Source organism: Lepisma saccharinum, chromosome 6 (genome assembly GCF_977018435.1).
Source record: "Lepisma saccharinum chromosome 6, izLepSacc3.1, whole genome shotgun sequence".
Classification (NCBI taxonomy): Eukaryota; Metazoa; Arthropoda; class Insecta; order Zygentoma; family Lepismatidae; genus Lepisma; species Lepisma saccharinum.
In genome coordinates, this window is record NC_139234.1 from 40,868,885 (window position 1) to 41,013,063 (window position 144,179).

Genomic DNA, 144,179 nt, shown 5'->3' on the forward strand with positions numbered 1-144,179 from the left:
TTTCCAACATTGTGAGGGAGTGAATTAGTTGTTTCTTGAAGTCAGTCTTGAAGCTTTCTTAGAGAAGAATGATGAAAAGATTCTCTCGGGCTATCGACCAGTTGAGTTGTGGAAAAGATTCCAAGCTTCAGCTGAAGATGAGAATGACGCTAGCTCTCGAAAGCTTAGAATCTTTTCCACGACTCACCAGGTCGATAGCCCGAGAGAATCTTTCTTCTCATTCAAAGCATGATTGCAAATTTGTAAATTTAACAAAATATTGTATTTGCCGAAGGTTCACTGTGACACGTCCGTCTTTTTAAGAAAGTCGGCAGCGATAGTGTCAGCATAAAGCTGCATAAATTATAACACGTTACACAACAAAGTATTTAATCAATCCAGGTCAATTCTGTTACTTGTGGAGGAGAGTGACTGTGAAGTTGAATACTGTCAAAGCGACACCTGTTGCAAATAAAACGCAAGAATTTTTTTTCGGGTCCAGACTTAATGAAGATAAAACGTGGGTCTCAGACATGATGTCAATTGCTGTACCCATGTTTGCAGCGCGAACTGAAGGATCATACCAGTGACTTGTTTGCTGTCTCGAAGAGTAAAGTTTGAAAAATTGACAGATGATGAATTGAGAGAATGTGTTTTCATTGGCTCTCATATACATCAGTTAACGACAGATACCAAGTTTGACCACAAGCTCAGGGAAGTTGAGCACGAGGAATAGGTTTCGGGGAAAAAACATGATAGAAAACTTTCTGGTTAACAGGCAAAGTGAGAAAGAACTATGTGCAAGTGGTTGAGGAGATGCCAAGGGGTCAAGAGACGCCATGTCACTAAAAGCCATTTGTATTTTTTCCAGCCAACGTAGGAGTTGTGTCAGATGAGTGCTGAAAGTTTCTAGCAGTCAATTCAAGTCTTAGAACACAGGCTCTTTTTCCCCGAACACAGTCTGCATTAAGCAGCTAAAGAAAGTTTCTCAAAAGAGAGGAAAAAGTTGAAAAAAATAATTTCATCAGTGTTATCAAGTGTGTCTGAAGAATTCACACGGTAAAGTAAATTTGATTTAGATAATTGTTTAAATTTCGTACGAAAATCTCGAACCAGACCGAGTCTCCTGAACACCAAATCTTGATTTTTTCTCGATTTTACAGAAGTCTCACTCAGTCTCGTATCGACAAGTCCCGAAAGCCCTGCTCTCGTTCTCGTCTCGATTTCCAGAAACTTGTCTCGGTTTTGGAGCTAAGCTGCACAGAAAGAAAAACTACAAGGAGATTCATTTTATAAGCTCTAACAATGCTCCTGACCAGAGTTATCTTTACGAAGTTCATAGTCAGCAGCAAATTATGTCAGGTATATCCGGTAACACACCAAAAGGAAAACCTTTATTTCACACACTAAACATATATTTGCGTTAAAGTGAAGGAGAGAGAAAATGAAATATATTTTGGCCATTTGTTAATGTTCATTAATGTTTATAGATTGTTTTTCATAACAGAATTTATTAAACAACTATATTATACAGAGTTATACTCAACAACATTGGTCTCTTGCATTAACAATAAATTACTCAACAAACACTAAGTATATAACAAAGATTCAGAAGCAATTCCTTCAGTAGGTTGAAACCGTATCCGCTTGACTGGAATGCGTTGTTAATGATACAAATCCGTTATTTTAAACTGACGCAATCCATAATCTGAAAGAATACACAAGATTTATGATCGAAACAAATTTATAATTGCTTTCCTATTTATTTTCTAAATTATTACCATTTTATTAATTTTATACTAATTTAAATATAACATAAATAATTGAGCTTATTTCCAGGTAAGGATCATAGTTTAAAGTAACAAATAGAAAAACAAAAACAATATGAATCAAGCTATCACTACCGACATCTATTGTGTGTTTTGCAGTTGTGTTTCTGTCATTATATCGTTTTGTTGATTACAAAGTTGCTCGTCTGTTATTATAACTGAGCATTGCTCATAACTTTTGAAAGCACTCATCGCATGAAAATAAGAGTATCATACCTGGCTACTTCAGGATATAGTACTTCAGGGATGTATTTCCTTGCTTCAGAACTGGATGTTCCTTGGGTGATCAAGATGTCCATGGTCGTATGCGGCGTAACTTTCAATCCTGTAGGGGGGAGGGCTGTTCTTGTTCTGATTGAAAACCTTCGCCAGACCGGTAACCGCTGCGAGAACCAGAGATATCTTTCCTACAAGGAGGGATGAGAACCCAAGGAACTTGGCTCCGATGACTCCCAGGGTGAGTAAAAAGGTGAAGAATCCTCCAGCGGCGAGGAATGGCAAGATTAGCCTCTGTTTATGGCCACCTGAAAACGAACAACAACGACGTTCAAAGTACAAGCTTCTCAAATAATATTTCATTCTAATTATTAACTCTATCTGAGCACTAATATTAATGTAATACTCGTTGTTTTTGTTACGCTTAATATAATGAGTGGAATTATTTGACACTAGAGGACACTCCTTGCATCTTTAGCTTGATCTGCTTTGAATGTGCCTAACGTTCTAACTTGCCAATTCTTGTTTACACAAAATTACAATTTAATATACTCATAATCATCAATTCCTTCCTTATTCTTTTATTAACAACAACTATTAAAATTCTATTTCTCTATATTTAGTACTCAGAAAATCTAGTTACAAACACATATTTAGTCCCGACAATAAGCAAAATTTGCAGTAAAATAATGTTCAATTCTACATTAAGTAGTTCTTTCGATAGGTACAATCATAATAATCAAGATGCTAAAAAGTAAAAAAATATCACTGTAATGCGACATTTTTCAAACTGGGAAAAATAATTGTAGAATTTTATTTGTATATTAAATTTTCAAAGTATTAACTATATCATTCATGAACATCAAACAAGTGTGAATAAAAATAAGCTATCTTACGTCCTTCCTGAATCTTCCAGTAAAGATTTTGTGACAACGTAGGGAAAACTTCAAAAAGTAAGGTTCCCCAATCTTGCTCCACAACAGCCCTTGTTGTAGCCACCTTGGTGATGTCGTCACCCGTGTATTCTAGTTCTACACCTTCCAACAGGTACAGCGATCGTTGCTGAACCAGCTTGTAAAGGCTCTTGAGCACCTTATGCTTTAGACACGGAAGATCCATTGTTGCCAGGCAATCTGCAAATGCCCTTCCAGTAGCCTCGTCCCATTGTTGTTCAACCGTGTCGCTGTCTGCACGTGTTGTGGCGAGTAACGCCAATATGGATAGAAGCAGAAGAGACGTAAGGGAATGCATTTTCTGAGAGCTTGGTTGTAACTGATGCATCCAACGCATGCTCTTGTTTTATATAGGCAGTGGAAAGTTAGGTTGTAATTTCACATGCAGACAGAATATTAATATTTAAAAGGATTCAGTCGTAAAGATAACATGCACGGAGGAGCTTTCCCTTTCAAGTAACCTGATTTGTACATTTCATTACACTGTATTGTGTTAACAACATGTGTTTGGAAGCATTTTCACATGAATTCCAACATTTCATAGGTTATTTCATTTCTGCGGACACTTGTCTAACGTTGTTAAATAAAATGAGGGTGCAAATAGCCCGAAGTGTTGACGCACTCAACAATTTTAATTAATTCATTCGTAGTTATATGATTCGAGCATAATTTTCTTAAGCTTCACAATATTGTCACCGGAAGAAGCCACGTTTTTGGACCGTCACGCTCCAAGGGTACGGATCAGAACATTGTATCATCATTGTCTTATTGGTTATGGAACCGACCAATGACTTCTCTTACATCGCTATAGGCTTCATTACAATGAATATACACATATTTAATATAGCGTTGATTTTAAGGATAGCAATCGAAATGCAAACGTTACATCTGAGTGTTAAAGTTCACACCAAAATACCAAGTTTACACTGTCACGAATCGATCCTTGGTACAGTGGGATCCATGAGTATTACAGTGCAAATTGTCCATGACTATTATCATTAATTTTTGTCTTGCATCGTATGCGATTTTAAACGATGGATTTTTATGTATGTTGGCGCAGAAGTTGTCAACAGGTTGTCTTGAGTTTTCACTTAATTCTTGAAGCTCTTTTTGGGTCAAATAACGTGCACGAACATGGTGATGGACAATTTGCACGGTAATACTCATGGATCCCACTATACCACGTACGTGAGCAATTAGTACCTAGGTACTCTTAAGTCGTATCCACTGGCTTGGTTTAGACAATATTAAGTCTTCAATTTTGACAGTTTTTCAGACATCGACAGGTCACATTAGATCAATTGCTTCACACGAGCAGGCAACCCTATAGAATCAGCTAAACTTTAACATGTATTAGATAGCGCTGATAGTTCTCCAAATATCATAGCGTCTGAAACGGACTGCGTACAAAAATACTATGTCATTCAGCTTTGTTTATTAGTACCTTTAAAAGGACATACATTTACAGGCATCAGTACTTACAATATCAACCTAGCAAGTGTTGTATAGTATCATTCTTACGACGGTATTAAAATAATTATGCAATAAAAGCATGCTAACTTGAGTTCCGTTTAACTCTCAACTTGAAATTCTGAATGCCCTCCTTTTAAGATTAATGTTTATTATTGGTAATTTTTCATCAACTAATAATAATGCATGGTTGATCATATTTGGTTATAAATTGAGCCATATTTTCACATATATTTGACTTTTCATCACATAAAAATGGAAATTTAGGAGCAGACCAATGAAAAATTCGGAATGCATTTTATGTTTTCCCATATATGATACACGAAGGGTTACCGATCACAGTCGTATGTAATGCAAATGAACAAGATATAATACGATAACCATATTGTGTTTATCGTGCTCAAACAGCGCCATAGGAGAATTAAAATAATCGGTGGCGAGAATAGTTCAATTATTCCAGCACCAGAAACAGCAATAAAATTACGATATATTTTTTTGCATTTTAATGTATTCTGAACGCATTATATTATTTATAATGGAGTTTCGAAGGCTCTGGTGTTCAATCACCCTCCATATTCAAATGCAGATGTGACTTACAGTACGGGACAAATCGAACAATGCTTTGTTATTACTAGGGAACGGATTTTAAGGTGCAGCACCTTTCCCAAAATATAGCTGTTTTCATACCAATCGTTTGAGATATGTATTTTAGGACATGAAATCAAGTATAATGAACACACTTTGTTGCACTTTTTTGCACCTTCTCGTGATATTAGCACTTTGTCCCCTTCCCCCCAACCCTCCTTGATGCTTCAGCACCTTCTTCCTTCCTTTTCTTTCATGTTTTGTTAAAAAAAAATGGACAGAAAAGTACATGATTTCCACTCTTCTTGAGCAGCTCCATAAATTCATATAGTCTCATTATGTAGAGCAGAACGAGAACTACAAAATGATATTGCAGATCCAATAGTTCCCAAGATAATGTAGCAAAACCCGCAAGAGAAAATAAAAAGACTATTCTATTCTATTCTATTCTAAACATCAACAAAACCTATTTGGTTCTCTATGCGGTCCGCGCACATTATACAGGGTGACCTGTAATTAGATGTATTACCTGAAAGGGGTTCAAGTAGAGGCATTTGCAATAAATTTGACCATATGATATACCGTCCGAAAATTAGTAGTTTTCGAGATAATCAAATTTCTATTATTTTTTTAAAAGAATTACAATTTTACACATAAAAAGATGAATTGAGAAAAAAACTGCTCATTGTATGGCACCTATTTTAGCGTTTTCTTATAGATAACAAATAAGTGGTTCGTTGAAGAAAAAGTTTTTCCCCAAATAACAATTACATGTAAGTAACGGGTGAGTCTAAACGTACAAGTGGTGATAAAAAAATACACTCTTAGTTCACTAGGCAACGTAGCTATTAATAACAAAAATGGTATGGCAACGAAGCGTACAAATTACTTAAATTACTTCCTTGAGTCATCAGCTATCCAACAAGGTACAAATGTTGCTAACATTCACATTTGTGTACAAGGAATAACACTTGATTCATTTTCATGTGAATGGAATCAATGAACATTACAATTAAAGAGCATTACACGTCTTGCTCAAAGTGGGCACCTCCGTTACGAATGCAGGCACGCAGGTTTTTACGGACATTTGGTCTCGTAATGTGATGGTGTCCTTGATGTGTCGACCAGCTGTTAAGATCCTCTCCCTGATATCTTCTTGCGAGTTTACCGGTGTGTTGCAAGACGTCGCAAGGCGTTAAATCAGGGGATCGAGCCGGCCAGGGAATCGGGCCGCCTCGGCCAATCCATTTCTTTGGATAATTTTCATCCAGCCACTGTCGCACGCCCAGGCAGAAGTATGGATGGGCGTCATGAACAATCACTTGATCGAGCCATTTTTCCTGCCCCAAATCTTAAATGGCATAACTTATGAACAGTTTTTGAGGAACGGGATGGCAATGTTGTTGGAGGATGTGCCTTTAGCTACAAGACGTGACATTATTTACCAACATGATGGCTGGTCAGCTCGATCCCCCAATCGATTTGACGCCTTGCGACTTTTACATTTGGTGCCACGTTAAAGGCTTAGTTTACAAGATACCGGTAAACTCGCAAGAAGAGCTCAGGGAGCTCAAGGAGAGGATCTTATCAGCTGGTCAACACATCAAGGACACCATCACACCACGAGATCCGAGACCAAATGTCCGTAAAAACCTGCGTTCCTGCATTCGTAACAAAAGTGCCCACTTTGAGCAAGACGTGTAATGCTCTTTAATTGTAATGTTCATTGATTCCATTCACATGAAAATGAATCAAGTGTTATTCCTTGTACACAAATGTGAATGTTAGCAACATTTGTACCTTGTTGGATAGCTGATGACTCAAGGATGTAATTTAAGTAATTTGTACGCTTCGTGTTATACCACTTTTGTTATTAATAGCTACGTTGCCTTGGAAACTAAAAGTGTATTTTTTATCACCACTTGTACGTTTAGACTCACCCGTTACTTACATGTAATTGTTATTTGGGGAAAAACTTTTTCTTCAACGAACCACTTATTTGTTAGCTATCAGAAAACGCTGAAATAGCTGCCATACAATGAGCAGTTTTTTCTCAATTCATGTTTTTATGTGGAGAATTGTATTTTTTTAAAAAAATAATAGCAATTCGATTATCTCGAAAACTACTAATTTTCGGACAGCGTATCATATAGTCATATTTATTGAAAATTGCCTCTACTTGAACCCCTTTCAGGTAATACATCTAATTACAGGTCACCCTGTATGCAGAAGGCGCAGAAGAAGGAGAGCATTGAATAAAGGCAATATATCAGCACCTTTTTGAAAACATTTTCAGAACCTATTTTTCCCTGTCACGACCATAATGTTGCACCTTAAAATCCTTTCTCTAGTTATCACTTATTAATATTGTTCCCATAAAGCGTCTGTGTTTCCTACTTCAAGAAGAAGAATTAAAAGAAATGGCTCCAGCTCCTCCTAACCAGTTAATGGCTGTGAAAGGTTTTACGCCAAGATGTTGAATATTTCGTTTATCTGAAAAACGGTTGATGCTCAAAAGTTTGTTTGTATGGGTAAATTGGGCCTTCCCGATTGCATAATGGTCTTGTAAAATGTATTTTAATGTCAAGGGATAGATTAAATAGAATATTAACTCTCAGAATATGTCTCCATTGATGTTTTTAGAATATATGTCTTCATTGTGGTGGAGGTACATAGAGGTTCGGATCCCACTTTCAACTGTAGCCCCTCTGTGCATTAAGTGTATTAGAAACCTCTGGCTAACTGTTGATATTCAAGTGTTTATCCATTTTGGCAACTATTGATGTTCAATTGTTCATTCATCTGGGTAATTCTTGCTTTTCAATCCATAGTTCATCCGGGCAACTATTGATGTTCAATTGTTGATGTTCAATTGTTTGTTCATCTGGGAAATTCTTGCTAATCAATCCATAGTTCATCCGGGCAATTGTTGATGTTCAATTGTTCATTCATCTGGATAATTCTTGCTGTTCAATCCATAGTTGATCGAGCAACTGTTGATGTTCAATTGTTTGTTCATCTGGGAAATTCTTGCTGTTCAATCCATAGTTCATCCGGGCCATTGTTTGTTAATCCCGATTCTTCTGCCTGTCAATTAAGTCACATTAGCTAGTATTTATAGACGGTTAAGCTTTGCTATAGGTCATTCAATGCGATGTAGAGGATCTGGGGGTGAGCTCAGTCAATCTATAAGGAAAACCAAAGTCATCTATTGATCTTGTTTTTATTTACAAGAACTTTGAATATAATTGGTGACTGTTAGTGTATGTGTACACAATATCACTACTTGTATTTCATCTCGTACTCCTGCAAGGAGTCCTGGTTAATATATAGCATACACCTTTCCATCATGCCGTACTTTCCTTAAACAATGCGCAAACTCTGAACCTGAATGTGAATAAAGGAAAATGACACAAAAATTGAAGCAACGTCACGATCTAAGAGCACGGAGAAAATATCTGTAATTGCGATAAGTGAATGCTTCTTCGGGTAAACAAGTAAACAGCTCTAATAATATCTTTGTATTTCCATTAAGTTTTATTGCTTCGGGATGATCGTTTTACTGGTGGAACTGCTGCTTTTAATACTATGGCAGAAAGTATCTGTCCGATAGCATGGAATTGAAATGCAGGCATTAGGGAGTGAAAGTTTGAATGTATAATATAATCATTTGATATTATTCAAGCACGACGTTACATTTCTGAAGCTATAAGAGAAACGTGCATGAAGAAAGATTCTTCATATTGTAAGCATACGCACAGAACTCCAAATGTATCGAATCAAGATTGATGTTACAGAGTTAAACGTGTAATTTTGGTTTCGTGTCTTTTAATATTCTCAATTGATCTACTTTTAGTTTACCACACATGTGTCGCCCTGATCGTTTTGGGTAAACTCACCTTTTAAAACAAAGACTGAAACATCTATACAAAATAAATATTCTATGACTATAAATATTCCAGCATATTTAATTATTTTGTCTTTATCCTTAATTCAAAAAATTCAAGACGTATAGAGAATTATCACACGAAGATTTGTTAGTTACTAGATTTATTTGTAAGTATTGAAATTGTGATTTAATATACACGGGGAAAGATGTAAATAATGTTCTTGTCTAGGTATTTTATTGAATGATTTCGTTTAATTTACTTCGCATTTCTTTCATCGTGAAGATGAGAAAGAATGATGATATGATGAAATTGATGAAGGGACGCTCGCAAAGAACACTCATACCGAACTCGGGATTCGAACCCGAGTCTTACCGCGCTGTGCTAACCACTCCGTAAAGGAGGGCGGCTCTACATATTTTATCAACAAGCCTTTTGTGTAAGAAGGACCAACACTAAGTTCTGTGACACAATTTTCCCGCTTGCTAAAGGCTGATCCCTATGGCGCTAAAAAACCTAGGATAAAAATCTAGGTGTAGTTATTAGTTCTGAATCTATTTACTGAATTATTTCTACGAACTCTATATGAATTGGGTAATCAGCATATTAGTATTTGTGAGAGTGACACATAAAGATGAGGAAGTAATTCCTTATCTTTTATTTCATGTATAAAAGGAAAAGTAAAACACAAATGCTTCTCTTTCCTTTCTCGGGGGATGGAGCTGACTTTCGATGAAGGAATTCATATGTCAACCTCACTTCCACGTAGTACAACCCTGGGTAGTATTTTTGCAGGCTAACGTGGATCTGGCGCCTGTACTCAGAGACAGCTATCCTTTGTGTTGGGTGGTGTTATCTTTTATGCTCTCCATATTCCTAGCATCTTGTGATTACTCCCGTTTCGTCCTGTAACCCAAGCCTGACGCCGTATACTGCACGGCTACGGTGCGAGAACACACTAAAAATTAGCATATACTCCACTTTAAAATTCCATCAAAATAAACAAGATACTACAAAAAAGACTAGAAAATATTGTCATTCACAGTTTACTCAAAACTTGTCACTTCGAAAAAGCTACTTAGACTTGGCTCTGAAAAATAACGAATCCACAACTGCAAATACATTGCGTAAGTTAGAGCAACGCAAACACATTGTATAAAGTGTTTCATTGTTGCCAGTTGGGAGAGACAAATACAACGTACCATAGCGGTCACTGACTCCCTCACATTTGCTTTCCATGAAGTTAACCACACATAAGGACCCACGCATTCATGCTTGTTTTACCGCATCACACAGAACTCAAAATTTATTATATCACATTTGATGCACTTTTGGTGGCCAAAATTAAAGCACCCCCTCTTGAGAGCCCTCTGGAACCCATTCGAAGCATCAGATTGCGGTGATACTTGGTATAGAGGCTATGGAGATTGTGAGAAAGCGAATGCTGACGAAAAAAAAAGTAGTTAAAATTTTCACCACCAGGTGGAAATGTGGCGTTTAAATCTGGTACACCGTGAACAACATCCCGGGAAACGCTTCGCATTGATCTCACCGTCTTAAGCTTCCAAAGGGTCATTCACGTTGGCGGCGAGCATATTGAACACAGCTGTACTGACATAAACTAAAAATAAAGTTTTGCATGTTATTTGAGTGCCACATTTCTACCTGGTGGTGATTTTTTTTTTAATCTGCATTCGCTTCCCCATGGTCTTCGTAGCCTCTGTACCAAGTTTCACCGCAATCCGATGTTGCGAAGCTCCAGTTTAACCGAATGAGCATGACCTTCCGTTCAGTCCTGCTGGACGACGTAATACGAAATAGGCCTCCCAACACCAGACATGCTGCGAGCAACCGTCGACCATGCCGTGTTTCGAATGCAGCATGTTGCTGCCATATTGCACAGTTCTTGTAACCATAGTTCCTAATAAACATGCCAGAACCATTGTTCTCATGTGTTTGGTCTTTCCTGCCTTTTTCCTGTAACTATACCATGTTTTGACTGCTTACAGCGCCATTTCTTTACCCTGGTGGCGAGAATTGGAAGTATTTTTTTTTTTTTTTTTTGGATAATTCGCGAGCGCATTGCTTCATTAGCATATCTACGAAGTTTCAGACTGTTACTCTCATTACAGCCCGTGCTGTACCGTCACTTTAATTATAACCACCTGGAAATATTAGCAATGTGAAAATGACACGTTTTAAGTTCAAAAGGACAATTTTTTTAATGAGTACTTGACAAAAAAATTCTCAAAACAGTGGCAGTTCTAAACGTTTCCTTTCTAACCCTTATATATCCTTTTCACTTGCAAAAGAGGTGTATTCATGGATCTGTTGCATTCCATATGTAAGGAGGTATTGTTACCTTCAAAGCTTCCTTAGTCTGCCCGCATAATAAGCATCATTAAGTAATTTGCTCCTAAGAACTGTGTAAATAACCTCCCAATAAGGACATGGTTGTGTGCAACTATTCGATGTGTCATTATCTGTCAGACAAGAAGAAAAGTTGCGGTTCTACGAATGTACATGCACCCAAAGTATAATGCCGGCATTGGTTATAATAGCTTAAAGGAACCGCATGTATTGTGAAATCTTGCCTCTACGTGCAGCGTCTGTTGGTAAATTTGTAGGAATCCTTGGGAGAAGGTTCGTCCATACGAGGCCGCTAAGAGCGATGGGTGGACCCTAACGTACCGAAGGGCGCTGAGAATTCGTGGGAACAACAGGTGGAACACCCGTACTTTGAATCACTCCATATGGTGAGATGTTTTGCGGTAAAACCAATACCAGTAATCTCATGGGTGCTACCTTTTTCCTGGTCATAACCATTCTGGCGTTGTGGTTTCATGGTCACTAACATGGCCACTCTAATCAATATTCATAACTTAATATTTCTTTGAACAAGGGTAATTCTCCGGAAAGATATGGACATTAGACAAGCCCAGATATTTGTCGAGCCATTGAGTGAGAACGAAGGAGAGAGATAACTTTATATTTCCTAAAGTTGTATTCAGTAGTTTCCAAAGTGTACACCGCGGCGCCGCAAAATGTTCCAATATATTCACTGAAATAACATGATTCTTCCAAACATGTGCTCATTTAGTACTTTTTACACATAAAATGTTTCTGAATTTGAAATATGTGTTTACCTTTTAACTTAACCACACTAACTGAGCGTTGCAAGTGCTAGATAGGCCTACATTCTGACTTGGGCGCCGCGAAAGAATCTTGAAACACTAAGGGCGCCGTGAAACGAAAAGGTTTGGGAACCCCTGGTGCTAAGTACTTTAACTAACAGAACGTCATTCGATTGCAATATCTGTTTATTTGAATTCCAAATACCGAAATAGATTCGTGGAGCTGTGCATATCAATTAGGATATGTCAACTTTTACACAACTTCAGTAAAAGCTAATATACACATTATCGTACTAATGCTTTATATTTCCAGATATATCACTCTAAATACGCTTCTAATACGCGTACTAACAATGGCAATATACGCTTCCGGAAGTGATCAATAATCTGAAATGGAGCCCTCTATTGACGGATATTCACAATTCGTTCGTCAAAAGTTCACGCCCGTCTTGGTTTTTCCTTTATTCTTTGACACACATAATTATTAGTTAAAGGTCCAAGAATTTTAAATATAATCAATTCCGGTCCAGGAGAGAAAATCAGCAAGCGTAAATGGGTTCTGGACCTGGAAGAACCTTTTTATCTGTCAAGTATTTCAATTCGGTCCAGGAACCTTTTTACCAGATCAATTTAAATATGGTCCAGGGACCTTTTTTCAGAATCAGTTTAAATAGGGCCCAAGTTCCGTATTGAAATGAAACAATACGCAACTTGGATCGATTACGGACCTGACGATAAACAATTATCGACTTGTGAGCATGAAAGACTAATCCAGGTGGTGGCTGTCTCGAGAATCTAAGAAACAAGGTAGAAATGGGCGAAACACAAACGCTGCAGTCACGTTACCCCTCTCCATGTAGCCCCAATCTCTCGCGCGTGTTCCTTCACTTGGTTGTAGCTGGACTGCCGTTCCCTGTTGTAATATCTGCTGGGAACACAGCAGCCTCACGTTACCTCATCGACAGCTCCTATTGGCTGTGGTTCCTGGATCGGATGCCGGAGCAACCGATTTGTTTGAATTCAATGTAACGTTACACTAATATAGTCCATTGCGTTATGTACAGTATCTCTTCGACAAGGGAGTTTTTGAACCTGGCACACGACAGAAGAACAGCGTTTTCATTTATTCCTTGCGCTACGCTTATTACAACCGTAGTGTGACATTCCAATGTAAAACGTACTCGCAGACATTTTTAGAAGGCAACTTTTGATTGGTCAACCCTGGTCCAGGAATTGTAAATAAATTCAATCCCGGACTGGGAGAGAAAAACAGCAAACGTAAATGATTTCTAGACAGTGTATAACCTTTCCATATTTAAATCATTTCAATTCGGTCCAGGAACATTTTTTCCGGATCAATTTAAATACGGTCCAGGAACATATTTTCAAGGATGAATTTCAATTCGGTCCAGAAACCTTTGTTACGGAAGAATTTTTAATTCGGTCCAGGAAACTTTTTTCCCCGCATCAATTTAAATACGGTCCAGAAACCTTTTTCCAATGAAACAATACGCAACTTGGACCGAATTTAAATTGTGCGAAAAAAACGTTCCGGTCCTGCAGCGAAACCCAATAGAACCCATGGATTCCTGGACCTTTAAAAACACTGATTATTATTAATCACATAAATACTGATATTGGTACATTTCTCTTTTGGAAACTGACGAACTGCAATACAGGGTGAATAGGAAGTCACGAAAACAGTGGCAACGAATAGGTGGGGGAGGCAGTTGTGCCCTCAGTATTGTCTCTTAATCCTTGTCTACCAAGAAAAAGTAAGCTGTTCTTGCCTCACAGTTTTGGCACTCATTCGCCGCTACAGCATGAAAGCGTTTTTTAAAAAATTACATGCTGTTATAAGGAAGATTTTATGATGAATAGTAAAGTAAAAGTAAAGTGCTCCCCTGTGCTTTTGCACGACGCCATGAAGGCGTGTGGGGTGTGTGGAGTTAGGGCCCCACACTTTCTTGATCTGGGCCGAAGGTGGAAGTGATGTGATCAGCACCACGCCCTGGCCGCCTTTACCCCCCAGAGTTTCCTCCAGGTACCCAATTTATATGACGCTGAGTGGGCGCCGGAACCGCTTCAATAGGTGAAAAAAATCCCCGAGTGTCTCTCTAAACATGTTCAGTTTCCATAGTAAAATTGAATGATTTTTTTGTTACTTTGCTCGGTCTATAGACTTACCACCATAAGGCCATTTCAACCATTGTTGCAAAATTAATTGATTGTATTGTTTTATTTTACTTCGCATTTTTGTGCCACTTTTGGCTAATTTGCGAAGATGGGGATGAGTGATGTGATGAAACTGATAAATGGACACTCACAAACATCCATGCCCAGGCCGGGATTCGTACTCAGGACCACTGGCGTCGTAGCGTGATGTTCTAACCAGTCCGCCTCGGGTGCCGGCCCATTGTTGCAAAAATTCCAAGAGTTAGGTTCAACTACTCCAACATAATAACAATAAACTGAGTAGTTGATTACGCTGCTGGTTACATGTATTTGCATTTTTGTTATATTATAACTTTTTGGGTTATCGCGACGATGAGGATGAATGATGATAAGATAGAAATTGATGAAGGGACTCTAAGAAAGAACACCCATTCCCTGGCCGGGACTCGAAGCCTGGAACTTCTGTGTCGAGAACAACTGGTTACAGTTAATGGAAAGTAATTTTTACTTTACTTCAAGAAGGTAACAGAAAAGTCCTTGAACTGGAAGGTTTCGAAATGTGAATGCTTTTGTCTTTCATATATTCCGTGCTCCTCGCGAGGGTTACATCTTACACGGATGATCCCTAATGCACGCATTCATTGAAGATCTTCACCCGGTCAACATTCCAAGTAAAAGACGCACGCGACTCTTTATTAGTTAATGAACAGGAATGTCCGCACCTGGCAGAACCCAAACACCGAACGTGTAATTAATTTTTTACATAAGAAGGAGAAGGAGAAGGGGAGAGAGAGAGAGAGAGAGAGAGAGAGAGAGAGAGAGAGAGAGAGAGAGGTGTGAAAGAAACTGATGTGTCCTGAGGCTTGTCTTCGGGTTGAAGCCCAAGGTCGCTTCGTGGTAACATCTCTCGGTCTAGTTTCGAAGCCCAGTTGTTTAGCAAGTGAAAGAGCTGGAGAAGATGCTGCTTTGGAAGTCGTACTCCTTACTCAAACATAATAACAGTGTTGCCATATCATGAAGTTTAAAAAATCCCTTTTGCATGTTTAATTTTTCCCTCTTCCAAACCAATTTCCCCTCTGCGGTCAGACAGGCAATACCTTGACAGAAAAATATCCAATCTCGTTCCCTTACCATAACTTTTGAAGAAATTGTCAGAACTTTCACTTGTCTTGTCAGTCACCGACGTAACGAACGGTGGGGGGGGGGGGCGGGGGGGTAATGTCATCTTTCATTTCTATAGACGTTCTGAACCAAAGAGTTCAGTTAAATGCGTGAAAATATTGGAAGAAACATGTGGATTACCTAGGTACACATGTCATGCCCTTGTTCTTATATCCCTTGACATATTACCATTATTCTTTATTGGAAATAGCCTAGTTGTATTTCGCAATAAGGCGAAAATGGCAGAAAACGAAAGTAAAATAAATCAAATTTCCGGCTCGTGACACAAAAACCTTCATTCTTTATTTTGCTTCCAAGTGGAAATATATTCTCAATTGCATTATAGAAAATTGAAGAATGCTATTAGTAATTCAATTTGTACTTTTTAATTTCGGGTAAACTTTTAAATGCATTTTCTTCTTATTCGAAACATACGTAATTGTAAACCAGAAATGAAGTGAAATGTGTATAGCTATTTTTGGATTTCTCTGCTACTCCATTATCCTAAAAAAATGTTCTAGTTGGATGATAATCTACCACGTGACATTTTGTTGCAGAAATTATCATTTGCATACACCAAGTAAAATTTTCCTAGTTCCAAGTGAAATGACCCTGAAATATTAGCCGATAGAGTAACACATTTCCACATATCAAATTGACCTGACCTGAATCACGCGAAATCTCCATGAATCTAGTGAAATTTACATGTACCGAATGAAGAGTTGACTCAAAAAATGCATCTTTCTTGTGCAGACTGGTATTTTCCTGCAACGATTGTCGTTTCCCAACAAAGTGTGCAATTCCCTAGCACCTAGTGAAATTTATATGCACCCAATGGATTTTTCTGAACATGAAGTACATTTTGGTCGCACTGAGAAATTTCTGTGCACTAAGTGAATTTCTTTGAGAAAAACAAACCTAGGTATTTTCTAAGCATCGAGCGAAATTTCCCTGCAACGAGGTTATTTAAATGTAACGAGGGAAATTTTCTCCCAGCTGGCAACACTGTCCCAAGGTCCATTCCACATTCATTCTTAGAGATGCTCTTCTCCTCCCCCTCCTCACATCTGTCTCGTCTCCCGCCTGAAGGCAAAAGAGTGAAAGTGAAATCTCATCACAGGAGGAGCAAATTCTGTCCCACCGTCGCCCCCCCCCCCACCAATTCCCTCCCCCCATCTCTCCAAATGTGGCATATGGATCCACGCATGTGTACATATGACGTCGATGCTCGGGTTCACGTAACTTCTTTTTTTCTACCGTTCTTATTTGTTGCTCTTCTCTAGATTACTCCCCCCACCAATGTTTTCCGAAGTACCCACTCTTATTTCGATGAATAGGATGACACCGTCGCAATACCATCTGAAGGGAGAGAGTTTCGGGTATATAAACCACAACAATTTCTGCACTCCACAGCTTAGTTTCAGTGTTGTCCACCGACTGGAGATAGTCCAGTTGGGTTTCAGTGACTCCCACTCCATTGTTGCGATCTTCTTGAAGATAAGACACTGTGAGTATTGTGATTGTCGTTTAGGCATACCATTGTCAGTCAAGAATCACCGTGAATGTTCCTCAAAGAAATTTGAACCACACATAAATCAGAGGTAACGTTCTAACCTTGTAATGAAGATGTCCCGGGTTCGATCCCCGGTGGAGACACGCTGTATAGTAGCTCCGATCGCAAGTTTGACATAAAACGGACACCTATGTATAGTTCGATTTGAGATTATATCAATATTTTACTGGTTAGAAACATCTTTAAACTGTAGGTCCACTTCCGATTAGTCCATCTTGATTTGACATCAAATGGCCTCAAAAGATAAATTCGTCACAATTTAGCCAAAGAGTGATGCAAAGTAATATACAAATAGTTACCGTCGGATCTTGTAAACCGTGTTCATTACCTAAATTTACATGTGTTTTTACAAAATGCTTTTCCGTTAAGTTTTCCTCATTATTGAAATGTCACTACTAGTATTGTCGGTGCTTAAAGACAGATTATCTCGTAACAGTCACAGTGAAAAATGCTCATCACACTCAAGGCCTCCCCGGTGGCATAGTGGAAATCAGGGAATCCAGGGTTCAATACCCGATGGATGAGCATATTGCTTCGCATCTCAATTTAAACTGTAGGCCCAGTTCCGATTAGCCTATCTGTACAGAAAGTGGACAGAAAAAACTCAAACTCATTGCACTCATATCATGGTCATTCCTCAAAACAAGAACCTTCGTAGCCTACATTGGAATTTACAAAAGCATTAGGTACCTTGTATATTCGTGGTTTAGGATCCCTCTTAGCTGGGTTATTAACGGTAAGTTTCATAACTTTTTGTCTCGCCGGCTTAGAAAGTTCCTGTCTGGTGTCATTTTAATTTGACCATATCACCATCAGTGGTGCAGTGAACGTTTGTAGTTGTGTACCTGTGTGTAGCGATTAATCTCAATAAAACCATAATTTTGAGCACTTGATCAATGTCCTCGGATTGTCGGTAAATATCATGTGTCCTCGGATGGCAGGGTAGGCAATAAAGTGTGTTTGAATGTATATAAAGAAGTAATCTGCTGCATTTGACATTGATGTGAGTAGATGCTGCTTCTACAACAGTCAAATGAACTGACTCATACATTACAACAGGAATTCTTCAGATTCCGTTTGGTGAATTTGTACAAAGTATTAAAGTGTAAGATGATTGCTTGAGATAAGTTATGCCTAATATTTGATAAGATATATCAATGAAAGAGTAGTCACATTGTTAAAAGTTGCATCCACTCATATTTTTTCTGTGTTTTCCCAATGGCATGTTAACGTTGTCGCCATGTACAAAGTCCTGAGTTCGATACAGTGTAGATCAAGTCCCAATTGGGCTATCTGTGCATCAAATGGGGTTAAAAAGAAATTTCAAAAACACTCCCTTTTCTCCTTGTTTTGTTTTGATGGAGATGAAGGTAGGGACCGTTGCCATATGTTGTGTTGAACAGTAAGGCTAATCAGTACTGGACCTACAGTTTAAAGTGGAATCCGAACCACTATGTGCCTCCACTGGGTATCGAACTCGGGAGCCCTTGATTACAAATCTACACAAACACCTAATCAAAAATGGGTGGAAACAACTACAAAGTTCCATGTTCACAGGCAGACAACCTAACACCAGTGGCGCGTCCAGATGTAGTTGTTAGTGGGTCATAATGCTATCCTTTGAAGAAACTTCGCATAAGAGTGTCGGTTACAGAAAAAAAAGATGGCCAAATATTGAACAAAGTTCTCATGAAGACAGACATACATCCTCTTAGCCATATCACTACCTACAACACCCTCGATCTGTTTTGGATTCAATTTCATCAAAATGCATAATTTTAGGTTTTAAAATAACAAGGTAATATTTGAAGCAAAAATTATTTACTGAAAGTGTTGCTCGAAACAATGAATATTTTGTAAGTACAGTGTGTTTGTTCAAAAATATATCGTCAATCATGTAAATTAATATAAGTGGTATAATATTAGGCTGAACACCCTATATTTATGACGATTAATCTAACAGTACAAGTGGTTAATGATACTGCCTGAAAAGTATATTGGGATAAATAATAACAATTTTGTTGGGTTAAAATGGATAATTAGTTCATATGGAAGAAATTAAGTTATTAATATCAGCAAATAGATGGAAAAAGTGGTGCTGAAGCTATCCTCTCTGTAAATTTGTTTGTGTGTTACTCTGTTTTATGCATGCTCGGATTGTCTAATTTAGACTAGAACTACCTCGCCGGGAATCCAACCAATGATTACTCGATCAAAATCAACATCTTATTAAATTTAAGTTTCATCCGGAATTGAACCAAGCAACATTTATAACACGATTTTTTATGATTTTCAAATAATCGTTCAGCAATGTAAAATAGAGAGAAATACAAGATATAAGTAAAATTTAAGAAGTTTTACTGGGTGATTGTTATGAATGTCCTTTAAATCTTAATTGCCATAAAACCAAAATTATTAAATCATTATGTATTGTTGAGTATACCTTTCACCTAATCTAACTACAAGTTTGAAGACAGAACGTCATCTGTTATCCGACAATGAAAAATTTTGATCTTTTGCTTAAGATGATGATTCACTTCTTGATTAAACTAAGTACCGATTAATTCACTTTACTTTGTACCATTCCTGTAATTTCTTGACAAGCGTGAGATGTGATTAGCACCACGCTCTAGCTTCCTCTGTCTCCCCCTCCCCGAACCCATGTTATTCACTGTCCAGCATTATTACCACGATAATATATAAATACTGATATAAAGTATATAATTCTAATAAAAAGACAGCTGACGAGTAACTTTGAAGTAATATTTTATGCAGTTTAGGACTTCAAAGTATTAAGTGGGGGGAAGGGGAGTTGTTCAGGGTGAGTATTCCAATATTGATAAACTTTCAAGAACCAAGACAACTGCAAATGTCTCATGTAGAAAACTACATCTCTTTCCATACTCTATATGTCATTTACTGTCCTTCTCTATCTTCTTCTTCCTCCTTCTCGTTCCCTGTCTCTACACAATCTTAATCCTTTCTCTCACTATTACCTCCTTTCTCCACTTTATATATCCCAAAATATCAACTCTTTTCTCTCTCTGAAATTTCAATGCTTTTGTCTACATTTCGTTCTCTTTCTATAGTTGCACCTATATGTATTTCGTTTCTGTGTAGTAACATACCTCAGTATAAGGCAACATTTTGTGCCATTTCTAACCTAACGAATCAATACATGCACGCATTTCTTGCATATCTTCAAAACATTCTAATATTTCTATCGTATTAGCACCGTGTGCTATTTTAAGCATACTTATTCCTTGTAGATATAATTTTAAATGTAACTACAGAACTATTAATAGATGTCTCATCTTTCAGCATCTAGTTTCATTTTTTTGTAAAATCTTTTGCGTGGTATTAAGTCTTTAAGAAATTGACTTTTCTTTCATTCAATAAAATTCATATAAATTAATTAAAGTTATTAAGTTTTCACGCAAAATGTGATAGGCATATTCACACAAACAAGGGAACTTCTTGGATCATGAAAACTAAACGTCAAAATTATGTAGCTTTATTCATAATATTTTTATGGCATGATTTCATTAGAATTTCGATTAAAAGTGTAGAAGAATTCCTGCTTTAAAATGTTTTATCCATTTTCTAACACTGCTGGCACCCATGTATACATCTCTATACACACACACTGAAGTACATTCTGAATTTTAGCAGCAGGAATTCCCTCCTTAACAAGACATTCAATCACAGCACGTTGTCGAAACGAAACATCATTGTCAGCCATTTTTAAACAAGCGATCAAAGCTAATGACGTCACACTACCTCCTCGCGTTCAGTAAAGTCTATATTTTGCGATGATTTACTTCATTTGCGTGTATTGATGGATTCTGATTTATTTTTAAAAAATAAATCGTTGCTCATTACTTTCAGTATGCCCCTCGTATATTGCCGAGAAAGATTCAGGAAGCTGCATAAAAAAACGCTTCAATTGATGTATTAAAATACAACTCAACTCAGAAAAAGATATTCGTTAGCATCATATGATTCACGTTGGCTTACCTTCACAAATTATATTTTAAAAATGCATCCAACTGTAAGTCTCATTCTTGGACAGGACAAAACACACCTTAGTGCATCAATCGATGCATTTCTGGTGCATTAATGGAATAAACATCTTCCATTGCCATAAATTTTACATTTCTACCTCTTTATTTTCTGAGTAAGCGATAGACATCTATTAGTATATGACTGCTTTCTATATTACAAAAGGGCCTCCCCGATGGCGCAGTGGTAGCGTCGTCGCCTTGTATTCAAAGGGTCCCGGGTTCGATAGCAGGACGAGGCTCATAGTGGTTCGGATCGCACTTTAAACTGTATTTGCAGTCCTGATTAGCCTTACTGTGCATAGAGTGGACTTAAAACACCAAATCAATCAATCAATCAATCTATATTAGAAACAACAATCAGATTTGGTACAGATCAAATTTCATATTTGTAACTTGAATAGTTTCCGATTGATTGATTGAGTTGGTGTTTTAAATCCACTTTATGCACAGTAAGGCTAATCGGGACTAGACCTACAGTTTAAAGTGGAATCCCGAACCACTATGTGCCTCGTCCGGGTATCGAACCCGGGACCCCTTTATTACAAGCCGACACCGCTACCACTGCGCCATCGGGGAGGCTAACATATTTACCGATACGTTTGCCCGATCAGCAAGTCAGCGAACTACGTAAATAAATTATGCTTTTAGCCAAAATAATACATGGATATTTTTTTTTTTTTTGGCATTGTTTACGTACATGTGGAAATTTTGCTAAAAGTTATTTCGAACGCACAATTTGTTACAGGGATAACCAACCAATGTATAGTCACCACCAATAAAAATGGGACACCTAGATCCTGAAATGCTCGCTTCCCTGCAAGGTGTAATGTGTGTTGCCTAACTCTTAAGGCGATAAGAGGATTTTTAATAACAAATTTTCAATGGCAACTTCTACCACCACCGTAGAGTTATGCAACACACATAACGCCTTTCAGAGAAGTGAGTATGTCAGAATATAGGTGTCCCATTTATATTGGTGGTGACTGTACATGCAAGGATTCGAACCCAAAGCCTTCCGAGACGAGATTAAGAGAGTGCAATGTCAGTAACGCTCCTGTGGCGGTTTCAAATGTACACCACATAACACAATTAAGAAAAGAAATATGTAACGGTGCTTTCTCATTCATCCGACTGGCTTACGTCATCAGAAGTAGCACCTTTCAGTGATAAATATGGAGCACACTTCTCTTCTATTTACACTAGAACAATAGAAGCCCACGTTGATGAATTCCCGCGCTCACGTGGGCAGTTGACGTAGGTCATGTCCAGCCAATGAACAAAGGAGCAAGAGTGGATTGCATCACACGAGACGCCAGATGTAAAAACAAATTACTCCAGCCTTCAGAACGAGTAAACACTTACCGTTGTTTCTTTGTAAATTACCCCGCAGCTTTCGTTCAAAAGATTTCATTAATTTCAGCGCATGTGAATGCAAATTGCCATAGTTTTACTGTTACGCCGATGGCTTCATGCCAAACCAAAGGTCTCACTGATCGCACAAGACTCTAGCAACTGTCCTGTTCTGACGTCAGCACCGCATACTTTCGTTGTTACGTATAGTTCTCTTAGCATAAATACACTCCACATGTATTATTTATGCTAAGAGAACTAAACCTAACAAGCCTCACCTAACAACGAAGGTATTTGGTGTAACACTGAAAGCATTCCGCTCTGACGTTATAAACGAAGGTTGCTAGTGTCTTGTGCGATATGCGAGACTCACAAAAGTGGCGTATTGACTACTATAGCCTGACAAGTTAAGTCCCGATATGCGCAGATCGCTGCGGAGCACTTCCTATTACGTCATCCTCCCCACCACTCTTCTACTCACTGGTCTGGCGTTGAGAATACCAGTGGTGCGAACTCGGCAAAATTAAGCTAAAACAAATATGACATGCAGGCTCCTATTATATCAGTGGTTCATTTTATTTAATCAGGCCTTTGAAAATGCGTGCGGTGCGCCGATCGTAAACTGTAGTATTACGCACGTGCGTTAAGATTTATAACGAAGAGAAACTACAGGGCGAATGACTTCATTTTCTGAATGCGACATTGAGCATTGGCCTTTTTTTTTTTAACCGAGTGGGGTGGTAGTTCGTTTGTTTATCGTACAACAATCACTACAAGAAGGCAATCTGATAACACGCTTGCCTGTGTTATTTTCTAAGGCATTGAAACTTTGAAAGAGATGGACTTATGGACGAGCGTGTAGATGAACTGAGACTTGGTGAAGCCGATTCAGACACGGACACAGATTCATCGGTAGACACAGACTCGGATGAGTGGGAGAGTGAAACTGAAGAAGGAGAACTGGAAAACATTTAGAAGGTGAGCTCAGTTCTATCGTTTATATATTTTTCATTTTTCTATCGTTTTATTTCATACATTTCTTATGCTGGTAAGAAATATCCCTAATATAACTTAATTCATTTAAGGTTTAAAGGGATAATATCAAAATGTATCTAGAATTTAGCGTAATCAATAGGTATCGTAGGTTAGGGAAAACTAATTCATGCCTTTCACATTCAAATTTCGTTGAAAATTCTAAGACAATTCCGCTGCCTCCGGGTTGCAACACTGCGAACGAACGTCGCCACAGACAATGGAGAGGGGAAATGTAATGTGAGGTGCGCAAACAATGGATTGCAGCGTCTTGTTTTTAAACTTGTCAAGTTATAGTGAGAGATTTCCAGCTATTCCACTAGGCCTGTGCCTTCTTAAAACAAGGCCCGTGCAAAGGCGCTTTGCTTACACGCTACGTCATCATTAGTAGACCGTGCAACCCAGCATGAAATCAGCATCACACTCACATGATATCACCACAGCACAGGAATTACACTCCATACAAACACACTGGGATGTTAGGGGGTGAACTGTCAATGAACACATGCACCAGTCCCTCTTCCAGGCATCCCTGGACTGCATTCTTCCAGGAGGGTTTGGCGCCACAGCAGGTATAAGGCTTGAAAGGCTTCTGAAGTGTACTGTCCATGCCTGTTTGTGATTGTACTCTAATTCATTGGCGGATTTAACGGGAGGGGCACGGGGGCACGTGCCACTCCCAAAAGGGATGACCAAAAATAAAATATGACGATATCCTTACACCCCAACCCAAAGAAATGATCTAGCAGCACAATATAGAATTCTCAAACTTCCTTTGGTAATTTCATTTCCCAGACAGTCACAGAATAAGAAACAAGTTTTCACAAAATTGGTAATGGCCCAAATGTGAATTCCGAACTGTAGTTCTTTCAGTATCTGATCATTAGTAATACAAGTACTGCTACATCGCCTTGTAATCAAGGGTTCGATGTAGGTCCGGTTCCGATTGAGTTATTTGATCACAAAAGGGACCTCAAACAAACTTTGTCAAGTTTTTCTCTCTGAAATGAGAAATTAGAGAAAAGGGGATTTTTTTAGATAAAGAATAGAAAAAGAAAGAAAGAACGAGAAAGAATTCCATGACATGAATGAAATTTTAGGGCAACACCAGTGACCACTCTACCCACTAAGATATATCTGTGTGTGTGTGATGTGTGTTAGTTCATTGTTTACAGTAGTTCAGACTATTGTTTCGTTTACTGCTTAACATTGTGGAAATTTCCATTCCTATATGTGTTACAATAAACATAAAAACATAATAATATATCCCTGTTAGGAAAATGTGTGTAATCCCTTAAAACATGTTAAAAAATGCCGTTCAAAAAACACACTTGTAAACTTCTTCAAAATGATATAGGCAACACTAAGTTTAGTTACGTTTTCCGAGTTTTATCGTTTCTGTTGGTGACATATTGTTGTAAACTTTTAAATATAAGTATATATATAGAGTATTTCCACATTTAGTTATTAAAAACATTGTTATATATTTTCTTTTCTCTTTGCAGAAAGCCTTCAACAATGTGGGTCATTATCCTAGCTTTACTAGCAACAGCTGCTGGACAGGTAAGAGATAATGAGAGATCCTGTGCTAGAAGAATATTGATCGAAGTATTCAAATATCTAGTATATTTAATAACAACACTTCGAATTTTTCAGTGCCAGAACTAAAGGGGGGAGCAAAGGGCGACGAACGATAAGAAAAAGTTGGAAAATATTAAACATTGTGGCACCTTGTAAAGGTATCTGTACTCAATTAAATTCATATAATAGAAACGCAGCTGTGATAGAAGGCTCGCAAAGGAATAGATCTAAAAATTGCGTGCTCACTTCGCTCTCAATACAATTTCTGAAGGGTGACGTCATTTATTTTTCTTGTTGCTTAAAAACAGATATTGAATGTGGTACACTGATGACATACAAGGGTTGGATAAAAAGTAATGGCAACACTGCTGTCCCGTGAAAGGGGTGAGTCACAGCTCCACAAGCGTTTCGTGGCTGTTAAAGGAATGTCAGTGGGAACGATTGTATGTTATTCAGTCCAAAACAGCAGTGCTCTGAAGCAGAGGACGAGAGTGTAAGCGCCCTAACAATATGTTTAGGCAAGAAGAACAACGTCTCTCAGGCAGACGGTCAACGCAGCCTACTTCTGCACCTTTTTGTTGCAACACCACCTTCGTCTCGCATTAAGAAGGAAGCGACGGCACGGTGTACCATCATCCTGCTTGACAATGCAAGGTGTCACACTGCGAACACTGTGACGGCGCTCCTGCATAACTGGTAGTGGGAGGTACTGGAACATCCGCCGTATTCACCGGTATGAGACCGTGTGATTACGACAGTTTTGTCAAAATGAAGGAACCACTGGGCGGGAAGCACTACGATACGCGCGAAGCCATCATACGTGCTATAGGGCGGTCACTGCGGGACATCGATAGAGATGGACGCGCTGACGGTGTACGACGCCTTCCATACGTGTGACAGAAGGTCGTAGAGATGAGGGGCGATTACTTTGAAGGAATGTAACACGTGCTCCTCTGCCAATACAGTCAAGTACCAATTATACCAGTGTTGCCATTACTTTATATCCAATCCTTGTAGAATGGTGTGCAGGAATCAAAAATGGCCGAAATCGGAAAATGAATGTTGACTGATTGATGAAGTGCTATAACTGCAGTACAAGGCATAAGAAACGTATACTATAATCAAAATTATGCTGCGGAGTTGTTAGCACAGCGCGCTACGACGCCAGGGTCTCGGTTCGAATTCCAGCTGGGGTATGGGTGTTCTTTATCAGTGTGTCACTTCATCAATTTCAGCATATCATCACTCGTCCTCATCTCCGCGATTAGTCAAAAGTGGTCGAAAAGCAAAGTAAAATCAAATCAAATCAATGAAAGGCACAAGGGACATTTTTACGATATTGTTATGTTAGAGAAATTATTATACTAACGATTCTCTATATGCTGTAATAAATGTACTCAATATTCTGCATAGTCATGCATTGTACATTACCCAATAGAACACAGAAATAGGGCCAAATGTGCATTTTGGTTGAATGAAACATTTTCTGTTAAAAAAAAAATAATAATAATATTACTTTTCCTAATGATGCCTGAGAGGGAGTTGTTTGAGCGCCAACTTCAACAAGAAGTTTAAGTTAGGGAAATAATATTTGTTCCAAGCGCGGTGCGGGAGGAAACTGCGAATTCAGTGTACAGGAGGTCCCGAAACCGATTCACGTCCCCTGGTACTGAAATCCCTAGCTACTACTCTGTTCAAATCTACGTGGATTTCCCTCCTTCAATTTGGACGTTCAGATGGCGTTAGAAAGATATCCATTCAGAAAATTAAATGCTAATCCTGTATAAATAGAACGAATTACGATAAAACCACACGCACATATGGAAATAAGAAAAACTGGAAAAAAATGCTATTAGAAATTTAAATTTTAACAATGTTACATTTAAAGGTCCCGCATTTGAACTAGTAGTTACTTATTTCGATTATAGTGTAAATGGCATAAATTGTTTAATCTGCGTGTGCAATTTACATGAGAATAATCATTGAACTGGAGCTCTTCAAGTGAATTCTCAAGAGAGAGGGCATGGTACGCGTGCACTTGACATACAAAACTCTTTTTTTTTCTTTTACAAAACGTACGTTTGTCGCGCTCAAGAGGAGTGACGTCACCAGATGTTATCAGCTGAAAATCTTGTAAGTAAACATTAGATTAACAGATGGTGCTAATTGTTCTAGTGGAGTGGTGGAGTAAATGCTGAAGAAACACAGATGAAAGACAAAAAACGATGGATAATTAAATTGATGATTTGCTTTTGTTAGGAGTGTAAAATACAATATAATGTAAATAAACAAGAATTACATTACATCACATATTATTCTATTTCTCTCGTGACATTGTTTAAGAACATGTCTTTAAATTATTCCATGTGTACGCGCTGGCTAGACGACTACTCTTGTTTCTGTTCGACTGTGTATTGTTATTTTCCCAACATTAACAAAGTATTGACCGAATTGTCTCTGTTGTAGGTCCTTGACGGAGGATCATTGTTAATCACGTGACAATATACTCGGGGACAGGAAGTGAGGCATCTGTTGCCATAGCGACGCTCACAGCTAAATTTGTTCGGAGTTTTACGGCAATCAATGTTCTTGTTTTTCAGTCCGTCTTAGCAATATACGTGATAGGCTACAGCAAATTAAATTTTCATCCATGCTTGTTCTGCTGGCTTACATTTGCATATGACGTAGGCGTTAATAATCAAATGTATATTTACGAGTAATTAATTTGGAATGATATGTTGAAAACGTGTACGTATGACGAATCCCAGTGCTTCTTCAAGCCCATTGCTTGCGATAGCTTGCGATTGAGAACCGTAAGTACTTGTAGTCCCATTGTTTAAAAAATAATCGAATTGTAATCTAGCTGCAAGGAAGATGTATATTGTAACAAGTGGCATTTTGATTAAATAGTAAACGTGCGTGCTCTCTCAAAAGAAACAAATGTTTCATTATATTCCTTACGACTAAAAATCTTGCCACTAAAAAATCTTGTTTTTTCATTAGCCTTAATGAACACAGCAGAAAGAAAATGAAACTTAATTTCGATATTAATATCGGTGTCATTATTTGTACCTGGAAGAAAAATGAAATGCATTCTACATTCTACTTTAATAATATCTATTTCATTGTCTCTACAACAGTAGTACTGAAATCTTCTCGTGCATCTAAGAAATACATTTTTATTCCGTTCATGCATGGCGCACTCTGGTGTTGGTTGCAACACCTTTGGTTAGAAGCAACGATCTGTGGTTTACCTATCCACAATACTCAAAACTTTCGCTCACCTTCTTCATTGTAAAACGTCATTGGCGTACTGTTATGAGTGTGCTCTGAAAACTTGTCACTAAGTCTACCTGGCTGTTTCGTGGTTGAATGTGTCGTTTTGAAAGAGGCCATTAATGTCACAATATTGTACATATATACATACGTACATACTTTGAGCATTTTTCCTTGGGAAACATTCTGTCTTCAACAACGTGGGTGGCCATGGGCTGGCCACCCACGAAGAAAATGTTGCGAGTGTTCAAGAACCAGGCTATTCAAGTAGGTGTTAAAATTCGATGAGAGAATTCCCAATCCAATTTAAATATCACACTAAAAATATATCGACAAGTCGATTTTTCTTAAGGAAGAGAGGGACAATTTCTCTTAGGTCTTTCTCGCTGCGGCAGCTGCCGATCACTGTTACCAACTGTGCTCTTTTGGAGCCAGATCTGGCTCTTTCATATACTCGTTTGGCTGTGAACTGTGGCACCCGCCCCCTGCCCCACTATAATGCCACCACTGGCTCCGACCCACAAATATCAACTTTTGCCATGAGTGTACATTTTGCACTTGACGTGATATTGTTATATTGGCTGCGTCACCCACCCCCTCTTATCTCCCCAGCTACTTTCATATAGCGTCGTGTGGCCGAACTGAAGATGACAATATTGTTATCCGGGAATCCTTTATTTTCGATTTCATATGAGCGTCAGTCGATTATTGAGATGGGTGATGCCGCCAAATCTAGGCGGTGAAAATTTAGAATAAATTGCCATTACTATAAAGCTAACGGTAATAGCAGCGCCCCACCCCACCTGACACCTAAAATTACGCTAAAAGCACATTATGCAGTCTTCGTTAATCTAGCTCCTTGAAAGTCATTCTTAGCTCTATTAATGGTTAAATTTAGCTCTTTTATGCACATCAGGTTTGGCAACACTGCCAGGATGGCCGTAGGAGGCAAGGAGAAATGTATTAGGCTTACGGGAGCATTATCTTATTAGTTCTGTAGGGAATATCAAACATCCAATGACGTAGAAAAGTACATGGACGGAAAAAGGACACGTTGAACAATGTCTTAGTCGTAGGAAAAGTCGAAACTCCCATTTCATTAGCTGTAACTTGAAGTTGATTTCCCATAAGGAATACATGGGATTTTGTAAATACTTATTAATCATATTTTCAAACATCGTGTCTAGCTTACTAATCAACTTGAAAAACAGTTTCCACATGCAACCTGGAGAGAAATTCATACTTTCTTGCAAACTAAACCCCTTTTTTTAAATAGCCGTGTCCAATCCGATGATATTGAAATAAATGCGCAACTGGTGCGTAATTGTCCCTCTTCGCCTTAATACATTGATGTAAATAATAAATGTAATTGAAAATTATTATTTATAAAGTCAATTACTCCAATTCCATGCCTAAAACGCCGACATTTTTGCAGTATACATCGACTACTAACAAAAGAGCCTTCGGCCAGAAGCCTTCGCGTATCTTCCCCTCCAACCGTTCGGCTAGGGCCATTAGGTATCTACCCCTCCTCTTCACGCACGGGACACGATATTCTGCGCAGGTTCTATTGCCTGTAGTCACACTATACCAAAAAACTATCAAACTGGAATATACGTTAAACCTTTATCGATAGATGGCGTTATTCAAATGTTATTAAAGCATGAGATTTATACCACACAGAAAAAAATTGCATTTTTTGAACTATCAAAACACGTTTTGTAAAGTTTTCTGGTAATCGTAAACAAACAAAAAAGTGGTAGCCTAAAACTAAATTTGGTCCTTTTGACTACATTTTTGGTAACTCTAAACAAACATCCACGATTACTGAAAGAATTTGATTCTGGTAAACAATCATTTGTTTCTTGTTTAGTTAAACAAGGTTAGTGAAAACAAATTTTTAGTTATTCCAAAATTATTATTATTATTATTATTATTACGTAAAATAATGTTTTTTTCTCTGTGCAGATTGTATACACAGAACAGAGATGGCGCATAATTATAAACGGAATTTGTTGGAAGAAAAATGGTCCTTTCGCAAAAGTTACTTCATTACTACAATTACGTCACGTTAAATGTACTTTTAGCAAGAGAGATTCGTGTGTAAATTATAAATATCTACACCTTCGAAAACGTAAATTCAAAGATACCTCTCACTCTCACGTCCGGAAATTAGAAAATTTCACTACATAATGTCCTTTGAAAGGTTTTATAATGGTCCGCTGAAATTACAATCTACAGGTTCAGAAATTAAGAAAGGAAAGTGTATGCATTGTAGATTCAATTACCTTGTGTCGCTCGCTACCTCGTTTCATAGGAAACACCCTCGGAGCCTGGAACAAAAGTAAAGATAATTATTGAAGAGAATGATTAGTAATAATGGCAATAACAAACAAGGAAAGACTTACAAGGTACTAAAATTAAATAATAAAAATATAGTTGTTTAGAATTTGTAGTGTAATCGATGGTAACTTACTCGAAGGCAAGGATTATATATCATACGGCCTTGAAGGACAGTACAAAGAAGATTTATGATAATATGCATAACATATTAATCAGGAACTTTACTTTTCATCAACTGGATCTAACATCCATTTTGTTATTCAATAAATATTCAATTGTTTACGTATTTGATATTAATTTCTTGCCAAGGCAGTTGTTTTTATACAATTTTTGGCCATCTTATTTACACGTAAACTAGATAATTAATACGTAATACCTATCTTTATTCTTACTGTCATTTTACGTATCCATTGTAACAGTACAATATTAATTTATGTACTTTAATTAATATTATTTTAATTTAAATATTTATATTATTATTTCAGGGACATTTGGTTCAGACCCCTCACACCCCGAAATACGTGCCTGATTATAAACGAGATTGTAAATTACAATAAAATCCTGCTAATAGAAAGGTGCAACAAGTGAAATTTCAAAATAAAAATAATAAAGCTTTAACTTTCTTGCAACACCAAAACATTTACGAGCTGTATTCGTCTGTTCTAAGCATGGGAGATTTCTGATGTGCTACTGATTTTTTAATATTTTTTAATTGCCTTGGTCTATGGTGATGAAACCTAACAAAACAAACACAATTTTTTCCTCTTGAGTTCAAAATGACCATCATCATATTCGACCGAGAATCGAGAACTTTGGAAAGCGAAAGAGCGTCCAGTGCGGGTAAAATTGCCGCATCACGTTCATAATCACGCGAACTTACGGAAAGTGGGGGGAACGTAGAGTTGCAAAATATGTTACGCATTGGAGTCACGTTCCGAGAGCAGCAGTTAACTTACACGCGGAGAGCTTCTTATTTGAATTTACGGCTTTTGGTACGCATGGAAAGAAGCAATGTACCTCCATTTGACTTATCCAACGGTAGTTCACGTACAGACATTACCTTCTTTACTGGTGTTACAATTAAAAAGCTTTTTCGTAACGATTCTGCCATCAAATTCTTCTCATCCATCTGAGACGACCTCGTTCGAGTATTCAGAAGATACTTCTTTGAAAGGCAGAAGTCAAAGGACTGAACCTGTTACGAAATTGATGATTCTTGTAACTCTCTGTCTCGAACTTTGACGACTGTCCTTTTTTGCACATGCCTTCGAGCAATTTACTTTCTTGTCTTCAAGCGGCTCACACGTAGTCACGAACTGCTGTAGAAACCAAACTAAAGCTCAATTAAGACACCATTAATTATTCCCTTTCATAAGTTCTGAAGTTCAAAACACGGTTTCATCTTTCTTCCATAAGTTTGAGCCATGTTATTGCAAGTACCTACTATTTCTGATAGTAGCGCCATCTGTCGACCGTCAACTGTTTCACAACTCATACACCTTCATTTCCAAAATTAACTTAAAAAGAGGTTATGTTGAAGAATAAAAACAAACAACACTATAGCTGTGTTTCACCTACGTCACAAACTGCTGCATTGTGGGATCGATCAGCCATGATTGAGGCCAGTTCTTCTAAGCTTAAGGAATTCAAGCGGGCGGGAGGGAGATACAAACACGGACATTCGTGATTTAAAACAAACGTGCAGTTAGTGCAGATGCAACGAACGCTACATGGTGGATATTTCCTTGCAAACGACAAATAAAATTGTAAAATTGGCCGTCACATGAAACGCACCTAGGGATAAACCCATAAATACATAAATTAACTGGAATCCTTGTAAATTACGCGGTGTGGGTATATTTTACTGGTTCGGATCCCTCTTTAAAACTAACTGCCAGGTCTAATTTTGCATTTTCTTGTGTGACGTCTGGGCTCCTTTGATGATGTGTATAATTATCATGAACCCAGCCTGTGTGATACACTTTTGAAAATTTATTCTTTCCTACACACAGAAAACTAAATGCATCATATCGATTGATGTACCAGAATGCATCGATTGATGCACTAAAGTGTGTTTTATGGCTTCTTCAAAGAATCAGATTCACATTTGATGCATTTGGGTGCATTTTTGTATGACGTGAAAGAAACACCAAAGTGCGTCATTTGATTTAAGTGAGGATTTATTTCAGTCGAGATGCACTTCAGTGCATCAGTTGATGTTCCTTGATGCACCTTCCTGCACCTACTACATAAACTCTGTAGCTCACACCAAACGTTTAAGTGCATCATCAAAGAAGATGCATTCTGTTGCATCAAAACGCATCAAGGTGCATCAAAATCGCATCAACTGATGCATTGATGTGCATATCGACTGAAATAAATCCTCACATGAACCAAATGATGCACTTTGGTGTTTCTTTCACGACATACAACAATGCACCCAAATGCATCAAATGTGAATCTGATTCTTTGAAGAAGCCATAAAACACACTTTAGTGCTTCAATCGATATGATGCATTCTGTGAGTGTAGGTCGTGTGTATTAACAAAATAGTTTCTTCTTATGTAATATTTATTCTGAATCTTATAACACGATTGCAGTGCAAGTTTCAGAAAATAAATCTACAATATAAGTAAAACAGTGCTGTAGAATGTATTATTGTATAAGGTACTTACTTTCACAATTTGATTCTCACGCAGTACGTGACAAAAGTCCGAAACCAAGATCGCACGGTCTTTCCAGGGGGCCAGGAAAACTCATACACACATTTTTTCCTAAGGAGCTGAATATATGAACTCGTATACACGCTGCCTGCAAGTTGTGAATCAATCTAATACACTGCCTGCTCCTAACTTTTCGTATATAGCGATCCCCTTTCAAATGTCTTTTTCTGACCTGTAGTGTTTGATAGTTGAAATGTTACATGCATGTGCATGTATTAAACTTCATGTAAAAGTAGAATTCTAAGATTCAGATCTCACATTGATATATAATCCAATCTCATTTGACAATCAAATTAACAAGGCAAAATATATTCCCAACTCTATGTTCTTTATAACATCCTGTGGATACAACTTGTCTGTGTTGGTCGCTACCATCCACACATTTGCGCATGCGCCAACTGGACGAGTCCAGTGGCAAAATAGGGGTGACGGCTGAAGTGGAACGCATACAGGGAAGCATATATGAGAATCGTCTTTATTCCACCAGGAGAGGGTTTATTGTCATTGTTAAGAACCATCGTAAATAATAAACGAAGGAAAGCGAACGTGAGGTTTTTAACAATCGGAAAAATACAAGCGAAATTTGCACCTTGAATCCGCAATGCAGTTTCTACCTACCTTAACGTATCGTCTTTGGACTTGTCCACCCGAGAGTCTGTGAATCAACGTCAACATAACGGTACAGGAGGAAAGAAAGCGAGTGGTCGGAACAAATCAGTGCGTGCTGCTGCAAACGTCTAGTAGTTGGACTATATACATACCTTTGCGGAGCTTCTCCAGTGACGTTGTAGTAACGCCATGGCCTCATAATAAAGGGGTCCCGGGTTGAATACCTGGTGGAGGCAATAATGGTTCGGATCTCAATTAAAACTGTAGTTCCAGTCCCGATTAGCTAATCTGTGCATAAAGTGGACTTAAAACAACAACTCGGCCCGGCCGTTGTAGATTTCAAATATGATCTGCATTAGAGTATCATGATTTCTGTTTCGGGAAATGATTCATATCCAACAAGAAACAGTTCTAACAAATAATGTTTAAGAGCGAGAACATATTATCGCCCTGTATATACCCTGATAGATCTCGATGTCTTAGTAGCAATACATGGATAGCATGGTTGGAAATGCCCCCCCAACCCTTTTTCTTCCTCCATATGAAGCACCTAACTACGTGAGAAGAACAGCAACAAGACTACGGAAAACATAAATTAATCAAGTTTTTCTTTAAAAAAATAATAAAAAAAATTACTGTTCATAATTATTGGGGAGGATTCGTTTCATTGCTTACGTAACCAAGCTACCAATCAAGAAATGCGACCCGTTTAATACCACAGATTTGCGGTTTATCCGCAACACCAAGGCAATCAAATTCTAAATAGTCTGTTTAGGTTGTTGGGTTGCTGGACTTTCCTGCATAATTTGTCATGGTTTCACTGTTAAAGAGGTTACGAAGATATGCCCTTGCCGCTATTTATTGCTGTATTCCTAACCGTGTAACCCAGCCAATAATACAAATGTATGTGCTAATGTGTTTGCCATTACAACCAGCATACTTGAAGAATGCATTTCAAATGAACGTGTACTTCTATATGCTTACATATGAATATTTTATTCACAAACGATATTAACACGTTTCTACTTATTGTATTTACCTTGCACGCTTTCCCTTTGTTCTCTTATACGTTCAACAATGCCTGAATGAATGAATTGATCTATTTTACTTCGGGTTTCTGCCAAGTTTGGCTAATTGAGAAGATTAGGATGAATGAGCGATAAGATGAAATAAATGGACAATCATCACAATATACATGTACAGGACACAAGTCCCATATAGAATTATACTGCGCATGGGCCCAGACGCCAGAGCCTCGCTAGTCTGCAAAATGCAGTCCAGGATGCACTACGTAGAAGTGAGGACATTTGTGTGTCTTGGGATTGTGTCACCCAATTACAGTCCACGTTCAACATTGAATTTAACACACTGAAATACTTGCCTATGTACAATAATAAGAAAAATGCTGTTGTGGTGTGATTATTAAAACACACGTAAAATTGGAAAAAAAAAACAGAGGCTTGTTTTTCAATGAATCCCTACAACAGAAATTTTCTCGTGACTCCAAATATGAGAAATGAAATAACTAGTAGTTTACGATGTGAATATAGATGGCACCAAAATCGCTGATATAAATAATTCAAATTCTAGTTTGTCTCTAAACGTTTACTGGTGAAAGATACAGCTTTTTTTATTTCATTTCATTCTTTAAGCTATGCAAGACCAACAAAAAAGTAGAATTTCATAGAAAAGAAACGTATAATGTAATATTTCTGTTTTATGTATGTAGTACTTTTTCTGTATTTCTGTAGGCAGTTGGCCACGCTCCCCTTTTCGCAACTTTTGTCCCCGCACTATGGCCTCTTAATGCTAACCCTTGTCTGCTAAGAGAAAGTAAATTAACCTTGTCCCCCCCTAGATTTTGCACCCATTTGTAGTGATGGGTCATGGCAGTTCCTTTTCGGGAAGCAGTTCACCGGAGCTCGCTCACCGAAAGGAAGCGTTCACTGGAAGTCATTCAAAGGAAGTACGAGGCCACGGAGCATGCTCTCGCATGAGGCAGTTCCTTTTAGAAAGGCAGTTCACTGGAACTTGCTCGTTGAAGGAGTCGTTCACAGGAGGAGCTACCATACCAACACAGCTCGAAGTTGATTTCGTTGGGCGGAGAAGGGGATGGGGGAGACTGCTTCTGGAGTGGATGAAAAGAATTAGAGGGGAGGAATCCACCTTCGAGCACATATTAAACAGCTATAGGAAACAATGTATCGACTGACAGACCGAGGTTCGGGAGCTGCTTTCAGGGTGGGGGTGAATGAAAATACATTTTAATGGATAATTGAACTTTAGCGGACAAAAAGTCCTCATCGGAAATGAAAAGTTGGACAAGTTATATTCTCCTCTCTTCCCTTCCAAAAATGAATTCCTACCCCTTGTTGTCGCAGTGTATTACAGCGCCTGGTGATAGATGAGGAAAAATAATTGTAAATATTTTAAACATGAACGTCCACTGTATTTTTCCAGGGAAGGGCAAACAAGGTATTTTCCCAAGGTGTCAAACGAGGCATATTTTCTTCCAAAATAGTATAATCCCCTAAAAAAACCTGTTTGAAGTTAGCATGCACCTGTAACGCCCTTCTAATAATTAACAAATTGAGATTGAAATGAAATTATACGTATGTGTAAAATGTACAAATTTTAGGTTGAAATTTATTTTCTAGGGTGGCTGTCGCCCCTTCCCACCTTTTCAGACTTTCATGCAATTAAATGGATACATGGTCAAACAAACACTCGTAAGAGAATGGAAGAAAGGACGCTAAACCTTTGACTACGAATAATTGCATTCGTATTTTCCAAGCTCTCTCCGCCCCCCGGCCCCACTTTTACTTTGACAAAATGGAAGAGCACGGAAACGGAACGTTGTCGTAAGTTTGATATGATTATCTTCTATCTGTCAAGTTCCTTCTACAGTTCTTTGTAATTCGAGTTGCGAAAATATGCCACAAAAAGGGTTAAACGTGAAATACTTGCCCATCCCTCCCTCATTGTTGAGCTTCTGCAGCATTACTGTAAACAGAGTTGCACGCATAGCTACGCGGAAAACCGCCACTATCAACAATCAGCAACAAAAGACGGGACCTCGCGCTCTCTCTCTCTCTCTCTCGATGGTTCGTAGGAGTGAGTCATCGACTGGGAGCGTTGGCAACATACAAGCAAAGCTCACGACTTCTGAGGAACTACCATGGGTCATTGCAGTTCCTTTTCGGGAAGCACTTTACCGGAGCTCGCTCACTCAAGCAGCCATTCAAAGGAACGAACGAACGACCAACTCCTCCCGATGTTGGTTTCGTGCAGCTGAAGTGAAGGGGGTGGGGGAGGACTTACTGGAGTTAGCTTGAGTAAAAAGGATTAGGAGAGAGTGAACTGCGCTTACTACTAGACTTCCCACAAGAAAAGCAGAGAACATACACAGCAGTAACAATACACGCAAAGCTGGAACGAGGAACTACTCGTTCACTCCGAAGGAGCGAGCACTTCACACTTCCCAAGAGGGAGTAGTTCAGAAGGAACGGTTCGTTCACGAACGACCCATCACTACCCATTTGCCGCCACTGACGTTAAACAATGGGACCAGAAGCATCTAGGATTTCCCGTCGTAGGCTGTCGCAAGTGTGGATACAAAAATAAACATTAGGAAACAAATTACGAACTCTTTTCAACATGTAATCATATAAGCGTCTAATTAATGAGCTTATGCGTGGCGGAGTGGTCAGGGGTATGGGGTTCGAGCCCTGCATAAGACAGGGTGTTTATCTGTCCTGAGGGCCTCCCCGATGGTGTCGCCTTGTAATAAAGGGGCCCCGGGGTCGATACCCGGTGGAAGCACATAGGCTTGTTCGGATTCCACTTTAAACTGTAAGACCAGTCCCGATTAGCTTTACTGTCCATAAAGCGGACTTAAAACACCAACTCAATCGATCAACCAACTCAATTATCTGTCCTGAATGGAAAAGAAGAGATATGAAAAGATAGAAAGAGAATGATAGAGGAAACTACGACTTACTACGTTCTTGTGAATGTAGAAGAAAGTTGGTGGAGAAATGATAGAAACACGGGTTCGACTCCTGGCCACGCTTGGATGTTTCTGTTAATTCGAACAAGCGAGTTTCTCTCTGTACTTATATTCCGTATCCAGTCATGAGAGACGGCAAGACTGCAATAGGAATTGCAATGGCTTGCAACATTTAAAGAAGATGTGAGCGCTCATCCTAATAAACATCCCATTGTGAGTAGCGAGCCAAGTGTTTCTATTTGAAGTGCGTACTCTTAGTTGAACAGATGTATTATTGTTATGCAACAACGTAGCACTTGCGACATCCTTGCTCGGAAGATTACAATAACAGCCTCTGCACTGAGGCACTCAAGAAGTTTCAAAATAGCAATAAGGACTTCTTTAAGCGTCTCATGAAAATAATATGATACAGGTTTTCTGAGTGTGCTTGTTCAGTGTCGAGCCAAGGGTTGTTAATCAAAGGCTGTCACACAGTACAAGAAAATATTGTAAACTAAAATCGTTGTTAGCAGAATTCAGGTTACCATTCATCAGTGAAAAGAGCCTAATGTGTTGTTTTATGAAGTATCTCTATGTTCAGGGACGTAGATATGATATTCGCCTTCTCAAGAGACCTCAAGGAAAACTTAAAACAAACTTCGACAAAACTTTCTGACGATCCTTGCCTGTTTCTTAATAACAATAAAAAGTCCATATACAGTACATGGTAGAGACCCAATAACTACATACAGGGTGTTTCTGTGACCGTGTTACAAACTTGCAGGCATTATGGAAGGTAACAAACGCAACAAAATGAGTTAGGAAAGCCTGGTCCGGAAATGCCTGTCAAAAGTTACGCGCCAAAACCTTCGAAGGGCAGGCAAATACGCACAACGCGGATGAGAACCGTAAAAGAAATGGGAAAGAATCCACCGCGCATGCCCTGGAGAAGACGTAATTTCAAACTCGACGTGTGTAGTCTAGAAGCACGAGTGTCGCGGCTGCAATCAGTGCAATGGAGTAGACGCTAGAGGATCTGGCTGATATGGTGTTTGTGTATGGACGAGCAAATGGGAACTGTAGGGAAGCAGAAAGGTTGTATCGGACCACGTATCTACGGCACAGCCATCTAGCGCACAGCATGTTTCCCAGACTTTTCCAACGATTATAGGAAACTAGGCAAGCGCCACCTCAATTCCACGAGCAAGGAGGACAATGAACTGCAAGGACACCCGGCCTTGAAGAAGCAGTGCTGGATCGGGTGAAAGGACAACCGTTCATCAGTACACGGGATGTGGCACGTGAAATTAGTGTGGCCCATAGTACTCATTTGGAAAGTTCTAAGGGAGCAGCAGCTGCACCCTCACCATCCACAGCGCGTCCATGCCTTGGGTCCAGCTGATTTCGCACCCCGCGTCGTGTTTATTGAATGGTTACTGCAACGCTGTGTGGTCAATCCCCAGTTCCATGCCTGTGTGCTTTTCACTGATGAGGCCTGTTTCACGAGAGACGGGATGCTGAATAGTCGCAATAGCCATGTATAGGCCGATAAAAATCCCCGTGCCACAATCGTGAAGGGCCATCAAGACAGATTTGCTGTAAACATGTGGCGAACATGTAATAGGTCCGTATATTTTACCGCCAGGATTAACTGGACCAGTGTACACTGTATTTCTGAGAGACATCCTCCCCGAGCTATTGGAATATGTCCCACTTGTCGTTCGTCAACGCATGTGGTTTCAGCATGATGGGGCCCCAGCCCACTTCGTAGCTGGTACTCGTGATATTCTGACGCAGACCTTCCCAAACCGGTGGATAGGGAGAGGCGGACTTGTTGCTTGGCCTGCCCGTTCACCTGATCTGTCCCAATTATTTTTGTTTTTTTGTGGGGTCATGTCCAAAGTGTTGTGTACACCTGAGAGTAGTAATGTAGAGGATCTCTTGGCAAGAATCCTTGCAACCTGTGATCTGGTCCGAACGACTCTTGGGATATTAGAGCGATGCGACAGAGCTTATTGCGACGCTGTCATGCCTGTATCGAGGCAGGAGGGCGTCACTTTGAACAACTGCTGTAATGATGGCTGCAGTTGCTACGCATTAAAGCCAGTACAGTGATTCTTCTGTGTTTGTTTTCCACTTCTCCAGACATCTTTTATGGTTTCCCTCCGCGTTGTTCGTGGTTGTCTGCCCTTCGAAGGTTTTGGCTTGTAACTCTTGACTGGGGCATTTCCGGACCAGTGTTTCCTATCTCATTTTGTTGCGTTTGTTCCCTTTAATCATCCCTGGAAGTCTGTAGCACAGTCATAGAAACACCCTGCATATCTAATCAACCGCTAGGTTTTTGAATATAGTACTGTTGGATTCACAAGTATTGCTCGACAAATACCCCATGCTTAATCATGAGGAATAGCCCATGACTATTTTCATTAATCTTGCATCCTACGTGTGTTTAAGGACTGCATTTTGATTTTACTCTCGACTCGCAATGAAAAGTTTCCTGGTTCGATGCAAGGAGAAGACGCACTGTACATGCGGTTCAACTTTAATTAGTAGGCCCACCCGATTAGCCCATCTCAGCCAAGTGGATATTATTTGGTGGGGGATGTTTTGCATGACCCTTGGAGGAAATGCTTTGTGTAATATTTCCTAGCTGGGAGAGGGGGGGGGGCGCTGCAATTCTAGAACTCACCTGAACATAAAGTGATCTGAATACAAATTAGCAGTTAATGATATTCAAAGGAAAACTCAAATATTTATCGCTCTCTGTTTTCAATAACTTTTCACATCGGTTTCAAATTTCTGTTCAAATTCACTGTTGTTTATGACTGCACATTAACCATGACAAGCATGTTAATTTAAGATATTTGTACGGTCATGAGAATTTTTGTGTTATTTTTGAATTACCGAAACATACTGAAATTCCTACAATTTACATCCTTGGTGAAAGAGAATCCTACAAGGTCAATTACCTCTTGTTTTTATGTTTGCTGTCTACCTGCGAGAGTGTACGATTGGATGACTACTCTAAACCAAATCGTACAACCTGCCGAAAATATGTTAGCATGCATGTCTACTTTCGGCTTCACCACCGAAGTTCCCAGATTCGAGTTCCGGCCCGGAAATGTGTGGTCTTCGTCCGAGCGTCCCTTCATCAATTTAACCTAATCATCCTCATCGTCGAGACTAACCAAAAGTGGAATAAAAGCGACGGTAAATAACAGAAATACTAATTCAAGCACTAGTACAATTCAACAGATGTAGAGGAACAAGAGTGAATATAACCATTGGCAAGTTGCCTATTTACTGTGGGCTGAAAATAACAGTTCAAATATGCAAAATTGTGTAAATATGTATGACATACAGACAGTGTTCGAATTGAAGAAAATACAGAGTGAAGGACTTCAGAACTACTGGTCAGTGGCGGCGACTAGGGGGCATGGTGGGGCAGTCGCCCCCCCCCCTCCACGTTTTGCTCCCACATTATGGCTTCTTAATGCTAAGCCTTGTTTACAAAGAAAAAATAAACCGTCCTTGTTTCTCAGATGTTTCAGTTAGTGGTACACTCATAAAGGCTTTGTTTTGAGAAAACTAAAATTCTACATCTTTACGCTTTCTCCAGGGTGCTCTTTCATTGAAGTTAGTGATCTTATTCACACAGCCATTTCCTGCCGTGCAGTAATTACACTAGCGCTCCTTCTTTGCAGAAACAATTACCAAAACTGTCTGAGGAGATCCACTACATCATGGAAAAGCTGAAGTTCTTATAAATAACTAACTTGGTACCTTCTTTAGCATTCCTTGCCACTTTGTCTTTCTTTTCAAGTGATAACTGCACTGAGCTCACTACTCGGAAAGGAATGTACAGAAGGTTGTTTCATCCTTATGGTAGTGAAATTTTTCCCCATTTTAGTAGGCTGTAAAACCCCGTTTCCAGCAGCGAGCATGTTCTATGTGACAGCCCTGTTCATGCACAACAGCACGACAACGGAGCTTCTATTGTAGTAGGCATGTAAATTAACAGCCAACAGCCACATTATAGATTTTGTGTAAAATCGATTGTAAGTAACACTGAATCAATATTCAATATAATTACACTGAATTTCCCCCCTTTTTAATCGACAACAATCATACATATGAGGCACCAACCTCACATAAATGTTTGGAGATTGAATACAATATTTTCTTTACGTATACTGAAGATACTTCCTGATAAATTTTCGAGGACAGAAAGTGCCTTGCCGCCCTAAAGTCAGCGTTTATTTCAGTAGCTATATAATGATGCAATCATTAATAAACATTACATGAGGTGTTATAATGATATATATATATATATATATATATATATATATATATATATATATATATATATATATATATATATTTCCTTCCCAACAGTTTTCAGACCAGAATGGCTACGAACTCCAGCAGCCCACCAATCAGCTGCAGGTTGGAACAAATCCTTTCGGGGAGTCTATACTTGATCCCAACCTGGAGGATGAATTGACCGGAGACGAGATTCCGGGGGAAGCCGGAAGGGACTATCCTGTGTACGCAGAGGTTCCGGAGACACAGTTCAGATGCGAGGACCAACCTTTCATCGGGTACTACGCGGATGTGGAAGCACAATGTCAAGTAAGTATCAAGTACTATTTATCGTATATGTTTTATAAACTTAAAACGAAGCAGAAACAAGTTTATCACTTAATATTTGTTGCTATCAATCCATGAGGCCTACACGTCGCGTTCAACTCCTTTCAATCGCTGTAAAAAACAGTCACCGGTCAGTTCTCAAAGTCACAGTTCACGTAGATAGTTACTAAATCCAGGCATGGCCGATCACAAGGAAGGGGAGGGGATTAGGGGGCACCCCTCAGTTGCAAAATAAAGATTAACTTAATCTCATATATTTCACGCATATAATTGTATTTCAGTTAAAGCGATTTGTGTTAATTATTGTAAGAGCTTGACAAAGAATACGATAACTTTAGACTGAAGGAGTGTTTTTTGATGGGGCACGCCTATTAAGGGGTAAATATGCCTCGCCTGCTCCTGGAAAAATATCTTGAATTCACTTAAAATAACTGAAGTAGACTTCCGTGCTATAATTATTGATTTCAAAAATACAAATCTAAAAGAGAATTCGATATATACTGACGTGCTACGTCTTATGAGGGTCAGTTGCAGCTTGAAAAGTGCATTGTATCTAATTGCCGCTTTTAATTACAACTTTTAGACCCGATACAATTCTGCTTGCTCATATCTTTCAATATTTTATTCTCCCATTTGAATTATCTTTCGGATATTCCTGCCGAAATTCTAGATATCCAACAGATATCAATTAATATCTAGTAGACACCCATTCGATATCCCTTGGATTTCCATATTTCCGTCCACATGACATCGATATAATATCCAGGAAGAATGTTTCAGGGATATTTTAGGAATCATGTTTGGATATGTTTCGGACGTTAGTGTTTTGTGGTTCATGTGAACAGCACTCATCTGGACGTTTTTAATTGATTATGGATAAAAATTCTGGCCTAGAACTAAATCTGATCTATACATTTATTAGACATCCTTTGGACGTTATATGGATATTTTTCATACATACTTTGGGCAAGAGGAGAACATTTTTGGACAAGATTTAGGCATCCCAAGACACACACACACATGTTTTTATAACATATTCCCAGGTAGCACGAAAGCTTGTGGAAAGTTTGCACACATTGTCAAAGCCAGTTGGATACGGTAGGCTTGATATAAATATGATGCAGCTTGTTTCAAGCATGCAGCTTTCTGCGACAAGCCTGGTGCAAGTATGTCATGTCAAGCTTGCTGCAAATTTGACACGCGGTAACCAGCTGGCTTGATTCCATCCTGATGCAAGCTTGCAGCTAAATGCTTGCAGGAAGCTTATTGTGCTGGGCTGTTTCTCACTCTGTACGCAGGGCCTCCCCGATGGCGTAGTCGTACCGTCGTCGTCTTGTAATCAAGGGGTCCCTGGTTCGGTACCCGGCGGAGGTCTATAGTGGTTCGGATTCCACTTCAAACTGTAGGTTCAGTCCCAATTAACCTCTCTGTGCATAAAGTGGACTTAAAAACTCAACTCAACTCACTTTGTACACATCTGAAAATATTCTACATTGACACAGGGGAAAAGCTAATAATGTCCGTAGGTATGCAAGGTGGAATTGAGAGAAATGATTATGTTGTAGCAGTCAGATTCTTGATAAACAGAACATGTAATGATTTGTAGCTTATGACGTGTATACACTGTTACGTCCTGTCAATCTGACAGAGACGAAGAACGCCAACAAATAACAATATCAGCTCATTGTTGTTGTTGCATTGAATTTATTTTATTCAAAATTATTTTCTACTGCTTTATTTCTACCAGTTTATGGCAATCGTAACAATGAGGATGAATCATGATTATCTGAAATAACTGATCACGAGTCCAATGGAAGGAACATGTTACTAGAACCTGATCGTGAGTCGAACACACAAAGCGTTCGATCACAATATTTCATAAACTGTTTCAGGACGACTTCTGAAATATTAGAGCGGCTTGGGAGAAAAGTTTTATAAGCCACGTCCCGTTTAGGCAAAATATATCCACTTGTAAAACGATGATGAAAGTGCTCATTCACCAGCCGGTATTTGATAGTAATACATTTCGGTAACCCGTAAGCCACAACGAGGACAAACTTCCTCTGTGTTGTTCTGGCTTTCATATATTTGTGGGTGAGCAAGTTTTAATCAAAAGCCAGTAATTTATAATTCTGGAATGTTATGTATTTAGTAATACAGTATCTACAACACGAGTTACTGTCTTTAACCATACATTTATTTTGCAGGTATTTCACATTTGCCAAGAGAGAGGTAGGAAGGATTCCTTTCTTTGTCCAAACGGAACTGTCTTCAACCAGCAATACTTCGTCTGTGATTGGTGGTACAACTTCGACTGTGAAAGCGCCCCTTCATATTACTCTCTCAACGAGCTGATTGGCTCAGCGGGAGAGGCAGCAGCTTCCAATCAAGAGCTTGCTGTAGCCAACGGAAACGGACAAGGTTCCAACGGGTACACTTATAACGGAAATGGAGCGAATGGAAATGGTCTGAGCAGGCTCGGCAATGGCAATGGCGCCAATGGAAACGGTCATTCCAACGGCAATGGCGCTAATGGAAACGGTCATTCCAATGGCAATGGCGCCAATGGAAACGGTCATTCCAATGGCAATGGCGCTAATGGAAACGGTCATTCGAATGGCAATGGCGCCAATGGAAACGGTCATTCCAATGGTAATGGTGCCAATGGAAACGGTCATTCCAATGACAATGGACACAACGGAAACGGTGCCAATGGAAACGGACATTCCAATGGCAATGGCCAGAATGGTGCATCTCATCTTCCATTGGCTTCTATAAGCAGAGAATATCTACCATCCCGACAAAATGGAAATGGTTATTCCAACGGATACTCTAACGGAAACGGACAGACTGCAGCCGCATCTACAGGACCATACCCTGCTTCGACTGCTGGTACTACAGCTGTAATCTACAGAAACGGAAATGGTGCCTCAAATGCTATTGGGTACTCGGCTGCTGCTACAACAAATGGTAACGGTAATGGACACAGAAATGGCAATGGAAATGGACACTCTGCTGCTGCAACGAATGGTAACGGTAATGGACACAGAAATGGCAATGGAAATGGATACTCTACTGCTGCAACGAATGGTAACGGTAATGGACACAGAAATGGCAATGGAAATGGATACTCTGCTGCTGCAACGAATGGTAACGGTAATGGACACAGAAATGGCAATGGAAATGGACACTCTGCTGCTGCAACGATTGGTAACGGTAATGGACACAGAAATGGCAATGGAAATGGATACTCTGCTGCTGCAACGAATGGTAATGGATACAGAAACGGTAACGGTAATGGACACAGAAATGGCAATGGAAATGGATACTCTGCTGCTGCTACAACAAATGGAAATGGTAATGGATACAGAAATGGTAATGGAAATGGATACAGTAATGGCAACGGTATATCTCAGAGTGCCACGAACAAGCAATACCTCCCTCCTGCACAAAGTGCAACAACTAATGGCCAAGGTACGTATGCCAGTACCAACGGTTATACCAACGGTAATGGAAACGGTGCCAGTAGATATTCCAATGGTGGAAACGGTAATGGATATTCAGCAGCCTCAACTAGCCGAGAATATCTTCCTCCTGTAGCAAGTGCAACATCAACTAACGGTAGATATTCCAATGGCAATGGAAGAAATGGTGTCGCTAATGGAAATGGAGCAAACGGTCATTCCAATGGCAATGGAGGCAGGAGAAACGGTTATTCCAACGGCAATGGAAGCAACGGTGCATCAAATAGCAACGGAATTTCTGCTGCTGCAACCCACAGAGAATACCTTCCTCCAGCTGCAAGTGCCACTACGCAGAATGTATACTCCAATGGGAATGGATACACCAACGGCAATGGGAATGGCAATGGTCACAATTCATACTCCAATGGCAATGGCAATGGCAATGGGTACACCAACGGTAATGGAATCACTGTCGCTTCCACTTCCAGGGAATACCTTCCACCAAGGATAAGTCAGGCCACTAGCGGATCTCAAGTAAGCTATCCTAACGGAAATGGACGTAATGGATACTCAAATGGAAGAAATGGAAACGGACATAACGGAAATGGACACGTGAATGGCAACGGTAACGGAAATGGACACGTGAATGGCAACGGTAACGGAAATGGACACGTGAATGGCAACGGTAACGGAAATGGACACTTGAACGGCAACGGAGGTAACGGAAATGGACACGTGAATGGCAACGGAGGTAACGGAAATGGACACGTGAACGGCAACGGTAACGGAAATGGACACGTGAACGGCAACGGAAGAAATGGTAACGGGTATTCCAACGGACATAATTCCATCCCAGGCAGTACAGCAGCTGCAGCAACTAGTCGAGAATATTTACCTCCAACTTCTGATATATCAGGAGCCTATTCCGACAGCCAAAACGGGTATTCTGACGATGTGGCTAACGGAAATGGCAGCAGTGGGTACTACAACAACGAAATCACATCTGCAACCATAGACAGATCGTACTTACCACCCTCAGCTTGAAACATTGAGTTACATTCGATCAGAAAAGTCATCCCGCTATGAAAAAATATACATGCAATATCCTTTATTTCTATGGTAATTAAAGAAGTAAAGATTTATTGTACACCCAACGGCAAAACAGAGGTGAATTGTCCATCACCATTTTCATTCTATCAGTTTTCCACAATGTGATCATCATGAATCTAAATGAAAACGTCAGCAAGCAGAGAATAACATCTGCTTCACACCAACAGAATACAGTTCCTTAAAACAATACAGGATGTAGCATAAAAAAGAATGAAAATATAAATGGACAATTTGCTTACATTTAGCTTTGCCGTTGGATATACAATAAGAAGAAAATCGCCGTTGTTATGGAATCCCTAACACACAGCAAAAAATTATTATATAATTAATATTATTTTTTGGGCAAAAAAGCCAGCAATGGTAAAAATCAAGAAGTAATACATTTTACTGTCATGGACATGTCTGGGTTGGAACGATTCCATTGAAAGTTAATGTAATTTTTACAGCCCAGAGTTGCCAGTGATTGTACAAGTTTGATTGCATTATAGGATATCATTTGTTGGAATTTCAGGTGTTTATTTTTTTAAAATTCCTAACAATGGCAATTTACTTTGTCTGTACATGTCTTTTCATTTTATATTTATATAGCTGCTCCAGGAGAGGCAATTTTCGTAATATTAAAATTATAATTTATACCATAAAGTCATGGCTTGGGAAATCAATGAAGTTACCTGATACGTGAAATATGTTATTAGTAGTAAATATTATGCTGAGAGCAAACGTTTGTGCCATTATACATATTTCTATCTCATTTATGCTTTATGTTCTTTCAATATGTATTTCTGAATGTTTATCTTTGTACCGATATCAACTTTTTCATCAAACACACATCATTCATCATTGTAAAAGTAGGAAAAAGACATTTTTGTAATTGTATTTTGTAGTGACTAGTTTTTTACTAAGTCTTTTACATTATTTTGTGCAAATATATATAACTATGAAATAAATATTTCATTATAAAATTTTCATTTTTTATTCTGGCTTTAGTTGTATTAGTATACCTTAACTACACATATAAACCTTCTCTCTCACACAAAACAACAAATGTATGAGCTATTGTTGCAAATGACTGAAGCAGAATATGAATGTTCCTTGAAAGATATCGCTTTCCAGTTTACATTACGTTAACATACAGAATTAACAATTAGATCATATTATGAACCCATTCACAACTTACAAGAAAACATTTATACATATTTGCAACATTAGAATCAAAAATATAAAGTTAATTGTCTTTAATGTTCAAACATAATGTTTTGGAATAGGCCCTCTATTATCAATGAAATATTTATCACCTGTGATGAATAGAGTGCCAACACGAAATATTTTAACACGATACAGAAGTATGGCTAACCTCCCTGTCAATTTACATAAAAATATGCACGTTAACCATGTTGATAAATTATGAGTCATCAACAATTTTGCATACAATGCAGTTTGAACTCCAGTGCAAATTATCCGCAAATTGTATGTCGATGTTAATCCCCAGCTTTTGAATACACATTTCACGGTCATTGGGAGTAAACACATCTGTAAAACTTCCCAAGCTTTGTACGTTCATGTTGAGCTTCAGGAATTGCACAATATCCTTAGGATGATAATGAACGAATCCATTGCACACAAAGAAACACTTCAGATCAGGAGGTAGCCTTGTTTCGTTGAGTTTGCTTAGCAGTGACTTGTCGTAGCAAGCGTATATGTGAACCCGTTCAACATGTGGAGATAAAGTCAACATGTTCAGTATGGCGTCGCTCGATACGGTCTCTCCTAGCTGCAAGTCTCTGAGGTGTACCAGTGGGCGTATTGGTTTCAGAATGGTTTTGCTTTTCTCGTCCGTCTTCCAAGTGACGCTCATGAAGATGAGAGCCAGCTTTTGTAGGTTGGGACAACTGTTGGCTATAATTGATACGTCTACATGTACGAGGTCGGACGAAAAGTGCAGGAGCAGTTCCCTTAAACGGTAGCCGCTCTGCTGGGCGTACGTGTACAGGTCGTCGACAGTCTTGTCCAGCGGAGATCTCGACGATAGGAGGAGCCACCGCACGTTTGGCAGCCCCGAGAGGCATGACGGGAACATATATCTCAAGGCCACAGAGAATTTCCTCAGAAGCGGGCATGCCTTCTGTAAGAGATCCACCTGTTGGTCGCTTTCCAGGATCGACTCTGCGCAGGTTACCCTGTACAGACCTGTCGGCGCGTCTTCATTATCTCCGAACGCCGTCCACTGCTGCTCGAGAAGCTCCAACCCAGCGGTCATTTCGCTGCAACGGAAAGTCTGCAGATCGCGAACATGTCGCAGTACCAACGAAGCTCCAACACAAGACACACCTGTGGACATTAGATTTAGTTGCTTCAGTGTTCGGGTGAGCGGACTAGACACGAGCAGTCTTCGGCAAATGCACTTGAACTTCTCATCAGGAACGCAGGCATAACCCTTCTTAAAACAGTAAGTATCGCTGTCACCATGGAAGCAATACCGGTGCCCAAAGCTGTTGGGCTTCGACTTTCGGAACGCCTCCAGTGCAATGTGCATGTCCACGTTGAGGCACCAAGCGACACCGATGTCAGTCACCTTCCCCGATCGAGAAACATCCAAAGACTCCAGTTGGTGACAACTCTCCCCAACAGCAAACAACATATCGTTGCTGCAGACATAAGGCACAATCAAGTGTTTTAGGTTAGACAAGGATCCCATGGCTACTGTCCACGGGACTTCATTGATTGTGCAGCTGACGATATTATCATACCAGTACCATTCCCAAAATCCAAACTCCAGCCTCTCTATCCCCTTGCAGGTTGAGTGTATATACGTAAGGAGTTCATCCCTGTGTTCGCATGAATAAAGGTTAAAACAATGTACCTTCAACTGCTTCAGCTGTTCACTGCCAGAAACTTGCAGAATGTACAGACATACTGGGTAAACATGCTCCATCTCCTTACACAGTCCAACTGCAGCTGCTAGCGAACATACCTCGTCGATGATCTCGGAGGACACTGCGGTCGGAAGCCTCTTCAAAAGCCTACGCTCTCTGTCAATGGTCCTCAGCACATAACCGATATTTTTAGTTCTCTGTGATAATTGCCTTGCCTCAATAAAACTTGAAAACAGCTTGGAGACATACAGTGTCTGGACGATCCGCTTTAATGGCTGTGGTTTTCGAGTGGCAGGCATTCTGCGATTGTGATTGGCGGTAATCAGACTGAAAAGTAAATCAAATTATGTTAAGTTATAAGGGATGAATGTAGGTTCTGTACTTATTTTTTGAAATAATTAAATTGTTAGTTTAGAGTACCCCAATTTGAAACTTTATTAGCGCAGCTATGAAGCATAATGACTCAAGAAGCCATGGTATGAGTTGCAGAACACCATGAATAATTCAAAATCAAGTAGATCGTGTTTCATTGTATTACACAGAAAACCCATGTAATGAACAATAACTTTCCTTACATTCCACAAAGGACCAACTGTCTTCCTAATATGACACACAAATCTGCATTTGTACGAATGCTTGTTTTAGAACAAGAAAAGATCTCATACACTACACTGAGATGTATTTATTCCAATATTGTAAGTTATACTTCTCACATTTAATCCATGACACATGGTAAAATGACAACAGAAATATGTTTTTTACCTTATTTGGCCAATATACCTAACTATACACAAGATTTATATATAAGTCACTTTGTACATGTCAAAGTTTATGACACAAATTTATAATTTCATATCAGAGTACTTTCACACATAAATCAACATAAAATCAATGATTGGATTCTTATTTGAGATATATTCACCTATGTCCTTTACCACAAAAAAATATTTGTAGAAATATTACATGATGTCAGTTGTGAATCGATGTAAGTCCCTTCCTCATATTATTTGTTTAAAGAAAATATATTTCTTTAATATGTCTGTGATGTGCATTATTATGTCAATCACCAAACAGTGTATGTATAATTATCCTATTCACTCTTCAAATCTTGCGTATTTGTTTATATTAAACATCTATATTTCTTCTTCAATATTATGATTTTCATTATAGATTAATATTTGCTTATAAACATCCATTGCAAGCAAGATTAATCCGGATTTCAGTTACATAACACGTCCAGTAGAACAACAATAGCTGTTACTTCCAGATACAGCCAGAGTGTCACGAAAAAAGAAAACTGTTCATACTTTACCAAGTAACAGCAACAAATCAATTCATATGTCTGGTGATTAACTACAATCCATTTTTAATGTATTAATCTGAACTTTACTTCAGTATAAAAGCATATTCCATGCTTACTTCGTCAATAACAAGGAGTTCAGTCCTCGAAACTCCAAATAAAGTCAAGAGCAAAGAGAACAATCCCCCAGCAATAGTACCAGCTCTCTTACTTTTCTTGTATAAGCACCGACTCCAGTCTTGGCATTTTGGTACATTGGCAAAGTCTATTTTGAATGTAATTTTATACATATTTGCTTATAATGCTGAATGATAACAATGAAGAACAAATTTTACTACACTTTACAAACATGAGTTTCAATTTAGATAGCTTAGGACAAAAATACGCTCCAGAATTATTTATCATGACCACGATTTTCCAGATTTTTCCTAATAGTGAGTTTACAACACTTGCAGTCATCCTACACTGAGTTCGGGAATAGATATCAAGTACTGTAAGCACATACGTTTTTGCAAAACATTGTCTGAACTTAAAACATGCAGTTTTTAAATAAAAACGATTGAAATCACCAAAAAAGTATCCCCTACGTAATAATTACAGGTAATATTAGATTGAATAATAATAATCCTAGAGTATAAATTTTAATTTTATCACGTTAGCCATTCAATACTGACAGTATATTAATTGATCATAAACCTTTATCATTTTATATCTCATGAACCATTGCACCAATTTTGGTGAAATTTTAAATTTACGTTTCGAAATATGGCCGACAAAAGGAGATATAAGACTTCGCGTGAAAATAAAAAAAATATTTGCGATATTATATGAATATGTCACATAATTGTGACAAACTAAAGCGTTGTACTAGCCTAGTCTAAAATTTGCAAAAATCGCAGTGTCTTTGTATTTGTTTATTTTATTAATTTTTAGAGTAAAGCAAGTCACCTCCTAGTTGGGTCCCTATGGACCCACACCCCACACAAAGTTTGGTATCCGAGCGCCATTTTACGGTTGTGCCCCACAAGCAGTTTCTTTTTTCTTCACAGCGGAGTTACTCCTTTCGAAACTTCAATGTTTAGTTATCACAAGACGATTTTCACGGAACGTACCCAGTCTGTGTTCCACTTACAGCCGCCACCCCTATTTTTTGTCACTGGACTCGTCCATTCAGCGCATTCGCAATTACGTCGTTGCTACCGACGCAGACTTTACAGTAGAATCACAATAATTCGAAGCTAACAAGACTGAGACTACAACATACTCTGGATATTCAGGATAACCTCGGAAAACGTCGAAAGAAAAGCAATATAACAACAAAAATACAGTAAGTGAAAAAGGGATATACGATACGAGGTGGGGGAAACGTTAGAAGAACACGCGCGTGTTACCATCACGAGCTTACATATTTCTCTACTCACTCGATTCAGGAGGCTGGCTCGAGGTTGCTCCTGTTATACAACTAACCAAACACCCCTCAGTAACTTTCTTGCCTCGTATTATACAGAACATCGTATTATCGAGAGAATACTGTATTTTGATTTGTGTAGTGGCATAGCAGAGAGTATGAAGAAAAAGTTACCTGGAGCAGGTCACATCATCAGCTGGTTCGCACAAAAAAATGATATTGTTTCCATGACGAGATGAATAAAGCAATTGTTGAAACCATGAACACTAACAAGCTAAATAAATCTAGACATTTTGCTCAATTTTTTAATTTGTAGGCACAAGCAATAATGCCGCCATAGTCGAGGTTAACAATACATGTTACAATTTAAAGCAAAATTACATTTCCGATTAATTAATAAAATGTTACAGCGAGGTATGCAAGATTTCAATTTGGGGGAGATTTACCCCCTGGCGTAATATATGCTCTCTAAAGAAAGGTCTTTGAGCTGTAGACCAGACTATCGGTATAATTTGAAATACTTCTATTAGGCCTACCATATATGCATTTACATTGGCCGAGGTTGAGAATGAATGGAACCATAACTCCACCCTGTAAGTGCATTCATGTAATGATGCCTTGAATCTATCATTTTACTTATCAGATAAAAACACTCTAAATAATATATAGAGGAACGTCCCCAAGTGCCTTGCATTTTCTGTTTTATCACTAACTATAAAAAGGAGTTATTACAAAATACAGGGTAGCCATAAACACGTGACGGTTTTTATTTTTTTACTGTTAGGACACCCACCACGCGTCGCTGTAATACTACACGCCACTACGGTCACTGTCCTCTGAAGTTCAGTTGAGATGAAGCGCTGGTCTGTACAATACCGCATTTCGGCGGTAGAGGAGTTTATAAAGACGGAGTCCATCACGGTTACACAACGCAACTTTCGACGCAAGTTTGGTCGACGTCATGTACTAGTCGCAATACTCTGTTGCTATGGGTATCAAAATGGCGTCAAGACGGAACTGTGAAGGACAGCAAACCTGCAGGACGTCCTCGTTCCGTACGTACACTTGGAAAACGCGAGTAGTGTACGGGACGCGATCGTGCGTAGTCCTCAACGGTCAGCTCGGCGGCAAGCTATCGGACTTGGGTTGGCGAATACCAGCGTTCGCCGAATCCTGCACAAAGATATTGACTACCATCCTTGCAAGATCCAAGTTGTCCATGAGCTTATTGAACAGAACAAGACGAAGCAACTTCAATTTTGCAACGAGTTCTTGGAGCTTTTGCATGTTGAACATGACATTCAGTGTGTTAATCTGCATGGTTGACACTTAAAATATATTATTTTCAAGAAATAGTGATACACACTAATTCTCCATGAAAAGAAGAATGTATCTGTGTGAAAAATAGATTTTTACACTTTCCCCTGAAGTGCTATTTTATTTTCAAAACCGTCAAGTGTTTATGGCTCACCCTGTATATACGTGGTGACTACAGGTTGCCTGAGAAGTAACTCCCTACCTTCAAACATGTATCTCCCCTAAAATACTCAAAGTAGCATCTCATATTATTTTTCCGCGTGTAGTTTATTGTTTGCCAATAGTTCTCTTTAAGTTACAACTCAGTGTAAGGCTCAGGTGTTTTCCACACATTTTCTTAAACCGACAAAGTCTTTGGGAATATTTGCATGAACTGCAATTTATACTCCCAAGGTTGTTTTTGGCATTTTGCCAACGTTGTTAGACATTTGCTTCATTAACACTTTCCAGAACGCAGGACTGGCAATTGGGGGATACACAGAATGTCCTGCACGAAGTCCAGACTTGACCCATGCAATTTCTTTCCTAGTGGTGGGCCAATAAAGAAGTGCATCCGAGCAAACCTAAGACACTTCATGAACTTGAAAATCATACTCGATGCTCCTGCCGAGTTTTTATGGAGGACCGTAAGAAATGTAGTACCAGTCCGTTTAAGAAAATCTGTGCAAAATACTGCAGCGCAAGAGTTTGGGGGAACTGATGCCAAACAATGAAAATAGTAGGACGTTACTTCGCACTCACTCTCTATATACAGGTAATAATAACGACACCGTAATGCCAAGACAGTAGCATCAAAACCAAAATTCAAATTCCAACATTTTATTCCATATTACTGCAACAGGCATAGACCTTGAAAATTACATCGAAATAAAAAATATAAATTTGGAAACATTGCACTAACGGAGACAAGCTAGGAGGAGGATATCTCTCAGTCATGATAACCCACTTCTGCGAAACATTCCCGGCTGAACCAGTGGTTGAATCTTGCCAGCTGAAGATCTAGATTCTTCCCAAGTCCAAAGGATTCAATCCATTGCCTCTCATTACTAACATTAATGACGCCGTCTATGTTTCCAATGGTGCGTAAGTACTCATTATGCGCTACAAAGTTCCTGGCCTCGTCTGCATTATTCAGGATGACCCCCAGATACAGGTAGAAACACTCGATGCGCTTAGGGAGGTTGTGAGAGACGAGATCTGACAAGAAATTTGGTCCGGCGTCCACGCAGGAGTAGAGGTGGAATCTGGATAAGTTTGGCGCCAATCCCAGAAGGTTTACGACAGCCCTTTCCGTGGCTTGCTGGCCCAGTCTTACGCAACGTAGTTTCCTGAGAGGTTTCTGAGATGTCCGCCTCCTGTCCTGATCCCAGAGGATGTGCGAAAATTCCATGATCATTGATCTCAGATTGGGACAGTACTTGACGATGAGGGCCAGGTTGAGTTGGAAGTTCTGGTCGTGAGAGTGGAGGACTAGATCTGCGAAGTTCTTCCCGCAATCCTTCAGAAACGCCTTGTCGCTGGCTACCCAGAGTGATTCCACAGGGATGAAGGTGAAGTAGAGGAACGTTACTGGGGGAACCGTGCGGAAGGCTCCTGGGGTGATTCTCGGGAATTCCCCCTTCATCTTCTTCAGTCGTGGACAAGTTGAGGCGAACAGCTTGAGTGCTTCGTCCGACAAGTGTCTGCAGTATATGGACGATAAGTTCAGCCGAGGATGAGGAAGGTCGCTGTTGCTTTTCCTGCGATAACTCCACTCGGATCTCAGAAGCTCCAAAGGTTTTTCGATCCCGTCACTCGTATCCAAGAACTCAAGGAATTTTATAGACCTGAAAATGCACAGCATGCCTTCATTTGTGATAGCGGTGCATTTTATGTTCAACACTCGTAAGGTGTTACACACCGGATTCCTCTGGCCTTCATAACACCTGCTGCTGTCCACTGGTAGTAACTGAATACTAGACGGATGCAGGATAGCAATCTCTGAGAGACTCTGTTCGATTCTCTGCTTCTTACCCGGCCCTTCATCGTCCGAGTCCAAAATGACCTTGTAAGAGTAGATGAACGGTCTTTGGACAAGATCCGTCAAGCCATCATCAGTAACCTTGTCCGATTCCGAGATGTCAAGCATCTGAAGCTGGTCGCAGCACAACCCTATTATCTTCAAGATCTCATTGCTGGCTATGTACTTGAGTCCCAGCTTCCGCAGTCGCGACAGACGGAGAGCCAATGATCGGAAGAGAGACGGGTCAGGTGGTATGACGCTCCCTCCACTGGAAGACCACTTACTGCCGACCAGCTCCAGCAACATAACTCCTGAGCCATGCTTGCTAAGTACTTTCAACAACTCGTCCTGGTGCGTGGCGCTGTAATAGTTAAACAACCTCAGACGTAGGAAACGCACGTCGTTCGTCAAGAGGACCTCCAGAACGTACAGCGATGTAGGGTATGTCCGGTCGTAGAACCTGTCCGTGTCCGTAGCGTTCAGCAACCGCTGGAAGATCCGTTCTATCAGCTCGCAGCGGACGGATGCTGGAAGTTGAATAAGATGCTTCCGGTGAGCTTTAGTCTGGTTTGGAAGGTTCGTCACTGACGAATATATTTTGGCTTGCCTCTGTAGAGAGCGGCAGACTGAATAGATGTCCTTCTCGACTTGACTCAATGCCAATAACAGAAGAGAAGGTGGCTCCTTATTGGGCGACATGGCTAACTGTACCAGTATTTCTATGAATGATAAATTCACATGTACTTGTAGCTCTAATAACCGGTTCACAATGAGTTTCCTCAAACTGCAAGACCATCTAATTATATCCACGTAAACAGTTCAAGTTGTTAGACCTTACATGAGTATCTAATTCAAAGTAATACCTAAACACTCTATAACGCTTATCATACTAAAATTTTGCTTTTTCGGGCTTCAAGATAAATTAAATTATTTCAAAGAAAATTACTTTCGTAGTCAATAAATAAGTATATATCAGACAACTGGTGTAACTACAAAAAAATATGTGTTATGTGTTGTTTCCATTGGTAGTCAATATCCACAATATAGCAAAACAGTTTGCTAATGATTAGAATAATGATCATTGTAAGTGAAAATATTTCTCTCATTGGGCATTTTTGGCCATAAAAAGTGTGTGAGGAGGAGGAAAACGTGTAAGAAATAATATTTTTAAGAGTGATCTCAATTTAATATGTATGTTTTTATATATGTATCTGTAGAAGGTCCGAACTAAACAGACTGGGTTACGTCTGTTCCATGTCCCTTCTACGTCTCGCTACTGCTGCGAAATCAATAGAGAAGTACCAAAAATTTAAAAATTACTTTAAAAATATAATATACCGTGGCGCCATTATCAATAATTGTGGCGTGGAAATGTAATCGATAGAACATCAATATTGACCTTATTGCAATTTTACTCATGGATCTCAGTTCCTCAGTAATAAATGTGGTTACGTATAGATGGACATTCTTTTTAGTCAAACTTGAATATTGTAGAACTGTACATAAACGTGTAATTTTACCCTGATAGTTTATTATTCAAAGTGCACGTAATGTTCAACTGTCTATAATATATTAAAATATTCTATTCATATATTCTCTTTCATAAGTATCACTTTTTTAAAATGTCAATTTTAAGTTTCTATCTTACAATCTTAGGAAGTGAATCCTATATGTGTTTGTAACCAGATCGATCATGTTACGTATGAATACCATTTTTTATGTTCGTTTTGTAGGAAAACACATTTTTTAATTTGTCATAATATCAAAGCAAGTCTATGAAACAAATTGAATGCTTTTACAATGTAGGGGAGACCGGGGCACATTGTCACAATTTTCACATTTTATTTTTTTGTGGCTCTCACGTAAGGCCGAATATTATATTTTTTTACATGCAAATACTTAGTTATCTTGTGCACAACATATGTTCCTTTGTACAATGTAACTCATCCTGAACTGGACTTATTAACTCTTCTTCATGATAAATACAGTTGTGACAATGTACCCCATATACGGGGTAAGTTGTCACAATATCTGGGGCAAGTTGTCACATGCTATTCTAGTGGCAGTTTCATTAAATAGGTATATATTAACGTATGGTGAAAAAAATTTGCACAAAAAGAAGACGCTGTGGTCAAGGGCAAAACACACACACATGTATTTCGTGTGCCTTCTGGTGGTATCTGAACATCAATGAACAAACACATTCATACCGAGTCTGCTGGCCTTGCGACAATTTTGGGGCACTTTCTGCATAGATGGAGCAAATGTTGATGGATCAACATCGCGCAAGCATCTGCGGATCCGTTGGATGAGGGTTGCAACGGTTCGTGATTGATAATTATTGGCATACACCATCCGCTTTAAATTTGCCCAGAAATCTTCAATGGGCCGCAGTTGGGGAACATTAGGGGGATTCTGTTCTTTGGATATGTAAGGGATACCTAAGTGCTCCATGGCCGCAAGACTTTGTGCAGCGAAATGGCAGCTGGCTAAATCTGGCCAAAAAACAACATTGTCCCCACGATGGTATTCATTGATAAACTGCTTCACTTTAGGCAAACAGAACTTTACATACCGGTCGGTGCTGAGTGCAAGGCCAGCCTTGAAAAACTGAGGTTTCTACAGTCCTTTCTCACTCATGGCAAGCCATAGCAACACCTTCTGTGGGAATTTGGTTTTGGCAGCAAAACGCACTGGATCGGGCAAGGCAGCAGTTCCAGGATCATAGTAGGTTTTCGGCTGCCACTCATTGCCATCTAGGGTGAAATAAGTCTCATCGTCCATGATACAAATCACGTCATTTGTTGCAGTGAACGTTTTTGTCACAAGGGTTCGTAAACACTGTTTCTGGACAACAACTTGTTGCTCCGTCACTTTTGGCATAGTTTTTCGTTTATATCTCCGTATCCCCATCTTCTGTAATGCTTTCTTCACTGTGTTTTTATCACACTGAAACCTCCTACCAAGCTCACGGTAGGATTTTGCCACCTTACCTGCAGTAACACGTCGCAGTTGTTGCAACACTCTGGGTTCATTTAACTTCGACTTCCGTCCACTGCCCGGCTTTCTTTCTACATTGATTCCCTTCTCCAATTATGGCACAATATTATAAACCATACGACGGGAAAATCCTACACGTTGAAAATGTTTCACAAGCTAGGACTTTCGAACATCACGATTCTCTGTCCAATATTGCACGATCATTTTCCGACGGTCGTCTTCTTTCAGCTCCATACTGACTTGTTTTAACACCAACCTTCTCTTGCTCTTCACACTACATAACTGGTAGACGTACAATCCAACACAGCTCAAATGGTGTGTCAGTGTTCAAAAATGGCCGTTCTGCAGGGTTGCAAACTTTGTGCAAATTTTTTTCACCATACGTTATTAATGCAACTCATAGAAAAAGACTGGAAATGTTACTAGCACTAAATATTTAGCATGTAAAAGAGACTTAAAAGCTAATTAAATTAAAAGGTAAATTATGCTAGTTAAGCAGGAAATAAAGTAGGTGGACCTGTATATTTTCTTCATCCCAAAAGATACATACGAGATTGTTACATCAATCTTTATAGGTAAACCAGAACTTTCATGAAAACAACACTAGCTTACAGAGTAGCTAATGAATCAAAACTAAAAACTTAAAGATTACAGAAAACTGTTTCAGTAAGAAAATTTGCAAGAGATAGGGCCTACACTTCCAACACACGAAATTTGCCAATGGCATTCAACTTTCTTGTGATTTTAGAGTTAATAAATTGCAAGAGAATTCCTATTATAGATCTATGTATAGCTACAAAGGGAGTAAATATTATTACAAAGTTTAGTTTAGTCTTATCAGTTGGCACCTCAGATTGTTTTCAAAATGTTTATCCTTTTGCTTCTATTAAGTTACCAGTCCTAGACGTCATCGTCAGAATCACAGTTAATACACACATAAAACAAGTTCTTCGTCCCGCACTTTTCGTGGGCCCATCCCTTACATCGAATGCACTGAATCCACTGCTCACTGCCTGTACTTCTCCTGTATGGATCCCCACAAACTAAACACAGCGTGTCGTCCTCTGAGGAAGAATTGTAATCATCTTTGGACCTTCGTCGACATTGTTTCTTAGATGGAGTTTTTTTTTTTTTTTTTTTTTTTTTTTTTTTTTTTTTTTTCAAGATTCAGTATTTTCTTTTCAGGAGTTTTGCCTTTGGTCTTGTTTCTTCTGGAATTCGCAATTCGGTTTCTCTCTGGAGTATCGGTGAGAATGCATGACTTGCAATTTCTTCTGCTGTTGTTGGTTTTCCTTGGCAATGCCTTCGGGAATGGTCTGATATGCTCGAGAGTGAGTTCGGTCGCTGCTTCAGACGACGTTGATGCTACCATTTGGGTAGGTGGGGGCCGATGTTCTTCCTGTTGATGCTCTTACTTCAGGCGGTGGTGATCTCTCCGTTTCAGCATCCGCTTGTGATGTGCCTAAACTAAAATTTGATGTACTTCCTTCCTGCTCTTGCGACTGTGAACTCGTGCAGCATCGGTCAGTAACATAACCTGGCATGAAATCTTCTTCAGTGAATATTTCCGAATTTAATGGAAATATGGCGGTAACACGAAAACGAGCCGTAATATTTCGGGGAGTGGCAGCCATTGGAAAAGCTGTGGCAACAATGTCGGCAATGTTGTGGATTGTGATCGTTTTTCCAGAATTAGTTTTCAACCAATTCTCGCATGCAGAGTTGATGAATTTCTTGAGAGGTCCAAACACTGACCTATCTAGTGGTTTTAATTTGTGCGAACAGTGGGGTGGGAATGAGAGAACCACAACACCGTTTTCTCTGGCGTATTTCAAACCTGCAATTGACAGGTGAGACCCGTGGTTGTCTACAAGCAGTAGCACTAGAGACTCCTTACAGCATTTAACGTTGGCAACAAAATGCTTCAAAAACTCAACAAAATTTTCTTCCTTCATCCATCCGGAGGGGTTTGCACACCCAGCGCTGCCCGGTGGTCCTTCCCTGATAAAATGTTCTTTGTAGTGAACCCTGGGAAAAACGAAAAATGGTGGCACCGTGTTTCCCGTTGCGGACACAGCAACTGCTAGAGTCACTAAACTTCCCCTTTCAGCTGACGTAATGGATCCTATCTGGTTTGGTTAGGATGTTGCACTGTTGAGATTCCCGTTTCATCCATATTATAGATATCTGAGGGACGAAACTTGTGGCGTTCCATTATAAGCTTTAAATTTTTGAAGAATGCTTCGACGTTTGTTTTGTTGAAGCTGGTTGCTCGCGCAAGGCTGGTTGCTTGGGGAGTTCTTATAGCAAGGTCATCATGTCTTTTCAGAAATCCCGAAAACCAGTCTGGGCCAGCAGTGCCCTTCACGTTCCACGACTCCGGACACTTCTTTCCGAGGGCTTTTGCATAGTTGTAAGCCAAATCGCGAACCTCTTTCGTCGTGAGTCCAAAGTATATGTCCGAAGCTTGTTTTAGGTATGATACTAGTAAGTCTTCCTCATGTTCCGCAAATACTCTGTTACATGTTGAGTAACCCAATGTGAATGAGCATTGCCCGGATTGTAGTTCACTATCTGTAACACGTGCACAAAATCTCGCCATTGTTCTGTAGTGGACATGGAATTCTTTGGCAGCTTTACGTATTGATACGGGGTTGTCGTTTCTTTTCAAGGCTCTTGCTGCAGCCAGTAGGTCTCCCATGGGCGGGGCATTCCTCTCAGTCTTTCTCTTGTATGTTCTCACCATCTGCGAAGCAAGAGAACCACTTATTGAAAGAGGAATACACACTTGTATCATGACTAACACACAGTGGGGCACATTGTCACAGTGACAACATGCCCCGTCTTATTTGTGACAACTTGCCCCACGCGTCGTAGTTCCTCTTTTTTAAAAATATCTGTACCAAGCAATAAGATTAAGCGCATTCAGAGTACCACATTATGAAGCTCTATTTCTAACCTACATAACACACACGAAAATACTTACCGCTCACGCTTTCACGAACACACAGTAGGAAAATTCCAGGACTCAAAAAATTTACACTGAAGCACTGAAAACAGACAAAGCTCAACTGACTCAGCCACGTGTTTCCCGCACACCTCTAAATGAGTACAGTTGGGAGTGACATCTAGTGGGTAAAAGAGAAAGCAGCACCAGCTCGCTGACTTTTAGGCTTTTCTCAGAATTTCTACTGTGACAACGTGCCCCTTGTGACAATGTGCCCCGGTCTCCCCTATTGTGAATTCACAGCAAAAAAAATATTAAACACGAAAGCTGCTTGTTTTGAGTTGTTTAAGGCAGATGCACTATCGGTGTGGTGTTCAAGTGAAGCATCTGCTCAGTCTCTCCCTAATAAATAACGTATTCTGAAACACGTTCAACTTTCCTCTTTCTTTATGTTATTCTTTGAATGGCCATGACGTCTGATGTCACAGCCTATGGTAATGTTGATATCCTTATGCTTTGAAAAGCTACTAAAGAAAAATTAAATTGCGTTGTGGGTGCCGATCAGCGTGGTTGAATATGAGAGGAGAGTTGGACAGAAATCTTGAATATCACTTCCAATTCAAATCATTCAAGATACGTATTGTACTGCGTTTTTCTTTTCGAGGTTCATTTCCTCAGTTCATTTAACACTAAATAATAAAATGACTTATAAACAGCGGGGGAAAAAATAGCTTAATCCAATATCTGGTACGTTTTTGGTAGTCAGAATCTAAGAATCTTGATAAAATGCAAGATCAGTTTCCTACGTTGTTTGATATTTATTCAGGTAATTATTACATTTGGCTGTGCAAGCAAAATTAAAACTTGCCTGCAACACACATGTTCCTTAATCGTAACCAATTGATAGTTGTGAAGTTTTGAAAAAGTAGGAAAAAAAAAACATTTTATTCATAAAATCAGATGTGAGTTTGTACATAGATCCGGCTATTCTATAAAATGACACAAAGTTGTCATATAACTTCTTTCACATTATATCCTTATCGTACAACGATAGTATGTCCACTGTCCAATCCGATAAGATATTTTTCTTTGAGAGCTTGCGGGGGAGGTAGATGGTAACTCAAAATGAAGCAGAATAAAAAAAAAGTCGATAAAGTTCACAAGAAATGTGAGTTATGGATGTTTCCACTTTAATCGTCAGCTTTGTGAGCAGAGTGCAATCATCTTTATATTTTTCAATTTTGAAATCGCACCAAAGATGTTGTGTCATGTGGTTTGGTTCTTCTTTTAATGAACTTTATTAAATGTAACAGTGATTACGCTGTCGCTGTAAGATTATCCCGTATCAGGGGTTGTAGTGTCATACCTTATATTTAAACCTTTTTACCCATGTTGGATATTTTAACTTTCCTGTGTATACAATATTGCCATTTGATTAACAAAAGCTCTCAGAAATTGTATGACATTTTCGGCTAAAATATAATTTTCAAAATTTAGGGGAGAGTGGAGACAAGAAATAAATTTTTCAAAAAACAGATGGGTGCTTGTAATAGAAAATCTTTCATTCAATTATTACTTGCTTTCTTACAGTAACAATTTCAGTTTAGATGTTTAGATCCGAGAAAATACTAATGTAATTTAATTTCAGCAATTAAAATTTGTTCGTTTGTTTGAATTGTTGTTTTAAGTCCACTTTATACACAGATGGGCTAATCGGCACTGGACCTACAGTTTAAAGTGGAATCTGAACTACTGTGCAATTTGCCTCCACCAGCCTTCGAACCCGGAACCAGCAACTAAAGTGTAAAATATAATTAATATTACAACAATAGATAGTACTTAGATTTCTTACCTTTATTTAGCTTAACAAAACCTAACACATGCACTATATATTTTGCCCTTCTAAAAAAAGCAAACAAAAATATGCACTTATTTGTCCGCAAAGCATGTACAACTTTAAAATTTGTGAGAATGACATAAGCTCATAAGAACGTTACCCACACCCTGAATAAACAATGTGTTATGCCCATTCATTGTTTTAATTTTTAATTGTTGTATTCTTCACAAAAAATCTTCTATATACATCTTAATTGAGAGGTGCACAAATCAGGTCAAATTGTATTGTGATATCGGATATTTTTATGACGATTTCAATCATTTGCATAAAAAGTAATATATCTATCATCCAGATCATTCGACTATCGGATGTATGCGTCCCTTCGATAAAATTCGATATTGTTTTATTGCAAGCTTGTTTAAACTCATAAAAATAATTATTCATTAAATACACCATTAATACCACTGTAGATGGTACAATGTAACTTTTGAAAACTATAAATTGTAAATAGAAATTATAAATATATCCCCTTTGTTGTAATACATTTGCGAAGAAACGAAGTGTTAGCAAAATGAAAAATTATTACTTCAGCATATCAACTTCAGCAAATGTAGCCTATCTTCCTCAATATTTTGTTCCTGTCAGACTTGGGGTATGTTTATATAATAGCATATGCAAACTCCTTGGCCTATTTCATTCGAATGCAACACTGTAGCCTTTCCTACAGGTAACCTGCTATTATAAAATATTATGTTCAAATGCTCCTAAAGAACGCATTATGATACACAATTTACAAAACTGAGTCTAGTCAAAGTTCTAAAAATGCAAACACGTTGGAAGTATGTTAACTGTGTATATACAAATATAACGCAGGGTTCCATCGTGAACCACTAAAATAATTTGGCGCACTAGAGCCAGGGTTGGCATTTTACCCGGTTTTTTTTTCGAGAAAAACAACAACCCGGGTGTGTTTTTTCGGGTATTTTAAAGATAAAACAAAATAAAAACCGGGCAAAACTGGGTTTTATTGGATTTTTCAGGTTATGCTAAAAAATATATATTTTAAAAATGAAATACATTTTTCCTTAGTAAGTAGTGTAAATTAGTGGTTTCAAAATAATACTTAGTAGGTATCGTCTTTTAGCCTCTTTTTTATCAATTGAATATCAGTTTTTGACATATTTTGACAATTTTTTGTCGATGTTTTAGCGTTTAGCGATGTTTTAGTAAAATTTCCCTTTTTTCCCACTCATACTTGGTAGGTATGCATTTGTATCCTCTTTTTTTATCAATTGAATATCAGTTTTTGACATATTTTGACAATTTTTTGTCGATGTTTTAGCGTTTAGCGATGTTTTAGTAAAATTTCCCTTTTTTCCCACCTCACACTTGTAGGTATATCACGATCTTACGTGATATAACTTAACCTATTTATTTTTTTTATTACGTGCTAAACTACACGAGAGCCTCTACGTGCTTTGACCTACTTTAGAGTAGACCCAAATAGACAGTTCAGCGCCATTAATTGAGGTTCAGTGTTGCCAACCCACCCCAAGAAAATTTCACCATGGTGATATTTTACAGGCGAAGCTAACCTACAATTAGGAGTTGGCAACACTGACTAGTTGCTTCACAAACCTCTTGTTTTTTTAAACATATGATATTTCACAGGCGAGGCTAACCTACAAGTTACAAGTTGACGGCGTAGCCTTCTATAAGATGACAAGTATGCAGTAAGATGAAGAATACGACGCCAACTGGCAATAGCGGTGTTAATGCTTCCTCCTCTCTACCCCCCCCCCAACCCTCTTCTTACCGGGCCTCCTCCCTTATGGCGGGAACCCAACGTGTTCTGGTGCGGTCCTTTTTTTTATTATTTTACGACGTTTTACGGACTAAACTAACCTGCAATGAGAGAAAAGTGGACAGAAGAAAAGCTCTGGCATCACTTTTTAAGCTATTATTTTTACCTCCTGCTATTATGCTAACCTCGCCCTTTGACCTATATTTTTGAAATGACTTTCCTATAAGTCTGCTGTCTCCTCTCACTGTAAAGGTCCCCTCAGTGTAATCTATTACGACCTTGTACTATCAGCGTAATCTACCACGATGTGTTTTTTTTTAAAACTCATGTGTGATCTTCTACAATGTGTGGCCCCCCACTGCTACGACCTAAACGGGACCTCTCTCTCTCCTACGATGTTTTGAGCGCCCCAACTGCTACGATGTTTTTCTCCTCATGATGCAAAAAAAAAAATGGTATTGTAGCGGTATTTGAAATCGACTGTGCTGTGTGAAGGGCATGTTCATTGAACAATAGGAGGAGAGCGGGGGAGAGTACAAGCAAGCGGCGCCCCCTCAATTTTTTTTTCAAGAAATTCGATTTGTCAAGTTAGTTTTTTTTTGATTAAAAAATTGTTGTAATTGTAGGGGTTGTAGAAAAAACTATTATTGCTTGTTGGCGATATTTAAAACTGCTCCGTGACCCTCTCGTTCTTCACGTCGTACGCGAAGGACTTCTCTGCGACCAGGATGACGCTACATAGAGTATCGGCAGGCAGCGCGTCGTGGAACTCGCACACGATCTTAATGTTGGTTCGATCGTTGACCACCACCTGCTTCCGCTTCGTCGTGTTGATGACGAACATCGGCCTGCGTGCTTTGAATTCGCTGGGCGTGTAGTACATGTCCACGTTTCCCTCGGTCACGCGCTTGTAAGAGGTGTAAGCTTCGTAAAGTTTTAGGTAATCGTCTTTGGTCATGTCGAGGTTGTAATTCTCGCGCGGGAACACTTCGTTCCTGCCATTCTTGAGATAAACGTTCTTGATCTTGCAGTCGTCGAATTTGCTGGAATCTTTTTCCTGATTCTTATCGCGTCCGGTCTGAAAGAGCACTACGACGAAATCTGGCATGTCGAACTGTATGTTGTTGAACTGCGTCGTCACGTCGAATTCCATGTGACTTCCGGACGCTATCTTCTGCACGCACTGGTAACCGTGAAAATGAATCGGCACCTGCGGACTTTTCAAGATCTCCGCTTTGTACTTGAGGGCGTAGTTGGTTTCGTATTCCACCACCGGCATTCTCAACTTCATGCTCCGGATGACGCACTTGGCTGCTTCGGGTAAAGTGTTGGGCAGCGGCGTGATACCGTCCGCGTTCAAGTTGCTGTATCGCATCAGTGCGTCGTTGTCGTTGGCCGCTCTTCGAAATGTGATCCTCAGTCCTCCCTTCCACATGATCTCCTTGTAGTCCGAGAAGAATCCCGGAAGCAGACGCATGGGAAAGAGCACCGTGTGACTTCTCGTCGATATTTTCGTCCCCGCTTCGAATCCTCCCGCCTGATAGTATGCCGCGTCCGTTTTGGATAATTTCAATGTTCCCACTGCCGTCGACGTGATGCCTGGATAATCTATTCTGTCGATGACGGTGTTGTGTTTCCTCACCTCCACCTGCGAGAACAGGTGAGGCACGAAGTTGTCCACGAGTATCAAATTTGCTGCTGCGGGGAACGCTTCTCCGCTTTCTTTCTTCACCACGTCGAATTGAAGGTAGAGGTCCGCTCTGTGAGGATGAACGAACCCGTCGCCTACGTCCACGTCGTATTCGATCTCCCGGTTCGCTTCGTTCAGATTGGCGAACGTGCGACGGTTGGGAGGGAAAGATTGCAATTCGTAACTTTCGATTTGCTCCATTTTTTTCCACTATGTGTGTTATTTATTATACGTTGGTCTCCACGACGGCCGTCGTCGTTGCACCTGCGAAATCCACAACGTCGCCTTTCTCGTTCGTCACCACCAACTCTATGTTGTCTATGCGGTTGCGACATACTGGAAAATAGATCGGCGAAGAGGGTGTGTAGATGATCGGTTCCATGAATTCGGAACTGGGTTTGAACGTGGCGATGATTCCCGTTTGCTTGTGACTTCCCAGCAATCCGTCCGAAGATTTCGTGATCATGCCTTCCGTTACGTTGCAGTGTACGTTCAGAGTCTCTATGGCTAGAAATTTAGGAATATTGGTTGCTACGTGCTTGATGCCAGCTTCGAGTTTTGGGTGATTGTTCTCGAAACCTAAAAGTTCTCCTATGGTGCCCAGGTCCACGGTCTCCGTCGCGGACACGATTTCAACTCTGTGCGTGACCGAATTTTGAGAAAGGTACGTGCCTTTGGGTAATTGAACTTGCAAAGTAGAAAGATTGTATTGACCTGGCGTGACGACGATATGTTCGCTTCCGACGCTAATTTTGTTGTTGTGATGCGTGACGTTAGGTATGAGGTACATGCTGTAGAATGCACGCAAAGCTACGGATTTAGGATAGACGATGTCGTCGTGCAGCGTGAGTTTCAAGATCGAAGATTCGCTCGTGAGATGGAACACGCCCATCGTGATGCTTTAGGTTCCACAATGCTTTCTGGAAATCTTCGAACGTAGGGTTATTTATTTTAGAGAGAAACGTGAGCATGGAGAGACAGAGATGACCGCAGTTCACGTCTCCGAAATTTTGAATGCGTTCGTCGTTGTAGTATATAGGATTGTTCGTTTTCAGATAATGAATTAAATTTGTAGGTGGAACACCTCCGAAAGAATCGAAAACGAATGCTTTATCATTCTTGTGGTAACATATCCAATGCGTGCCTGGATTTTCTTGACTGTCCAAGTTGACTACTCCGCATTCTCTTCTTTTAACGGTTGAAGGTAACGAGTCGGACATGAAAACTCCTCTGAAGTGTTTGATTTGTAATGGTTTGATCAGAGATTCAATGTCTCGGTTGGTGAGTGCTGTTTCTTTTTTTAAACTTTTTCATTACGCCCACCCCCTTCCCCCCTTTCTTCTCCATGACCAGGTTGTGACGTTTCTGTTCTTCCAATTCCGCCTTGTTCTTCTTCGAGTCGATGACGGTTTTCGCGATGGCGGCGCTACCCCCAGCCAAACTTCCCACGGCCCCCAATGCTGCCAGGATGGCCGGGATGCTGAATATGAAACCTCCGATCTTTTGCTGTTTCCGCGAACGCTGCAATCTTTTCAATTGTGGTGTGCTGAGAAGTAATTTCATTCCGTGTCCTTTCGTCAAGCAAGAAAGTTTCTTCTCGCGTTGTTTCTTGGTGAGTAACACATCGAGGGCACCCAGCGTTTTCAGATTCGAATATGGTATCTGCTACACGACACCCTTGGGCTTCATGTTGATGCTCTATGTGTTATTTTTTCACGGTATGTTATTTATATATATAAATGTTCTGAGATTTTTTTTTGTTTCCCTCTCTCGTGTAATTTTTTTTTCAAGGTATGTTATATATATATATATATGTTCCGAGATTTTTTTTTTGTTTCGTGTAATTTTTTTTTCAAGGATATACTCCGCGCAGCCCCGTTACACAAATTCTATTACGTGCTTCGTTTTCATACCAAGAAGTTCCTTTGTCCCCTTGTACACGATTCGAGTTTTGTTCTCGATTAAAATAGATAGCTTCTCGTCGGATAACATGTTAGCGTATCGATCTGGTAAAAATAGACTGTATTGTCCGTCGAGCAACAGACGCACCTTGGGACCATACTGGGTAGAAACGATTGAACCGGAAGTATCGTGTAAGGTTTGTCGACTTCCAATTACTGAATTTTTACATACTCGACTGACAAATTTAGCATTTGTTTTAATGCTTGGATTTCACTCATTTTTTTCAGTCATATCGAAGAGAAATTTCAGGGTGTGTGTGTTAGAGAATTTTAATTTTTCACAATGTGTGTTATTTATATACCGAAGAATTTTTTTGATCTCGTAGATTTTTTTCACGATGTGTGTTATTTATATATCAAGTTTTTTTTACTTGTACATTTTTTTTGGCACGTACATTTTTTTGTCTTGTATATTTTTTTGACACGTATATTTTTTCTCGTATATTTTTTTTGACGTACATTTTTGGGACACGTACATTTTTTTGTTGCATATTTTTTGACAACTTTTTTGTCATTTTTTTTGGACACGTACTTTTTTTTTACGTATATTTTTTTACACCTACATTTTTTCTTAATTTTTTTTTGACAGGTACATTTTTTTGACACGTACTTTTTTGTTGCACATTTTTGACAACTTTTTTTTTTGACGAGAACTTTTTTGACGATAAAAATTTTTTACGATAAGGCAACTTTTTTTCTGACGGTGATAATTTTTCCACGTCAACTTTTTTTTGGCGTGACAATTTTTCTTTTGACGATAAAAAATTTTTACGATAAGGCAACTTTTTTTTCTGACGGTGATAATTTTTCCACGTCAACTTTTTTTTGACGAGACAATTTTTTTTGACGATAAAAAATGTTTACGATAAGGCAACTTTTTTCTGACGGTGATAATTTTTCCACGTCAACTTTTTTTGGCGTGACAATTTTTTTTGACGATAAAAAAAATTATACGATAAGGCAACTTTTTTTTCTGACGATGATAATTTTTCCACGTCAACTTTTTTTTGACGAGACATTTTTTTTGACGATAAAAAATTTTTACCATAAGGCAACTTTTTTTCTGACGATGTCCACGTCAACTTTTTTTTGACGAGACAAAATTTTTTTGACGATAAAAATTTTTTCCATGGCAATTGTTTTTGACATGTACATTTTTTTACTTATATTTTTTTTGTCTCATATTTTTTTTGACACGTACATTTTTTTGACACGTATATTATTATTTTTTTCACAGTATGTGTAAGAGTAAGAAAGCTCGTGCTTCGGAAAACGCGATGATGTGCGTTATAATATCTTCCGTCTTCTGTTTAGACTTGCACCAATCATCCGTGTATCGTCTTCTTCCCTGCCTCGCCTCGTGAAGTTCGTCCAACATATCGTTTAATTTTTCCCCTGCGGCCGAAAGAAGAGTGTCGAGATCACCGCACCTCTGGCCGCTGATCTCCCGAAGATGGTCCTTGACAACCATTTCACAAGGGATACGAAATTCCGGTGTTGTGTTTGCTATGATTACTAGTTTCCTTATATCCTCACAATCTCCGTTTACTGCGTGTTTGAATATTTTACATAGTAGCTCGGGCGGCAAATCAGTTATACGAGACATGTTGTTATTATTTTTTTTTTACTGTATGTTATTTATATACCCCACCCAAATTTTTGTTTCGTGTTCATTGCGATGTTGGTGTCCAGTGCGGCGACTCGTTCACCCAGCGAAGTGTCTCTGCTGACGAATCTTTCGAAAGCGGCATGTTCCAATTTCTTGTCTGCTTCGTGACGTGCATCCAGATCGGTGCGAGTGTTGTTGTAGGCGATGTCGTGATCTTTGCATGCAGCGTACAACGGATTCACACCCTTGTCTCCTCTCTCCAATCTTTTCTCAAGTTTGGTATCTGGTCCGCAGTACTGGTAGCCAGGTAAATGCATCTCGAAAGGTAACTTGTTGATGATGTCGTTCACGAGTCCCTTTCCTTCGGCCACGTTCCAGAATCTCGGAGGCAGCGTGTTGATAATTTTGATCAGGTAACCTATGCCCTTGTCGTCGTTCACGATGAAGTTGGAAAGTTTGGTGCTGATCATGTTCACGATGCCAACCTTCTCGTTGTAGAAATTACGATTGCCTGCATTCTCTTCGCCGGCTATCACCAACAATCGGTCCACGAGCTTCCTCACGTCGTCCACCCAAACGAATTCTTTGGGTAACGTGTTGTAGAGTTTGACGCCGCTTCCACTTTTCACCTCGTTCCAAATCGGTTTGATGAGATTCCTGTACTTCTCGCCGCTGCTCGATTTCACCCTATTCTGCGAGGCATCGTTGTTCTGGTACATGGCATCCGTCATGATTAGAATTTCCCTGTAACTCTGGTAATCTTCGTCGGTGTAATCTTTCGGCTGCTTTTTGGCAACGAGTTCCCACAGTCCCACCGTACCCGGATACCTGGTCCAACTATTCTTATCGCCTAAATTAACTTTAATGTCGTTGCCTTCGAAGGTGACTTTCGATTTCCCAATCTTCCACACGACACCCTTGTTGGTTTCCATGCTCGGATACAATCTGAACACTTCATCCTTGTCGAATTTCCCCGTGCTCAGGTAGTCTCGTGCCAAAGGTCCCAACTCGATTTTATCCGAAGACGTGCTACCTATGGCTCGACGTCGTGGTACGTCCTTCAGTTCGAACGGTGTCGAAGGAATGCTCGAAATGGGCGTGGGTACAGCGTAACTTTAGCTGCAAGTGGTACGAGTTCGTTGATCAAATTTTTATTTTGTTCCGTGACACCTTTAATTTCTTTACCTAGATCGCTGATGGCATCAATCACAGGTTGATCTTGACGTTTCTTCTCTTCGTAGAATCCGCGATTCTCGGATTTCCAACCTTTGAAGCGTTTCGCGAGGTAATCGCGAAGCTTAAGATTTTCGTCTTCGATTTTTCGTTTCGTCATAACGTTATTTATACACGTCGTTTCTCACAACGTTGCAACGTTTAGAAAGTCGTTGATTTTGTTTCTGTATTTTCCGTCGTTGGGTTTCCTCGTCATGTCGATCGTCGCGAAACCGAAATCGTCACTGTTCCAGCAAGAAGAGCAGCGTTCCGAAAATTGATTGTAGTTCATGTCTCCGCCTACGTAGTCATCGTACGCGTGCTTGAGGTTGGTGTGATCTTGACGAAACAAACATATGAAATTAGCGTTGTCGCGTAGTAACTGTTTTGGAATTTTGGAAAACGTTTGAGCTAGGTAAAAGCAATCCATTCCTTTGTGACGACCTTGCGTGAAAAAGTTGCGAATTTCATTTTGATTTTCCAGGATAACATCGTCGAACACAACGACTGAATTTTCACGACAATCGTCGAGTGGTTTTATTTCCGAAGCGAACGTTGCAATGTCCAGACCATCGTACAGTTTCATCAGTTGCTGGTATTTGGATTGCTCCAAACTTTTCGAGAACACGTACAGGTACCTGTTCTTCCAATCTAACCAATTCGGTGCGAGGAGAAAATTGTCCACGAGCAGTGTCGTTTTCCCACACCCTGAAGGACCTACGATTAGACAGCGGATGCTGTCGGGAAGCAACTCGCCGTTCTTTTTTTTCGTTTGACTTTCCGAATCCGGTAGACGCTTCACCACGTTCCACGTACTCACAAGATCACTTCGTTCGCGTCGATCCAACTCTTTTCCGGAAGTCCCAGCCATTTCACCAAAAGTTTGTCACCTTTCCTACGCAAAACGTTTTCGATAAGGTACGTGTCGGGGTGTTTTGTTTTAGAGAGTTCCTCTTCGTAAAATCTTCCTTTCAAAATCTCGCCGCTACTATCTTTTATTATATACGTGTGTCGGTTTCCGGGTAAAACTCGAACCACCGCAAAAAGTTCCGTGCTCCAATTTTTTGTGAATCCCTTTTCGAAGGTGCGTTTGAATTTGCTGATTCTCACCTGGTCTCCAATTTTGAATTTTGATTTCTTGGTAGTCGGAGTGTACTTTGGACAGTAAACGGTAGAAATTAAACGCTGCTCGTCAGATTTCGTAACGTCAGCTGGCTTCATGCCTACCGTTCTGTGTACCGTATCATTATAGGTGTCGACGAGTTCCGGCAGGATGTCGACCCATTTGTAATTTCCCCGAAGCGTGAATCGTTTCCACATGTGAGTTTTCAAGGTTCGATTAAATCTTTCCACGATGCTGGCTTTGATGTGACTGAAGGTCGAATAATGTCGAATGTCATGTTTTTGAATAAACTTTTGGAATACGGCATTATAGAATTCCTTCCCGTTGTCCGTGTGCAGAAACCGAGGTCGTCTGCAGCTTTCGCGAAAAATTAATTCGAATGCTTCCGTGACGCATGTTCCCGTTTTCGCCTTCAAAGGTAGAGCCCATTCGAATTTCGAAAATGTGTCTATGACGGTGAGGAGGTACTTGTTGCCCTTGTTCAATTTATGTACATTTTTCAAATTGCCGCTGCTCATCTCCACGAGGTCACTTTGCCAGAGGTCATCGATGCCCTTGGTTACCACCGCTAAACGTTCGTAGTTGCGGCGTGCAGGTTTATGCAATTCTTCGACGATGGCTTGCCTAGACATTTTGAAGATTACGTTTGAAGAGAAGCACGAGCGTGATGGGATTCAAAGAGGGTGGCACCTCGCTCGTGTTTTGAACGATCAGCTTATCGCCGGCACTCACGTCGAAAACGGTAAGATCTTCGTCTTCGTGTATTTCATATATGTTGCGCGTTTCGTTCCAACGTGCCAGAGGAATTTTTCCTGCTTTCTGGACACCACGATTCGATATCAAGGTTATGGTGGGGACGCTAGCTTTTCTGTCGTGAGACCAGTACGAAAATTCGTTTATCTGAATCGTGCCATCGAGGAGAAACTTGTAGTACGGATGATAAGGATGTAACATGTACAGTTTGTTACCTTCGACGAACGTGGAGATTCTCTGTTGATTGGGTACGCTGTTGATTTCGATGGCATCCAGAGAATGCAATTTGGCGATTTTAGTATCGACGCTGAGCAAATTACTGTGAAGCTGACCCAGTGTGTTTTCTAAAGGTACGAGTTGTTCTGCAACGTGATCCGTTATGGTAGAAAATGACGGTTTGATTTTCACTTCCACGTTCAACTGCTTGTAGTTTTCGTTGAGTTCTTGCATCTTGGCACCGAAAGAGGCCAGCGTCGATTCCTGCGTGGATTCCAGCACTCCAACTTGATCTCTGATGTTGACGACAATGTTCTGAAGGTTCTCAACTTGATTCAATTTCGAACTTTTCTCGGTGAGATCGTTCACGATGCTTCGCATCTCTGTAAACTGCGTGTGAAGATCCGTGACGCTCTGCGAAGTGGGCAGCGTCGACACCAGCGAAGTAATTTCATCTCGAATCTGTTCCACGTTTGCCGTATCCGTTTCTAGTCGTTTCAGCATTCGAGATATGTTCCTTTTCAAAGCGTGTAATTCTTTGGAGGTGGGGAGATTGGCCACTGTACTCTCGAGATCGCTCAATGAAATTTTGATGTCGCTCGAATCGGATAATGCCGTCGCCGCCGTTTTCAATTTTTCCAAATCTTCCTTCGAAGGCTCGCTCGTCCGTAACGATTCCAAGTCACCCTGTATGTTGTCGAGTACGTGATGAAAATGAGCAAGGTTCGATTCGACGTTCAAATTTTCTAAATATTCGATCTTCTGCTGAACCGTGCTTAACGTGTCTTGAATGATCGTCAACGCGCTCGCTTGAAAGTGAATATTTTTAATTTCTTCGTTGATCAACTCCAGAGACGCCTGAAGCGTAGCGATGGTGGTTTGAATGTGTTCGAAATTTTGATAAGCCTCCAATTGATTTTTTATGTTCGCAACGCTCTTACCGATGACCTGCAGTTCGTCTGACGATGGTAGGTTCGTCATGGTATCTTCCAAAGTCTGTAACTTGGATTTAATTTCTTCCAACGTGCTGGTGAATTCTTCTTGTAATTTGGAAACTACGACATGCAAGCGTTCTACATCGATATCGTTCACGACGGTTTGAAGTACAGAGAAATTCTTTTCGATTGCGGAAGTTCGTTCTTCCATTTCGAGTTTCAATTTTTCCAAATCTTCTTCTTTCGATTGAAATTGCTGTAATTTGGCCAAATCATTTTGAAGCGAATCAACGCTCAACTGTATATTTTGAACGTTGTCGTAAGAAGGTACGTCAATATAATTTTTTATGAGCGTTTTCAGTTCGGAATCGATTTTCAGAATAGGATCGAGACATTGCGTTTGGAGCGTAGCGATTTCCGACTCTAAACTTTTGTTTAAGGTCTCCTGCAAAGCGATCAAATCGCTCCTCAACTTTTTAACTCGAACGTCCAGTATGAGAATTTCTTCTGCGTGGTCTACACGCTTGGTGTGGCCAAAAATGTCGTTAGGCATTTTGTTAACGGTTATTTATAATAGGATAGACGATTCGTAATTCTACGAAGAAAGGAATGAGTTTGTCGTAATCTCCGAGGAGTTGAACGTAAAGATAATCTCCTGCGGAAGCATCGTATGTAATGTTAGAAAGCATCTTGTCGTGCTTGATTCGAAAAATGTTCTTGCCGGTAGATATTTTGATTTCGCCTACGTTTTCCGGATTCACGGTGATTTGAAGTTTCCCACCGATCGGAATTTCGTAAAAATGTAAATTGTTGTTGAAGATGTAAAAAGTTTTGCCGACGTCTTCATCCAATTTCGTCCAAATGCTGTTGAGGTGAATAATCAACAGACCGTTGAGTTTAGGTAACACGGAAGGTAAGACTTCATGATCTGGTATGGACGGTGCAGTTTCCATGATGATCTGTTTTTTGAAACCGAACAAGTTCATAGGCATGCTGGTTATTTAAGGATACGGTCAAAGTTTTATTTTGTAATGACAGTCAAAGTGTTTTTTTTACTGAGTAACAAAATGTTTTTTTTTGAGGTAGTGAAAATTGTTATGTGTGGTGGTGAGTGCTAATTATTTGCACTGTGCGCAATTCTTATTTATTTCTAAACGACGATGTCCCAAAGGCAATGTGTGAATACCACACTCCAGGACGCACCTCTTATCGTCATCGGGATCCAGCGCAATTTTTCTAACTTTGTTTGTGGTGATGATATGGTCGACGCTCTGGATTCTTTGTTCTATACTTAGTATCGTCGATTGTGAGTAAAGGCAATCGATGTAATCGTGGAAGGTGAGTTTGTTCTCCACCGTATTTTTGCCCACACCTTTTGCTTTCTTCGTGACGCTACTCTCTGTTCTCATGGCATACATCTTCGAACGCAAACCCGCGAACTCGACAATAATATCACCGTTACATTCATCTTTCAGTTTACCTAGGACTTTTTTGTTACGAGATGGAATCCCAAATCTGTTGGGTTGAGGATACGCAGAAGTATCGAAATACTCAAGCATGGAAGGATTTTTTATGTCTTCATAGAGGTTAGGTGTTTGTATGCTGTAAATGAAGCTGTCGGTGTCCGTGTACAAAAGTGATATCTTATCATTGTAGAAGAGTTTCATCACGTCATAATGAAATTCGAACATGTAAAGTTTCGACAAGTCGAGAACCGTTGCGCCAACGTAAACTGGTTTTCTGAATTTCATCAATTTTATATCTAGATTGAAAAGTGCCAAATTCTCGTTGTAAATTTTTCTCGACTTGAATCTAGGATCGGCTATCCACTTCCGACATTTATTCTTATCGGAAATTAATTTCACGTCTACGTGCTTTCTAACATTCTCCATGGTCTTTCCGTACACCGCATTGTTCATTAATTTAAAGAAGTCTAAATCGGAAGTGGCAGCTGTTCTATGTTGTGTGTTAGTTTCTATGTAAGGTCTGAACCACGTGGAATGTTTAAACTTTAGTATTCTTCTAACATTTACTATCTGAACACCCTTCCCAATCAAAAACCGGAGATTCTTGTAGTGGACGACGTATCTCTGTTTAGGGTCCAATGTTAACAAAAGCTTGTCTTGAACCGAGTCGGGTGGACATTTGATTTCGGGAGTCGGAGGCAAATCCGAAAACGTGTCGTGCAGGTGGTCGGAGAATTGGAGATCTACCTCTGCGAAGAAACCACACTCGCTATCGTCGAAATGAATAATGTCTATCGAAGTGGGATCTAACCATTCGAATCCCCCGTAAGGAAGTTTCTGAACCATGGCATGTCCGTAGAGATTATTAACGTCGGCGTAGAAGATGTAATTCGATGCTCGATTTGAATCGTAATCTTCTTTTATGTGCACGTTATTAGCTTTTGCATGTCTCTGTACGCATTGCACCATTCCACCTCGTATCCCTCTTTCGATAAATAGCAACATGTCAACGTCCGATATCAGTTCCAGCTTGACCTTTGTCTGGAATAACATTGCCGACCACGCTAATCCCGGTAGGCTGTAGAAAAACGCTGGATCTAATTTATAAATATTCGTTGCCGTTTTCCTGAACGCTTGAAAAACATCCGCGAGTATCGTCACGTCTAATTTTAAGTATGCGTCGTGGTAGTCTCCGAGTGTCCTACATTCTAATTTCTCCCACATGAGTTGCGCGTGTTGGTATTCTTCGTCCGTGATTCCTTTCTCTCTGAGTCTGCTCTAAAATTCTCTTGGAAGTGGAAGAGCGTCGTCGTTAAATTTAGAACCATCACTAACATATTCGTATGGATAAATCCCTTTACGTCTAACGAGTTCTATGTCTACGCTGGGAAAACTAGCTTTTGTAATTTTGAATTGTTCGTCTAAAAGTTTGCTGGCAAGAGCGTCCAGGCTGGCAGAGAGAAATCTGTACGAATCCAGAAACCTCATCTCGATGGTATTTTTAGTCTCAGGAATCATAACTTTCTTACTTATTGAGATGTATTGTTCTTCGTTTTGAGCAAGAATGTCTATTTTTTGAGCGTCGTATCCGAGTTTCCTAATTAAGCGATGAAAGTCGTAATTAGAACCATTGTGAAAAAATATGGGGACGAATTTCGGTTTTTGGATTTTGAGGTTGCATGCATTACAGATTCCGCTTATGAAGCGACCGTCCGTGTGCGAATGGAGAAACACTTTACGATTGTCGTCCGTGAAGTGGTTATCGCACACAGGACACTTGACAGTGTCGTAGTAATTTTGAAGTTCGATTGCAGATAACGGAAGCATCGGTTTTGATGTTTGCAGCATGCATCCAATTTTCCCAACCTCCTCGATCATCTTTTCGAAGAAGCGTTCGATTGCATCGGGTCCTCGGTATACGTACGGTTCATCTATTTTATCCTGTCGCACGACAACGTAACCGAAACTGTTTGGTTCGTGTAGCTGGTAAGGTGTGGTGGAAGAAACTTCGGGATCCGGATCGCAGTACGAGAGTGGTTTGAGGAACGCCTCGAAATCAGCAACGATGATGGCCGGATGTTCCAACAACGCCTTGTGCATCCTAAATTCTTCCACTTCGTTCTTTTCGGGCATCAACATTCGAACCGGTCTGTTGTTGCCGCAATATATTTTATGTTCGGCAAGTTTACCGATAGCAATCTGACGTCCGGTGTATTTTCGATAATCGACTTGTTTTTGATAGTCGAACGTGGTTAGGCATCTCGGGCAAACTTCCATGTGGTTTGCATACTTGGTAGTTTGACTTCTAACCAAACGTGATAGAGAACGAATGAAACAGTAATGGTGAACACTGTCGTTTGAAATTAGAAGAAGATTAATCACACGAGCATCGTCATCGTTGACATCGCTTATCCTGACGGGATGCACGAGATATTTATCTGACGTGAAGGAATACACATTAATAGCGATGCGTTTTCCTGCACGATTTTCAAACTTTGTTATATCCGACAATGTCACCGGGTATTCGATGCCAGACATTACACTTTAAAACTCGGACTCGTATTGTTTGTAATGTCCAACCCACTGTGGATTATTTTTGCAATAAACAGGATGCAGTGCAGCCAATATACACCAAAGGAAACACTTGTTATCGCTGTTCTGTATATTTAACACAGCCTTCTTGTGTTGAATGTTCGGTGGAAGAGGAACGTAGCTGGAAGCGCGAAGAGGCGAGAATCGGTTCACGTAAACAGTTAACGTATGAGGACTTCCACACAGAGACCATCCCGACCCTTTAGCCTCGAAATCGTCGTGTTTCTTAACCAGTTCATTTGAAAGATCAGAATAAAATCCGTCCAAATTACCGACGTCCGCCAAATGAAGAGCCTGGTTTTTTGTTCGATGATAAAATACTCTTGTTGTACCATCGACTTTTTCGTATTCGGAAAATAGATCAACGTATACTTTTATGGAATTATTTTCCAATTTATTTTTTAGAATATTTATCACGGATGTTTTCGTTTCACGCAAGAAACTAAGAATGTCGCAGCCTGGTTCCGAAGTAAAAAAGAAATCCTGAATATGACGGTTAAATGCAGATCTAATTGGTTTGCGTTCATCGGATAATTTTACTTGTTTGGAAGTGGAAGCTTCGGTTCCTGGGTCATCGATTTTTCTTTTCAATGTTCCTTGTTCGGTCGATGGTTTGCAAATTTTCAGGTGTTTACTTAAATTTGCAATACTGATCATCTTTCCGCATCGAGCACAAGGCTTAGAAGGTAACGAACGATTAATTCTCGAACCTGTTTCGCTACATCTTGCCCTGTGTACCGATAAATTGTTCCTTGAGATTAGCTTCCCACAAGTAACACTTTCAGTTTTATTACTTTTTAAGATTGAAAAACTGGTGGTGGATGCCATTATGCTTTCTCCAAAATCACAGAAATCAAAAAAAGTCTAGTATATAGCGATACAATTTTATTTATATAGAATTTCTTGGGGGGTGATTGCAAAACTAAAAAATTCAATCTATACTGTGAATAGAATTTCAGGTATGTTATTTTATATAGAATTTCTTGAGTGCGAATACAAAAAAAAACAAAATTCAATCGATTGTGAATATAATTTCCAGGTATGTTATTTTATATAGAATTTTCTCGGGGTTCATACGTCCCCTCTACCCGAGTGTCATGGTCGCAACGGGGCTCTCGCCACTCCAAGTTCACGTTGAAGGGCCTGAATTCCACACCGGAACGTCCGTTCCAAGCACGGAAGTGGATGTTTATCGCGGCAGTACGAATCCCACCGGCTGCACGGAAGCGGATCTCCACGTGTATTTCTCGCCCGATACGCTCAACGCCATGTGCATCCGCAAGATCATGGCCTTGCGTAAAAAAATCAAGGAAGTCAAGAATTGCAAGAAGACCTTGCCACCGGGCAAATTGCTCGAAATGGACGCGAAACAGAATACTGCGAAATTGATGATGAACAGCATGTACGGTCAGATGTACGAGCTGAAAGACATTCCCGAAGAAATTCGCGCTCACGTGAACCAACCTTACGTTCGAAGGCCGTACGGAAAAACGTGGGGCGCTCGTTCGTTTCGAAGAACCCACCGCTTGCGCGTCCCCATCGTTACTTTTCTGTCGAGAACCATCCTACTGAAATCGCGCGACGTGGTTGAAAATTTTCCCTCGAACCCCAGCGACCGCGCATAATGTACATGGACACGGATTCGCTTTTCATCCTCATGGATAAACGCGATCAAGCTAGCTTGATCGATCATCTGCACGAGCGGTTGGTTCCCCAACTTGCGGGTGAAGGTTGAATTCGTACTGAAAAACTTTTTCGCGCTGACCAAGAAAAAGTACGTCGTGCAGCTGGCCGATAGCGACGAGGTACAATTTAAAGGGCTGAGGACAGCCATAGACGTGCGAGAGAGAAATTTTCTGCTCACGATCCTGAAGAAAGCATGGGGCGAATACTTCGACACGGGATATCGCACGACGGACTCGGTCGAACAGATCGTCACGAGCATCGTGTGGCCCACGGCGAAGGCCTACCTGGAGTTCGTGGAAAGGCACGCGACTCAATTCGATTTGGGGAGGAAGCTCGATCTGTCCGCCCCAGCTGGCTAGTTTCAAAAGCGACTGCATCAACGCTCTGGCTTGGCGTCACGTTTTCGAGAAGGTTTTCGGAAAGGATCCGGCCATGTACTTGCGAACGATTTTTCCGAACACCGTCTGCGACAGCCACATTCTGAACGAATTCACGTGGACGACCCAGCATCGTTTCCACACGCATTACTTTCTCGGCTGGGGTCTGATCTATCGATTCTGCTGCATCATCCCAACCTTCTTCATCATACACTGCAACATCAATTACTTGGTGCTGCATTATACGGTTCTGGAAAACAAGTTGAACGTCTTGAAAGATTTGTACCACACATTGTAGAAGATCACACATGAGTTTTTTTTTTAAAAAAACCACATCGTGGTAGATTACGCTGATAGTACAAGGTCGTAGTAGATTACACTGAGGGGACCTTTACAGTGAGAGGAGACAGCAGACTTATAGGAAAGTCATTTCAAAAATATAGGTCAAAGGGCGAGGTTAGCATAAGAGCAGGAGGTAAAAATAATAGCTTAAAAAGTGATGCCAGAGCTTTTCTTCTGTCCACTTTTCTCTCATTGCAGGTTAGTTTAGTCCGTAAAACGTCGTAAAATAATAAAAAAAAAAGGACCGCGCCAGAACACGTTGGGTTCCCGCCATAAGGGAGGAGGCCCGGTAAGAAGAGGGTTGGGGGGGGGTAGAGAGGAGGAAGCATTAACACCGCTATTGCCAGTTGGCGTCGTATTCTTCATCTTACTGCATACTTGTCATCTTATAGAAGGCTACGCCGTCAACTTGTAACTTGTAGGTTAGCCTCGCCTGTGAAATATCATATGTTTAAAAAAACAAGAGGTTTGTGAAGCAACTAGTCAGTGTTGCCAACTCCTAATTGTAGGTTAGCTTCGCCTGTAAAATATCACCATGGTGAAATTTTCTTGGGGTGGGTTGGCAACACTGAACCTCAATTAATGGCGCTGAACTGTCTATTTGGGTCTACTCTAAAGTAGGTCAAAGCACGTAGAGGCTCTCGTGTAGTTTAGCACGTAATAAAAAAAATAAATAGGTTAAGTTATATCACGTAAGATCGTGATATACCTACAAGTGTGAGGTGGGAAAAAAGGGAAATTTTACTAAAACATCGCTAAACGCTAAAACATCGACAAAAAATTGTCAAAATATGTCAAAAACTGATATTCAATTGATAAAAAAAGAGGATACAAATGCATACCTACCAAGTATGAGTGGGAAAAAAGGGAAATTTTACTAAAACATCGCTAAACGCTAAAACATCGACAAAAAATTGTCAAAATATGTCAAAAACTGATATTCAATTGATAAAAAAAGAGGCTAAAAGACGATAACTACTAAGTATTATTTTGAAACCACTAATTTACACTACTTTAGTAGTAATGTATCGAAACATTCAATTTGTGTTCCTTTATACCCTGTCCCAGTATCACTGGAGCGGGCGAGCAAGTAGTGACACTAGACGACCCAACCAATGTACACGTGAGAGTGAAATGGATTGCGTGAAGCGGTGAGAGGCCACTGCAGTTACCAGCCTTCGCAGTAGGGTGTACTGCTTCGCTCTGCCCACTTCATTTCCTCCCCTTTTCTGATGTCATGCGCGGCCTTCCTCAAGAGATAACTGTGACAGGGAATAGTTGACTGAATCAAATGCTATTTAACATTTCTGTTAACATATCCTGTTCTAAAATATTTGTCCAAAAGTTTGATTCTACTCTGGAGGGTGTAATAGTTAATGCTGTTGCTTTGTGATTAGTTTGCTTTTCCTGAGGAGGCACATACTTTGGTGTATCAAACAATCAGACTACAGGATGGGCAGGGGGGGGGGTTACAAAATATGTTATTAAGTGCTTTTCTTTTCTGGCAGTCAACAACAATATGATACGTTCTTGTAATTAGACGCGTTGTATTATTTTACTATTAATATTAACTTAATAATACTCAGCGGTGAACGATGAGACTCAGTAAAGTACACAGACTCCTCTCAGGTACAGGGATAGTGTTAGGCAAAGACAATATTCACAGCACAGAGAAATAAAACCACATTACTGCAGTATGTATAAACTGAAAGGGTTTATTCTTTATTTATTGCAATTATAATGCAACTGTACTTGAGACGAAGGCGAGGATTTCGCTTTGTCGATGAATTGACTCAGCTAAAACGCATAAACTCAATGCGTGGCTATCGGCAAGCCTATGATCACATAGACCTAGCTTGCACCCCGAACTACCACACCAAGAGATATGCAATGATAACTGAGCCAATATTTGCTCTTTAGCATTTTATTTCCAAATTAATCCTTAGGCTAGCTTTATTATTTAACGTAGAATGGTTGCAGTATTGTGCATATCATCAATGCATGGCTATCGGCGTACCTATGATCACATAGGCCTAGCTTGCGCCCCGAACTACCATACCAAGATATATGCACAACACCCAACACCAAGGAGTTCTTTTTAAGTTTAAAAGCTTCGTCGATCCGTGGCGAAAAAGTGTGTTGTTTCTTACGCGATATCCTCGCTTTTATACTATTTTCGAGAACACAGATTCAAGTACAGATGAATCACTCACTATCTACAAAAGGATACTATCAACAAAACTGACATCTACACATGTTTAGAAATACAAATTCACATAGTGCACTCTCGCAAACATGAAGATACATTAAACTACTCATAATAGAGCATAAAATACAATAAACATTAAACAAAAGTTATACATTAAAACAAGTTGAATTATTACATATAATAACACAACATTTAAGTGTCCTTTCATAAAAGTATAATATATCAGTAACATATTTTAAAGTTGTGACGTCACATAACAATATGGATCATATCAAGTACTCCATACTGGCAACTTATTATAGGTGAGGACTAATAACAATTTATTCTAACAACAGAAATGCCTACATGCCAGAGGTCCTGGGTTCGAATCCCGGCCTGGGCATGGGTATTCTTTGTATGTTCCATCATCACTCATTCTCATCATCCTGATTGGTCAACTTTGGCAGAAAAGAGAAGTAAAATAAACCATACCAATCAATGAAACAAACAAGAGAAATGCATATGCGCATCATCGTTTATGAACATAATACAATTTTGAATATTTATTTTGATGAACACATTAACAAGCAACACAGTAACATAACAAATCAACTTAAATAATGCCAGAACAATTCTTTACAGAAAAATAAAAAGTAACTGTATTTTTTTTACAGTGAGATTTCTAATTTTATAAATCAGTGTGTTACTTTGTTCCCCTTGCAACAATACTCAAATTTAAGCATGTTAAAGAATATGTTTTTCAAGATGCAGCACAGGTTTAGTAAATACCGTCAGTGAATATGCCTTTCTCAACTTCAGTTTATGAAACAAATTATTTTGTGAGTGTTGTGTCTATGTTGGGATGAATTATGTTACAACTACAAACACAAATTTTAAATAATTTATTTCATATGTCATCATAGGCGTGCGCAGAACTTCTTTATTGGGTGGGAGGGCAAAAGCCTTGATGAAAGTTAAGTCGGGAAAGAAAAACCTAATTTTATCTCACTGTTTTAGTTTAATTGCATTGATGGGTATATGTGTGTGCGTGTGTGTGTATAATGTATCATATTATTTAAATACATCTGTCCCATAACAAACCAACAGCAAAAATGATTATTGTCTGTGAAATGTGCACGCTCCTTTTCCTCCAAACCAAACTGTTTATAGCAGCAACTGTTTGAAGTACTTAGCTGTTCTTACTTCTCTCTGGTAATTTAAAATGCATTATAGAAAATAAATTGCGAGCGAAGCGAACAAGAAATTTTATTTGATCCAAATTTTTGGCAAATTGAAAACAGTATTGATTTAATAGGGAGCAAAAAAAAAAATCACGGAACGCCATGGCATTCTCTTTAAAAAAAATTCTCATTCAGATTGTTCGGCGGCCAGAGACAACTACCGCGGCTCTGAACTTGACAAGACTGCAAGAAAAGCAGACATTGCAAGCGAAGCGAGCAAGAAAGTTTTACGAAATTTATTTTTATTAATATAAAAGTTGAAGTCGAGGGGGCAATTGCCCCTCTGTGCCCCTCTGCAGTTGCTCCTCGCCGTCTGGAAGAAATAATGCAAGAAAGACGTGAAAACTAATTCCATCTTGAGTATCCATTTGTTCTGCTACTATTATATTCTGCTAGTCTTTCTTCCTTCTACTTTAATGTTTGCCCCCCCCCAGAATTGATTTCCGTCGAAAATTAGGAAGAAGCAAAGCCCCCTGCCCCCTTGTGATTGCGCCACTGCATCCCCTTCCCCCGTAGTTGCTTTGAACTTTCATCGGCTTGAACAGCCATAAAATTCCTCTACACTAAATTTCTAGGTGAAAGTATAATAATATAGGGACATGTAACGTCTGGAAAAAGGTGGCAAGGATGGCCACACTGCCCCTTCGAAAACGAATGGCAAACTAAAAGTTTATATTACATACGTATAATTTGATTTTGGTCATAGTAATTTACATTAATTATTATGTTTTGGGGACGCAGGAAAGCAATAATTTCAATTTGAAGTGGTGTTTTTTGAGGGGGCAACACTCTTACCGGGGTAATATGCCCCATGGAAAAATGCCTGGCTTGTCCCTTCGTGGAATAAAATCTGCGAACGTCCGTGATTAGGGGGACAATTGCCTCCTTGCCCCTCCCCCCCTGCGCACGTCTATGTATGCCATAGACCATTAAATAATCCAAAAATACTATGTGACGCCAAGATACAGTTTGTTCACAGTTTATCACAGTTGTCTTTTCCAATTATTTTTCTGGATGTTTCAAGGATAAATACCTCTTCCGTGTATTAACCATGCCAAATTATAATTTTGCCATATTTAATTGTCTGGTTGATTTCGTCCAAATGGAATACCTTATACATCCTCCAAAATATCTGGCTGCTCTGAAAACGGCAATTCCCATAGTCAAAACATTGGTGACCACCAATTTGGTCCCCAACGCTCCCAAAACATCCACTATATTTTAAAACATTTATCGTCAAACTATAGCTTACGTGATGCACTAAAATTCTTAAAAGAGTCTCTTTTCTTAATCTCCAGAAATGTAGTTTAGACATTTGAAAGTGTCATCAGAATTTGGAATCTAACTCACCATAAGAAAAATCTTTTTTTTATGTACAATCTTCAAATGCTTTGAACAAGTGCAAATGCAAAACAGAATCACTCCCGAGGTGTATCTAGTTGAGTAGAGTAATCAGATTCCTTCAAAGTAATACTTGGTAGGAGGCCTATTATTTTCATTAATTTAAGCACAATGGAAAACCTATTTTGATGATGTTTTTGTCGATTTTATACTATTGCAAATCTGTGATTTTTCATCCCGTACTTCGTACGAATGTCATATTTTTTTTCTAGTTAAAGTACGTAATGCCTACACCCACGCACACCTACACCCATTCACACCTTCACCCACCCACACCAGTGGCGATTTCTCTGGGTGTGTAAGTCGTGTGTCAACGGCCAAAGGAAAATGAAATAAAGAAGAAAGTATCTGTACTTTTATAAATTACGAATTTGAGCGTTTTTCTTCAATTGTCAGTCTCGAGCGCCCGGTAGTTTTCGAACGCGGCGCAGCGCGCAGTGGTTGTCAGGCAGGCAGATCGGTCCCGCACTGCCAGGGCGTTGGAGAGTAAATACAACGTCTTACCACTGCTAAAACATAGGATGACCGCGCATACGCACCCTGCCACCCACCAGCATGGTTAGCTTCTCAAGGCGTTGTATTTGTTCCCAACGATTTGCCTTTCATTCGCCCCGCGTTCCGCGTTGTTTTGCTCGTGATTGTTGTGCATTATTTTTTAAACGTGTGGTGTTAAGTGATGCTGTTATTTTAAGATGGAGAATAGTGAAAGTGTTGTGCAAAAGTATTTAAATAATTCATTTTCTTCGCTTTCGTATTCAGAGAAGAAACAAGTGATTGACAATGGTCGACCATGTCCGAATCTCACGATGTGTTAAAGGAAAAAGTGGTGCTGGAAAAGGTTTTGAGAGACATTTTCGAAAATAACTCTATGAAATTTCAGACTGGCTTTTGGGGGTGTGATGTGGTGAATAAATTTTACTGTTGGACATGCTTATTATTCTAGACTAAAAAAGGTGTTGGGAATTATCAAGGGTATGCGGATTTGAATCATCTCAATACTGCAGTCAGAAAACACAGCGAGTCTGAATTGCATCTTTATAGTTTCTTTCAATTTAGTAGTTTTGTTGCAACCCCTACTAGAATTGACGTTCTTTTGGATACTCAACGAAAAGCTGAGCTATACAATGAAAAAGTAAAAAAGAAGAGGGAAATATTAAAGAGGTTGATTAACGCCGTCTGCTATTTAGCAAAGCAAGATCTGCCATTCCGAGGCCATGAGGAAAATGCAGCATCTCTAAATAAGGGCAATTACATGGAATTCCTTATTGCAAGTCCCGAGTTCGATCCCTCATTAAAAGAACATTTATTAAATTCTACAGTGTTTCGCGGTACTTCGGCACGCATTCAAAATGATTTAATAAATTCAGTTTCGGATGTTCTGAGATGAAATCTATAATGAAATTCAAAACACAGACTTTGTGGCTATCATGGTCGATGAAACATCAGACATTAGCAAAAAATCTCAGGTGTCAACAGTGTTACGTTTTTTTTCGGCCTCACAGAAAAAAGTCATTGAAAGATTTCTTGGATTTCATGACATGAGCGCCGATAAAACTGCAGGAGATCTTTCTAGTCTTTTGGCTGAAATAATGGATAAATATAAGTGTGGGGATAAATTAATTGCCCAGACATGCGATGGATATTCTGTAATGAGTGGTCATTTGAATGGCCTTCAAAGTAAAGTTTTGGAAAATTATCCGAAAGCTTTTTTTTACGCATTGTTATGTTCATGTTATGAACTTGGTACTGCAACAATCGTTAGAATGTAACAAAGAGCTTAAGGTGTTCTTTTGTGGTCTTAAATCAATGTCTACGTTTTTCTCTCATTCTCCAAAGAGGTTAAACGAACTTTCTGCTTTGATGTCCAGAAAGCTCCTGTCATTAGCTCCTACCAGATGGAATTTTACCTCTAGGCTAGTGTGGACAGTCAAGGAGAACAGAGAAACACTGCTTATGTTTTTTGAACATGTTAGTGAAAGTGGAGACTTCGATCATTTGACTGCAATGACTCCAATAGGATTTTCTAGCTTCCTGAAGGATTTCGAAAATATATTTTTAAAAAAGGCTTTATCCAACTTGCTTGCCTTTTCAGACGTATTATTCAGTATATTGCAGTCTAAAAATGTTGATATTTTGTATTGCAGTACTAAAATTGAATTTCAACGACAGCTGAAAAAGGAAAGTGAGAATTTCGAAACACTATGGAATTCTTTCTATAACTGGTGCAGTAGAAAAGGAAGAGATTGTTAAAATGAAAAGGAGGCGACTGAACAACGAATCACAGAAAGACCACTGCCGGAGGCTTTACTTTGAAATCATTGATAATATCAGCAACCAGATAACAATTAGATTCTCATTATTTGAAAAAATTCAATATTTTGATTTACTAAATCCCACTTGAATAAAAGAGAAAACTTTCCTCACCATCTCGTACATAAATTGCAGGAAATTTATGGCAGTCTGTTTAATTTAGCCAAACTACAGAATTAACTTTATGTTTGGTATGCTTCCACTGAAGGATCAGAGAAAACACCAATTGAGATTGTAAATTATCTACTGGACACGAATCTAGTGGGTGGGTTTACGGAAATATATAAATTAGCAGTGTTTAACGCAACAATTCCTTCCACGACGTCATCTGTCGAGAGATCGTTCTCATCACTGAAGAGGATCCACGCATTCTGCCGATCTACTCAAACTCAGAACCGGATGACGAATTTAAGTCTTATCTCCATCCAGAAAGAATTATTTTCTAAGCTGCGAGAAGGGGATAAATCCAAATTTTATGAGGCAGTGATCAGCGCATTTCTCTCTAAAGAAAGAAGAATAGAGCTGGAATTCAAGTAACTATAAGTAATGAGCAGTTGATTTTTCAAAATTTACTTTTTGGAAGGATAAATGAAGGGTAAGGGGAAAAACCGGAAATGTGCATTTTAGCGATTTTTCAATGAACGGGTCATTCTTATGTCCACGGTTCTTCTTAGGGGTGATAGGTAGGAGTTCCACCAACCCCTCTGGTTGCAAACTGGTGCTTTAAAAAATGGCGAAGTATTGAACATATTAATTTTCTCCTTACCCTTCAAATATATTAATACTTTAAATGAAGTATTTACTTCATTTAAAATAATTTATGTAATTTAATGTTTTTCTAAATATTTATAAAATTACACCAAAAAGGTACGGTGAAAATTTGTAATATTGGTTCACAGAAATGAGAGGGGGAGGGGTTAAAATTCCTTCTTTGCCAACGCCTGAAGTTCAGGGTCAGGAGACGCCACTGACCCACACCTATTTACTTACGGTCCACTTCCGGTCTACTTCCGGTCTACTTTCCGGTCCACTTCCGGTCTACTTGACAGACACCTGTGAGTTTTTTCCAGTTTTTTTTAAGTATACAAGTACAGTAATTTTGCGGATTCAAACTCATACTTGGTACGAGGCCTATTGTTTTTAGTAATTTAACTACAATGGAAAAAACCTATTTTGATTATGTTTTTGTTGATTTTATACTATTGTAAATCTGTGTTTTTTCACCTCATACTTGGTACGAGTGTCATAATTTCTTTCGAGTTAAAGTACGTAACACCCCCACGCACACCCACTTACACCCACGCACACCCACGCACACGCACGCATACCCACCTACACCCACGCACACCCACGCACACCCACACCCACCCACGCACACCCACATACACCCACATACACCCACGCACACCCACACCGACCCACGCACACCCACGCACACCCACGCCCACCCATGCACACCCACGCACACCCACGCACACCCACGCCCACCCATGCACACCCACGCACACCCACGCCCACCCACGTTATGCAACAAGTTATTACGCAATGTTTACGCAACATGTTATTATGCAGACCTGTATCTAGCGTGTTGTTGGTTATGACGTAATGGGTGTCTTCTGATTGACTTACTGTTTCGGATGTTTTCATCCGCGCTTAGGTTACTTAAAGGGTTTTCGTATTATAGATCAGTTAGTATCGTGAGGGTGTTTTGAAGAGTACGGATGTGTTGTTGCAGTGTTAAAACTTAAGTATTTAATTTATTTTAAGCTACATATTATTTAAAAAAGTGTATCAAGTGATTTTTTCATAGTAATTTCGATCAGATTGAGTTTTGATGTGATCAGATGTTACTTGTTGTCTCCGGAAATTCTGTATAAATAACATAGCTGAAAATTTTATCGTAATAGCTACAATTATTTTATTTTGAAGGTGGTTCAAGTCGTTTTTCACACATATTGAATTTGTATGAATTTATATTTGTATTGAGTTTTGTATTTTTTCCCGAGAAAATTTATATATAAATACCAGAGCTAAAAAAATATTATAATTATAACTATTGTCTTTTAAGTTACATTCTATCAATTATCGTAAGTTTAAAAGTGTTTTCTTTTCTAGTAAATAGAATTTATTTAATTTTGACTTGATTGTGCGTTTTGTATTTTTCCCCGAGAAAATTGATATATAAATACCGAGAAACTTCTATTTAAATAACACCTCGTGAAAATGACAACTTGTATAACCGACTTACCACTTGAACTGCTGCACAAGATTTTTGCGTACACATTCGACGGAGGTGAGGATGTCGCGAGGCTAGTCGACTTAAGCAAAATAGCGCCTGAATTTCGTCCACCGTGCAAGATGATTTTTATGGACAATCTTCGCAAAATAAGCGGTATGAAAAACTTGCAGAATCCCGATTATCATTTTCGGGCTGCGGGCAGAAAGTTGGCCGATAGGATGGACGAGCTTCATGAGGCGAGGGAAGGAAGGAGACGATATACATACGATTGGTATGAGTCAAACGCTGAAACAGACGGCATTATCACACAACTCATCGCATTGGTTGAGGCGCGAACTTTCTTCCTAACCTCGCATGACATATAAATAAAATACCATCACTATGAAACCCAAAGGTGTCGTCTATCAGGTACCATAGGCGGACCTCAAATCTCTCGGAGATTCGAATCCTGTTAGGTTAAACAGCATAAAAATTTCACAGCAAGAATTCTCATCGATTTTTTTTAACAGACTTAATAATGAGTTATAACCTGTGTTGTGATACCCCTATAAACTGTGATATATGAAATATGCAGTCCCTGGAATGAGATGGACGAGGCTAATGAACCTCGACCTATACAGTTGTACAATCTGGCAATGAATGGATGTTTCTTTTTATTAAGCATAGCAGTGTGTTTTCGCTTATGTTAATATCAGACAACAATGTTAGAAACTGTGTGCATGGCCCCAAGAATACAATTTAAAATCACTAATGTAATATGAACTTTTTTCACTTGTGTGTATTTGAATATGAAAGTGAGGTACTTTGAATAATTGAGGAGAATAATCACAAAGAGGCTTGCAACGGTATTGGGAGGTGCACGAGTTCAAACTTCAGACGATTTCTGTTAATCTGCTAAGGCCCAGGGTGTACGGATATCAGTACAAAAATTTGTAAAAAAGAAGAGGCAATTTTGGCTAATGGCAAAGATGAGGATGAATAATGATAATTATGATGAAATTGATGTGTGGCACTTAGAAAACAAAACTTCAAAGTGTATTGTACCAACAGCTACAATTGTCCTCTCTCTCCCCACACAAGGTAGTTAACAGAGGTGTATTTTTGTTGGTTTACGACTCTGAGGGCTTAAGTTACTATGTTTGCCTATAGCTGTACATATTTAAAAAAAGAAATGACCTGAGCAATAAAATATAACAATACTGATTCTGGCTTTTTGTCGGATGACGTAGTGGTATTGTTGTTGCAATCACACTTCTAATGGTGTATAAACTTAAATGTTTTGCATAACATGAAATACTGTTAATGGAAATGTGTTGTTTTTAATATTCTATATAGAAAGCAGATAACAAGAAAAAGAAGAAAATAAATGTTGCAGACAGATACGAAGCTTCAACCCAAACACATATATGATGAGACAGGATGTCAACGATGCGTTTATAACTAACATGTGATTATTCAAAATTCAAATAGTGCAGTGGGAAACAACTAATTAACTAACTCTCTAGACTTCTTAAACCCGAAGAGAGCAAATACAAGCACAGGCGTAAATAATTAAATAAGTTACAAGGGGCTGAGACATGGTTCGAATTTATTGATCTAGGTATGGATGCAGACAGGTACTAAGTTTTGTGTGTGGACACAATTGATAATGGAAAAATCCTCTTCAACACAATAACATAGTGGTAATGTTGGTCTTGCCTTGTTCCCATCGATAACATAGTGGTTACACGAAAGAAAGAAAGAAAAAAATTAAAACACCGTCCTCTATTAAGAAATACTTCTCGAAATTATTCAACCAATTTTTTTCTCTTCCTATCTTCGTAACTAAAAAAATGTTTTGTCAAATGTTTGGATGACTATGGATGTAATAATAAAACGTTGTTGCATTGTAATCAAATGAATTTGTTGAATATGTAGAATATGGTAGGATATATCTTAAAATTTTAGAAGCTCTTTGTTATGGTATTTTTTCTCTTCTTTTCTCTCTCTCTCTACTCTTTCTTAAATTCTCATGCTCATAGTAAAAATTAATCCAAGAGAAAAATATATATTTGTGTTGACATGGGAAACATGCAATAAATATGAATGATTAATAGTTAAGGTCAAAAGCTGAATAAACAGTGAGGGTGATACACGCAAACTTCTAGGCATGTGATTTGCACAGAATTAAATACAAAATTGAGAGATGGAAGGCTTTTGTTGCTAAACCTTCGGGTTTAAGAAGGCAAGAGAATTAGTTGGTTAATACGGAGCTAATTAGAAACAGCCATCCTCGAGGCTTCATGATGCAAGCCTCGCCTTCTACAAGTTTATTTTCGACATGATTCTTGCTCTTGTTATGCTTTTTACAGATAACATCAAAAGCTATGACATGCGATTCTTTTCGCTCTTCTACTTACAACACAGACACTCATGTTTCTTTTTACATCGCAACGATGAGGATAGTTAGTATTATATGGGTTTTGTTGAGTCTCAGACCTCCAGGAAAAAAAAACCTCCTGTAGGATTTTTTGTGTAGTAGTGAGACATGCTAGCACCGTAAATTGAACAGCACATAATTTAGATTTTATTGAAAAGCAAGCAGAAGCCGTTGGAAGAAGTTTGAAGACTGAAATGACTATGAAAGGACACTTATGATAATGTTAATATTTTAGTATAATGTCTTGAGAATTGCTTCTCGATAATGTTTGGTATATAATTTAATCCATTGTAAGATAAAATACATAATTATTAGAATTTAAGGACGGAAAATATGAACAGCGTTTGTTGAAACGTTTATATAAGAATGATGGAACGTTCTGTCATCCACATCTTCACGATTAGTCAAACGTAGCATTCATTTTTCTCGGGGAAAAATACAAAACGCACAATCAAGTCAAAATTAAATAAATTCTATTTACTAGAAAAAAAACACTTTTAAACTTACGATAATTGATAGAATGTAACTTAAAAGACAATAGTTATAATTATAATATTTTTTTAGCTCTGGTATTTATATATAAATTTTCTCGGGAAAAAATACAAAACTCAATACAGATATAAATTCATACAAATTCAATATGTGTGAAAAACGACTTGAACCACCTTCAAAATAAAATAATTGTAGCTATTACGATAAAATTTTCAGCTATGTTATTTATACAGAATTTCCGGAGACAACAAGTAACATCTGATCACATCAAAACTCAATCTGATCGAAATTACTATGAAAAAATCACTTGATACACTTTTTTAAATAATATGTAGCTTAAAATAAATTAAATACTTAAGTTTTAACACTGCAACAACACATCCGTACTCTTCAAAACACTCTCACGATACTAACTGATCTATAATACGAAAACCCTTTAAGTAACCTAAGCGCGGATGAAAACATCCGAAACAGTAAGTCAATCAGAAGACACCCATTACGTCATAACCAACAACACGCTAGATACAGGTCTGCATAATAACATGTTGCGTAAACATTGCGTAATAACTTGTTGCATAACGTGGGTGGGCGTGGGTGTGCGTGGGTGTGCATGGGTGGGCGTGGGTATGCGTGGGTATGTGTGGGTAGGCATAGGTGTAGGTGTGCGTGGGTGTGCGTGGGTCGGTGTGGGTGTGCGTGGGTGTATGTGGGTGTAGGTGGGTATGCGTGGGTGTGCGTGGGTGTAAGTGGGTGTGCGTGGGGGTGTTACGTACTTTAACTCGAAAGAAATTATGACACTCGTACCAAGTATGAGGTGAAAAAAACACAGATTTGCAATAGTATAAAATCAACAAAAACATAATCAAAATAGGTTCTTTCCATTGTAGTTAAATTAATGAAAACAATAGGCCTCGTACCAAGTATGAGTTTGAATCCGCAAAATTACTGTACTTGTATACTTAAAAAAAACTGGAAAAAACTCACAGGTGTCTGTCAAGTAGACCGGAAGTGTACCGGAAGTAAATAGGTGTAGGTAGGTTTGGGTGTGGGTGAGTGTAGGTGGGTATGGGTGTGGGTGGGTGTAGGTGTGGGTGGGTGTGCCTGGGTGTAGGCATTGCGTACTTTAACTCGAAAGAAATTATGACATTCGTACGAAGTACGAGATGAAAAATCACAGATTTGCAATAGTATAAAATCGACAAAAACATCATCAAAATAGGTTTACCATTGTGCTTAAATTAATAAACATAATAGGCCTCGTACCAAGTATTACTTTGAAGGAATCTGATTACTCTACTTAGTTGTGATTAATTTCAGCTAAAAGCCTCTAAATTAGCTGGAGTTATCATGGTTTCGAAATTAGTGATTTACCCCACCCTTCGTAAAAAAAATAATATATATAACAGAGTTTTTATTAGAAACTTAAAGCTCAAGTGATGCCGTAACATTGCTGAGACTTTTGTTTCTTAATCTATGAAAATATAACCTAGTCAAATATGAGCATAATTTAAAGTTCTCGCAAGATATGTTAGACCGGTTTATCTGTCATTGACCATCTTTAAAAACGATGACCAATTTTTCTCAAATGTAATGTGAGACAAATCCTTCAAGTAATCTTGCAACTATAAAAATTGCAACTCGAAAGCTTTGTGATTTTACCACCACTCCTCTCCTAAGCCATGAAAAAGTTTTACTGCAAAATCGCAGACCAATGAAATCTCTGAAATGACTCAGTTTAATTCCTTATACTCTGAAAATGTATTCTAGACAGTTTTGAAAAAGAAAAAAACATTGTAGAGCATAGCATATAGACTACAACATCCACCATTTTGAAACAAATTATCCAATTTTGCTCACAAGTTTTCAAGCTGCAGAAATAGTTTTGCCTAAATGATTCTAAATTTACAGCAGATATCATGGTCACTAAATAGATGACTTATACTTCTCTGTTCATCCACCCTAACTCATGCTTCTCCTAAATCATGCACCATATATTGATAATTTTATTGCCAAAATTATGGTGCAAGTACATGATACTCTTGTAAGTTTCGAGCACAAAGCTGACATTGTAGTAATTATGGAGATGTACTACAGGTAATGGACAAAATAATATGAACACCTTGGTTTGCAAAGGCCTATATACGCCGTCGTGGAAAAGGAACAACACTCAGCAGAGATTTGAACCATCTAGTGGCGATGAAAGCAAACATATCAGTCTATCAGAAGCTGGTGTGAGAGTTGCATGCGAGCAGTCAGCTATCCGTCAAATGCAGGTATGTCCGATCTTTCAGACTTCAAAAGAGGCATGATCATAGGAGCCCGCCTGGCTGGAGCATCTGTGACAAAAACAGCTACACTTGTTGGTGTAGCACGGAGCACAGTGTCAACTGTTCTGACAGCCTACAGACAACATGGAAAGACAACGTCTGCAAAGGAGAATAGTAGGCGAAAAACAAAGTTATCCAACAGGGATCGACGTGTGTTGAAGCGAATAGTGACTCGAAAGCACAAGAAAACACTGTCCCAGATAACCGCAGAGATGAACAATCACCTCCAGGACCCTGTATCAACGAAAACCATTCAAAGGGAGCTGCATTCTGTGAACATTCATGGCAGAGTTGCCATCCCCAAACCGTTGGTGACTCCACGTAATGCAGTGACACGAAGAAGGTGGTGCCAAGAGCACAAGAATTGGACACAGCAGCAATGGGAACATGTGATATGGTCAGACGAATCGTCTTTCACATTATTTGAGACCACAGGACGTGTTTATGTGTGGAGAACTCCTGCTGAAGCATTTGATATTGACTGCTTAGTGCCTACCGTGAAACATGGTGGGGGGTCTGTGATGGTTTGGGGGGCTATATCTTGGAATGGTGTTGTCGTCCTGCGTGGGAGAATCAACGCATAGAAGTACTGCACCATCCTGGGTGACCACCTCCATCCCATGGTTCAGACTTTGTTTCCCGATGCATGCCCCATCTTCCAAGATGATAACGCCCCTATTCACACTGCTAGGTGCGTTGATGCATGGTTTGATGAGCACAGTGATGAGGTAGAACATCTCATCTGCTGTCCACAGTCCCCCGATCTTAACATCATTGAGCCTTTGTGGGGTATTTTAGAGGCCAAAGTGCGTAATCGGTTTACACCTCCAATGACACTTTCGGAACTTGAGACTGTTTTGTGCGAGGAGTGGATACGTATTCCAGTTCACACTGTACAGGACCTTTATTTGTCTATCCCACGTATTATACAAGCTGTCATTCAGGCAAGGGGGAGGGGGCAACCCCCTACTAATACAAGTTTTCTGCAATTGCATTGGTGTTCATATTATTTTGTCCATTACCTGTACTTACATGGGTATAGAGCTCCTAACTAGACACTTTACTGCATAGGCAAGCAATCCATTAGGATGAGAAATGAGAAAAATCATTTAAGGAGTATTTCGATGTAATTATGCCACAATTAACGGCATTGCAATAACATGTACTCAATTCTCCCTTGTAATGCTTAAACATGCAAAGATTTATTGCATCAATTAATCATCACAGTTGAAACTATGATGTGCCACTATGGTTTCCCACACATAAGGAAGTGACTGATAACAAAAATGCTCCCACAATTCAAAATTATAAGCTTTGTTCAAGTATGCTGCATCCATCAATGCAAACGTTTTATCTAAAAATTTCTGACACTTTTTTTTGGTTTTTTGGATATATAATCTTTTTATTTGTATCAAAAGTTCATTTCTAGCATGATTTGGGGAAAATTGCCTGAAAAAACCCACTGGCTTTTAATACATTCATTGTTTCTAGCCTTTTCTTTTCAAGGTTTCCAATAAAATTGACAAGTGTGGAATTTCACAAGTATTTAAAGTAATAATGTACAACATTTTCTGAAAAAAAGGCACTATTTGACTGGGTTTTTTGGTGTTTTTTCGAGGTGGGTTTTTCTGAAAAAAACAACTCGTGGGGAAAACTGGGCTGCACCCAACCGGGCCAACCCTGACTAGAGCACATAAATACAAACCACTTTGCTCGATAACATTTTTGCTACTTAAAGCCTTGTTTCGGCTCTCTTAGCAGTTTAAAAACATATTTTGCCATGTTTATTTGTAGCCATGCACTACAGATTCCTTGATGTCGATTACATTTGTTCTTTTCTGGCACATAACATGACGTTAGTACTCTACAGAGTTCTAGCCCAGAGGAGCAGATAGCAGAGAAGTCAACAGGAGAAAACGTTGAGATTAACCCCTGAGCTCAAGTCATATACTGTTGAACCTATTCAAAAGCAATTAGGTAACTTTTTTGAAAGCACCTTTCTGACTTTTTTAAAAAACTTATCTTCTTGTCCTTTAGCCAGATAAAATCCTGATTCAAAGTTACATTTCCTAGACACTTTTCAGAAGCGTGAGGAGACCCTGCGAGATGGCAACCGTCGTACACATATAACGACCGCCCTGGCAAATACTAGCATATTTGAATTTATCAACCTCAAAAAGCATACACATTCGATACCAAGATAAGCGTTCTGCATTAATTTTAAATAGTATATAAATAACGAGGCTGAAATTTTGGAAATTGGCTTGTAGAGGTAGAGAATAACAATAGAAATATCTATGCTAGATTACTCACAACACACATATATATGCAAGGAGACTCGATGCATATATATACATTTCTACATTGTGAATCCAGGAATATGACGAAATAGTTCAAGATTATGGTAGCTGGGATAATTGTCAAATGTTCACTTTACTCCGAAGTATCATCTCATATAAACATTGTCGACAATTAAATACGGTAGCATAGAGATAAATCAACTTTCGCCTTGATATAACAAATCCACTTCCTCACTTCCTCGTGTACTAGTATGAATGAAGTTATAAGTAGAATATCTTACCTAGGTATCGAATTTTTCTGCATATTATTGAGGTAGGTTGGAACAATTCTAATTATTGGTTTTCTGATTTCATTCGTAATTTTATAGGGATTAATTAATTATTTTTATTGAACGTAAAGATAAAATTTATTAACATTAAGTGTTTTAAATTTAGCGAACAGTCCTTGATAAATCGTCAAAATATAAGCTTGTCTTTTTTCCTATAATTTCTTAAGTTTATAATCAGTAAGAGCTACACTATAGAAAACATAACATGTGAGGAAGCCACAATAGGTTTGTTCCAGCGTCGTTTCAGCTCAATAGATAAATAACCATGAGTAGAAATTAAATAATATCCTCACAGAATAAAGCTTTTACACCAATCTCAACTACTTAATACTCTGCGGTCCTATATAAATATTTTTATTTAAACATTAGATGATTACAAGAATTGTAAAAAAAATATTCCAAAAATTTCTTCCTCTAAAATACTGCTGCTTGTTCTGATCACCATAAATGTACACAAGAAAGTATCAATACATCGGGGACACCAACTCCTAAAATAATTATTAACACTGAAACCCATCCTGTAGCCGACCAGACCCAATATTTTCTTCTTGAAGTATGAATGTGTAAAAGAATGAAGTATGTCTATTAGGAAACACTACAATTACGATAGTTTCTACAAGCTTTAATAAGAAATGGAGACTTGAGACTGCACTATTTGTCTAAATGTGAATATGGTTATTTTCCACTCTACATTTGCTATTTGGTGCAAAATGAATTAAGTGATTTTCTTGCACTTGCACTCACTGCTCTACAGTTTCAGAATGAGTTGATCTCTTAGTATTCATTTGAAATCATAAAATGAAGCAATGATAGAGAAGAATTCGCTTCCTAGTATTGTCAATTTTCGTTCTCCTTTGAGTTTAAGTTTCTCGATGTACTTACGCTTCTCTTCCTCATTGTTGAAGCAATCCATGCTTCCGATAGAGCACATGTGAGTCTGCTGCTTCAAGAATGACGCTATGGTACCCACGTCTATAAAAACGTCAGAGTTTTTGGTGTACAAAGTTTCAATGCTTTTGGAAACAGCTGCCTGTGATATGGCCTCAATGTCACCGGAAAAGCCAATGCAGGAACCGAAGATAAGGTGGGACATTCTCGGAGTCGCCTTGAGCATGTTCTCAATAGCTTCCCAAGTTACTTTCTCCAAGAGCGTAACGTACTGAAGGCTATCGTGTCTTAGTTTCAGTGGCTTTGCACCCTCGCACCACTTGACTAGCGTTGACTGAACAAGAAGAAGTTGCAGATTGGGACACTGCCGCACCAGACATCCGACGAAAACGGTTCCAGGATGAACCAGCACAACCTCAGTCAAAGTGTCTCCTCTGACATCGACGTAGGAGTATAGTTCAGTCATCCAATCAGGGGTGGCGGAGGAGGAATGGACAACAATGCTCGTCAGATTAGTGAAGCCGGTAAGGTGACAAACTGACCTCCTCCATGTGAACACTGCTGTTTCCTTCCCACCGGAACAGCAGTGGGGTGAGTCAGTCCAAGGGCTGCAACCTTTGTGGGAGTACTCGAGTCTGAAGTAAGGTTCCGGTTGGCCCATAACTTGCTCCTCGCATACACTCAGCTGCCTGCAGAGTCCTACCCAGTGAACCATGATGCCGCCAATGTGTTTCTTCAAGAAAACGGCGCTGCAGTTCGTCGCTCCAGTACCGCTTATATTAATACCTTTAAGGGTGAGGCATAGAGGATTTAAGCTCAATCCACAAGGCGATTTAGAGGTACATTCATCCCCTTCCTGATTCTCATGGCGATTCGAGCTGATCACAAGGTAAGCAATTCCTGTGTTGGTGACACCATTGGACCAGCTGACATCAAGATGCTTCAGGGTAAAACAGTGTGCTCCTATCACCTGAAGCACATAGTCGTCAGCAACGCGACTGATCTCCAACTCTTGCAGCCTCGTGGAACATCCTAAAATGGTCAACATGTTGCTGGCGTCCAATCGCGTAACAGGACTGAGCGTGCACAGGAACATGGACGATAAAGACAGTGTTTCCAAATCCATGCCATGCTTCGACAAAACGTCTACCAGGGCAGACTGGTGCTCTCTGCTGAAGTGCCGGAAGCAAGGCACCGTGAAAGTATCCATCTTGGAATCGAACAGGACCTCCGCGAAGTATAGAGACATGGGGTAGTAGTTCTCCTCCAGTCTGCCGCATTGGCTACGATACGCACGTGACAGTGACTCCTCCAAAATGTCTTTCAGCAAGCGTACAGGAAGTTGCTGGATGAATCTGCGATACGTTTGAGCCAATTCCTTTATGTCTTCTGTGCTTTTGGCATTCTTCGTTGCCTCGCTACGAACCGAGATGAATGGTGTCGACAAGAAGTCCACGATGGTTGAAACGGTCAAAGAGAACAGAGGAGTTGGGTTGTGTTTCAGTGGTGCCAAGCCATCCGTCTCTTCATCTTCCTCCATTTCTCTATAGGTATGTGTTGCTTGTCGTTGGATAACCGATTCTAAAATCAATAAAAAGCCATATTACTAAATGGAATCAGGGTATCCGAATTTATCAAACTGTAAATCACAGAATAATGCACATTTTTCTGTTCATACACGATTTTCATCGTGTCTATTATCAAGAGATCAAATTATTGAATAAATGAATTAAATTTTTTGGGCACTATGACGTGTAAAAGATTGTTATTACCTTGAAGAGCATTATGAAAAATGCTGAAAAATCATCTGTATCTGCGACAAAAAAGTTTAAAAATTATACACGAGATATTCACATAAAGCTTATTTTACTTAAAAATATTGAATTCAGTCAAGAACTGAGACACTTGATATAACTAAATACGAAGATCAAAATATTGTTCATTCCTTGGCTGCCTTAAATATATCGGTAATTTATTAGAGTAACAATAGCTATTAACGTCAACATATTCACCTTGATTGTGTTAAGACTGATGTCAGTTTGCTAAACTCCTGACATGTGAAATGCAGTATATAATAATTTTGATCATGTTTCCAAGCAACGGAACAAGATGTAATTTTTTTGTTCATCAACCATTGTTTATGTTGTTAAATGATTAATAAGTGTTGTTTAAGTGGTTCACTTTCGATCTCAGTGGTTTGAGTCCCGACATGGGCATGGGAGTTCTTTATGAGTGTCCTTTCAGCAATTTCATCTAATTATCACATCCCGATTAGCCAAAATAGGAAGAAAAGCGACGTAAAATAACAAAAAAGCAAATAAGCACATGCGTTAGTCACTACACCGTCGGGGAATTTCTTCTTGTCTAATTGGATATCAGGGTGCACACTTCTTCCAAAATTTTAAAACAGAGAGGTGAAACTTCTGCCAAAGAATCACATGCTGTACTACAATATAGACAACAATGTTATTAATTATTTCACTATTTTCAGAAACATTGCTGAGGAAATGTTTATTGTTGCTGTCATGATTCTAAAATGTCTGCATATTTAACTCTGACAAGATAATGTTTCCCAACCAGCAACCTAACTCCCTTAAGATTCTATCCCTTGAACAAGTTGCGTCGTACATGCTTCGGTGCTTTCACAGAAATTGTAAAAGGTCTGTTGGATCCAACAGTGTGCACCGTACGAAAGCAATCGTGAAGGATTGCCGCAACTACTTGTCTTGGCTTCCAGCATCCGTCCGAATGGATCTGATGGTCTACATGATCCAGAAGACAAAAGAACGAGGAAGAAATCAGGAGCCACAGTGCATCTTCATCATCCGCGTTCTGCTAACGACAGGGATGAAGATGCTCAAGGTGCATCCTGACAACTGTTTCGTCACCAGGCAGCAGAATCGTTTGTTCAAGGTCTTGGGAAGGGTTGGAGGGAGTTTGGTGAGTTTAGACTTGTCCTGTGATGCTCTGAGATGCCACACTCACAAACCCTTATTGAAAAGCTCGCTTGTCCAATGGGCATTCAGTGCCATGTCGCGTTTGCAGGAAATTCACCTAAGGCACACATGTACCGATGAGGTACTGAAAGTCGTTGGTACAACGTGCAAGGGCATGAAGATAATTGATGTGTCTGGCTCGGAAAATGTGACTGATTATGGAATATTGTCCCTTCTTGGTACCTATGTGGAAGGAGAAGACATCTTGAAATACAGTAAAGTTTTGGAAGGCAATCCTTTACGTGGTACGCTCTCCTACTTAAACATCAACAAGACCAAGGTTACCACATATGGGGTTGCCATAGTACTTAAGAATGCTTCTAATTTGCTACATCTGAATCACGCAATGGTTGGCGGAGCGCTGCTGTCAATTTCAGAGAAAGCTGTTCGATTAGGTAGAAACATAACTCCACTGAATCTTACATCAACAGTTGGCTATTTTGAGAGCGTTTACCAGGTTCAACTGTTGACAAGAATGTGCCCTCGGGTTAAGAGAGTTTCAATGACACTCTCTCATCAAACCTCAACAGTTCTCAAACTGTTGCCGTCACTGGAAGCACTCCACATACAATGCATGTCACCTAATATCTCTTTCACTTCCCATTTATACTCTTTCGTCAAATCTAAGGGTTTATCTATACTCGAGCTATCTGGTAGCCAGCGTGGTACTACAGAAATCAATCTAGCTACAGTTCTGCAGCACTGTCCGAACTTAAATGCTCTTGCACTACTTTTTAACAGCATTGTATGGCAACAAGACACAGCCTTATGCCCGCATTGACAACTTCAAATGGCGAAGCTAGGAAAAACCATATCAACAGAAGCTGCTTACAGAATTTTCACACTGACTCCAGCCTTGAGAAAGCTCCACGTTGACCGCTGCACTGACAAGGACAGTCAACTACTTCCCACGTTGGCAAAAGCAAGACTGTCCCCACATTTGGAATGTTTCTATGTTAACTACGGACAAGTACTGAACAGAAAGGATGACATTGCGAATTTTCTTAGTCTCAATGACAACATTCGTCGGATAGGATTCATCTCTGACGTGATCTCATCAAGTGAAAAGCGAAATTTGTTACAGCAACTTGGCCTCGAGATTGTCTTAGGTAGAGAAATACTGAGACGAAGCCATTATAATGATTTGGACTGCGTACCTGTGACCTTTCCAGAAGCAGATATCAAATTTTAATATTAAAGATTTTGACATTATTAGGCCAACTGAATAAATTACGTACCTGAAATATATTTTATAGTGTTTCGAGATCCAGTGTCAATTTGTTAAATCCTAAAGGTACAGCAGTTATTGGAATCACCAAAGTAATAACCAGCCTCCGCTTTTGCCCCCAGTCTTCTCCTGAACAACGCAATATATTCTAAAGTTAAGTTGGAGCCGGCTACCGTGGGCGAGTGGTTAGCACATGGCGCTGCAACGCTAGGGGTGCCGGGTTCGAATACGGACTTGGGTATGGATGTTGGTGAGTGTCCATTCATCAATTTCATTATATCATCCCCAAATTCGCAAATTAGCCAAAAGTGGCAAAAAAAAGCGAATTAAAATAAAGCAAATCAATCAATCAAGTTGGAGAGCGGCATACTGCGCAACACTCCATATGAACAAAATATGCAACCTACACAGAACTCACACAGTGTAAACTGATTTTATTGGATTAACAAAACACGTGTAGTAAAGTATTGCAGCAATAATAATAAAAAAATGTAACCTTCAACAAATTTAATAATTTTAACTAAATTGTTTAGTAACTCTAAACAAATATGCACGGCAACTAGATGATCTTATTTCTAGTGATCAGTCATTTGTTGTCGCATATTTAAGAAACACAGTTATTCCAAACACTAGCGTACGCATGGAGAGACTGAGGGGGCTACATCGAATCCATAAATTTTTAGAAAATGAAAATTTACAAATTAATGCAATACAGAACTCGGGGTAAAACAAGAGTAGTAAATTTAAAAATAATAAACCTAAATACGACTCCCGATTACTATTTCTGTCTTGAACAACTTTCAAAACGAAGATTAAAAAATGCCAATTATAAAATATTTTTGTGCGTCCCGGTTATAGGTAGAACGTGGCTATGTAATATCAATCTTTACAATTCCATCCTCCTACGAGAAATATTCAAAAATATTCTGCGTACGCTAGTGATTCTAAACTAACTTTTCTCTGAGCAGGACAGGTTGAAACGCACACAGGCCTCCATATTCCTCTTCTACTCGAAATCGATGCATAAAATGCTGTTTCAGGGTCCACATTCAACCACGTGGGGTGTTCAATTGAATTAAAATGTTATTGTGTACGGAAGGTTAAGACAAGGCTGCCAGTTAAGTTTGGGAATGCCAAGCCCAATCGCCAATAGACCCAAATATTCCTGGTATGAAGATAAATTTTCATCACTGCTGGTGATAATTTTATCCCCAATTCCTCACAAATCGTAGTCACCTTAAAGGTAACATCAGCTAAACTTTAAACTTCTGCTTGTTCATAAAACCGGTATCTTCGCCCTTCGAAATATAAACATTACGAATCCTCTAGACCAGGGGCGATTCCTCCATGTAGGAAGTGAGGAACTTCCTACAGTTCATTTATACTTGTTTTGAGTTATGTACTTTTTCGGAATTTAATGAGCGTTAAAAAATTATCACTATGTTCGCTACTGTCAAAAGTCAGCTGTTATCACTCTATCCTGCTGCCGGCCAAAGACGAAGGACCGATGCCGAGGCGAGGCGAGGAACCTTACTCCTAGTCCTACATCCAGATGGACGAGGAATGTGGAAAATTGGAAGCAGCGTGGCACAGCGAGGAAGCGGCCGCAGGTTCCTCAATCCACATGAGGACAAACAGGGAGAACACCACGGACGTTGAACCAATCAGCTTTGTCCCTTGCCCTCCTGGCGCGAAATTTTTGTACTATACTGCGTTGCCAAAGGCATTACTGACCACGAAAGTTTGGGGTTGTTTCTAAAGCAGGTGGCGCTGCCAGGTCTCCGGTTAGCAAGTGAATGGGTCTCCAATTCTCTGCGTCCCCTGAAGTGCGGACGAAGGGTGATGTTGACAGAGGAGAGGTGTCGTACAGGACTGAGAAAAATTCGAGCATACGGCAACACGGATTTGTCCATTTCACACTCCACCATCTGGAACAATGATGTTCCCAGCATGAAATTTTCCCAGGAAAGGGGAATTTTGGAGCCGAAAATTAAGAAAAAAGGGAAAAAAGGGAGAAACACCCCAAAAGTGCGAGAAACAGGGAGATCAGGCATCATGCATTAATGCACTTAACAATTGCTTGTTACAGACTCGCTTTTTTCTCTTCTAGTGGAGTAAAGCGCCTGCTGAATATGAATCAATCTGAGCTCATCTGATTAATTGTGATAAGAAGTGTAAGAACTTACAAGTTGTAAGTTAAATTAATATTGAAATCTCAAGATATAGCACTTTTAGAAATTTAATGTCTAATAAAATAGAAAAAATTAAATACATAGTACAAGATGTATCTACCCAATTATCATCCTAATCTTTTTTGGTGACACGCGCCCATAAAAGTATCCACAGAGGCCTAATTTGAAGCTAAATTTACCCCCACACCCCTTAAAAAAGTTGGTATACCATCCTAAACGAAGTTTATGGATAAACCCTTAATAGGTTTTTTTTTGTAAATATTGTTTGCGAAAGAGGGAATTTTAAGATCGAAAAGGGAAATTTCTGGAATACGACAAGGAAATTTACTTCTGGTCCAGGAACATAACTGATCTGGAGACGAAAAGTCGTAACGGCCTTCTGGTAGTGCAGCGTGTGTTTTCTCGTACTGAGATGTCAATCTCATATTTGTGGAAGTTTTGTAGTGTGTCCAGTGTTTTTACTTGAGAAGTGCAATGGCTAGTACAAGTGGATACGTGTGACTGTAATTGAACGTATTTTTCAAAAACCTTTCGGGAGCTTCTGTTTCAGTGAAAAAAAAAATAACATTGTAGCATGTGGGCATCCAACTCCCGCCCTCCCAAATTTGCTTCAGCAAAGTAAAGCCATGAAGACTGCAGTGAGGTGAGTTGTCATTAATTAATATTCATTATTTTTCATTATTACTTTGATTTAAGTGTATTTTTGTTTAAATGACATATATTATTCTTTATTAATTTGCTCTTGTAACTTGTCCCTAACTTGTAAACTTTAATGAAGCTGAATTTTTTGTTGGGGGCGGGCAAGTGCCCCCCTTGTCCCCGTCTAGTTACTCCTATAGGCGTCACAAAATTACTAAGATGTCCTATTAGTGCCGGACATTCACCCAATGGTTCTCTACTTTTTAGGACTTCAATGCGTGTTATAAAATTATGAGCGCAATGTATTGGGTGGCCAGAATTAAAGTTACCCAACTCAGAGCCCTCTGTAGCCTGCTTGAGGCATCGTAGAACTCTGAAATTTGGTGAATCCACTATGCAGAACATGCGGAAGAGCATGGCGATAAAAAATATTTCAATACTCCGCCACCAGGTTGAAATGTGGCGCTGTACTTCCATGATGGGTTGTAATAATGACGCAAACTGCTCCAATTGGTTATGGATTTGCCTTTACGTTGCAATCTTGCAAGAAACGAGAGACTATTTTCTCGCAACTTCCAGTAACTAACAAATGTCTTTCTAATTAATAACTCAGCTAAATCGCTTAACGTGATTATTTGTACAACCCATCATGGAAGTACAGCGCCACATTTCAACCTAGTGGCGGAAAAATGGACTATTTTTCTTTTTATCGCCATCTTCTTCCCCATGGTCTTCATAGTGGATTCACCAAATTTCAGAGTTCTCCGATGCCTCAAACAGGCTACAGAGGGCTCTGAGTTGGGTAACTTTAATTCTGGCCACCCGGTACTTACAATTGCCTAGATTAGCTTCTGTAAAGAGTTGACTGCTCTCGCTCGCTCCATTAGCAGTCCAAAGACCATGGGCACGGTGTTTTCTGCCGCTCGTTGAGGAACCTCGGTGGTCATCCTACAGACAGATGGGCTGGGGGGTGGAAGGGGCAGTGGAAAGGATACGAAGATCGGCGAGGATCGAGGAACCAGCAAGACTTTCCTCAATCAGCGATGCCAACCCCAACAAAATGTTACTAAACCAAGCACAATTTGATCTTTGTTGGCACTTAGCACCGTTTCTAGCATAATTTGCAAAGGCCAATCCCTGGGAGGGGAAAATCGAATTCAAACGAATATTTTTTCAGGAAGTAAAAACAAAATTATGTCCAAATCTTATTTCTACTTCACCAGCGGACATGTTTGAAACGAAAGGGAGTATGCCGATCCAGCGGAAAGCTTTTATACAAACATGTTACAATCCATCCTCTATCTTTTCTTCATCCTGCCCGATTTAGTTCGTCAGGAGATTTTATGGTAGGCAATCGGCAGAAAGTTGTGGGTAAACAATTTTCTCAAACTTTTTTATGTTCGATGTTGAACCCATGTCGTTTGTTGCACCATTTTAAACAATTTGGGGGGAGATTTACACTATTACATATCTGTTAAAAATAAGTAACGCAAGTTCAAAATTCTAGAAAAGCAGATGCAGAATTACAATTATCCGAAAAAAATAATTAATAATAAATCCTACCACAATTTAGAAGCATTTAGCATAATTTCGAAGTTTAAGCAACACTTTTTATTATCGTCAATCCAGACGACAGGGAGGGGAAAGAAAATATAAATTCTTACAAAATCTGAAATATCGTCAATGTTATTTTCGTTGATTTTTATAGGTTCACATTTAAATATTCCGTAGTTCAAAGTGAGGAGCAAGCGCCCCTTGCCACACCTTGAGCATGAGCCTGCAGCTAACATTCTAAATGCAAAGGATAGTACAAGCGATAACGTGTGAATGTAATATAACCCAGTTTTCAAACCTTCCTCAGTTTACCATAACTTCTTCCTACACTACGAAAAAGCCACGATTCGCCACTGCTCTATACCACAACTGATTACAAGACCTCGGATTTTACGTTTTTAACCTATTGTTTCCTTTGTAGGTAAATAAGAAATAACAAGTTACATCAACGTTTAGTTAAAAAATGCAACAACTGGTGAAGTTTTATAGTGTCTAAAATAACCTATTTTGCTTGTTAGAACCTATTGTAGGTTTATGCACCTAAATCAAGCCTTTTCTTAGGTTTTTATATATTTTTAAAGGTTTTTCAGGATTTTTATATTTGCTCGGTTTGGTACAAGAAAAATCATTGACTAACGTATTTGGAACATACTTTCAGTCGATTTGCCTCCCTCCTAAATCCATAATGTCTTCTCAAAGCTCTAAACAAAGCAAACTGTCTGGCGCCATTGTTACCTGCACAGTTGAAAGTGCAAACTTGTGGTTTACATTTCCCGTTAATTTTAAAAAGTAACTAAATAAATTTTGGCGGTCATAGATTAATTAGAACTCGCAGAAAATGTGGTATGCATAACAACGGGCCAGTGAATTTTCACTCATGGAAATCTAAGAATGATATTAACTCCATTAACACATAATAAACGTCTTGTAACAAAAAGTTCAAAAGTAAAACATTATTCTAATAAATAACATCACGCAAACATTTGCTCGCAAAGAAAGACATTTACTAAGATTTGGTTTCCATTTCTATGTTAGCAAGCCATAATTTGCTCAAAGTAATTGAAAAGTATATATTGAATTCGTTATTTGTTACCCCAAAGAGTAACAAGTTAATTCCAATTACTTTTATTGAAACAGAAACTTTGTTTCTTACTTGTTCTTAAGGTTAGCTAAGTTAACCTTAGCTAAGTTAACAGTATACAATAAACGTGAAGAATACAATCATGTAACTAATCCTCCACAAACCATTGGCATGGTATGTGTCTACATCTTGTCTATAATATATATAAAGAAAATAAATAATAAGGACTCACGAATCGTTTAACAACATTATTAAATTCCATTAACAGAATAATTAACTGCTCATTCCTAACTAGACTTTGTAGGATTACAGTATTGAAAAGTTAAAATGACCTGTCCTGCCATCTAGTTGTGATTTATCAAAACTTTATATGTAGGGCGCATGACACTAAACACAACGCCTCCCGGTGACGCTTGAGCGAACTACTTGCAAAGGTCCTTTCTCTCAACGAAATAGATTGCTGCAACTTTCGGATGCATGAAACCAGGTGAATGCACAATTTAAATTAACCAAACGTTATTCCTCTCACCTGTTTAGTGTTTACGAATAATGTTGTGGTAAAAATTGCTAAAGCTGTGGATGTGTGTTTGTGGTCTAGTTTGTGAGTCTCGAGGTAAGGAGTGATCCGTTCACAAATATTTCTGTGAATAGTCACCACCCTGGACAACTACCAGTTCTGAGATATCTATCACATATTTTCATGGTCTCTATAGCACTTCAATAAAGATGAAGTTGAATTAACACCTACGCTAAAAAGAGGAAAAAATTAATTCACTCGTCCTTCAGTAAAGACGAACTTGAATTATAATTATTTTAATTAAAACACTCACGTGAAAAAGGACAAAAGTTCAATTCACTCGCCCATCCATAAAGACGAAATTGAATTTGAATCGAACATCCTGTCGCGATTAGTCGAAAAATCAAACAAGTGAGACGTTAACTAACACAAAAAAAAAATGAAATACAAATACGAATTGAACACCCACGACAAAACGGACGAAAGTTTAATTCACTTGCCCATCCATAAAGACGAAAGTCTCATGCATATTATATAAAAAAAATAACCCATGGCTCGACAGCCCTCGAAAGGGCCTGGGCCTATCTCCCGACTGTCAGTCTCCCTCCCACAATCCTACCTAGAGGTGTGGAGTTCTTCAACCGGTAATGGGGGGTGACGTGTGGTTAGCACGTCGAACACCCAGTTGTTGTAAGATATTTCCGAGACCGGGTTACGTTACTCACTCGTAACTTCCCAGCGCTGTTAGTGGGATACAGGCCGAAAATTCACGGAGACTGAACTCGGGATCGAACCCATACCGTCCCGCAGCCGCCGTACAAAGCAAGGTGCCTTAGACAGAGAGGAGGACTCTCGTGCATATTAGTCAGCACATCATTATTTTTATAACCCCAAAATTATAATTACATTTATTGGTACAAGAGTTACACCTAGGCTTATATGGTTGTTTTTATATCCGTTGTGAGGAATATAGTCACATTACATATTAAATGCTAATATAACCTAATAGATAGAATAATCAAAATATAGGTTAGTATGTCAGAACGAAACAATAACACACGAAGGAAGAAATGATAATTTAAAATATTTAGAAATTGATTAAGTAGTTTCGATCGCCTTTACAGAAATCATATTCGAATGGGGTATGACTTAAGATGACCCCTCTTCTGTTTTCTTCATATTTGACATACTTACTAATTGAGGTCTGCTAATGACGAATCTGAAGTTAAAATTTGTCGGAGACGTCTAGAAATTGGAAAATAATTGCGAACCATTGACGCTAGCCCCAAGAACCATTGGCGCTAGCCCCAAGAACCATTGGCGTGTGGTTAGGTTAGTTTCGGTTAGGTTAGGCAAACATAGTTAAAAAATTTGTGTCGTGGTAGTATCAGGAATAATTTCCTTGTGAAACAAAAAAAATCCGCGAAAATAGACGGTTTCCATTCCGAAAACTAACGCCTTATTTTCGCTTATTGTGCAATTTCTAGACGTTTCCGACAACTTTTAATTTCATATTCGTGATTAGGAGGCCTCAATTAGTGAGTATGCCAAATATGAAGAAAACCGGAGAAGGGTCCGGTCATCTTCAGTCGTTCCTCGAATGGAACTAAAACAACAGCAGACTAGTTGTACAGTGGCCAGTGATTGGGGATACCAAAAATCAAAGCATATAACTATGTCATAATATGAATATTATACCTCACGTTTTACGATATTAGTATTAATGATATTAGTATTATTATTACTCAGAGGATATTTGGATTGACACCACCTATGTTTCCCTATGAATGGCTCCTCTCACAATAAAAACGATAATGTATAGTATATTATATTATATACTTAACAATGCTTTTCGATAAATAAACCAGGTATTATGGAACAACCAACAATGGCAGTTTTTATACAGTGTAACCAACGTAACGCATATATTTTTCTTAAGAACCAAAACAATTCATCTTCCCTTTCACTTTGTAGAAATCAAAATTTTTACACATTTTTGCTTCAGTTCGTTGGAGAATTTGTCGTATTCATTATTGTAAATCATCTATGTCTCTGTAAGTGTGAATATGTAATGTGGTTGTAATTTAGAATAATTGTCCTGACTTATGGGTTATAATTTAGAATTACGATTAATCAACAACTAAAATATGTTAATTTGTATGTAATTGAAAGCGGTTCATTTACTTTTGAGTGCATCTTAGCGAATAAAAGGCTCATTCATATGACATTGTCAAAACGACTCGCTGCTAACACATTCCTTGGTGCTACATTGAATAAAAATGAAAGCTGCTTTTTCAAAAGCTAATAAAAATACGTGTAAAATGCTCTATTCTCTTTCCCTATTGCGGGAAGTTTGCTGGTGAAGAGTTTAGAGTCTTGCCTCCAAAGGTTGTTACTTGCTGATGTGGTGGTATCTCATCATGCTGAAGTTTTTGATTCATTAGTGTGGTTTATTTGGGATAATTCAGAAGATGAGAATGAGTGATGACATGATGAAGTTGATGAAGGGAAGATCACGAAGAGCACTCATGTGCACTCTGGAGTTTTAGCGCACTGTGCTAACCACTCCGCCTTGGCTGTCAGTATGATGCTTAAGTGATGGCTTCATCTTGTTGCTATCGCAAGAAGAGCGATACAAATCCTTGATAATTTTCCTAGTACAAATTTTACGATTTTTATGAAAAGTGCTAGAAAAATCTACAGCGTCTTCCTCAGTCTCATCAAATTACCACTCACCATCCTCGCGATTAACCAAAAGTTGCAGAGAAGTGAAGTGAAAAAGACCAAAGCAATCTCTTCTTCGCCATATGTTGTGGTCAAGTACAGTACAGGGTGGCAACCTTCTCTGAATGCAAGCACGCATTCAAGGCTCGCACCCAGTCTGCGATGGACGCTTAGATGCTTCAGACACATATCGTGGCAGTGGAGACGTTCATCCGAACAGGTTTAATTCACGATACGCAACGGCAGACGCACTCAAAAGGATCAGGACATCAGTTAATACGCTTCCTCCGACAAGGAGACTTCTAGCTCTGCACAATATCATTGGCTCTCCAATATCTGACCAATCTAATAATCCTGTTCTACTCTGCCTCAAATTGGAGTGTCTCCTGAATCTGTTCGGATGAACTCCTCCACTGTCACGATTCTCGTCTGAACTGGCCAACGTTCCATGACAGACTAATTACGAGCCTTGCAGCTGCCTAAGCTTCTGAGACTTCTGCACATGCGCGGACAAGGGTGCCAACTGATTGGTACATGTAATATACGTCACAGTATAAGGTTATTATCGCATCTCATCAGATCCTTGCACTTATTACGCAAACCATTTTCCGTATTTTCAGAATGCCATGGCGATGCTAGTTTGTACTTATTAAATTGAATGGTTGATTGCAAAAGGCTTTATTGCCATGCCCCGCTACAAACAACCGTTAAATCTTCGAAGACTTTGCTTGAAAAGCATGACTTACGATTTGATCAACTTGTGCCATGCACTTCAAGTTGTCTTGTGCAGAAGTTCGTTCTACAGTCGTTTCCTGGCACTTACTGACCTGCGCCAGTATCTTTGTCAGCTCCCTGGATCGGTTCGATCGGATCTGATGGTGGAACTCCTCGCCCAGTGCGACTCGCCTCTGTTCTCCAGTGTGTACGAAGAAGTGTACCCTACCATGCTGTACGCTGTCAAGTTATTGTTCTCCAGGGACATGTCGAGTTTGAGCTTGTCGATTAGGATGCTTGGTGACGCTGGCAAGCGTAGCCATCTCGACACCCTTTTGCAGCTTCTGTCCCGGGAAGGTCATGGGTTGAAATTCTTGGAGATGCAGTGCGATAATCAATATCGACCGGCATTGTACAGCTTGCAGAGATGCTTGTTATTACACAGGGCCCTTTGTAGCTGTGAGAAGTTGGTGCATCTCAAGCTGAAGTATCTGTCTAATGATGTCGTCATGTTGGCGATCGGCATGTCATGTCCGAGGCTTGTATCTCTCGACGTTTCCGGTTCCGGTGACGTCACTGATCAGGGAATTCTTTATTTACTCAGGGGGATAAGTCAAGACGACATCTCGCCGAGGCAATCATATCGTGGAGATGAATGGCAAGCCTTACTTAAGAAAACCTCGTCAATCAATCCTCTGTGCAGCACTCTGAGGGAAATCAATGTGAAAAGTACGTTAACCACCACCAGAGGCGTTCTTCATATGCTGAAACTGGTCCCGCATCTGAAAGCGCTTTTCGTCAATGAGGGTACTGTTGAAGCTTTGCAGACCTACAGAGAGAGTACCTCATACTCCACGCGTCCAGTACTCCCTCTCATATCATTGGACGCTCACGCAGTAACCAGTGAACATATCGACCTCATGAGTTCATTATGCCCTCAGGTGAAGATATTGAGAATATCTTTCACGCAAGATCTTCTCACGCATCTGAAGAGTCTCCACGGGCTTACGTCCTTGCACATATGTGACATCTTAACAAGCATGGCGTGGTTCAAGAGCTTCTATGAGTATCTTGAAGCCAACGGCACGGCTCTGAAAGAACTGAGATTGTGCTGCTCCGTTCGTCGTTCGATACACAGGATAAATTTGAATCTGGCGCCGGTTGCTAAGCACTGCGCAAATCTCGAACTGCTAATCGCCAACTGCGCATGCGTTACTTGGAAGGACGAGTACGGTTCGCTGTCCGTTCCTCCGTTCCAGAACTTACTCCACGTGCATCTGGGCAATGACGTAAGTGAAAGGGACGTCGCAAAGTTGTTGATCACTTCTAAGCGCTTGAAATCTGCCCATGTTGCAACATGCATCGGGACATCTCGCCTTTTACCAAAGCTACTTTACGTCTCTCCGGATCTAGAATGCCTCTTCCTCTTCAAAGGCGAGAACCTGGGGACCGCTCAAGACGTGGGGCGATTCTTGAAGAAGAACAAGCAGATAAAGCAGATAGGAAATCTGAACTTTATGCTACGCGTTCATCAGCTCGTTAGAACTCGGCGCTTTCTTGGGTTGCAAACTAACCATGATTTGACCATTCTCACAGAAGATCACTGCCTGGCTGGCAACTGCATTCCAAATATGTGCTGGGATTGGGTATAGTTTTAGCTTCATTTCCAATTTTCCCATACTTTTTCCACTAATAAATCCCATTTGAAAAGAATAACGTGTGTACGTCTTTCAAATTTCTCAGTGAAGCGTTACTTTTTCAGTACTTGCATCAATAACGCGTGACTTTTTCAGTACTTTCAATAATAACACGTCACTTTCTCAGTACTGCATTAAGGGCATGCGATACAATTTCCACGGGAGTCTTCCCAAGCCCTTCCGTCCATGGCAGCGCGCCAACTTAGCTCTCTTGGAGCCAGATCTGGCTCTTTCGTGCACTCTAGCCGGACCCTGTGGCCGAGTGGTTAGTACATCGCGCTGCGACGCCAAGGGTCCCGGGTTCGAATCCCGCTCGGGCTTAGTTGTTTGCGAATGTCCATTCATCAATTTCATCACTCATCCCCATCTTAGCAAATTAGCCAAGAGGCACAAAACGCGAAGTAAAATAAACTAAATCAATCAATCTTTCATGCACTCGTTCGGCTATGAACTGGGACGCCCACCCCCCGTGCCCCACTATGATGCCATCTCTGGTTCGACCCACATAAACCACCTTTCGTCATAATTATGCACTTTGCACGTGACGTGATATTGTTATATTGGCTGCGTGGCCCCACTCTCTCTTATCTCCCCAGGTACTTCTTTATAGCGCAATGTTAGACGTGAAATTGACATAATATTGTCGTCAGGGAATTCTTTACTTTCGATTTCATACCACCATCGGTGGTTATTGAGATGGGCGATGCCGCCGGATCTAGATGTTGAAAACCAAGAATAAATTGTCATCAATTTAGAGTTAACGATAATAGCAGTGCCCCACCTTTTTGACAACTAACATTACCCTAGAAGGCACTTTATCCAGCCATCGTAAATCTAGCTCCATGAGAGTCAGTTTTAACTCCATTTAAGGTGAAATTTAGTTCTTTTATGCCCATCAGGTTTGGCAACACTGCCAGGAGGCAAGGGAAAAAGCACTGATCATATGGGAGTATGATTTGATTCATTCTCTTGTGAATATAAAACTTCCGATGGAATAGAAAATGATGTCAACGGGAAGAGGGCAGTTTGAAGATGAATTTCACCAGCGGAAAAGTCGAAACTTCCATTTGATTAGCCGTAACTTGATGTTGAAGTTGATTCCCCATAAGGAATACATGGGATTCCGAAAATTATTATTCATCATATTTTTCAAACATCGTGTCCAGCTTAATAATCAACGTAACAAAATGTTTGCACTTGCAACATGGAGAGAGATTCATACTCTTGGATACACCCAGGGTTTGTTTTAGTAGCAGTGTCCATTCGGGCGATACTGAAATAAATGCACAATTGGTGCGTAATTGCATCTCCTCGCCTTAATAACGTGTTACTTACTAACTACTTCCATTAATAACATGTTAATTATTCAGTAATGACATTAATAACGCGTCACTTATTCAATAGATGCATTAATAACGCATCACGTATTCAGAACTTGCATCAGTAACAAGTTACTTTTCAGTACTCTCATAAATAACGCATTACTTTTTCATTACTTGCATGAATAACGTGTTATTTTTTCAGTACTTTCATACATATAGCGTTTCTTTTTAGTACTTGCAGTAATGACACATTACTTTCTCCGTAATAACAATGAATAGTGTTACCACAGTCAACATATTGAATTTAAAGTCGCTCTCCTATGGAATAGGTTTTAGATGCTTGGTATGTAGTTTCCGATACTTGACGATAGTTTTCAATAAATCAATCGTTTTACAGTTAAATTCTGTAGTTATTTGACACTGAAATAATATCCAACGCGTATACCTTGGAACTAACACCTTACATAACACTACGATCCCAAGAAAAAAATCAAAATTTCTATCCATATGCAGCTATGGGACACATATCCACGGTTGCCAGTTCATTATTTTTTTTTGTATTTGGAAGCGTAGTTGAGACAATGAAGCATCTGCATCTGCATGATTCGTTATGCAGTCTTTAATGTAGTAATTGCAACGATTGCGGTGAGATGATGAAATAGATAGTGAGACGATTCTAACCCAGAACCTTTTTTATACTCTCCCGATACGGTAACCATCTCGCTGGCTCCACTTTCCACATGACTTCGCAGACTGACAACTGAACATTCTCTTATGAATAATTTATTCACACTTTGTGCTTATTCACTCCTCCATTCCTGTATGGATGTGAGGAAATTCATTTCACAAAAATTATGCATTCTAATACTATAAACGTGATTATTTTCACTTTAACATAATGTGGAAATCACAATGCCATTATGTTGACGTAGTGTCAAAACCATAACCATGAAATTGCAACTAACAGAGAACTTTTAATTTAACAAAACTGATTAAACAAATAATGTGTGTGATATAAAGCTCTCCTTTCGCGTGCGGCAGATATAAACAAAATAGTTAGCAGCAAATAAACTTTCCACATTATCATTACTTGCTATTGAGTAGGTTTATTAACAGTCATGAAGAATTGTATATAGAATATTACTTCCTGCAGGTCTGTAGTTTTAAGGGAGAGTGGAGATTTTAGTAAAGAGCGCCTAACTTGAGAACGGATTTTAAGTAATCACACATGTCTTGCTTTGTGAGGAGCCAAGCAAAAATGACAAATGTTGACGAAGTACACTATTAGACACGATATAAATGAATTTCATGTTACATGTTTTGAGATATTTTACATATTTTTCTGTTTAGAGTAGTACTGTTATGTCTTAATCTTCATGACATAAACAGAAATACACATGTCAAGAGTTGAACTTCATAAATAAGTATATTTGAACTTATAACAAGGTGGATTTACATTCTAACACATAAAAGATAAAAAAGACCAAAGGTATTTTATCCCTCATAAGATATACAGGGTCATCCGTTTGGGATGTCAGAAAAGTACAGGATGTCTTACGAACGGCGCAACTGGGAATTAAGAGTGGCGTTACTTTGTAACCGAAACCTGTACATACATAAGTCATACACCAAATGTTAGCCCTGTCCAAGTAGATATTTTTAAACATTAAAACAACAAACGGGGTGCAGTGTTGTTCATGCAGTGTTGGCAAATGTAAGTGAAAGTGTAAATTTATTTTTCCACGAAGCATGGAAAATTGCATGTCAAACATTCGTACGGAAATTTGGATGTCAATTTCCACCTTGGGTAGGTGGACTATTTCGCCATCTATAGTTCAGAGAAGAAAACCGATCGTTTTCGCGTATAGCCAATCCTGAAATGCCTCGTAAAGGCGTACCGGTCCAAATGGGTGTTTTAAAAAAATATGAGGTACAGTGGCAACACTGTTGATGTTTGAAGGCAACAAAAGGTGTGTTTAGTGATGGTCTATGACATGGAAATACTGGAAACAGGAAAAAAATAAAATGAAAATTATGGTGAAAAAAGTGTTACTTACCTACTCCTGGCAACCATGCAATGCGCGTAACAGGCAGTGTAGCTTTACAAAAGATGTTGAAAATGACAACCATTTTCCCTGAGGCATTCATCAACACGTTTTATCATGTTGGAAGCAACTTTATGCAAGGTTGATTGGTTTATATTGTTAATGGCTGTGCAAATGTTTATTTTTAGATCATCAAGTGTTCTTGGGTTATTAATGTAAACTGTTTGTTTCAAATAACCCCACAGAAAAAAATCTGGAGAAGTCAGATCCGGGGAGCGACTGGGCCATAAGTTTTTGCTTATAATGTGATCGCCAAAAAACGCTGCCAACATGTCTAAAGTTTCATTAGACGTGTGACATGTTGCGGAGTCTTGTTGAAACCAACAATCACGTTCATCACGTTCCAACAGAGAAATAAACTGTGTGATAAGGTCACGATAAACTATTCCGTCAACTGTTGTGTTGGAAAAGAATGGACCGATTATTTTTCTCCGCGAAATCGCGCACAACACACCGATCTTTTGTGGATGAAGTGATTGTTCATGTAACAAATGGGGATTGTTACTTGACCAGTGTCGAGAATTTTGACTGTTGACATATCCATTTAAGTGGAACCAGGCTTCATCCGTGAAAAAAACCTTATCCAAAATATTCACACCATTGTCCCTAATAAAATTTCTAAACCACTGGCAGTATCTTACACGTGCACCTTTGTCTGCTTCCTTCAGTTCTTGCACAGCCTGTACCTTATATGCACGTAGGTGCAATTGTTTTAACGCTCAGTGAGTTGTTGTTTTTGATACACCTGACTGTGCAGCAAGTTTACGAACAGATTTCCTGGGAGATTGTGATATTCTCTGCTCCACATCCTGCAGCACACCTTGTGTCAAAACTGGTGTTTGTCTGTGGTAGGGTTTGTCATTAACTGATCCTGTTTCCCGAAATCTGGAAACAAGTCGATATATCGTCGAATTTTCTGGAACACTGTTATTCGGATATTTCTCGCGAAACACAGTTTTTACACTAGCGTACGATTTTGAACAAAAATAATGTTCCACAATGAACACCCTCTCTTCCAAAGAGTACTTCATTTCACAGAACAATTCTAATCTTCCCCTACGAACAATGCGAAATGCACGGCTCAAACAGTTCTGAGTACACAACTAACTGATTCTTTTGTTCTCGTTCGGTGGGCGCTCTTATCGCATTGCATGGTTGCCATGAGTAGGTAAGTAACACTTTTTTAACAATAATTTTCATTTTATTTTTTTCCTGTTTCCAGTATTTCCATGCCATAGACCATCACTAAACACACCTTTTGTTGCCTTCAAACATCAACAGTGTTGCCACTGTACCTCATAATTTTTTTAAAACACCCATTTGCACCGGTGCCTTTACGAGGCATTTCAGGATTGGCTATACGCGAAAACGATCGGTTTTCTTCTCTGAACTATAGATGGCGAAATAGTCCACCTACCCAAGGTGGAAATTAACGTCCAAATTTCCGTACGAATGTTTGACATGCAATTTTCCATGCTTTGTGGAAAAATAAATTTACACTTTCACTTACATTTGCCAACACTGCATGAACAACACTGCACCCCGTTTGTTGTTTTAATGTTTAAAAATATCTACTTGGACAGGGCTAACATTTGGTGTATGACTTATGTATGTACAGGTTTCGGTTACAAAGTAACGCCACTCTTAATTCCCAGTTGCGCCGTTCGTGGGACACCCTGTATAACGCTGTAGCTTTTATGTTAATGTATATGTATCGATGCAATTTGCGGTAATGTACATGGCAAAGATGGGAGTTTGCAACAATGACTTCCGCGAGACAACGCAGCAGTAGTTCATAGTGCAATCAGCAGATGGCATGTATAGAGGCGGTACGCGCGCGCTGTGTTCAGTGTTGATACAGAGTGGATTGAAGATGGTCGTTACACCACAACAACGCGCTCAGTGTGTCGTGTGGTATGCACAAAGACCACAGAATCTTGCTGACCTACGGAGGATGATTACAGCTGCCTTTCAGCAAATCACTCCAGAAATGCTGCGTGCCACGTGGCGCGCTATGGATTCTCGGTATGATTTGTGCCGCATGCGCGATGGTGGACATGTTGAGTGCTAATGTGCTGTGACATAAACTCCCGACTCTCCTACACATGTCTGTACCGTTTACAATCAATAAATGTTCATAGTTTCTAGTTAATAGCATTTTACTTTTCTGACATCCCAAACGGATGACCCTGTATATCATAAAATGTATTATTATGCATGGTGAACTGGCAGCTATGGCCTATTGTAATAGTCTGTGCATTGCTATATTGGACTCTGTTTATGTGTTAGAATGTAAATCCAACTTGTTATAAGTTCAAATATATTTATTTATGAAGTTCAACTCTTGACATGTGTATTTCCGATTATGTCATGAAGATTAAGACATAACAAATACATACTTTTACATAGCTTTTATTGAGCAAGCCTGTCCTTCATAATAATAATTTAGATGCAGGGTAACAATCCCTATAATTCTTGAATTACAAGTGTGAACCACCGAATTTCCTCACACGTATTGAATGTTCTGTTATGTAATGTGTTGGGAAGAAGACATGTTGACACGGAAGGCTGATGTTTCTCGATTCTTGGGAAACGAGTGTGCGATTCTTTAAATCACGAGAATCGCCCGTAATTACATCCTCACGGAAGGAAACGCGGCGGAGGTCAGCCTTGGCCTGCAAATGAAAGACTAGATACGTGAGAACCCTTAATGCCGCAGACGGTCTGGAATCATCACAGGAACTTGGTGGACGTCACACACTAAATCGAAAGCTGTGTCGTAAAAGAAGGGTTGTTAATCGACAAGAAACCCATAAATTCTAATGCGTTCTATTGCGTTCCGCAAGATGACCGGAACTTTTTTCCTCGCACAATTTAAATTCGGTCCAAGTTGCGAATTGTTTCATTTCAATACGTAACTTGGACCCGGAAAAAAAGGTTCCTGGACCGAAATTAAATACTTTACAGATAAAAAGGTTCTCTACTGTCCAGAACCCACTTACACTTGCTGATTTTCTCTCCTGGACCGGAATTAAATCTATTTAAAATTCCCGGACCTTTAACAACGCTGTCTAAAACACTCGCTGGATATTCTTCATGCATTGACTGAATGATTTGGTTTAATTTATTTCTCTTTTCTGCTAATCGCGAAGAGGAGGATGAGTGATGATATGATGAAATTGATGAAGGGACTCTCACAAGGAACACCCATGTCCAGACTGGGATTCGAACCCGGGACCTCTGGCGTACTAGAGCGCTGTGCTAGCCACTCGCCATGGAGATCGGTGCTGGACATTCTGTTTCTCTGTACAGTCACCGCCAAAAAAATGGGACACCTAGATCTGAGATACTCAATTCACTGCAACGTGTTATGTGTGTTGTCTAACTCCACGGCGATAAGTGGATTTTCAATGGCAACTTCTGAACCGCCGTATTGGTAGGCAACACACATAACACGTTGCAGTGAAGTGAGTATCTCAGATCTAGGTGTCCCATTTTTATTGGCGGTGACTGTGCCTTAGGTATTCCTTGACAAACCGCTTTTCTCTATTCCTTGAATGTTTTTATTCGTACTACTTTATCCTTTCTTATTCCCGTGGTCTACACCGATGGCGTGGTGGTAACGCCGTCGCCTTGTAATCAAGGGCTTTCCTGACCAAGAGGGTTGTGAAAGGTCCAAGGAATTTTAAATAAATTCAATTCCGGTCCAGGAGAGAAAATGAGCAAGAGTGAATGGGTTCTGGACCGTAAAGAATCTTTTTATCTGTAAGGTATTTAAATTCGGTCCAGGAACCTTATTTCTGAATGACTTTAAATACGGTCCAGGAACCGTATTCCTGAATGGATTTAAATACGGTCCAGGAAGCTTTTTCTGAATAAATTTAAATTCGGTCCAGGAACCTTTTTCTGAATGAATTTAAATACGGTCCAGGAACCTTTTTCTGAATGATTTTAAATTCGGTCCAGGAACATTTTTCTGAATGGATTTAAATACGGTCCAGGAACATTTTTCTGAATAAATTTAAATTCGGTCCAGAAACCTTTTTCTGAATGATTTTAAATTCGGTCCAGGAACATTTTTCTGAATGAATTTAAATACGGTCCAGGAACATTTTTCTGAATACATTTAAATTCGGTCCAGGAACCTTTTTCTGAATGAATTTAAATTCGGTCCAGGAACCTTTTTCTGAATTAATTTAAATACGGTCCAGGAACCTTTTTCTGAATGAATTTAAATTCGGTCCAGGAACATTTTTCTGAATAAATTTAAATACGGTCCAGGAACCTTTTTCTGAATGAATTTAAATTCGGTCCAGGAACCTTTTTCTGAATTAATTTAAATACGGTCCAGGAACATTTTTCTGAATGAATTTAAATTCGGTCCAGGAACCTTTTTCTAAATGAATTTAAATTCGGTCCAGGAACATTTTTCTGAATGAATTTAAATTCGGTCCAGGAACCTTATTTCTGAATGAATTTAAATACGGTCCAGGAACCTTTTTCTAAATGAATTTAAATTCGGTCCAGGAACATTTTCCTGAATGAATTTAAATACGGTCCAGGAACCTTTTTCTAAATGAATTTAAATTCGGTCCAGGAACATTTCTCTGAATAAATTTAAATTCGGTCCAGGAACCTTTTTCTAAATGAATTTAAATTCGGTCCAGGAACATTTCTCTGAATAAATTTAAATTCGGTCCAGGAACCTTTTTCTGAATGAATTTAAATTCGGTCCAGGAACATTTTTCTGAATAAATTTAAATACGGTCCAGGAACCTTTTTCTGAATGAATTTAAATTCGGTCCAGGAACCTTTTTCTGAATTAATTTAGATACGGTCCAGGAACATTTTTCTGAATGAATTTAAATTCGGTCCAGGAACCTTTTTCTAAATGAATTTAAATTCGGTCCAGGAACCTTTTTCTGAATGAATTTAAATTCGGTCCAGGAACATTTTTCTGAATGAATTTAAATTCGGTCCAGGAACCTTATTTCTGAATGAATTTAAATACGGTCCAGGAACCTTTTTCTAAATGAATTTAAATTCGGTCCAGGAACATTTTCCTGAATGAATTTAAATACGGTCCAGGAACCTTTTTCTAAATGAATTTAAATTCGGTCCAGGAACATTTCTCTGAATAAATTTAAATTCGGTCCAGGAACCTCTTTCTAAATGAATTTAAATTCAGTCCAGGAACATTTTTCTGAATAAATTTAAATTCGGTCCAGGAACATTTTTTCCGCATCAATTTAAATTCGGTCCAGGAACATTTCTCTGAATAAATTTAAATTCGGTCCAGGAACCTTTTTCTGAATGAATTTAAATTCGGTCCAGGAACATTTCTCTGAATAAATTTAAATTCGGTCCAGGAACCTTTTTCTAAATGAATTTAAATTCGGTCCAGGAACATTTTTCTGAATGAATTTCAATTCAGTCCAGGAACATTTTTTCCCGATCAATTTAAATTCGGTCCAGGAACATTTTTCCAACGAAACAATACGCAACTTTGGACCGAATTTAATTTGTGCGAGAAAAAACGTTCCGGTCCTGCAGCGGAACCCAATAGAACCCATTAGAATGTATGGGTTCCTGGACGTTTCACAACCCTGCTGAACAATACCCGATGGAGGCACATAGTGGCTCGGATCTCACTAATGCTCAATTTTACGTGTTTCTTGCTAATTTCAACACTGTCAACGAGAATATAGCGAAAAAAAAAATATATCGGAAAAAAACACCGCATTCGTCACACACTTGACTTTGGCATGACAAAGTGGGAAATGGATTTGAAAGTTTGTCGGTTTTATGCTTACTTCAATTTCCATCACTCATTGCTTCAATATGGAAATCGAACATGACATGGGAATAATAGCTTTTACACGTGAAAATTTGCCATAAGCATGCTGTTTCTGAAGACGCCTTAAGCACCAGATTAGCGAAAGTATGTCAAATAACACCTAAACTTTATCTATAAGCGAGGCGCGTGTGTTGAAGCAACTGGGGAGACATTTCTACGAGTTCACCAGCTTTGCAGCTTTTATGATGAATAAGTCACGAGGATGTCTTTCTGTATTTACGATTGGTTCGGCTTCTCTTTTACATAAATGCATGCAGGAAGAAAGTGGAAAGGTTTAATAAACTTTCCCCATTATAAAAAGCTCAAGGTTGTTGAGATCAGGTATCACTCTGATTTGAATTGAGGTAGCAGCAGTATGCATTGTTTGAGAGTAGCTGTGGTTCTGTCTCTTGTAGCAGCATCCTTCGCAGCTTCTACCATCTCCAGGTTGCAGGAAGGGCTTTCTAAAGGGCATGTTCAAGTGACGAAACCGGATGGTCCAAGAGGGGAACGGAGTGGACACTTACAGGAAGTGACGCACAAGATCCCAGCGGAGACCGAAGAAGCACGTAAGCTATTTTATTTGAATTAACATCTTTTTGGGTGCGTCAACACTTGCACCCGCCACATTATAAGGGGTCCAGCCTATTGCCGTAACTGAAATCACTGCCTGTCTGTAAGGAGCCGAAGTTGTAAGGAGGCATATACCACAAAACAACACAGCCATACAGAGGATTACACTAGCGATAGGTTCAGACGCCAGAGCCACGTATGCCCTCAAGAAGCAATTACCAGGGTGTACTACGCGGAAGTAACTTTGAATTTTGAATGCCTGACCATAAGATCGCCCCCTTACATGCCAAAAGCACGTTGAACTTCATACGACGGAACTTACTTTGCACCTCTTTATATCAGTTACTTAATATAAATTCTCGTGTTCTCCTGGAGACTTGGGGCGAATTAGAGATTAGGGCAAAGGCACTCATCCAAACCGCGCGGGTTCTCGTACTATATTTTGGTTAATCGCAGCGATGGGGATATATGATATTGACCCAGTGTTGGCCCATCACCGTGAGGACAGCTGAGGAGTTACTTGAAAAGAAAAGTAGCGGACTCTGGTTTTCAAAGCCAGAAAACAGAAGTGATTGCACTGACTACTGAAAAATTGCTTGACAGACCTTTGCTCTTAAATGGTGGTGAGATAGTTATTATTATAATAGGATTAGAAATAAAGCATACAATATGTCTTTATAAGCAAATCCGCAGCAGCACGCTTGTTTACACACAAAACCTATCATTACTACATGTGACACCAGTCCGCGGGTTGAGAAAATGAGATTTTCAAGGCAATCTTCAATTGATTCCAGCAATTTTTGTTACAATCCACACTTTCACATCAAGTTCAGCATGCAAACAGACATGAATTTATTTTAGAAACAGCTAAAATTTTAGTTACAAGTACATTATCAACGAACATCAAGACGGAAGGAACTGGACATATTAATTCCCTCAACATACAATAATTACACACTGGAAAATTTAAAAACTTGAGTTTGCTAATCTAATTTAGATAACCGAAGTCTAGAAGAAAATATCGATTAAAGTGTTTTAAAATTCAATCGACACATGAAAAGTGCACTTACCTACTATTTTTCCTTATTTTGTTCTGGTACCCGTGGATAGGCTGAAAAGAGAGAAAGTTTACAGGGTGGCTCAATAAGTCACTTAACACCCTCAGTACAAGGCCACTGCGGCATGGAATGTGAAAATGGCGATGACCAATCATTGCCTGGCCAAGGGGGAACCACATTGACGCCACCCACACGGTCGGCGGCCATCTTGATGTCCGCCATCTTGAATTCAACTTCAGAATTTTAAATGGGAAGGGGGTCGTGCGACATATCAAGATGGTCTAGAATTTCACGAGAAATGCAATGGTGAAGGTTTTTTCGACGTATCTTTAACCAGGAAAAAGTTATGACTGAATTCTTGTACCAATTTGCTCCTTTTCGAGGTGTTAGAAAAATGCCTTAAAATTTGTTTAGCGCATCGGTAATGCATTATAAATGGTTGTCGCGAACAATTACAGTGTGACGCTTCCATTAAATGAAAAGTCCTTCACAGTGACAAGGCTAATGTTTATGTTCATAAACAGAATATTCGATACTTTTTATCTGATAACCCATTTTCGACAGATCAAAGCTGAATGGTTAGTGTTGGTAAGTTAATGGTGTGGCGTGCTGTGTGGAACACGATTGGTTAGTCAATTTTCCATCAACGGAACCTTAAATGCTTAGGGCTACTTGGATTTGTTAAATAAACAGTTTTTTTCATCCTTGCTTATGGAAGAAGGTACTTTTTACAGAGTTTTTTCAATAGGGAAGAACACCAGAACACTTATGGGAACGTTATGAACCTGTTTTTGTCCAAAGTTAGTTATTAGATGACAAGGGTAACATATTCTGTTTATGAACTTCCTTATGAACATAAACATTAGCCTTGTCACTGTGAAGGACTTTTAATTCAATGGAAGCGTCACACTGTAAATTGTTCGCGATAACCATTTATAATGCGCAGCTCTTCATGGATGTATCCGATTAAAATCGTGTGCAATGGCATGCGAACTTCTCTCCCTAGACGTCACTTCGATCTCCATGCGTTGCCGATGTGCTAAACAAATTTTAAGGCATTTTTCTAACACCTCGAAAAGGAGCAAATTGATACAAGAATTCAGTCATAACGTTTTGCCCTTGGCCAGGCAATGATTGGTCATCGCCATTTTCACATTCCATGCCGCAGTGGCCTTGTACTGAGGGTGTTAAGTGACTTATTGAGCCACCCTGTATATTATTACATTTTATAAGGAAAAGTAATTGTAATTCTAATTCCAATATCCGTCAGGAGCAAACAACTATTTTATAGCACGTGAATTAGAATGTAACGTAACAGGGCCGAAAACATTTGTTATTATTTTTGTGGAAGATATGGCTCTTAAAGTTGAACAAAAGAGAAAAGAGAGAGAGAGAGAGAGAAAGAAGAGGGGAGGAATGGAAGAAAATTGTTAGAGAAAACGAGGCAAAGGATATGTAAAAGACAGAAAGACACACACACCATACACACAGAGAGAGAATGCAATAGAACCGGGATAGGACAAGACACCTTTTTACCATCTTTCCACATACAGCTCGAATGCCATTTTGCTCTCTTGCAGATACAAAATATCCAAAACGCCCTACCAATCAGGCACCTCAAAATATTATCCAATTCTGAAAAAAAACCTGTGATGGTGGTACGTTAGACGTTGAGTTACGAGTAAAGTGTACAATGAGAAAAATATTTGAGAACCATTGGTCTAGAGACTTCTTTATTTCCCTCCATTTAATTTTGCTTCATTGTACGGATTTTGTTCGTAGCGTGTTACAGTGGGATAAATATTGTTTCAAATGTTAATTTTTAAATCTAGTTTTTGTGTAAATTAATTTATTGTACTTCATTTTGAACATTTTTATCATAGTATTACAACTTCAGAAGAGTCTGTATCAGTATACGAATTTTATTTAGTTAACTTTTGGTTGATTGGTTGTTTTCATCAATTTTGTATTTACAGTAGCAAGATCGCAAAAGGTAACATATGATATTCAGGAAATAAATCTTCCAGAACATTTTAATCTAAAGGGTTTGAAGCCTGTTATTATTTTAAGTTGGCAAGCCTGTACTACGTCGAAGCGAGGTTGACATTCGGGTTCCTGCAGAAAGGGCTAACTCTTACACCCCTTCACGATGCTGTGTCGACACCAAAATTCTTGGGGCCCTGACCGTCAATCGAACCTAGGACCACTCATCGTTTGTCTACGAGGGAACCCTCCCTCAATTCCCATACGTTCCTGCTCCATGTTATTATTTTTTCCGCATGAATACCTGTACCTAAATGATAATATTATTTCTTCTCCTCTCTCTAGGAGGTCACGGTAAGGGCACCCGGATAGTCCCTTTCCTGTTCGGAGGCTACTTCGTCTCCCTCATTACAATGGGCCTGATACTCGTGAAGGTCCTCGCCCTTAAAGCCCTTTTCATCGCCAAGATTTCCCTAGTCATTGCAGTGCTGCTAGGAATACAGAAGCTTCTCCATAACAAGTTCAAACAGGGCTACCAGATGGTTGAGAATTATGAATATATCGACAAGAACTATATTGACCGCATGGTCACCAATGCCATCACCAAGAATAGAAGATCCTGGACAGAGGAATCAACAGAAAAGCAGGAAAAGGAAGAGGTGAGTTTCAACCTCTTGACAAATCATTTGACGATGTGGTTGATGGATTGATTGATTTAGTTTATTTTCATTCGCTTTTCTGCCAATGTTGGGGACAGTCACAAACATATGAACGACACAAATCCCACAAAGAATTACACAGCTACGGCCATAGAGGTCCCAGGTTTGAATCCCGGTTTGGGTAAGGGTATTCTTTGTGAGTGCCCCTTCATCAGTTTGTCTTCGCGATTAGACAAAAGTGGCAGAAATGCGAAGTAAAATAAACCAAATCAAATCAACCCACAGAGGAATATACTGGCTGTGAGTCCAAATGGCAGAGCCTCGCTATTGACGGTATGGGGCCATAACTATCCAGTGGGGGTTGGGGAACCGAATCAATCCTTTGTTTTAAACTCCCACCCTTAAATCCAGGGCTTTATGCAGTACTTTGCATGTGGGGGGGGGGGTGTAGTTCCTTATTTGTGGATGTAAGTGTAAATTTAGCCAAAAATGACCATAAATTGTGCATTTGTGATCAGTGTTGAGGAATTTTTACGGGTTCTGTTAGGGTTTTCATTGGGTATGTGTGTGTGATGAGCCACTGCCTAAATCTCTTCTAAATAGCATAGCTCGGAGTGAGAGGGATGCGGGGGTATGGTGTTCCCCACATTAAATTTTCCCACAACATCACTCCAATTATCTCATTGCTACCATGTTAAAACTAAAAAGCATCCCCCTGTTAGCCCTGAAGGCTCGACCAAGCATCCCCCAGCTAGCAATTTCCATTTCAAGCTCTGCTAAAAAATAACAATGGTTAAAAAAACTGGCGAGATGATTCATCTCTTTTAGGTTCAAATATCAAGATTAAATTTACAAAAAATGCCATTATTTTAAGTTCCTATTATAGTGTAAGAGATCATGTTTCACACTTCATATTTTACATTCTTTTGATATTTAGACAACAGATAAAAGTTTACGAATAACTGAATCAAGTGTATTTTAAATTTCCTCTTAAGTGTCGTTGTTATTTGTGAACATTACTTGAAATTATTTGAATGAACGAGCTAATTCAAATAGGTTATTATTATAATAACGGTTTGATTACCACATACCATCAGGATTTGGACTGTAAAGCATGTGTGGCATTCCAATTCTATTTCCTTTGCTGCTTCTTAAGGTATTTCAGTTTTATTCTTAACTGCGCTCACACTACTGCGTAGTAAGTCAATATCATCTGCAAATGTTTTCAGTCGAGGTATTTGATTTACTTTGTTCTTCAGTATCTTTCACTTTCCTAAGTACATATTCATGTATTTTAAAACTTTGAGAAAAAAAATAGCAATTTTAAGAATTAATTTTGAACACAAACAATATTCTTGTTAAGTATATTTGAATATGATTATGAATAATATTTAGACAAAATGAATATACGAATATATATATATATATATATATATATATATATATATATATATATATATATATATATATATATACACCAAATAATGATTTATTTAGAACCGCAACTTACATTGATTATACAATTAAATTGCAACTATTGTTCCTTTCAGACTTCATCATAACGATGCCAACCAGTCACTTATAAATTCCCAAGGAGATGCCTACAACGTTTATTATGAATATATATGAATAATTTATTATTTATTCATTTTTTGTACATAGATATTTTGTTCCTAACATTAACACAAAGAAGTTTTGTACTTGTTTTAACCAATGTACATTTCAAATCAAAGTTACCTATTTTGTATTTATTATGTTATGTATAAAAATAAAATTTAATTGTATTGTATGCAGTTTTTTTCTAACTTCCAGTTCATTAAGGTCATGAACACCATTCAATTATCTTCAACACATTATTTGACACGCTCTTTTATTAAGCCAAAAACGAACATGAAAATTCACTCACTAGATGCAACTCAGGGTAAGATAAATCCTTCTTCGTTCATTTCTAAATAAAATAAATAAAATCAGTCAAAGTTTCAATGAATTTTACAAAAGTACAATTCAATTTACATTGAAGGCTGCAAAATGGCCATATAGTGGGACGCACCAAACAATTTTAATTCAATCAATCAATCAATTACATATCAATTCTTTAAACACACTATACTTATTTGCATAATACGAAATTATTTTGTGCTAAAAGAACTTCGCATAAATCAAAATCTAAGGTTTTTACAACATTATCATATTCCCTACTTCATCCTTTCAGCAAAACAAATATTCATATAATTGTGCTCCTCGGGGCAAGAAAACGACAACCCACAGGTATGTACTTTTTGAGAAAAAGGCGATTGAATATTTGGAAACTTCATTAATTTCACAGATATGTTTTAAATGTCTTGAAACTACTATTTAGATATAAAAGAGACTTTGAATTATTCACATAATACATAATCTGTGTATTGAGGTAACAAAATATTTTCACAATAAAATACTTTCGCCTCCATTGTATTGCCACCCAACTGTTGTTTACCATTGTTTCTTGCAACTTTTTATAGAATAATTATGCATTATAAGATGAAATTCAGTACACACAAATGAAAAATGTATTTTTTTTTTTAAAAAAAAGTGCTGAATATAACACAAATGCTTTATCTTATAATTTAAAGAATTACTGTAAATCAGTCTCACAGAAGAACGAAGATATGAATTTTGAAAGTCAAAATTACCAAGTTTTCAGAACTCCTCAAATAGCTTTTCTCCTTGATTAGCAGGCAGTTCTTTGAAACAATGCTTAGGGCATATACAATCTTCACCAGAAGCAGCTGGTTTCACCATTTTCTTTGCAGTTGATATGTATTCATACCCACTGTTTCGCAAATTCTTCTGTTGGTACAGCACCCACTGGTTTCATTTCCTAGATGATTTCTCTTGAAAAGTAAACTTGAGATCTGATGTAACTTTATCATCCGAGGTCTGTGAGCAGTCTCTAATGGCAACACCGAAACATTTTTCAGAATATTTGGGTGCAAGATAATGGTACTCAACAGATTTTTTTTATCCGGTGCAACATAATGGTACGCAACACAATGAATGAAAACTATCGAAACAAATACTTATGCTTTCATAACTATCTGAGGAATATCCACTGCTTGATGGGTTGTGTGATGAATCACTATCTTCAAAATCACTTATATCTCCGACAAGATCACTTTCCAATTTCTCCGATGAACGTGCACGCTTCCCCAGCACGGCGGCCATCTTGCCTTGAGGGTTAAGATTATATTGCTACGAATATGTGGCGCTAGTACAATTTCGCTCACGCCAGAAAACAAACATAGAAGAATCACACGCGAACTCTGACAAAACAGGAGGGAAGATAAGCACATGTAGGCTCGTGAAACAACTAACTCAATTTCGGTCATACTGTGGGTTACCATTATCTTGCACCGAAGAGCACAATTACTATAGAAACCTTAGTTCCAAGATGTATAAACTCAGTCAAGGCAATATTCTCTGATGTCATCAGAACTGGGCTAAATCATTTAAAGCAAAATATCATATGCTAAGTTACAAAGATTCCAAAGTAACAACATGAAACATCTATTTGTCCAAGGGGAAAGGACGTATCATATGTACCAGTCTACAATAATACTATTACAAGAATTTTCCTAAGTTTTTAGGAAAAGTGTACAGGCACACACAATGTATGTGTTTACGCTTTTAGGAGTAGAGCGAAGCAGAACGATGAATTACATTTTTTGGCTGCGTTGACACGTATGATCATATTGCACCATTCAATATACACGAGGAAATTGACCTTATATAAAACCCTTACTTTAAAGCAAGGTGGATTGACATAAATCAGGTTCTATAAATCACGATTTAAATCAGTTATTAAATCAGATTTATGTTTAAAAATTCACTGATTTAATCACTTTAAAGAAATAATTTACAGAATAATGTGCACAAGGATTTTGTAAATATCAGAATCACTTTTGGCGAAAATACATTAATCTCGAAATCATTTAATGGTGTTTATTAGGCTCTAAGAAAGGAAAAGAAATGAAACAAATGTAATAGCCTATGAAAACTGTAAACACAATTAAATTTTTCTTGAACTAATATTCAATAATTTTTATTGGCAAAAATGGCAAAAAAATTGTGCACAATAATATACAAAATACTAATCATGTTAAACCGTAAATAACTTATTTTTCATTACTGTAAAAAACATGGCAGCTGCTTTTGCAAAACTATTAATAAACAAAATCACCAAAATTCAGCTAAAACACCTAAAAAATACTTTAAATTACAATTACATAGTAAATCCATACTGTTTTATTGTCAGTGGAAGAAAAGTTACTAAAATTATTATGGTTTCATTAACACACTAAACAAACAATTTCATGGTATGTTCATAGCAATACTATCAGAAACAGAAAAATGTATATTTACAATTATTTTATTTATTCAAACTATTCAAATATTCTACAGGGCCGTTTACCAGAAAAAGCCTTTCTGGAAAAAAAAAAAAACATATATCTATATGTATGGTGCCAAAAACCAAACAAGCAGTTTTAAGCATGGTTTTTTTTTTTTAAAAAAAAAAATCGATTTATATAAAAAAAATCCGATTTAAATTTAAAAAATCGACAAAAATATTTTTTTTTAATAAAAATCATTATTTTCATCCACCCTGCTTTAAAGTTTAAAAATGTGTGTAAAGAACCCCTTGAAAAGGTTAAAAATGCACGGTTCTAAAGAGACCAATATCAGTTGGCAACCCTGTCGGAACGCATGTGCGCGTGCGCAGAAGTATTCCAAGCTTCGACAGCTGCAAGTCTGGCAACCAGTCTGCCATGGAACGTTCAACTGTTTAGACACCAATCATGGCAGAGTAGACGTTCATCCGAAGGAGTTCCATTCAGCAGACGAAGCAGGCACTGCGACGACGGTCCAATGAGGGTCGCCACCATCTCGTCCCAGAGCGCCACAACATAATACGATGAGTCAGACAATTGGAAGCCAATAGCAGCGTGCAGAAACAGAAGTCTGCTCCATGTCGGCGGAGGCGTATTCTCTGGCGGCCTGGTGCATCTTAATACATTAAATCGCACCCTGTCTATACTTCTTAAATGCAAATGCAAAGTTCATAATCTCTTACGTAAGCAAAATACATAGGTCGTTCAAGGTTGACCGGGATTTTCGTACGTAAAAAATCGATGAATAACCGGATCAGGATGAAACGTGCGGGTGACATAATGTATTCCTTCGCGAGTAACTAGCGCCCGGCATAACGTATTTCGCGTATGCGCAGCAGTTGCAGCGTACATGGCGGCAAGCAGTGTGTCTGTGGCTGTGGAGCAGCGGTGTGTAATCGAATTTCTCGTGAAGGAGAAAGTGAAACCAGCTGAGATTTTCAGACGATTGCAAGCACAGTATGGTGAACAAACGATGTCGCGGACAAGAGTGTACGAATGGTGTGAGCAGTTGCGCGAAGGACGGGAGCTGGTGGCAAATGAAGCGCATGGACACATTCGCCCGACTGCAGTCACACCAGTGAATATCGCACGTATTGAGCAAATGATTCTTGTGAACCGGCGAGTAACAGTGCGGGATATTGCTGCCGAGGTGAATATCAGTGTCGGGAGTGTTGAGACAATCATTCACGACCAATTACGCTTCCGCAAAATCTGTGCAAGTTGGGTTCCCCACCAGCTGACATTCGATCAGAACTGGACACTCAGGACGGTCTGGGAACAGCTTCTGAATCGGTTTCGAGCAGAAGGTGATGAATTGTTGCAATCCATCATCACGTGTGATGAAACATGGTTGCACAATTCAACCCCAGAGACCAAAAGACGCAGCATGGAGTGGCGGCATAAAGGTTCCCCGCAACCCAAGAAAAGCAAAACGCAGCCTCCGCTGGAAAGATCATGGCAAGTGTCTTCTGGGACATGAAGGGCGTTATCCATGTGGATTTTCTGGACAAAGGGAGCACGATTAATGCCCAGTATTACTCCACATTGTTGAGTGGTGCTGTACGAAAGTCCATTCGCAAGAAAAGACCTGGGATGTTGTCTGGAAATGTTATTCTTCTCCATGACAATGCCCGCCCTCACACGGCCAATGTGACAACAACAACTCTGGCCGACATGCGCTGGGAAGTTCTGCCCCATCCCCCCTACAGTCCGGATTTAGCCCCCAGTGATTATCATTTGTTTGCACCACTTAAAGACCATCTGGGAGGGAAGAAATTCACGACAGACGAAGCACTGCGGAGCGATGTCCTCCAGTAGCTACGACAACAACCAAGTTCTTTCTACGCCAAAGGAATTCGGGAGCTGGCATAACGATGGCAACGGTGCCTCGGCGCGCACGGAGAATACTTTGAAAAACTGACTTAGTTTGGTGATTCTTCTGCTACCTATTTCCTCTGCAGAAATAAAAGTCCCGGTCAACCTTGAACGACCCTTGTACATAAATTAAAAAAATATATATGAAACTATTACTTTCCGGCTAATGAATTAATATTATTTGCTGATCTAGCATTTCGTTGCCTAATTAACCCCTCCTCACCCGCCCAGTATTATATATATATATATATAGTTAAATGGTTTATATCTAAATGCTTTAAATCTCTATGGGATTCCATCCACTCCCACACCGCCTCACGCAAGAAGAGGGCGCTATTCGCTAACCAACATCCGCGATATGCACGAAGAAGACTGATAGTGAAAGATCAAACCTGTAAAAGGAAAGATGCCAAAGAAAGTAATATGGAAAATGAAAATGAACTTTTCAATTGTACGAACAGAAGAACGAAGAAGATAGAACAGTTAGGCACAGAAGGAAGTTAATTATGAAGAAAACTCTCAGGAAAAAGACGAAGACAATATGAAAGAAGATCGAATAGTATCAGTAAAATTAATTCTTTGTAAGCTTAGACGATTAAAATCGTCGTGTATTTAGAAGAGTGTAAAAGAAATGGGTTGTAATCCCAGAAGTTAAAAAAGAATCGGTTGTATTCCGAGAATTGGGTTGTAATCCCAGAAAATAAATATATATCTAGATACATGTTGATATGAAATTCAGGCTGATGTGAAGAATTATTGTAGCTGATGGAAACACTTAGATAGTCAACTTAGAGAAGAGAGAGAGTTCTTTGAAACGGAAAAATCTGAGCCAACTGATAATCTGTAGAGAGATTGGTGAAAGAAGAAAAGGGTGAAACGAGAATTACTATTTTGGCAGGACATCGTCAGGTAAAGACTATCTTGGAGAAATTAGACGAGTAGACTTGCAGGAGATGAACTATTGAAAAATTATATTTTGTATCTAAAAATAACTTAACAGGTCACGAATATTTCCGGAACGTGGTGATAAGATATCTAGAAACGAAAATAGAAAGAAGAAAGAAATGGAGAGATGAGGAAAAATGCTCCATGCCAGGAGATATAATTGGACAGAGATAATGAAAAGGAATGTAAGAAGTAGAAATGAGAGCCAATGAGAAGAGTCGAATGAGATGTAGAGAAAGTTGAAAAATTATCTACTATATCCAAAAGATTTCTTCCAATAGAGAAATTTTTCATCCTCAAGGAGGGGGATATTGTGTCACGTACCAGTTCCGCCGACACAATGAAGAACACAGGGAAGAAATGTTTCCCAAAAGCGACGATACATGGCAGCACGCCATATAAAGAAGAGCAGAGTTCATTGTAGAAACTAGGAGCGGAGAAGAGTGATTATATATATTATAGTAAATGCAAAATACATAAAGGAAGAGTATAAAAATTATAGAAGGAGTGGATAAAATGTTGTAAATAGTCAATTAAGATAAATAAGAATATGCTCGTATATGAAACAATTATGAAAGTAAATAAGTGAGCAAATGAATTCATAAATGTATCTCCTTTTTGATCCTAGTGATCAAAATTTGATTTAATACCTCTGACGAGGAGAACATCGTCAGCTTTTGTGTTTGTCCGTCCCTCGGTGGCGCTGTGTCAAATTAGACGCCCCGAAGCACTTACGGTTGCGCTCCTTATTAGACGCACTGGGCTATAGGCAGCGCTTGTTGTTAGCAATCCTGGGCTATTTCCCTTTTGGTCGTTACATAGGATATGGCCCTACTGTCAGTTTAGTCGTCCCTAATCTTTCTACAAGTATAGCTTGTGTCGTTTGTATAATGCCAAAGAAGCGGGGAAAACGAGCGCATACATGTAATAAATGAGATTACGCTTTAAAGGCAAGGACAATAAATTAGAAGAAAGAAAAGAAGAATAAGCCTTTCCCAAAAATAGAAAGAAGAAGAAGCCTTTTCCCTAATCAAAGGTAGAAAAGAAGAAGAAGCCTTTTACCAAAATAGAAAAAGAGGAAGCCTTTTCACTAATCAACGATAGAAAAGAAGAAGAAGCCTTTTCCCAAATCAAAGATAGGAAGGAAGAAGAAGCCTTTTACTAAAATAGAAGGAACAAAAGAAGAAGAAGCCTTTTCCCCAAAATTGTGAGAAGAAAAGAAGAAGATTTCCTTTCAATTATGAATATATTTATAAGAAGAATATAACCGACGTAAATTTGGAAACATATATATATTTCAATGTATATACAAGCTTCGCTATATATTTTCTCTGTATTGTGTACAGTTTTCATAATATAGATCCGCATTTAACTATATCCTCTTGGCTATAAAACACTTTCTTATTTGGAATTCTCGAATAAAGAACCTATCCCCTGAGATTAAGATATTTCTATAGCCGTGGTAAATAACATTTAAGTACGTACCCCCAGGGTCGTAGCATAGTGGCGCCCATAACGTGGAGCTTTACCTTAACTTACCCACGAAAGAGATGTAGCAGAATACAATGTTAGAAGTAACGAATTTGATGAGAATAACTTTGGACGGGTAAGCCTTCTCTCTTTTGTGTAAATTGAATAGAATGAATCTATCAAAAATGGGCAAAGGAGTTAGAAGTAAGGAATTGGATGAGAATAGCTTTGGACTCGCATAGAACCCGCGAAATCCAATGTTCCCTCTAAAACTATAGAAAAATGCAGAAATAATATTTTTCGTTTCTTTCTTTAAATTTTCGCAGCATTCTCTCTTTTGTGGAAATAGGGGAAAGTTTCGAGTCATGAGCTTATGAAAATCTACAACATGCAATATGAGGAAAATTGCATTTTCAAGTGTAGAATCGCAAGTCATATAAACAGTACATTTAAATTCATCGCGACAGGATATAAACAGTGCAGTGAAATGCAAAGGTTGCAATACGCATACTTTTAATAGAAAGCTATAAAAAATTTAAAGAGATAATGAGAGCTCCAGAAAATATCGTTATTGCACCATGTCCATTTACATTACATGAGTTCTTTAGTGCAACACTTGAATTTAAGAACTAATAACTAACTATGTCGTTGGAAGTATTTTACTGGAGTGACATATTATTGCGGAGAGTCTTGCAGTCGATCTTAGTAATAAAATTCAGTATTACCAATTGAAGAGGTTCCACATTTTCTTACTAAAGAGTTACATAAACTTCAGAACGTTGGAAAATACTTGACAAATTGATTCATCATAAGATGTGCATAATACTAAAATAAATGTACATTATAAGTGATATATCATAGAGGTCTCCTTGCATTATTTATAATATGGAAATTTCATGTCCATTGGTTCGTCCACCATATCAAGTAGATATTTTGTTTCTGTGTTTGTTTGATAGAGAGATGGAACTGTAACAGTGGTAGGGGCGGGATAATATTTATTATGTAATTACCATTTTTTACCTTTCGTTTTAAAAGTTGTTCAAAGACAAAAATGATAATCGTAGATCATTTTAACTGGAGTTTGGATTTACCACTTTAGTTTCTCCCTAGTTTATTACTGCTCTCATTTGAAAATTTTGGTTTTCTTATTATTTTGTGAGGGGATGAAGCCCCATCAGCTCCTCGTCTGTGTACGCCAGTGACTTTGTGTGTTGAAAACTCGCAGCTCCACTGGAATGCCATTGTAACGGGGCCGTTACAACCTGGCAACGATGCCAATAAAACACAAGGCGTGAAGTGAAGCGTGTCACACTCGAATGCCATTGTGGAAATAAAAAAATAGGTCAGCAATATGAAGCCTGACATCCGATGACTATCGCATATACCGGGTGAATTACCTAAAATTACCACCGGAAATATTTCGTGAACAACAGTAAATATTGAAAAAATGCTTTCGCAGATACGTATGAGAGGGACTCATGAAATTAATGGTCACAATACATTCAACTACGTAAGGAAGCATGATTTTCAACAGAGACTTAGTTTTTTTTTAATGGAAATCCCATTTTATTTTCAGCTCATTTGAAAGTACGGAAAAATTCATTGTTACATTGTAATACGTCAAGTAGTTCTCAAGTAATTTTAACGTGAAATTGAGCGTGAAGGCGCATCTACACCATGCCTCTCGGCAGAGCCGAGAGTAAATGCCGTCGTGCATACAGCTCGCACGCTTGTGCTGCATTTTGCCTACACTCGCCATAGATAAGTATAATCTCGGCCTTTTCAGAGTTTGAAAATACTATTTTCTCAGCAACAGTTCTGTCGTACGTACACTATCACAAACGTCTCGTTAATCAGTGTACTTTGTTACGCCCTTGCTTTATTTCATAAATTTGGTAAATCAATTTGAAAGAAAGAAAGAATGAAAAATGTATAAGGTGCAAAGTTTAATAGTTGAAAACTTCAAGATTTGTCATGACTATGGCTCGGAAGTTGAAGACCTATAATTTGCCAAAAAAGTACCTAATATAAAGAGACCTAAAAATATCAAAAAAGGACCTAGAAACAGAAAAAAGGACGTATAAATGTGATCCAAATTAATTAATAATTTCAGTCTTAATTACATATTTAATGAATATGTGCGGCACCTCCTTATCTGACTTGAGATCTTTACAGGCGTGTGCTGTCTGGTCGTATACACCGTGCTGAAAGCTTCAAAACAAGAGAAAGTTTCCACTTACAGAGCGACCTTCCAGACAAGGACCTTGTACCGTACCTGCTTCAGTCGTCCAAGAATGTTTTTCTCTCGTTTCAGGGATGGGTTCAAATATATTTATTTATTTCTGTTTTTATTTTTTCTTTACTACAGAAAGGACGTTTAAGAGGTGATGAACTGATGATGATTCGAATTGAGAATGAGCAGTAAAAACGTAGTCGAAAGAAGGTGAAGTCGCAAAAAAAGCCGTTAAGACCTGAAAAAATAGGCTAAAAAAGGACCAATAAGCCAAAAAAAACGCAAAAGCCAAAAAGTACAAATAAAACCCACCTTTTTCTGGCCTACAATGACCCAAAATTAACATATATTATGTTGGGCCTCGTCTTCTGACAATAGGAAAAAAAAATATTTTTCCTCAACTTTCGAGCCCTACTTATGACCCAAACGAGAAGAGTTTATTGTTCCGATGTGCTAAAAAATTATGACGTAAATGAACATTTATGTGTAACTGATGGCGGAATGTTTAAAATTTATACTTTTTAATTAACAAATATTTATTTGTTAACTCAGAAACCTGCAGAACCTTTTAGATGATTTGTCAAAGCTTCCTTATGTACACATTTTATTGTAACCCGCAGTTGTTCGAACGTAATCACTTTCCTAAGCACAATGCACAGTATGCAGAAGAGTAACATGTTTGTTACGATACACGAATGGCGTCAAAGGGGGATATGTATGTTACGACACACGAATCAACTTGTGAGAATGTTTGTTTCAAGCGTCAACTTTACGTTACAATAACTTGAGAACTACTTGACGTATTACAATGGAACAAACGCCATTCTTAATGAATTTTTCCGTACTTTCAAAGGAGCTGAAAATAAAATGGGGTTTCCATAAAAAAACTAAGTATCTGTTGAAAATCGTACTTCCTTACGTAGTTGAACGTATTGTGTCCATTAATTTCATGAGCCCCTCTCATACCTATATATTTGCGTAAGCAGTTTTTCAATATTTATTGTTGTTCGCGAAACATTTCCGGTGGTAATTTTAGGTGACTCACCATGTATAGTAGCTACATGTGCATGTACACAATAGAAATCATTCATTTGCAAAGTAAAAGTATCTCACCTAATTCACTCAAACAAACGTCTAAGTGCACCTTTTTGTCCAATTTGTGGGCAAATGAACTTATCAGGACTGGACTTTCAAAGTGGACTTCGAACCACTGTTCAATGTACGTACCTCCACCAGGAAACGTACCCAATATCCTTTTGTAAAAGAAATTTCCTGGGCGAAGCTCTCACAAGCATAGATATATTTGACCTATAATTATCTTGTTTCGTGTCCATCAGTTAACCACATTGCCCTGTAACCAACAAGTACTGGATTCGATTCCCTGCGTGAACTCATATGAGTGTCTAATAAATCTAATCCCAATTAATATATTTGTGTGAAACTTTGTTTTCTGATTTTACTAATGAAAAAGTATTGTTCCAACATTTTTGTTCATTGTAATATAATGCTGTCAATACTTCTGATAATATTTATTTCTCTCTTTTGCGAAAGGCGCGTACCCCCGTGCCAGTGGCGTCGCTAGGCCCTTTTGGTGGAGTTCAGCCCCCCCAATCCCTCGATAAGCTCCCCAATTTTTACAGTATTTCTAGAAAACATATTTGAACAATTGTTAATGCAGGAACATACCTCTAGATACATATTCTGGGAAATAAGTATTATTGTTGAAGTGTTATTGCTCACAGGTAGGCAGTGCAGAGCACAAAGAGGCCATGATGAAAGTGAAGAAAGTTTCAATCAAGGAAATGTGCGTGAAATTCTGAAGACATTAGGGAAGTTTGATACTGATTTTAGTGTAACATTTAAAAACGTTATGCCAAAGAATGTCACGTATCTTTCTCCAGACTCCCAGAACGTTCTGCTGGAATGTAGTGCAGCTTTGCTGAGAAAAACAATATTAACGGAGGTAAATGAAAGTGGCTATTTTGCAGTTATTGCAGACGATACAAGGGACATAGGTAAGGTTGAACAAATGAGCGTGTGTCTTCGCTATTTTATTTATAAGAAACGTAATGAGAGGTTTTTGTGTTTTTTGAGTGTTAAAGATTTAAGTGCAATTGGACTAAAGGCACGACTTTGTGAAGAGCTGTCTGAATATGATATAGAAAATGCAATATGTGTTGGTCAGGGGTATGATGGTGCCGCTGTTATGAGTGGCCAAAATAGTGGTGTTCAACGGCTATTTAGGGAAGAACATCCCTTTGCACTATATGTTCATTGCTATGCACACAGGTTAAATTTGGTTCTAGTTAACATTTGTACAGATATTCCTGAAGTTGGAAATTTTTTTGATATCCTAAGTGCACGTATACCTACTTTTCTACCATCATCACTGAAAGACCACGTTGTAAATGAAACCCTGGGACACAAAACTGATACCGATAAACCTGCATTCTGCGGACATTTTTACACTATCATTGATCGAATGATAAATGAGCTGAAAAGTCGTTTCAAAGATAAAGCAACTTCCAGTGTTCTGGTTGGAATTCAGCATATGTCACCTTCTTTACTTACAACAAATTTTGACTTGTTTTTGAACCCTAAATTCTTGACTTGGGTTTTGTGACTATTTTCAATTATAAGTGCCGATCCCTGAAATCATGGTTGCAAAAAATTACCTAAATAACTTGACATACACCATAACATCCATAGTACATTTAATGAACGCCATTCCAAAAGAAATGTTTCCGAACTTATGCAGAATGTTGCAAATTGCAGTGACAATTCCTGTGACATCAGCATCGTGTGAGAGGAGTTTTAGCTGTTGGAAGAGAATCAAGACATTTTTCCGTAATAGTATGGGCCAAGACAGACTTTCCTCACTTGCAATACTGGCCATAGAAAAGGAAGAGTGTCATGAATTGTGTGTGGATTGTGTTATTGATAATTTTGCAAGAAATTCGAACCGCAGAGTACAGGTGATACATAAGGACAGTTCACCAGCATTAGAAAAACAGGACAAGAATATCCATCTGTTTTCATAAAAATTAATGCACTAAGTCTATGTTAGTTTTAATTCCTTATGCTTGTTATATATTATATTGTCCTATTAATCACTTTGCTATTTTCAAACTTTAAAAATATGTACAATAGTATTAAGTCATGTATCTGGTTGCAGCCCCCCAACACAGATGGCCTAGCGACGCCACTGCCCGTGCCCCACCAAATCCGCCAATTCTTCTCTAAGCCCCTTCACTGCTCCATATTACTGTCTCAAGAACCTTTACTATCTCAAGTGCTTGATTCACATCGCTCCCCAGAGTGGACAAAAATTATGATTTTTTTTAAAAAAATATACTTTCCTGATTTTTAAAATTTAAATCGGATAATTTTATTTTATTCGATCTTTTTTTTAATTTTTTAAGAAACACTCTTAAAATTCCTTGTATGGTTTTTGGCACTATACATATAGATATATGTTGTCTTTTTTATCGAAAGGCTTTTCTAGTAAACAGGCCTGTAAAATATTTGAAGAGTTTGATTAAAGCAAATTAAAATTATATATACATTTTTCTGTTTCTGATATTGTATATAGGGTCAATCCATATGAAGTCATACAACCTGGTTGCTTGACCATTTTTAAAAAAGTTTATTTTTTGAGTGGTATGAGCCTCATATATTGACAGTTCAAAAGCACTCTTATTTTATTTTTACTATCACCGATTTGAAGATGGCGGGCATTTTTTTATCATGGCGCGCGTCATTTTCTCCATTCGTAAGCATCAGAGGCAACTTTTTTTTCTCAGCTCTGGTAAGTCCTACGACAATGAGACAAAATCTGTGATGTTAAGCACATTATAGGCTACAATTATATTTCTGTGTAATTTTCTAAATATTATTCCTTCATAATAAATTTTAAGGTTAAAATTGTGTATTTTAATCGCTCAAAATGACATTTTCGGACCTTTTTTTGGGGGAGAAGGCAGTTTGTTTGACACTTGAATTTTTTTGTGCAAGTACCTGTGTACCAATAGAGTACGTCAAAATTATTTGAAGCTTGAGACTTTAATATTTGTTTTTCTACAGGGTCATAAACATGTACTTTTTGTTAAAAAATTCCAAGTTCAGGGTTAAATATCTCTGGTGGGCAGTTGTTTAAAAATCTAAAATTTGTACACAATACAGTACTCCATGATAAGTAACTTCAGTAAATATTTTGAGTTTGAGATTCAATTGGTTTAAGAGATACAAAACTCGTGAAAAATTCAACATTTTGCATTAAATATGGCATGTCTAATTTCATTTCTTATTAACATTTTGTGTTGAAATTCTGTTCAGCTAAAGAAATCTCAGCTATTTGAGAGAATGGAATGAAAGGCCGCGAACTGCAACTGATGGAGGTCATCGGAATCGTGTTCAGCTAGGGTTATCTTTACGAGCATGAACAGCCCACGATCGCACAGTACTGATCTCTACACATTCATCCCCATAAAGTGCCCTCAGTCTGAGATGAATGTCAATTTGTAGAACATTTTCTGCGTTTAGAAACTCGATCACTGCACGCTACTTCAGGTGCTCCACCGACATTGCATGGTTACATGCTGACATTTTCCTCGCA

General features: G+C 38.9%; 6 protein-coding genes across 6 annotated transcripts; 3 read left to right on the forward strand and 3 right to left on the reverse strand.

Moving 5' to 3' along the window:
- Positions 1 to 1,500: 1,500 nt before the first annotated feature.
- Positions 1,501 to 3,284, reverse strand: LOC145989356 (uncharacterized). The gene is made up of 3 exons (XM_083124691.1): positions 2,921 to 3,284; positions 2,025 to 2,332; positions 1,501 to 1,687 (listed from the first exon to the last, which is right to left on the reverse strand). The coding sequence occupies exons 1-2, from the start codon at positions 3,273 to 3,275 to the stop codon at positions 2,070 to 2,072; spliced, it is 618 nt and encodes a 205-aa protein (XP_082980817.1). The 5' UTR covers positions 3,276 to 3,284; the 3' UTR covers positions 1,501 to 1,687; positions 2,025 to 2,069.
- A 13,522-nt stretch (positions 3,285 to 16,806) lies between these two features.
- LOC145989357 (uncharacterized) lies at positions 16,807 to 47,148 on the forward strand. Its single transcript, XM_083124692.1, has 4 exons — positions 16,807 to 16,896; positions 24,914 to 24,971; positions 42,324 to 42,560; positions 44,786 to 47,148. Exons 2-4 carry the CDS (start codon positions 24,927 to 24,929, stop codon positions 47,084 to 47,086), a joined length of 2,583 nt encoding a protein of 860 aa, XP_082980818.1. The 5' UTR covers positions 16,807 to 16,896; positions 24,914 to 24,926; the 3' UTR covers positions 47,087 to 47,148.
- Positions 47,149 to 48,220: 1,072 nt separating this feature from the next.
- LOC145988710 (uncharacterized) lies at positions 48,221 to 63,952 on the reverse strand. Its single transcript, XM_083123808.1, has 2 exons — positions 63,852 to 63,952; positions 48,221 to 50,352 (listed from the first exon to the last, which is right to left on the reverse strand). The coding sequence occupies exon 2, from the start codon at positions 50,322 to 50,324 to the stop codon at positions 48,555 to 48,557; it is 1,770 nt and encodes a 589-aa protein (XP_082979934.1). The 5' UTR covers positions 50,325 to 50,352; positions 63,852 to 63,952; the 3' UTR covers positions 48,221 to 48,554.
- LOC145988709 (uncharacterized) lies at positions 54,854 to 101,787 on the reverse strand. The gene is made up of 3 exons (XM_083123807.1): positions 101,749 to 101,787; positions 99,731 to 101,317; positions 54,854 to 56,771 (listed from the first exon to the last, which is right to left on the reverse strand). Exons 2-3 carry the CDS (start codon positions 101,274 to 101,276, stop codon positions 54,979 to 54,981), a joined length of 3,339 nt encoding a protein of 1,112 aa, XP_082979933.1. The 5' UTR covers positions 101,277 to 101,317; positions 101,749 to 101,787; the 3' UTR covers positions 54,854 to 54,978.
- A 22,918-nt stretch (positions 101,788 to 124,705) lies between these two features.
- Positions 124,706 to 130,403, forward strand: LOC145989358 (uncharacterized). The gene is made up of 3 exons (XM_083124693.1): positions 124,706 to 124,910; positions 128,301 to 128,614; positions 130,165 to 130,403. The coding sequence occupies exons 1-3, from the start codon at positions 124,718 to 124,720 to the stop codon at positions 130,174 to 130,176; spliced, it is 519 nt and encodes a 172-aa protein (XP_082980819.1). The 5' UTR covers positions 124,706 to 124,717; the 3' UTR covers positions 130,177 to 130,403.
- An 11,031-nt stretch (positions 130,404 to 141,434) lies between these two features.
- LOC145989054 (zinc finger MYM-type protein 1-like) lies at positions 141,435 to 142,187 on the forward strand. Its single transcript, XM_083124352.1, has one exon. The coding sequence runs from the start codon at positions 141,435 to 141,437 to the stop codon at positions 142,185 to 142,187; it is 753 nt and encodes a 250-aa protein (XP_082980478.1).
- Positions 142,188 to 144,179: the final 1,992 nt, after the last annotated feature.

What these genes read in the sequence shown, in the direction of transcription:
- LOC145989356 (XM_083124691.1), bottom strand. Translation starts at nt 3,275, where the DNA reads ATGCATTCCCTTACGTCTCTTCTGCTTCTATCCATATTGGCGTTACTC. An exon ending in CTGGAAGATTCAGGAAGGAC is followed by an intron (nt 2,333 to 2,920) that starts GTAAGATAGCTT and finishes GTTCGTTTTCAG; the next exon opens with GTGGCCATAAACAGAGGCTA.
- LOC145989357 (XM_083124692.1), top strand. Translation starts at nt 24,927, where the DNA reads ATGTGGGTCATTATCCTAGCTTTACTAGCAACAGCTGCTGGACAG. An exon ending in TAGCAACAGCTGCTGGACAG is followed by an intron (nt 24,972 to 42,323) that starts GTAAGAGATAAT and finishes CCTTCCCAACAG; the next exon opens with TTTTCAGACCAGAATGGCTA. An exon ending in ATGTGGAAGCACAATGTCAA is followed by an intron (nt 42,561 to 44,785) that starts GTAAGTATCAAG and finishes TTTATTTTGCAG; the next exon opens with GTATTTCACATTTGCCAAGA.
- LOC145988710 (XM_083123808.1), bottom strand. Translation starts at nt 50,324, where the DNA reads ATGCCTGCCACTCGAAAACCACAGCCATTAAAGCGGATCGTCCAGACA.
- LOC145988709 (XM_083123807.1), bottom strand. Translation starts at nt 101,276, where the DNA reads ATGGAGGAAGATGAAGAGACGGATGGCTTGGCACCACTGAAACACAAC. An exon ending in CAACAATGAGGAAGAGAAGC is followed by an intron (nt 56,772 to 99,730) that starts GTAAGTACATCG and finishes TATCATTCATAG; the next exon opens with AAATACTGGTACAGTTAGCC.
- LOC145989358 (XM_083124693.1), top strand. Translation starts at nt 124,718, where the DNA reads ATGCATTGTTTGAGAGTAGCTGTGGTTCTGTCTCTTGTAGCAGCATCC. An exon ending in AGCGGAGACCGAAGAAGCAC is followed by an intron (nt 124,911 to 128,300) that starts GTAAGCTATTTT and finishes TCCTCTCTCTAG; the next exon opens with GAGGTCACGGTAAGGGCACC.
- LOC145989054 (XM_083124352.1), top strand. Translation starts at nt 141,435, where the DNA reads ATGCCAAAGAATGTCACGTATCTTTCTCCAGACTCCCAGAACGTTCTG.